Source organism: Acomys minous (genome assembly GCF_964271855.1).
Source record: "Acomys minous genome assembly, chromosome: 3".
Classification (NCBI taxonomy): Eukaryota; Metazoa; Chordata; class Mammalia; order Rodentia; family Muridae; genus Acomys; species Acomys minous.
The window spans coordinates 76,062,865-76,174,101 of record NC_140485.1 but is presented as its reverse complement, the minus strand read 5'-3'; the positions used below and the strand labels follow the sequence as shown (position 1 = coordinate 76,174,101).

The 111,237-nt window shown below is 48.4% G+C and overlaps 1 protein-coding gene across 1 annotated transcript; it reads left to right on the top strand.

The window, feature by feature from the left end:
* The first annotated feature begins 9,473 nt into the window (after positions 1-9,473).
* Positions 9,474-69,623, top strand: DHX35 (DEAH-box helicase 35). Its single transcript, XM_084774428.1, has 22 exons — positions 9,474-9,579; positions 16,794-16,927; positions 20,086-20,178; positions 22,183-22,260; positions 27,641-27,745; positions 29,558-29,619; positions 30,565-30,634; positions 32,613-32,672; positions 38,827-38,939; positions 40,467-40,563; positions 41,999-42,157; positions 43,712-43,922; positions 47,419-47,543; positions 47,985-48,039; positions 51,386-51,481; positions 53,038-53,132; positions 53,614-53,691; positions 55,237-55,366; positions 58,069-58,150; positions 60,956-61,027; positions 62,838-62,949; positions 68,476-69,623. Exons 1-22 carry the CDS (start codon positions 9,540-9,542, stop codon positions 68,518-68,520), a joined length of 2,112 nt encoding a protein of 703 aa, XP_084630554.1. The 5' UTR covers positions 9,474-9,539; the 3' UTR covers positions 68,521-69,623.
* Positions 69,624-111,237: the final 41,614 nt, after the last annotated feature.

Genomic DNA, 111,237 nt, shown 5'->3' with positions numbered 1-111,237 from the left:
GGCCAGCCTGGTCTACTGAGTGAATTCCAGGACAGCCAGGGCTACACAGAGGAACCCTGTCTAGAAAAAAGGGGGTGGGGGGTGGGGAGAAAAAGAACTATGGTTGCATATGCCTCTGATCCAACCACTTGGGTCGAGACAGGAAGGTCTGAGTTTTAAGGCCAGCCTGACTGATTCAGGGAGACCTGGTCTTTTTTTTTTTTTTTTTTTTTTTTTTTTTTTTTTTTTTAGGGAGACCTTGTCTTAGAACATAGAAAAGTTAAATGACTTTGAGTTGGTATTGGGGTCAAACCATCCCTGGCATGGTGAAAACTGACATTCCTGAGAACCTGAGGAATCCTGCCAGCATAGCAGGCCTTTGTGTATGTGCCTGCTTTTGTGTTTTCAAAGAAAAAAGCCTGAGTGGCTTCAGTGGCCTGCCAAATGAGTCCTGGGTGTGCATTCCTGGGTTTGCATTCACCTTAGTGACCCCAATGGGTCCAGTTTCATCAGCTGGGTGTATTGTCACTGATTTAGCAACCCTGTATCCCAGAGTAGGGGCAAGAAAGGACACTGACAATTATCCCAGATTCGTAGTCCAGTGTCAGGCAACTTAACTGGTTCCTGCATCCTGCCAATCAGGATTGGTTTGACTGTGGAATCCTGGTTTTGTCAAGTCTTATTCATAAAAACAGACAAAAGGAAGAGAGTTAGACCATGGCTTCCTCCTGGCTTGCTAGCCCAGCAGTAGTCTATAGTAAGTAGGGTGTTGTCTACAGGGAGAATGCTGATACATGCGGATCAGGAATGTCCCTGCAGATTTTCCTGACTGTTCCATGGCTCCTCTCATGACAAGGTTATCTGAGAGCTTAGTGCTGTGGTCTATGGCTGTCAAGCACATGCTAGGACACTAGTGCACGCCTAGCTGTGAACACTCTGGGCTAATCCGGGAGTGTACAGTTTGCAGACTTCGAACACTTTTATGTGCTGCCTTAAATCCTCATTACGGTCTAATGACTACAGGTTAGACAGCTGGCATTCCCATTTTCAGATGTAGAAAAAGGCTGAAATTAAGTAACCGACACAAGATCATATAGCTGGTGTAAGATGACGTAAGAACTTAAAGACAGGCCTAGGTCCTCTGTTGTGTGACTGTTGGCTTGTAGAAAAGCCTTGGAGCCCTGATTGTGACCGTGCATTTAAATTCCATTGACATTTTAAGTCCACGTTCTACAAGATTGTTAATAGACCTTCATTTAAAACATTATAGGCTCAGAGATGGCTTAGACTTTGGTAAAGTGCTGTATAATCATGAAGACTTGTACAAAAAAAAAAGAAAGAAAGAAAGAAAGAAAAGCCAGGCGTGGTGCCATACAACATAATCCCAGTGTTGGGGAGGTGGAGACAGGAGGATCCCTGGGGCCTGCCTGCTAGCCCGCTGGTCTAATCATAGTCAGCTGGTCCAGTCTTTAAATAAGGTACAAGGAACTGGCAAGAAGGCTCAGTGGGTAAAAGCACTTGCTCAGCTTGATGACCTGAGTTTCATCCTCGGGGGCCCACATAGTGGGAGGAGGCAACTGACTCCTGCAAGGCATCTGGTTTCTATAGGTGTGCACACACAAACCAAAAAGACAAGATTTTTACCATAGAAAGTGAAGAAACTACCTGACATTGACCCCAGCCCTGCCCCCATGGATATATATACAAACAGCAGTACACGCATGAACATGTACACACATCATATAAACACAAGCATAGCTTAGCTGGCCAAGTGCTTGCTTTGCAACCACTGGGACCTGATTTCAACCCCCAGAACCCACATAAATGTCATGATGGGCTCAGGAAATCCTAGTCCTGGGGAGGCAGTGACGGGTGGGTCCTGGGGTTTACTGGCTGGCCAACCTAACCTGCTGATGAATTCCACTTATTTTTCTTTTTTTTTTAGACAGAAGAGTAGATGGCTGCTGAGGAATAGCAGTTAAAGTTCTCTGGCTTTCATAAATACATGCACACATGCACACCCATCTGCACATAAATGCACCTACACACACACACACACACACACACACACACACACACACACACACATTTTTTGAGAAATTCTAAACCAGTAAACTGAAGTTCTTTTTTCAGACCAACTCATGTGAAGGTGTCAGTGAATTTGTCTGGACACATTCAGTATGTGCTTGTCCCGTCACACACACTTGACCACACTGTGCTCTCCCTATGGGTAGGAATCAATCAGTATTCTCTGAAAGTACTGTCAACTATTAGAAATAGGAACAAGAGATAGAATCCTAAGAACACCGTCCAGTCTCAGGATGAACCGAGCCTTTCTAGGACTTTAGTCTGTAAAGTACCAGTAAAGCCACCTCTCCACTCCAAGTGAGATCTGAACCCCTGCATCAGTCTGCCAGCATATTTAGGGATGGCTGTAAAGTTCATAGATCTAGCTTGGGTAGGTTCAATAACTGGTATGTGCTCCTCTCCCTGAATTATTGGCTTGAGCCCCAAAGAAAAGGTGGGTAAGTACCAGCGTGAGAATTCTCTCTCCGTCCGTTGGACTGAGTTGTAAATATTCAGGGTATAGTGCAGTCTTTCCCCCAGTGATGGGACCAAACCAGAAGTCACACATGCCAGGTAAATGGTCTACCACTGAGCTACATTTTCAACCAGCATTTAGCTCTAAAAGACAACTTACACAAAACAAAAACTGGCCCAAAGAGATGGCTCAGAGGTTAGTGTAACTGTTGCTTTTAGAGGACCCAGATTTGGTTCTACGTTGTAGTTCACAACCATCCTTAACTCCACTCCCAGGGAATCCAATGTCTCTGGAACTCCTTGTGGTACATATAACACCTTTAAAAGACATAACCATAATATGACCTAAGCAACACTAATAGCATTTTCTCTATCATCAAATACTCAATGCTTTAAATACAACATACATTCCTCTCCTCACTGATTTATTAAGAATTCCATATAGTTTTTAGACCCAGTCTGCAGGACTGACATCCTCTCATAAAACAAGGAATGCATTGAGATGGCTACCCCACCTTTGTTGGCAGTGCATGGGGCTAGAGAGTTGCTTGTTACTGAAGAGACTTAAAATGGCTAACATGATGGGCAAGATGGCTCAGTGGATAAAGGCGCTTGCTGCTCAGGCTATGTGAGTTTGATCCCAGGGACCACGAGCTCTCACATCTGCTGGAATGCCATGGCACATTTACTGTGACACAAACATGCTTGCCCCCAGTAAATAAATAAACAAATGTCATTTTAAAAATTAAAACCTAAGCTACAGGCTCTCATAATCCAAAAGTTTCATGAGAGAGTCAAAGTTAGGGGATACAAAATAGAGTCAGGCATGAAGCTGAAGACTGCATGCTAGGGCACGCAAGATTCATAAAGGACAACACATGTAGGGCGGCATGTAAATGTAAAGATTCCAGTAGCCAAGACAAAGGAACCTGGCTTAGAGACACCACCCAATGTCTACAAGGTGAGGAAAGCAAGTATTCCCGCTATTAAGGGAATACATGGAATTCTTAGAAGGATCTTCTCGCTAAAACATGGCTGCGGAGGGCTGGAGATGTTTATGTGGGAGAGCTTTTGCCTAATACACTTGAAAACCTGGGTTTGATTTCCAGCACTGTAAACCCAGCGTGGTGGTGCACACCTGACATCCCGGCACTTGGGAGGCAGGGGAAGGAGAATAATTAGCTCGAGACCACCCTTGGCTACACAGTAAGTTGGAGACTAGCCTGGGCTACATGAGGTCCTGTTTCAAACTCAAAAAAGTTAAGTCTGAATTCCAAATGGGTAGGTTTTTGGAGCCGTCAGATGACTGCATCCGGAAGGGTTCCATACGAATGTACTTTACACTGAGTGCGTTCAGGCAAACCTGGTTTCACTGGGTTACAAACCCAGATAGGTGCCCCAGTTTGCCTGGCACCGCCTGTTTGCCTTGTATCCCCAGGTCCCATCTCTCTAACACTCCCTCTCGGGAGTGTCCCAGTTTTGAGGCTAGCCAGAAAGTACCTTGCAGGTCTAAGGAGGCCTTCCCAACCCATCCAGTTCCCAGAATCACAGCCTTCGGAAGCTATCATGTTTCTATTGTTGTGATGAAACACCATGACCAAAGCAACTTGGGGAGGGGAGGGTTTATTTGACTCACACTTCAATATTACTGTTCATTGTCAAAGTCAGGACAGGAACTCAAACAAGGCAGGAACCTGGAGCCAGGAACTGATACAGAGGTCATGGAGGGCTACTGGTTTGCTTCTGGCTTGCTCAGCCTGCTTTCTTAGAGAACCCAGATCTACCCCCTCCAGGAGTGGCATCACCCATAAATGGGCTGGGCCCTCTGCATCAATCAGTAATTAAGAAAATGCCTTACAGCTGGATCTCACTGAGGGACTTTTCTTGATTGAAGTTCCCTCTCTAGCTTGTGTTGACACAAGACTAGCCTGCTCACAGCACAAAACAGTCTCCTGTGGTTCATCTGAGTGTCTTTCTTTTGGATCCCACCTCAGTCTGAACTTAGATCTCCAAAGTGGGCGAAGACTTTTGCTTATGGCAATATGAATGTGACGCTGGTGTGCAAAGCCAATGACCTGGGTACATTTGCATATGGTACCAAAGTTCAGACCCACCTTAGCCTCTCAACAGGAAGTCCTGGCATGGCATAATTTTGTAAAACAATTGGATGAAAAATCTCTTTGTGTGTGTGTGGGGGGGACACATCTGCCTGGTCTGGCTTCTTGAGAAGCTAGCTGCTGTAATGCATGTAAGACATGGATGGATATGGTAGACAGACTATTTTGGCTTCATTCACGAATCCTTTGATAGTCATGGCAAGACTTCCCCCTGCGGAGCCAATCTGTGCCCAGTGCTCTGTGTGGGCTGTACCTGACCCTGGAGGTGGGACACATGGTCTAGTCCTAAGGAAAAAAGTCCTTCAGATTCCCAGGCTCCACACATTGATTCAGGGACTGATACACAGGCCGGCTATTTTTGCCAGGGAATTTTCTTCTGAACTGTTTGATGCTTAAAAGGATTTCAGACACTGATTTGGCCATCTGGTCACCACGTTATGTCTGTGTGAGAAGGCAGCAGAACACAGGGTTCTGGCTATGTCACATGTGTCCTGATGCAGACGTGCCTTTAACTCTTGGACTTTTTAATATCTATGAACTACTTTTATTCATTTATTCTGGTCTCATTCTGTAGCCCAGGCTGGCCTGGATCTCACTATGTAGCCTCCCATGGCCTTACACTTGGATATCCTCCCGCCTTAGCCTTCTGATGCTAGGGTTATAGGCGTGACCAGCATGCCCAGCTGTATGAACCATTTTTATTGAAGTGATGTTGAGCTGAGTTTTCTATCACTTGCACTCACAACTGCTACAAAGGTTAAAGCCTTTAAGCCCCGTGCTTCTCAAAGATAGTCAACACAGAAGTAATAGTCCAGAAGCATTTCAGAGCAAACAGTACACTACTATAGGTGCAGAAACGTGTCTTTCATGTGCCCAAATATCAATGTTTTTTCTCATCAAATACTCAATGTTCATATTCAGTCATTTCATTTCCTTATGAAGTTTGGGTTAGAGATAAGATTTAAGGTGAAGTTGGTCTGAAGGATTGACATTTTCTGTGAAACAAGAAATCTACTGGATGGGAGGGCCACGTGTGGGAAATATTATCTTTCTGGAAAAATCTGCCATCTGGAAGTTGCAAAATATACCTCTGAATGACAAAACAGATCATATTTTTGTGGAGTTGTTGGCAACAAACCAAGTCAATTCTGCACGTTCTCTTGAGAAGCAGCCAATCTTGCCAGGTATGGTGGTGCCCACCTGTTTTCCAGTGCTTGAGAAGTTTAGGCAGGAGACTTATGATTTGGGGGGCCAGTCCAGGGTACATAATGAGAACATGTCTTTGTGGTGGTGCACGCCTTTAATCCCAGCACTCGGGAGGCAGAGGCAGGCAGATCGCTGTGAGTTTGAGGCCAGCCTGGTCTACAAAGCGAGTCTAGGACAGCCAAGGCTACACAGAGAAATCCTGTCTTGAAAAGCAAAAGCAAAAACAAACAAACAACCTATCTCCTTTAGGCATTTTTGTGGAAAAAGTTAATCAGGAAGATTACTGAGACCAGTCCTAATTTGTCACAAAAACATCATAATGTCAGACTGGGCAGTATTATGTAGTAGACGTCTGTGGAAGGAAAGCAATCTGCCTGCAGGGTAGTGGGAGCCCGAGAGCATTCTGAGAGAGATGAATTCGCAATGAGGAGAGCTTAGCTCTAATGGTGCTAAATGGCTCCTCTGTGGTTGGAAAACACCAGCCTGGGAACTAGGAAACCTTCAATCTAGTTCAGATCTGTAATCCCAGTACTAAAGGGGTTGAGGCAGAATTGCCATCCTGGACTACATAGTTCAAGACCATCCTGGTCAATACAGTGAGTTCCTGCAAGGGCTGAAACTTAGTCTTATACACACACACACACACACACACACACACACACACACACACACATATGCCATAACACATACATATATGCACCCCCACAGACACAACATACCACACACCACACAAACAAAAACACACACACAGACATACTACACCACACAAAGACACACATATCACACCAGATCACACATACATACTATAATTCATACACCATACACACACACACACACACACACACACACACACACACACACACACACGGTCCCTCATTGATTCTGACCAGGTCCTTTCAACCTCCATGGACACTAATTTTCTGTAAGATTAGACCAGATGTTAACTAACTCTAACAGCTTAAAGACTGTGATCTAATAATTTGGGCACCCCAATCTGTTGTCCTGTTTAAACAGGAAGATTTCTTTGAAAGTCATAAGTAAAGCAAAGATGTGGAAATAAAGCTGGGCTTGGTGGTACACACCTGTGGTCTTAGCTAGGCTGAGGCAGGAGGATTGCTTCAGTTCCAGACTTGGAAATCAGTATTTTTTTTAAAAAATTGTGTTTATGAAATATTTAATTTAATTTTATCATCTGTGTATGTGATGTAACATGTGTGCGCACACACGTGCCACATGTAGGTTTATGTGGTATGTAGATCAGAGGACAAGTTTGTGGAGATGGTGCTGTCCTTTCTCATTTGTGTGTTTCTGGGGATGGAACTCAGGTGGTTAGGCTTACATGGCAGCCTCTTTCCTAGCTGAGGTATCTCAATTCTTCCTGGAAGCAGTCTTTAAAAACAAAACAAACAATCCCCTGGGGTGGGATGTGGTAAGAAAAACATTTATACAGTGGCATTTTTCATGTATAAATCTCATTTTCTTTACGTAGGAATTTAATAAGAAGAAGAGGAGGGGGAGGGGGAGGAGAAGGAAGGGGAGGGGTCTCCGTTGGCGTTATAGCTTGCCTAATAGGCATGAGGCGCTGGCTTAGACTGCTAATACTGCTTCAATAATTTAGAAACTCAGTGTTGAAAATATGTACTTGCTCAACAGACACTTTGAGCAACTGGCAATACATATTAAAAAAAAAAAAAAGACAAGATCTTCTCCTCAAGATGTTCTCAGCATTGGACTGGAGAGATGGTTCAGAGGTTAAGGGCACTGACTGCTCTTCCAGAGCATCCAGGTTTGATTCACAGCACCCACTTGGTGGCCCATAACTGTCTCCAACTCCAGATCCAGGGGATCCAGTGTCCTCCATGGGCACGAGGCACACACTTGGTACAGAGACACACATGTAGGCAAAACCCATGTACATTAAAAAAAAAAAATAGTTCCCAGTTTTGTGGTAAAAGCGGCATATAAGTCCTGAGTGTACAGGGGGCTGTCTGATCGTGAACTGGAGGGTGTTATATTTAAAAATTATGGCAGATGACAGATTGAAGGTACCAGGCAGCAGATGCAGATGTTATGTTATATGGAGTTTATTATGGGGGGAGAGTGAAAGGGGGGAAGGGGTACGAGAGAGAGAGGAGAGAGAGAGAGAGAGAGAGAGAGAGAGAGAGAGAGAGAGAGAGAGAGAGCAGAGAGCGGGCAGAGGTGAGAGTAAGAGTGGACAGAGGGGAGGTACAGAGAGCAGCTGGTGGAGGGTCTGTCTTTTATATGGCCCTGGGCAGGGCCACGCCCCTGTGGCAGGTAAGCAGTGACATCACCGGTAGGCAGACTGAAGCAGAATACTAACTTTAGGAAGCAATCCTCGTTTAAAGATTCGGAGGTTTTAAAGTATGGTGGAGAACTCTCCGCAAAAAGGATTAGCTTGTGTTGAACTTCATTTAATTATTAAAGAACCAAATCAAATCTGGGTAATGAACGTGAGATAAAGTCAGACTTTGTGCACGCGGTGTATTTGCTCTCAGAGTTGAGCCAATGAGAGCCAATATTGACCTAGTGCCTGCAATGTCTTACATATGTCAAGTACTCTCATTTCATACTGCTTTAAAGCTCATAAGCTCATTTTACAACTAAGATTAAATGTCAGCTGGAAGCCAGGTGATGGTCAAGGTAAGGATTCTGAATCAGGGCTACTTGTCTCCAAAGCTTTCCATAATCTGGCAATTCTCTCAAAGAATGAAGCATTTTCCCCAAGAGCTCTAAAAATGTGTAGGTTCTAAGCCTCTAAATCTGTGGCTCCCTTATAAAATAGCTCCAGTTGAGGTGACAGGATAGTTAGCTAGCTTTTGGTTTAAGTGTATAATCTTTCCCGAGCTTGCTGCTTGGCCTGAGAATTTGAGCGCATCTGAAAATGAGTGTTACTAGGTTGTGTGCCTGCAGACTGAGGATTAGATGGGCAATTATAAAATAGCATTTGATTCATCAACAGTCGACTTGCAGGGAACACCGGGTGAATGAATGCCCTGGCCTGACTGATCTGATTTCTAGTCCCATCTTCCAACCCAATATGCGCCTGCGTTCCCATCTTCTCTGATGATCATAAATTGCCTGTACCATTTTCAGTTTTATTTGCTGATAATAAGCATCGTTCTACGGTTTATTCAACGTTTATTCACTTACAGTTCACTCAGCCCCACCCCGGGCTGGGAAACAAACTACAATCCCTGGGAACACAGAAAAATTATCTCACTATGAAAATTAAGGAGACTAAAAGACGCAGCTGCGATAGCGTGTAAACATGAGCATCTCTCAGCTGTCCAGGATGGCATTGCTTCCGCGCACACTCTTGAGCTGGTGAGTGTCATCCCAGGAACACTACAGCGCATTCCTAGAAGTTTTGGGGGTGGGTGGGTGGGGGAGGTGGGGGAGCCCAGAGCATGTAACCAGCTTAGAGCAGCCAACCCTCACGCCAATATGGCCGCGCGGCATCACGTGGGCTAAGGGGAGGAGCCCAAAGACGGTCCGAAGAGAGTCGGGGATCACGTGGCCCACAGTGGGCGGTGCCATGAGGGGCGTGATTTCCCGCCTCACCCCTCCCCTCCCCGGCCACCCGGGCAGAGGCTGCTCACGGGCCACGCCCCTTGAGCCCGGAGGGACTCGCGCGCTTAGCGGGGCGGAGCCTTCCTCGTGACCTTTCACCCCAGCATGGCTGCGCCCTTGGGACCAGTGAAGTTCTGGAAACCCGGTAAGGCAGGGAAGGAGACCTGGGGTTGATGCAGCGACATGACTTTGGGCATGACCGGGGAGGGCTGGGCACCACTTCTCTGCGCGCGTGGCTGCCGCAGCCTACGGTGGTCCCCAGCAAGTCAAGGCCTCCCTAACCTGGGCTGAAACTCCGGGTGTGACCTTGTTCGAGTCTCTCAGCCTCCTCGGCACCTCCTGAAGATGCGGAGTTCTGAAGCGCCCACGCGTGTCTTCTTGCTGCCCTAGGGCTGCACGGAGGCTCGGCAGGCGGTGCAGCTCAAGCGCTTAGAAGCCTGGGATATGGAGTCACAGTGCCCAGGTTCAAGTCTGCCTCTTTGCCTCGCAGCTGCCGATGGAGGACCTTGAGCTATGCTATGCGTTCTGTCCCTCTGGGCATTGGTCCCCTCACCTGTGAAGTGGGCAGATTACAAACACCTGTCCCGTGGGTGTTAGGTCAGGAGTACGTGGTCGGATTGAATCGCTCATAAAAGGGAAAATGTGTTCGGAGAGTTTTAGGGTAGGTCTTGCCCACTCGGAATGTTTACCACAAAGTGAACGCCCTCCTTCCGATTGGCCGTCACCCTCTTTCTGTCTTCCGGGCTGACAGGTCGCCATCACAAATCCTTTGTTTTTGCATTTTCTTATCGGTCAGGTTTTTTAATGAGTTATGCATACCAGACCATGCCCCATGTGGGAGATGCTTCCTGTTGTCGGGTGCCTTTCTTATAAAACTAAACACTTTCTTAACCAGTATCATGCCCCACCCTTATTATCTCTTATATATTTTTCTTTTTCTCTTCCACCTGCATCCGGGGAAGGTCTGGATGTATACATTATATTGTGATGAAAATGATTTGAGACAGAAAAGACGAGGGGCAGCTTTTAAAGGGTGTTGCCTTAGGTGGTCCCCAGAATTGTGACTGTGTGTCCAAGTGTTAAAGAAATAAACCCAAGCAATTGACATAGCTAATTCTTTAAAAATAAAAAAACAAAACCCCCAAATCCTGAACTGGGCATGGTGGCCCATGACTAATCCCAGCATTTGGGAGGCAGAGGCAGGAGGAACTCTGACTTTGAGGTTAGCCTGGTCTACATTCTAAGACAGCCAGGGCTTCAAAGAGAGACCCTCCCCACCCCATCTCTCTGTATCTATGTGTGTGTTATTTGTTTGCTTGGTGACACTTTCATGACTCAGCATTTCCAAGCATCAGCCAGTTGTCCATCCCACTAAGTAATGAGGTAGCATTTAGTTATTCAGGAGTTAGCAGCAGGTCAAAGAGTGACCTCTAGTAGAGGCTTGGATACATTGTCAGAACTCAGAGCAGGGTACCATTTTGGTTAAAGAACCTGTAGCTACTCTTAGTGCCTGTTCCATTTCTTAGTTCACCAAGAGCACACGTCTGGGGTCATGTCCACATGCCTGGGGCCCTGCTCTCAAGGTGTTCCCCTCTCCCATTTGACTCTGAAGTGACATGCCCGTTAGAAGAGACTCTAAGCAAGGCAGAACGCATGGTGATGGAGAAGATGGCCTCAGGTCCTGGACCACACTGCCTTCCTGTCTACCACTTACTAACTCGGTGACACGCAGAACCCCATAGGTGCTCCGAGTCTCTGCTGCTTTATGGGCAATTTGCCATAATAGGATTGTTGTGAGGATCAAATAAGAACAATGCACACACACACACACACACACACACACACACACACACACCTGTGGCACTAGATACATAGCTATTATAATTGTATAGAAGTTTAGGAGAGGGAGGGAGAGCTCAGTATGAAGAAATGACAGTGTCGTAGAGATGGAAATGGTTTTGGAGTGAACACCGCAGGGTGAAGAAAGTTTGTTACGGTTCGTTTATGGTGAGGGAGGGACCCGCTCCCCAGGCCATTGAAAGGGTTTGTATCTTGAGGATATCTTCAAGCCCCCAATAGTGGAGTACTGTGATGGTATTATATGTGGGTATATTTTGGGGTGTGGCAGGAGCTGATTGATGCTGGAAAGGTAGGAAGGGAAGGGACCTCAGCTTGAAGTGGCTCTGGTAGGTTAAAGAATTTGGGCTTCTGGGCCAGTGAGATGGCTCAGCAGGCGAAGGTGCTTTCTGTGTGAGCCTGGCGACACCAGCTTGGTCTTCGTTACTCATGGAAGAGTATATGGAGAGAGCCAACTCTACAAAGGGGTCCTTTAACCTCCATACATGTGCCTTGGCGTGCATACCCATACATGCTCGCTCGCTCTCTCTCTCTCTCTCTCTCTCTCTCTCTCTCTCGGGCTCTCTCTCTCTCTCTCATTAATAAAATTTTAAAAATTGAGCCCCACGTTTTAACCCTGGCAGTGATAATGGTGAAGAAGGCCACTCCTAAGAGAGGTTGCTACTTAAATCCAGGATGGATGCTGAACCTCAGTTCTAGCCTGGGAGCTGACAGGAGGGGCCCATCAGACACTTTAGAGATAAAGAGAAGAGAAGGTGAAGACAGTAATAACATTGCTGCGTTCTAGATGGGGAGACTGCGTAAGTGAGCGGGTCTGGGTGGGGTGACAGCCTTGGTGAGGGGTCTGGGTGGGGTGACAGCCTTGGTGAGGGGTCTGGATGGGGTGACAGCCTTGGTGAGGGGTCTGGGTGGGGTGACAGCCTTGGTGAGGGGTCTGGATGGGGTGACAGCCTAGGTGAGTGAATCTGTATGGCGTGATAGCCTAAGTAGGTGACTCTCAAATTTTGCTGAATAATCACTTGGAAAACAAAAAGAAAAAATTTGGTATTCTTTTGTTACTATTGTCAAGAAATCAGGAACCAGGCAGCGGCGTATTTTAAATATTCAGGGGCTTCCAGCGTGCATCAAAGTTGGGGACCCACTGGCCCAGGTATCCTGTTTTCGTTGGCAGGTTCTGAGCCCCGGGTCAGTCACTTTCACTTATAGCATCTTACCAACTAGTAACGACGTCTCTCTGATGAGTTGACACTGATGATGTCTCTCTGATGAGCTGACACTCTCACAGGTGAGCAAAAAGTTCAAGATGAGAAAGAGGTTGTGGGAGACGCAGGTCAGGACGGTGGTTGGAGCTGAGTGTAAGGCTAGATCTTAGAATCATGAGCATGTCCTGGAGGCCCAAAGTCACAGGCTCAGCTGACTACAGGGGACTTTTCGACAAACTGTGTAATGGAATAATATGTGGTGGGGTTGAAGAGTTGTGTGCATTGTAGATGTGCGCACTGGAATTGGCTCCCCCTGATTGTTATTGTATGGGCTCCCAGATTTTTTTTTTTTAAGACAGGGTCTTCCTCAGTTGCCCAGGCTTGTGTTCAGTTTTCTCTTAGCCTAGGCAGGCCCTAACCCTGTGATCCTCCTGCTGTAGCTGGGATTGCAGACCCATGGCCAGACTTGGCTCCCAAGTGGGAAACATTTGGTTGATGTTTTAAATGAAATTATTTTCTTGAGTGTAGTAGTACGTGCCTGTATTTCCTATATTTGGGAGGGTGAGGCAGGAGGATTGAGAGCTCAAGGCTAGCCTGGGCTACATAGTGATTTTCAGGCTATCCTGAGCTACATAGCAGGACCCTGTCTAATAAAAGCAAGCAACATCTCACTCTCACAAATCAACAACAACAGCAGCAAAAGCAACAGCAGCAACAACAATAACAACAACAATAACAACTGCTTAAAACAGTTTAGTGATAGTGTGAATGGAGACCTTAAATTCCTAGTTGGTGGTGTCTAACTTAGTGGTGTGGTATACTGATCTCGTACGACCTTTTCCAGAAAAAAATGTTCGCTTTATTTGCTGGCACACATGGGTCAGAAGGGTCCGTCCATTTTCGTTTTCTCTCTCAAGAAGTGTTTAATGGTGGCTGATCTTGTGCCTTGCAAAAAGCTTTGTTTTGAGGAGGTTCCCCCACCCCCACCACTTGATTTATGGTAAGAATTGTGTTGTAGCTCTGGAGCGATGCCTCAGTGGTTCAGAGCATTTGGTATTCTCGCAGAGAACCCCTGCTGAGTGGCCAACAACTGCCTCTGAGTTTAGCTCTACGGGATCCAATACCTTAGCGTTGGAATTGGGTGCTGTTGTTGCCTTGTTTTACAGCTGGGGAAATGAAAGCGTTAATGGTTTGTGAGAATTGCAAAAATGCTACTTCCTTAAGCATGGCACACACTCCCCATTTAAAAACAGCCATAAACAGAGTGGGCTGTGGGGTGTGTATAGATGGACAGCCGCCCTGGGCTTCTTGTGTGGCTGAATGGAGTCTTTTGTAAGGAGAAGAAAAGCTTGTGTGGATTGACAGCAGCTGTTCTTGTAAAAGCTCCTAACAGCTGTAGGTTAGAGACAAGAAAGGGACTGAGCCCCAGGGGCTGTGAACCAGTGTGTGGGAGGACGCAGACCTGGCAGGAACAGTGTTCTGATTCTCCAGGCATAGGCATAATGGCGTGGAAAAGAGGGGCAACCCAGACAAAACCAGGCCAGAAGAGGATGTAGTATGCTCTGCAGTAGTTTTCTTGTTTAAGAGTGCAGAAGTGGGATGCAGCAATGGTTAAGGGGAGGGTGGGGAACCTGCGCTCCAGCCCAGGCTTTGGTCCAGGCCCCGCCCTCCTGTCTCTTCTCTCCTGGCAGGCAGTGCCCCACTTACCTGCTTTGTGGCAGTTGAGTTCCTGGAAGTACCTGGAGCAGGGCTGGAGGTGAAAGCTGCTGAGCTCTGAACCTGGTTCTAGCAGTCTGCAGAGCCAGCGCCTTCTGTTCAGATGACTTGTACTCTCACTTTTTTTCAGGAGAGATGTTCACGCACACCTTTAATCCCTGAACTCTGGAGGCAGAGGCAGGTGGATTTCTTTGTTGGAAGCCAGCCTGGTCTATAAAGTTCCAGGACAGACAGGGCTACACAGACAAACCCTGTCTCAAAACAAAACTAAGTGAAACAAAATACAAAGTAGAATTGAGCTGGGGGTGGTAGCACATGCCTATTAATTTTAATACTTGGTGCTGCTGCAGGATTGGGAGTTCAAGGTCAGCCTGGGATATGTAAGGTGGCCCTGTCTTCAAAAAAACCCAAAATGTAACATAAATAAAATGGAGTCACTGGCTTAGTCTTACCACAAAGCTCTTTTTTTTTTCTTTCTTTCTTTCTTTCTTTTTTTTTTTCTTCAAGACAGGGCTTCTCTGTTACACAGAGCCATCCATGGCTGGCCTCGAACTCACCGAGATATGCCTGCCTCTCCCTCCTGTGTGCTGGGATTAAAGGCGTGCACCACTACGCTGGGCCCTCAAAGCTCCTGTCTTTCAGGTGGCTTTGCAGGTTCTGAGATCAGAAGACTTGGAAGCCGACTGTTCTGGGCACTCAATTCTGCGCTGCGACCAATAGGCTTTTCTTGGTTCACGGGGCAGCACCCTCCATGGCTGAACAGCTCTGACTCCGAGAACTGTCTTCCTTATGTTGAGCTGAATTCTGAACTCTTGCCATTCACTGCTTATCTTATTTGCTTTTTAAAAAGATTTATTTTTGTTGTATATGTTTGTTTGCATGTGTGTATGTGCACTATGCATGTGCCTACTCCTCTCGGAACCAGAAGAGGGCGTTAGATCCCCTGGAACTGGAGTTAGTGGACAGTTGGTTGTGAGTCATCTTGTGTGTGCTGGGAACTGAACCCAGGTCCTGTGCAAGAGAAGCAACTGCTTTTAACCTCTTGAGCCCATTCTTATCTTTTGATATTCATTTTCTCCCCCCCCCCCTCTCCCAAGAGTAATTTTTTTATGTGTGTGAGCGTTGACTGCATGTTTGCTTGTGCACCATGTGCACGCCTGGCTGGGGTCAAAGCCCATGAACGGTAGTCATAGATGGTTGTAAGCTACCATGTGGATGCTGGGAACCAAACATGCGTCTTCAGCCAGAAGAGCCAGTGCTCTTTACTGTCGAACAGTCTCTCTAGCCTCACTTATCTTACCCTAGTTCTGCCCTTGGGTCACAGGGACAAGTTGGCATGAAAAGAAACAGAGGCTGGGGGCTGGAGAGATGGCTCAGAGGTTAAGAGCACTGGCTGCTCTTCCAAAGGTCCTGAGTTCAATTCCCAGCAACCACATGGTGGCTCACAGCCATCTATAAGGAGATCTGGTGCCCTCTTCTGGCCTGCAGGTGTACATGCAAGCAGAATACTGTATACATAATAATAAATAAATAAATCTTAAAAAAAAAAAAGAAACAGAGGCTGATCACGTGGAACCCTTGCTTCTCCGTGGGATCTGCCTTCTTGATTTGCCATTGTTCTGAGCAAGATGCTATGCCTGCCAGCTTTTTAAATCTGCCCTGTAATGTTTCTTGGACTGTCATTTCCCATGTAACCACCCTAGTCATGGTTCATATGCTCCTGCTGTCGCTGTGTCCCATTCCACCAGCTGTGGGCAGTTGGATCGGGATAGGCCTTGCGCCTGTGGGGATGCGAGTCTCCCATTGGCCACTATAAAGAAGCCCCGCCCCCCCCACTGCCATATTCATTATACTCCTGACACCAGCAGTCCCTTTCATTTCACTCCATGGCACTTGTCATTCTTGTGCCAAGTTACGTGCGACTGGGAGGCAGCATGCAAGAGGTGGTGACTTCCATGAGGGTCATCCTGTGACTGTGCTGCCCGGGGCTGGTTTCTACTCTCAGAGAGCTGTGCCTGCCGTGACGGCTTTGCGGTCTGTGTTGTTTGTGAGTGTGCGGATAGCTGGCAGTCAGCTGTGGGCTGAGCTCTGGGCCATCACCTCACGGCCTGAAGGTTCCAGACTTGTCAAGAGGCGCAGAGGTGAGAGGGGGAAGCCTGCAGCCGGAGCCCCCGCTTCCCGACTTCTCTAAGTCTTGCTGTCTGGCCCACAGTTCCAGGCTTTGCCCGGCCTTGGCAGATACCTGCCCGTTTCCTCTCACTTCTCTTCAGAATTTGAGAGGACGAGTTCTGGATGGCCCAGCAGGACTGCCATTTTCCTTGTTTTACATTCTATATCGAGGCTTTCAGGGATGATTTGTGCTCTGACAGGCACCTCCCTAGCTTTTTTTTCCCCCCATCTTTCTGAACACTCCAAAGCTCAATACTTTTTAGTGGCTTGAAATCAAAAGCACTGTTTCTTTTGTGTATCTGTTATTGAAAATGTTTAGCTCTTTTATACACCCCTTTCTGTTTAACATGTCAGAATCTGAAAAACAAAACAAAACAAAACAAAACAAAAAAACCCAAAACCATTTTTGCTGCAGGTACAGAAGGGCCAGGTGTCAGCATCTCTGAAGAGAGACAAAGTGTCGCCGAGAACTCTGGGACAACCATCATTTACAATCCCTACGCAGCACTTTCCATAGAGCAGCAGCGCCAGAAACTGCCTGTGTTCAAGGTATGGCGTGCCTGTGGCCCACATCATGAGCTTGTCACTGAAGGAACAGGACTGTCACTTGAATGGTTCTATAAGTTATAGTGCATTAGAGGAGCCCCACCCCATGGGTGGGGGGGGAGGGGGAGGGGACAGGAAGGGAGGGAGAGGCAGGAAGAGAGAAGGGAGAGAACACATATTCTTTAAGACTGTGAAGTCCGCCGGGTGTGGTGGCGCATGCCTTTGATCCCAGCACTCGGGAGGCAGAGGCAGGCGGGTTGCTGTGAGTTCGAGGCCAGCCTGGTTTACAAATCGAGTCCAGGACAGCCAAGGTTAACACAGAAAGACCCTGTCTTGGAAAAAAATAAATAAATAAAAGACTGGGAAGTCCTAGGGCTTCTTTAGGTCTTGCATAGAATTGGGAAGGCATTCCTCTTTTTTTCTTCATCGCTTTCAATTATGAGCCTGTTCTGATACAGAAAATGACACAGTGACACACTGAACTTTTGTGACTCCTGAGTCAACACGTTATCAACATACGGCCAATTTTTGCTTTTTTGAAAAAAGACATATTTAGCAGAGTTGATTGGTAATTTGAGAGTCTGTCTTTGGGAGAGATCATCTGGTACCCTCAATCCTTCATGAGACAGAGCTGGAACTTTGGTGAGGTTACCAGACACTCAGCGTTATGAGTGCAGATTGAGGTGGTGTGTACTCAGGTCACGGGAGTCCGGGCCGTAAACTGGAGTCATTGAGAACCTCTTTGTTTATGGCGAGTGAAGTCCTTCAGTACCGTGGACACCTTTGGTGGCTCTGCTGGCAGCTCTACATGGGAGTCCCTTTGTGGGCTAAAAATAGGCTCACAGGAGGCTAAATGTTGGTGAATACTGATCTCAGCCTCAAGCAAGCATGCTGAGGTTTGAATTTTGCCTCCTTCATGTGGTGTCTCTGGAATGCTTGTGTAGGCAAGGCCAGAGCGCTGGATGGAAGACGGCAAGGCTGTTTGTCTTTTCCATTTTGTTTGTATTTTGCACCGAGGATTTAGTGTGAGGTGTGCCAGGCAAGTGCTTAGCCCCTGAGCTGTGTCATATCCCAGCAGTTATTTTATCTTCTATTTTGAGGCTGGCCTTGAACTCACTCTGTAGTTCAAGCTGGCTTTGAACTTGTGATCCTCTTCCCTCAGCCTCTTCAGCTAGGATGATGGGTCTGTGCCACCAGCCCCACTAAAAGTGAATTCTTTGACTTGGGGTTCCCCTCACTTAGACGCTGCTGGTAGTACCCTTCTACGAAGGTGTTTTTTCTCCACATACATGTGAAACAGCAGCCTTCTCAGTTTTGCTAAGTTGCCTTGGCTGGAGTTTTACCCGACCTTAAACATTCTAGTCAACCTAATGGTGTCTGAGCTTTCTCCTCAGGCGACAGGCGTTATCCATTGTATGTGACTGTGCTGTACGGGTGGGAGCCTCAGGATGTTAGATACAGGCTCACCATGGCTTTCTCGCCACTGAGGGGCTCCATCCTTGAGGCATGATGAAGTGTCCAGCCTCTGGGGTAGACTGCAGGGCCCCGCCCTGTTTCATCATCCGAGTGATGGGTAACCTTGCTTCATCACTGTAAGCTTCCATCTCCTTATCTGTGATATGGGCTAATAGCACCTGCCGTGTAGGATTGCTATGTAGAGGCCTGGATGAGGTCACCTGTGCTGTTTATAAGGCGCCCCACTCTTAGCTACCCAAGTACAAGGAAGTGGCTGTTTACTGAGTATTTCAATGTTGACCTTTCCTGACTGCCCATCATTTTCTGACTGGCATATACGTGAAATGAAACCTAAGTAAGAACAAGTTGTGCCTTCTGAGAAATGAGGGGAACTAAGGTGGACATTACTGATAGAAGGCAAAGCGGAGCCTGCATGCTGCTGGACTCTGCAAAGATGCTAAAGATGGATCCAGACAGTGAGAAGGGCAGTGCTGCTCTTTCCTCTGCTGTTCAGGCCAAATGGAAAGGTAGCTTCATGAAGCTTGTGGTGGAGCCTGGCCGAGCTTGGCGAGATCCTGGCCTTGATCCCAGCATCTCCGCAGCCACAGTGGACAGAAGTTGACTGAAGCAGCCACCAGTTTTTTCCCCAGCCCATTTCCAAGGCAGCTTCCCTTTGACTCCCCTCTGTAGCTGTCATTCTCTCTGGGGTATGGACACTGCCGTGAAAGGTGTCTTACGCCTGCCAGGTTCCCTGAGCCTGCTGACAGTACCTCCCTGTCTCTCCCTGCCTCTGTCCCCGCTGTCCTCTGGTCGTGTCTGGCCGTGTTAGGAGCTGGAGTCCCTGTGCAGGTCATCCCATGTGCTGCTGCCAGGTTTTCTACAAATGCAGCACACACCGGTACATTTGGGCTTTTGGACTCTTTCTTTCTTTCCTTCCTTCCTTTCTTCCCTCCCTCCTTCCCTCCTTCCTTCCTTCCTTCTTTTCCTCTCTCCCTCTCTCCTTCCCCCTCTCTCTTTTTCTTTCTTTCTTTTTTTTGTGTTTTTTTTGTGTTTTTTTTGGTTTTTTCAAGACAGAGTTTCTCTGTGTAGCCCTGGCTGTCCTGGACTCACTTTGTAGACCAAGCTGGCCTCGAACTCACAGTGATTCACCTGCCTCTGCCTCCCAAGTGCTGGGATTAAAGGCGTGCTCTACCATGCCCGGCTTTCCCTCTCTTTCTTTCTTTCACCAGAGTCTTATAAAGCTCAGGCTGGCCTTGAACTTGTGATGTAGCTGAGAATGAGCTTTAACTCTTGATCCTCCTGTCTCTACTTTGTAAATGCTGAGATTATAAGTGTGCATCATCACTCTTAGTTTTTTATTACATTTGTGTGTGTGTGCGCGCGCGCGTGCGCGCGCGCGCGCGTGCATGTATTACTTCTTACATTTGGTGTGTGAGAGTGTATTAGTATGTTTGCAGGATTATTGCTTATAGGTGAAAGTCTTTAATTGGAGAATTGAGACTATTCACATATTCTCCAAATATTTCATACACATCTTGGCTCATATTGACACCAGTGGCACCTGAGAGTTGAAACCACATTTCAATAGCTCTTTTGAAAATTCACTTTCCTCTGGAAACAATTTGTTTCACGGAGCTTAAATATGTTTGCTTGGGTCTTTTGAGACAAAATATGATTGCTTACAGTGTTGTCTTATTCTCTCCCAGCTTAGGAACCACATTTTGTACTTGGTAGAAAACTACCAGACCGTGGTGATTGTCGGAGAAACAGGATGTGGGAAGAGCACCCAGATTCCTCAGGTGAGCACATGTTAAAATCCTTCCACGCAGAGTTTGGTTCCTTTAGACTTCGTAGCCTGGGGATGCTCTTTATTATTGCTGCCATGATCAAGGTCTCCTCTCAGGAACTGCTGGTCAGGGCTGGAGGGAAGGCTCAGAGGTTAAGCTCCTTGGCTGCTCTCGCAGAGGCCCTGTTCCCAGCACCTACATGGTGGCTCACAACTATCTGTAACCTCAGTTTCTGGGAATCTGAAGCCCTCTTCCAGCCTCTTGAGGCACAAGCACACAGGTGATGCACAGTCAAACCCACAAGTAATGCACCCATACACATAAAATAAAAATAAATCAGTCTTTAAAAAAAAAAACAAGAACTACATGTCCCAGATATTTTTTGTTAAACTTCTGAGCTTAAGACTTTTTAAAAATTAATAATAAAGTTTATAGTTGTTTTCAATTTATTGTACTTGCAAAATTGAAGGGAATGACAAGGACTCATTCAGAAACGTGCATGGGTAGCTCTGTCCTCATGAGTCACAGTTGAGTTCTGCTGTAGCCGGAAGCAAAGCTGGCCATTTCAGAGTCACATGTCGCTGTGGAAGGAACCTGTCTTATTGGAAAAATGTCTCCTGTGGGTAAGGGTGGGAGGCGCGGTCAGGAAAGGCCGTGTGAAGGGAATGGCATCTGAAGCAGATCTTGAGAGATTGATGGGTTGGGTGCTGTGACAGGCCTGACATAGGCGCTCGGTGGAGAAGTGTGCTGTGAGGTCGGAGTGTGTCCAAGGGCCTTGACTTGCCGGTGAAAAGTGGTAGTTAAGCGCCCAGGATGGAGAGTCTGTGCAGCCCTTCCTTCTTGTACTGAAGTATAAATGTATGCGGGAATGTGTGTACATCCTGATTGTACAGTGTGCTGCAGTTTTACATTTGTTAGCAGCGCTCAGTTGAGACACAGCAGGACTCCAGAAGCCATCTGCAGCCCCTGTAGTCTCTACTTGTGCCTCACACACAGGCGAGGGTAACCCCATTCCAGCTTCTAATGATGTTCATTAATAATTATACTATTACATGAATACATATATATATATATTTTCTGTTTTTTTGACATAGGGTCTCTGTAGCCCTGGCTGTCCAGGAGTTCACTGTGTAGACCAGGTTGGCCTTGAACTCAGAGAAATCCTCCTACCTTTGCCTCCTGAGTGCTAGGATTAAAAGCATGTGCCACTATGCCTGGGTGCTACCTTTATTTCTTTGAACCAATGAATATTTATATGAAATTCTAATATTTATTTTTTCTATATAGAAGTAATGTACCCATTGTCTTATAAAAAGAAAATTAAGTCAGATATCCAATAGTCCATGTCTTAGTTTTAATTGATTAAAATCAAATATATACACAGAAACATGTATTTATTTAATTAAGTTATATCTGTTAATGCACTCTAATGGCACATGTTTATGTATAGTTGTGAACAATTATTTTTATTTAGTTTGGCTAAGATGTGCTGTGTGGTTGATATTTCATGTTTAGCCCTCTCTGTGTACTTTGAAATTCTTTGGTCTTTAGATTGAGAGCTGTACTTGTGACTGGGTAGTTTCTTTTCCTTGGTGAAGCTATACTGCATAGCCATCGTGTAGGGCTGGGGAGTGTTCATGCTGACTCTGTGTCTTCTATCAGATTGGGTATGAATGTAATTTCCTAACACTCCCAGGCCCGAGGTCTGTCGGCTGTCAAATAATTTGCCCAGGTGTGCTGCAGTATGACCTGTGGCATCTCCTCTCTGGGTGCCTGTGCACAGCGCAGGGGCGCCTGGAGGGAGGGCTGTCTGCAAGGGTGCTGTCCGCAGCACAGCGCAGGGGCGCCTGGAGGGAGGGCTGTCTGCAAGGGTGCTGTCCGCAGCACAGCGCAGGGGCGCCTGGAGGGAGGGCTGTCTGCAAGGGTGCTGTCCGCAGCACAGCGCAGGGGCGCCTGGAGGGAGGGCTGTCTGCAAGGGTGCTGTCCCCAGTGAGTCCAGCTGGCTTCTACTTACAGTACCTGGCGGAAGCGGGCTGGACAGCCGAGGGACGAGTGGTCGGAGTGACCCAGCCTCGAAGAGTGGCCGCCGTGACCGTGAGTTCCTGTGTATTGTCCTTGTGCCTGCCCCTTCTGTTCCCTTGATCTGCTGCTCCCTGTTCCCTGAAAAAATGCGAATTGCCAGAAGTTACTCCTTAAGAATTTAGCTTAAGAAGAGCTATGATTGAAACTTTTGCAGAGTTGATAGCTGCATGTTATGAACCTTTTAGTGATACAGAGCTTAGGGAATACGAATAAATAGATTTGTTTAAAGCCCAGATATGCCAGCGGAAGCAGGGGGATCTGTCTGAGAGTGAGGCCAGCCTGGTCTATAGTGATAGTTCCAGACCAGCCAAGGACACATAGTGACACCCTGTGTCAAAAAGCACAGGACACCCACTAACAAAACAAATGTGAGATGCTGTATGTGGCCTGTTTCCCGGGGTGTGTCATAAGAGAGGAGGCGATGATCTCTCGGCCTTTCTCCCTTCCGTCGACACAGCACCAGAGTTTTTATTTTTACAGTGCCTTCCCGACCATGTGGTGGATTACAGGTGTGGCCAAATCTTGAACGCACCTGAGCCTCCACACAACTTGGCGGCAGCAGGGAAAAAAGCTGAATGTGGTCTTAATGTACCATTAATTTCTTCCCTTCTCTTTCCTTTCTCCTTCCTTCTTTTCCCTTCTTCTTTCTCCTCCCCACTACTGTTTCTGTGCTGGAGATGGAGCCCAGGGCCTGCCAGGCAAACCTGACTATTGAGCTACAAGCCCAGCCCCAGGAGGAACTTATTGATTCACACTTTTGTTTCCTGGAAATTGCAGACTTTGCTCCTTTGTCTTTCAGTACTGAGGTTCAGTAGGGTGCCCCTCACCTTCCTGCTTACTTTGTCTACTTGAATGGGTTCCTTTTCAAGAACTATATGGGGCCTGGAGAAATGGCTCAGAGGTTAAGAGCACTGTCTATTCTTCCAAAAAGGTCCTGAGTTCAATTCCCAGCAACCACATGGTGGTTCAAAACCATCTATAATGAGATCTGGTGCCCTCTTCTGGCCTGTAGGCAGAACACTGTATACATAATAAAGAAATAAATCTTAAAACAAAAAACAAAAAACTAAAAACAAAACAAAAAAACCCAGATATGGATTGTTTCACCCCCTCCTCCCTCCCCCTCCCCCCACCCCCATGTGGATAAACTATTTATTTATTTCTAGTTTGAGCTCTCTCTGTTCTATACCGTGCACCGCTGGCTTCTAATTGTTTTGTTTCTTTTCTGAGTGTTTCTCCTTTGTCTGTTTTGAGTATTGATTGATCAGTGTCCCCAGAGTTGCGTGCTCTTTCTAGGACTCTGTGTAAACTACACAGTGTTGGCAGTTGGTGGTTTTGTGTTTGGGGCTGTTAGTTGACTGCAGAGCCTAGTGCCGCAGGGCCAGGGCTGTAGCAGGCTCCCACCCCAAGCCTGTTGCTGATTATTTTCAGTCATGTTTATTCCATCTGATTCCTTTTCATCTGTACCTGAGTCTTTGAGTCTTTTTTAGCACAGAAGTGAATATTTAGAATGAGAGATTGTACAATATGTCACAAATGCTAAAAACCTTAAACATGAGACACGTTCAGAGAAGCAGCATGTTTCTATCAGTTAAATCTGCCTGACAGACACATTTGTGTAAACTTTCCTCCCTGAGCTTTGGCTGCCTTCCGCTGATGGACGGCCTGTGCGCACAGCAGTGCTTTTCTGTTACTTCCTGTGGAGAGAGAGAGCAGCCCCTCAGCCTTTCTCCTCTGCGGCGTGCTCACCGTTTTGTTTTTGACACTTACAGCTGGTTATCGACAGCATGGCATAAACTGCTGGGATCAGGATTGATCTTGGGAAAACCTCTTATTCTTTGCTGTGTCCACTGTGGGTCTAGAGTGCCTCTGAAGCCTGCCTCCTGCCTGTGGGCCTGACACTGAGCTCCCTGGCTTGCCTTTGCCTTTGCTCGATTTAGTTTAAACTTGATGTTGCTTTGTCAGTAGTTTTCTGTGGCTGAATGCCACATCCCTGCCTTCTGGCAACACTCGCCATTTAGACTTTTGTTCTTACTTTTTGAGACAAGGGCTTCATGTAACTCAGGCAGGCCATATCCTCTTGGTCCTCCGGCTCCTACCTCTGGAGTGCGGGGGTTACGTGTGTGGTGGGGCAGAGAATAAGACAGGAAAGGGTGTTTGGGATCTGTAATGAGTTAACTTTTTATGTCGCTGAAAGATGACTCAGCTAAAACTTGGAGCAATTTCCCTGTGTATGGTTTGTAATCCCAGCTCTTAATCAGTGCATTTTAACTCTTAAGTTTATAGCTCCAGATAATGTCCCGGGCAACTGCAGGCTTCTTCTTGATAGAACGCAGTGTGCTTAAATTAGCCGCAAGCGATGATGAGCTGCCATGTTTGAATGCTGAGTCTCAGAGCTGTGCTATGCGCAGTTGTGCTGGATCTGTGTGAGAGACAGGCAGGAAGGAGGGTTACACACGGTCTCACCAGCCCCAAGTTTAACCTCCAGGCCCTCCCCCACCTAAGATTCAGAACCATAGAACCAGTGTGTTTGTAGACACCTGAGAGTGTCCTGCGGTATCGCACCCACTGTGCTCCACAGGAAGTCAGGCCCACTTGCCTTGCAGCATTCGTTTGCTGTTGGGATCTGTTGACTTTGATGGAGCTGTGGAGAACACAGTGTAAACAGTAGAAGTAAAAATCTACGGAAAAGCCAACAGAGGGTTGGAGAGTGGCTCAGCAGGTACAGGTGCTTGTTGCCAACCTGACAGTCTGAGTTTGATTCCTAGGACCCATGTAATGGAAGGAGAGAACTGTTGCCCACAAGTTGTCCTCTGACTCTCACAGGCACACTGTGACACAGGCACCTACGCATCTACACATACCCATAGTAAACAAATAGATAGATGAATAAGCAAACAAACAAAGCCCACAGAATACAACCCCATGGGATTATAGATGCTGAAACAAAAAGGTTTGAGAATAAATCTTGTGTGCATAGCTAACGTATCTGTGTTTATTGGAAGATGAGAGCTGTGCCCTTGGTCTGTCTAGCCTGGTCTGGAGCTGGCAGACCTACTTCAGCCTCTTTGTTGTGCCCCTACAACATTAAGAAAGCATTTTCATTATTTTTAAGTGTGTGTGTGTGTGTGTGTGTGTGTGTGTGTGTGTGTGTGTATGTGTGTATGTGTTGTGTGTGCATGTGTGACTACTGGTAGCCATAGAGTCCAGAGGCTTTTATTCCCTTCAGGTTAGACTTAGAAGCGGTTGTGAGCCACTGTGCGTGCATGATGGGAGTGGAATGTGGGTCCTCTGCAAGAGCAGCACATGCTCTTAACCACCAAGCATCTCTCCAGCCCTGACACACAAGCACCCATGCACCCATGGCCTAAATTCATGTTTATACAGAGAGTGAGAAGAATAGAGGAGTTTGGCTTTATTTTTCCATCCACAAAATGGTTGTTTTTATGAGGCAGTTGACTCATTTGTTCTTATTGTTCCCAGCCTGTTTCCTTGCAGGTTTCCAGTCTCTCTCCATAGATCATCTGTACCCTTTTCTGAGATGCGGAGGGTTAGCTCAAAACAACCATGATCGCTAAGCCTCCTGGGAAATGCTGGGCATGGAGCCATACACCCTCCAGAGGCAGAGCCGAGCAGGGTGCACCTCTGCTTTCATAAGTTGTTTTGAAAGACTGCGTGGTGTGGACCGGCTGCTCGATGATTGATTCTGAGTGGATCTTGTCAGATCTATAATTTCAAGTTCTGGGTGGGGCTACTTCTGATCTTCACACTCTTGTCAGTTTCTTATGCACAGATGGCAGATAGTGCCAGGTCACACTTGGCAGGGACGGCTGAGTGACAGGAGTCTCTGCTCCTGTGTCTGGGCTGCCTCAGGTCCCCTCTTAGAGCAGTGGAATTCCAAACTCAGCCTAGTGACTACGGGGCTTGGGGTTGCACGGCCTGGAAGGAGAGCGACACATGACTGCTTCCTCTGGCCTGGTACTTTTGTTCTTTTCAGTCAGGCAGTTTAGATAGCAAATGTGAAACTTTCTTTGGAAAAACAAGTAGTAAATGTAATTACCCCTTTATGCTGCTTTGTGTGTTGAGGCTGAGGGAGAAGTCTTGTGAATTTATCCAGGCTGGCCTGGCCCCTGAGTCCTCTCATCTCCAATTAGCGGGGTGTTTACAGGCATGAGCCACTGCCTGGCTTTTATTTAAGATATTTTCTAATAGTTAACGTGGCATGGTTTTTTGTTTTTGTTTTTGAGATAGCTTATGGATCTGGCTAGATGAATTTTTTTTTTTTTACTTACCTATACTCACTTTGTGTGTGTTCATTTGTGTATAGGTCCTGTGTGTGTGTGTGTGTATGTGTGTGTGTGTGTATGTGTGTGTATGTGTGTGCACTCCTGCGTAAGCAGCTGTGGGTGTGGAGGCTAGAAGGCAGCCCCGGGTGTCATTCCTCAGGTGCCATCTTTGGAGACAGGCCCTCTCTTTGGCCTGGAGCTCACTGGGAGGCTAGCTTTAGGAATCTGCCTGCCTCCCACACTGGGGCTATAATACCAAGTCTCCACTTCAGGCTTTGTATGTGGGTGATGGGGGCTGAGCTCTGGTTCTTAGGCTTTCAAGGCAAGCACCAGGCTGTCTCCTCACTGTGTTTCCTAGGCTGGCCTAAGTGTTTGATTCTCCTGCCTCTGCTTCCCAAGGGCTGGGGTTGTCGGCATGTGCTGCAGTCCTTTCCATACTGCCCTTCATCTGTACTGTATCCAGGGCAGCCCTCATACTGTCGCATTTGTCCTCTCCTGCACTCTCTTAAGGTCACATGGGTCCCTCATTAGTCTTCAGATACTGGCCTGCCCTTTTTCAAACTGAGTTCCTGTCTGCATTTTTTTTTTAACATATAATTTCTTTGGTTCTATTTTTTCTTTTTTCTCTGGTACTGGCCATTTAACCCAGGGACTTTGCACATGATAGGTAAGCACTATCACTGAACTATATCTACTGCTCACTTTCCTCAATATTGATCTGTAAAATCATACGATTTTTTTTTTATTTTGTATGTTCTCTGCTTTGTTTTAGTGTTGAGACAGCATCTCACTGTATATATCTGGCTGGCTTAGGACTGCTGGGTAGACCAGTCTGGCTTCAAACTCACAGGGACCCTCCTGCCCTGGGATTAAAGGCATTTGCCAGCACACGTAGCCCTTGTGTGCTGTTTTAAGTTATCCTAAGGCCGTGGCAGAATGGAGGGATGTATCAGTTGATCAGTCAGTACTCACTGTCTGTAATGACCTGCCTCCTTTTCTCACTGTTTACAGACTATGTAATATGATCTTTACATTTGCTACAGTGTGTGTTCTGTGCAGCAATTATTACCGTGTCTCCAGTTTCAGTATGATCTTTCTTCCCAAAGGTTGCAGGGAGAGTAGCTGATGAAAGGGGCGCAGTGCTGGGCCACGAGGTGGGCTACTGCATCCGCTTTGATGACTGCACTGACCCACTGGCGACAAGAATTAAGGTGAAGTGCTCAGTGACCTCCAGTATGGATAAGGGAGGGGCTTACCTGGGAATTAAAGCTTGTGCAGGCCAGGCCGGGAAGGTCCCCTGGGGACATTGGTCTTCCTAAGAGCTGTTTGAAGGAGTCTTTGACATTTAGCACAGACAGGAACGCAGAAGTAAGGTTTATCCCTGGTCTCCAGCTGGCAAGGCCGAGGCTTGGGAGGGCAGTGGCACACTCTGTGTGTTCACTGGTGACGGTGGGGGGATGCAGAGTTCTCTTTCCTTACACCCACTTGGCCTTTTCAGCTGACTCTCATGCTGTAAATACACAAACGTGGGGTGAACTGGTGTAAGCTGGTACAGTGTGGCATGAACTGGTGTAAGCTGGTACAGTGTGGCATTCACAGTGGTTGACTAGTTACAGAACCATCTAACGTAATGGATCCCATCTCAGCGGTTCTTGACACGGTAGCTAATAATAAAGTAATTAACATAGTGGTAGTTAGTAATAATCAATTCAACAGAGAGTCTCCTGCTTAGCCCTGTGCATGACTAGTGTTGAGTGGCGCAGTAGAACAGTGAGCAAGGTGCTCCAATGAAGTGAAGCTGGGTCCTTAGACCCAGGTGCCTTCCACACTGGAACACTGGAATTACAACTGTTTGGGTGAGCTGAGTGGACACTGTAGCTGTTTGTAAGAAAACGGACCCTGGTGGGTTTCTGTTGCTGTGCCAAAACCATAACCAAAAGCAACTTGGGGAGAAACGGGGCTATTTCAGTTTACAGCGTATAGTCCACCCACCATCCAGGGAAGCCAGGGCAGGATCGCAAAGCGGGAGCTGAAACAGAGGCTGTGGAGGAGTGCTGCTGGCTGCCTCGCTCAGCCTGCTCTCTTACACACCCGAGGGGTGTCCACGGTGAGCTTGGCCCTCCTCCCCATCAATCTTCCGTCCACTGGCCAGCCTGCTAAAGGCTCCTCATTCTAGATGACTAGTGTGTGCCAACACAGACCTCATTTTTCACATTTTTGATTACCCATGTTGTCAGGTAGAGGGAACATGTGTTTATCCCTTCAATTATATGTAACCAGTTGTCACTGGGTGGGTGACATAGTCAAGTGATTCTTTTTGGGTCCATGAGAAACTGTCTGCTATGACTGTCCCTGGTAGAACTTTCCACTTTTGCTTCTGTGGGGGTGTGACAGGGCTCACTTGTCGAGATGACACTGAGGGACATGCTTAGCCTTGTTAACACACTGGCTTTGCTTTGGGGTGGGAATAATGACACCCATTTGTTAATGCTCATTTTTGAAGCATTTTATTAGTGTTCATTAATCCTACTTGGTTTTCACTACAACTTGGTGAAATTGTTGTATTATGTCATTTGACAAGTGAGGACCGAGGCTCAGAGATGACAAGCACATGACCTGGGTATTCACAGCAGGTAGAGGTGAGCTCCAGCGGGGTGACTGGAGCCTGGGCTTGTACCTATGGCCCTGTTGGTGGAGGTGCAGGTTGAGAACGTGCTGAGGAGTCATCCCAGACTCACTGTGCACGAACGCACCTAGTAAACAGTAGTAGTCACTGTTGACTGCGCTGATGGCTGCGGATGCTTATTAGCATTAGCAGCTCAGTCAGGAAGCATGGAGATGGAGGTGGACCGTCTGCAGCCCAGCGTGGGGTCTTTTCCAAACAGTTCCATTGCCTGGAGTAAAGCTGCTGAGATGTTTCCTCACTGTACTGTCGGGGTTGCTCTTGCACACAAACAGAGATTATACTTGAGTTTGAATCATCAATATAAACGCATTTCTCTCTTTGTAATTTTACTTTTTAGTTCCTTACAGATGGGATGCTGGTCAGGGAAATGATGGTTGATCCATTGTTAACAAAATACAGGTAAGCAAGATTCCCTGTGGTAACTTCCGTAATGTTTCAAAAGTGCGCGTGTGCACTGGGAACCAGTTGGGTTAGCCCCTGGGATTCTGGTCTGCTCAGTTGCCCTCCACTGCTCTCTTTCCTGGTGGTGGCTCTTTCCGCCCTTGCTGGATCACTACAGGCAGCAATAGTGAGTACATAAAATAGACAGTCAGAGACATGGACAAAACCAGGCCCATGCACATGTCCTGGAACTCCTGTTGGTTTGTCTTTCCTCATCTTGGGCTTTGACATGCTTCAGGAATTGTAGTAACTACTGAGCCACAGCCCAGCAGAGATGTGACTAGCCAGTGTTGCCCCTCCCCCACCCCTTTCATTTAGTAATGCAGGGGATGGAACTTGGGGTCTTACACATGTTAGGCAAGTGGCCCACTTCTGCCCTCTGGACAGTGTTCTGCTGAATTCAGTACACAGCGTCCAGATGAGGGTTTAGCTTTTCCTTCCTCTGTGTCTTTGCCCATCATGGGAAGCACTAGTGTTACCTTGCAGCTTAGGTATTTGAGATGATGTCCTGTTCCACCCCGGCACGTGCTCCATGGCTGTCATCCTCCCTCTTTGCCTGTTCTCATAGCTTAACATCTCTGAGGTGCCTGGGCTTTGTTGTTTAAGTGTTCTGTGGGGTTGCAGGGCATACAGACCAGTAGAACCAGCTTTTAAGTCCTGCTGGGGTCCAGGGTGGGTGGTGAAGCCCTTTGCAAATCGTGTCTCGTCATAATTTTCACTAACATTGTTGAAATCACGTTTCTAGTCTAGGAATGACATCATTGGCAAAGAATTACCTGGCTTTTCTCTTAATTCGATATCATTACATGGGGATTGGGTATCCAGAGGTCTCTTTAGTTGTCTGGGTGGGATTTTTGTTGGGTGTTGCTCCAATGCTCACTAGAGTGTCCCTCTGATTCTTAGTGTCATCATGCTGGACGAAGCCCATGAGAGGACCTTATATACAGACATTGCTATTGGCCTGCTGAAGAAGGTACGACTCCATTGCCAGCATTTAGGTTCTGTGCTTTTGTATTGTTGCCTGGTTAGGAAAGTAATTACAGCAATTTGGAAAATACAATAAATACAAAGATAAAATTATTCTATCATCTTACCCATTCAGAGAAAAACACGGGCTGAATGTTGGTACATGTTTTTCTATCTCTGTCTGTCTGTCTGTCTGTCTGTCTGTCTGTCTGTGTATATGTTCTGACACAGTGGGATTAGATGATACGTGCTAATTTGTATCTTGTACATTTAATGTTATATCAAGAGGAAATAGTCTTTGAAGACATTATTATTTTAAAGATGTTATATTCATGTTAAGGGTTTGTGTGTGTGTCTCAGTGTATGTCTGTATACCACATGCATGCAGGTGTCTGCAGAGGCCAGAAGAGGGCATCAGGTCCCTGAGAACTGGAGTGCCAGTGGTTGTGAGCGGCCTGATGTGTGTGTGCTGGGGCCAGAGCCTCTGCCAGAACAGCGGGTGCTCAGAACCCCTGCGCCACTGCCAAGCCCCTGAAGACAGCGTTCTCAGTACTACATACTGGCTGCTATTGGTGTCTACCACACTCTTCCTGTACTGTGCCTAATATGTGTCAGGTCTTGTGGCGCTGAGCACCGAGTAATCACATGTGCTGCACTTGTGTTTCTCTTACTTTTGTAACTCTTTTCAGACATACCTCCTAGTAGAGCTATTTATAGTGAGCTTTCTGGTTCACTGCTTTTAGCTCTTACCTTCACTCTCTCTGGTTCTTACCCTTAACATTATTATTGTTTTAATTTGTTGTTTCCTCTGCAGAATTCCTAAATTATTAGAGTCTAGTAAGACGTGGTAGATTGGGATGCCTCGAGAAGACTGCCTGGGTGTGACTTTTGACTGCCAGATGCACACATCTTGAAACCAGTGTCTCCGTGCCTTTGTGGGCAGGAGCCTGCATTGTAACCATTAGCCACCTGGGGGTGTTTAGATCTGAATTATTGAAAGAGGAATAAGATAACAGTGTGATCTTTCCATCACGCTAGTGTATTCCAAAGGCTTCTCATAGCCACGTGTGGCCACTGCCTGGACAGGGCAGGGCGGACTAGGAACTGCTCCGTGGGGGGTTCTGCTGGGCAGACCTGCTGGACATCGTCATGAGCATCATTGCCATGAGGCTTAAGTAAGGCAACACATCCTAGGACGACATCATCCCTCCTCAGCCTTGGGTCTCTGTGTAGCGTGCACACTGCACGACTCCGTTTGTCTCCTGAAGTGGCACACGACCAGGACTATATAAACTGCCTTTGTTGTTGATATTTTGTTATTTTTGCCCAATGGCTGATGATCAGACTTTTTGATATGTATAAGGAATTTTCTCACTGTGCCATCACCACTAGGGACAGTGTGGTAAGAGGGCAGTTCTGCCCAGGCTCTGCCAGTGTTGGCCACGGCCACTCCTGAGGATGGCAGCTGTGGTGGGCCTGGTGAGCACATTTCTTGGAGTCACTGTTAGTGCCCCTGTCTCTATCTTGGTGCCACCATTTGTTATTTTTGGGTTTTAGTGTACTTTTTCATACAGACATTCACACTGCCCCACGTGTGAGGAAGGGTGCTTATTTTTTTTTTAAAAATAATTTCAAGTTCAATTCTCAAGTCTGGGGTTATAGTTACAGTTTTTAATTCCCTTTATATTTTGCATAAAATTTTTGTTGCATCATAATTTAGGAAATTCTGTGCATTTTCAAAATCAGGAGGAAGTGTGATGGTGACACCAACAGTCAGTCAGTCGTAGCGTTCTTGTCTCACTGATGGGCCTCCTCTTTGTTGTGAGACGAGGTTTCTGTCTAGCCCTGGCTGGTCTTAAGCTTCTGATCCTCCTCCTGCCCCTCTCTCCTGCTTGCCGGGGTTTGCAGACCTGTGTCACCATGCCTGGCCAGGAATTGTCCGCTGTCTCACCGTCTCCACAGTCTCCCAATGTCTTCTTTTTCAGATTCAGAAAAAGCGAGGGGATCTTCGCTTGATTGTGGCCTCAGCTACTCTGGATGCAGAGGTAAGAGCATCTCTCCGTGTTCTACGTAAACACCGGAAGTGACAGGCGTCCTTGGGATTGCACCTCTGCCAAAGCATGTCGTCAGCAGAGTGACCTGCCTTTTGTGGGGCCATCTGTTGCTGTAGGTGTCATAGGATAGCTCTCCTCACACTGAGTAGAAATTAGACTGTAGTTAACCAAGGGCGTTGATGATCACTGAAATGCCTTGCCTTTGTCTCCGCTGTCCTTCTCTTGACATGGGCAACTTCTTTTAATTACTTTTCAGTGTGAGGCTATCTATATTTCTTAAATTTATTTATGAAAATATATAGTTATTTTAATTTTTTTTAGTGCAGTTGACGTTTCTCCTCTAACAAGTAGTAGTTTCCATGTTAAGTGGGTTTTTTTGTTTGTTTGTTTTGGTTTGCTTTGGTTTTTCGAGACAAGGTTTCTCTGTGTATCCTTGGCTGTCCTAGACTCACTTTGTAGACCAGGCTGGCCTTGAACTCACAGTGATCCGCCTGCCTCTGCCTCTCAAGTGCTGGGATTAAAGGTGTGCGCCACCACGCCTGGCCTTTTTTTTTTTTACTTTCTGTATGTGTGGTGGGGGGCACACATGTCATGGCAGAGGTCAGAGGACAGCGTGGAGGATTCAGTTCTGTACTTCTACCATGAGGGTCCTAGGGATGAAGATCATCAGGCTTGGCAGTAATTATCTTTACCAACCAAGCCATCTCTTTGCTCCCTAAGTTTTTATATGGTTGATTTTCTCTCTTGATGACTAATATTTTATTTAATAAAATCAGTTCAGTTCGTCTCATTGTTTTAGCCACCTGCTGTTTATGCTAAGTCTCCTGCTAGCCACAGGTGAGCCCAGGGAGGGAGGTGCATAAAGGAGATACTCAGTGGGCTAAGGTGCTCTGGTAACCTATAAGGCTGCTCTTAGCTCCAGCCAGCTGGGCATGTCAGGAACTTGTCACGAAAGAGGTGGCATTTTAGCAGGTTTGGAGATAACATGGCCCTTTCCTTCATGGGCAAAGGGGGAATCAGGGCTCCTTGACCATGTGGGAGCCATAGGAACCATGAGTTCTGGAAGCTACCAGAACTCTGTCTGTCAGGCCTCACAGGGCTGCCCCATTCCCAGGGGTGCCCCATCCCCAGGGGTGTCCTGTCTCCAGGGCTATCCCATCTCCAGGCCTGTCCCATCCCCAAGGATGTCCTATCTCCAGGGTGCTCCATCCCTAGGGATATCCTATGTCCAGTCTGTCCCATCCCTAGGGTTGTCCTATCTCCAGGGCTGTCCCATCTCCAGGGTTGTCCTATCTCCAGGGCTGTCCCATCTCCAGGGCTGTCCCATCTCCAGGGCTGTCCCATCTCCAGGGCTGTCCCATCTCTGGGGCTGCCTCACATCCAGGGCTGCCCCATCCCCAGGGCCACCCCATTCCCAGGGCTGCCCCATCCCCAGAGTGCTCCATCCCTAGGGTGCTCCCTCTCCAGGGTGCTCCATCCCCGGGGGTGCTCCATCCCTGGGGTTCTCCCTCTCTGGGGTGCTCCATCCCTGGGGGTGCTCCATCCCCAGGACTGCTCTGACTTCCTCTCCTTCCAGTCTGTCTGTATACCAGCTCCAGTGGTCCCCTTCTATTCCTCTGATAAAACCAGGCTTCTCCTTGGGATGAAGTAGGATTTTTTTCCAAGTCTGTTTTTCTTCCAGACATCCCCATGGCTCTCCAGCATCTTTCTCTGGCTTTATAGAACCTCATCTCAGAGAGGCCTTCCTTAAAGGCCTCACCCCTCCTGCTTCCGTCCTCTTGCACAGCTTTGTGTGTGTTTCAGTTGCACCGACTTTAGATGCATGTTGAGGAATTGCTTGAGTCCATGACGTTTGGGACTCTGTCTTTTTCATGGTGCTATCCCTCTCGCCTTACACTGCGGTAGATAGCGCAGTGACTTGCCCATATTTGAGACCCAGCAAGATCATCTTGTGCTGTGTAGAGACACAGGAGTAGTTAAAGAGATAGCTGCCAGTCAGGGGGCAGCTCTATACTCCACGTGAGATGTCATGAGGGTCTGGCCCTGGCTTTTTTCCTGTCTCCCTATGGGTGGAGGAATGAAGGCTGATTTCGTGAGAGATGCCTGCCTGTGCACCAGGCTGGCCTGTCAGCGTTTCACAGGTATTAGAGCGCCTGTGCACCAGGCTGGCCTGTCAGCGTTTCACAGGTATTGGAGCGCCTGTGTACCAGGCTGGCCTGTCAGCGTTTCACAGGTATTGGAGCGCCTGTGCACCAGGCTGGCCTGTCAGCGTTTCACAGGCATTGGAGCTTGGCTTCAGGCTGCCCACGGTTACCTTTGGGTTTGAGCTGCTCATTGTCCCTTTGCATTAGCTGTCATCTCTGACATGATGGTATCTACTGGAATGTTCTCTGGAGGTGTTTTAATTTCATTTCTGATGCTGTGATAACGTAACCCTGGCAAAAAAAACAACTTAGGAATGAAAATATTTATTTTAGCTTTCAGAGAGAAATAAATGCATGCATACTTACTTCCGCTCACTTTTCCCTACTCTTTAAACATTATTAATTTTAAAAGTTTACTTGTATGTGTATGGGTGTTCTGCCTGTGTGAACATCTGTGTACCATGTGCATTCACTGTGCCACGGAAGCCAGGAGAGTGTGGATGGTTGGTTGTGAGCTGCCATGTGGGTACTGGCAATTGAACCCCAGCTCTCTTGGCTTTCTGGTCCCACCTTCCCCACTCTTACTACAGTCAGAACAGTGCTGCCCGTGATGGGCTTGAGACTTCTCCCATCCTTTAATGTAGTGAAGACACCGCCTCCCTCCTGACAGACGTGCCCACAGGCTGCCCTGATGTGCACAGTCACTCATCGAGACTCTTTCTTCCCAGGCGCTCATAGAACCTGTCAAGGTAACCAACCAGTGCAGGAGGAATCTGACTCACCTTTCTGGCTCCCTCCTTTGAGCCCCAGTTGCATAGATCATCTCTGTTATCTTTTCACTTCCTGTTTTTCTCTCTTAAAAGTTACAAACTGAAAAATTGTTCTAAACAGGTTTAGTTATGGTGAGAAATGCAATGTCCCAGTCTGTGTCACTTCCATTGCTAATTGACAATATGAACTGTTTACTGCTACTTTTCCTTGTCTTTTTTTTCTGTTTATTTTTGAGATTACAATATGCTTACATTGTTTCCCTCTTTCCTTTCTCCTAACCCCCATACCCCATCATTGCTCTCTTCCAAGTCCATGACCTTTAAAAACAATTGATGCATGTATCTGTGTGTATGTATGTATAGTCCTCGATATAATCTGATTAGCCTGTATGTTTCTTGTAGGTATGTTTTCAGGGCTGACCCTTTGGTGTTAAAAAAACAACTGGTGAGCCAGGCATGGTGGAACTCCCCTATGATCCCAGCACTCGGGAGGCAGAGGCAGGCAGATCTCTGTGATTTTGAAGCCAGCCTGGTCTACAAAGTGAGTCCAGGACAGCCAAGGTTATTCAGAGAAACCCTGTCTTGAAAAACAAAAAACCAAACCAAACCAAACTAAAAACCCAGAAACGTGGAGAAGCCTGTTTCTCCCGCTCTCAGCCTTCCTTAGTTGGCTGCAGTTCTTTGTGTGGGGTTGAGGCCTCCTACTCTTTCCCTGTCCTTGTTAGCATGTCCCGTTGTCCCTGTTCAGCTCATGTTTAGGCTGTCATGTTGGCTAGACTTAATAGGTGTAGCTTCTGATAGTGCTAGGACACACACACACACACACACACACACACACACACACACACACACACACACACACACACAGATCCCCGATCCTGTCCGTCTTCCACAGTGTTCCCTGAGCCACATGTGTCCCTAAAGACACATGTGCAGAGTGTCTTTAATGTGGTACAGAGACTGGAAAACATTGCCTCATTAGTTGATGGAGATATTTTCCCAAAATCTTGAGAGAATTGAAAGGGAGTGCCCAGCTTTGTCATTCCTTGATGTGTTTTGATTTGGGTATGCTGGAACTTCCACAGTACTCCCCTGGGCCCAGAGTGAGCTACGGGCCGTTCATTCCTCTCTCCCTTGGCTGGACCGCCAGTGCCTTCTCCTGAGGGGAGTGTGGAAGGGAGACAGCGATATGGGGTCTCCTGGCTTAGCGGGTGGGGTGGGTAGATGTGGGTCTGTGGGTGTAATATGTACATTCTTAAGTGAGAGGAAGAGGATGTGAGTAGGCTGACAAGGCCTGGGGTGAGAGGCATTGCATGGGAGTGAGCAAGGGTAGACTGTGGTTGACCTTGCATTTCGATCCGGAGGCCCAAGGATGCCCTGGGTCCATCTTTTGACCCAAGTCTCTGTGTCTATAGGTGACAGACTTACCGCCACACTGTCTAGTTGTGTAATGCTGCACGCAGGCCACCTGCTCTGGTTTCCCTTGGGTGGATGGCCCAGCTTGTACATGAGACACCAGCAGGGAAGTGGCAGGGAAGGCTGGGGGCTGGCTGGACAGTTGTTTGGCTGGCCTAGCTGCTGTGTTTGTGGTAGCAGTTACCCTCCCATCCGTCCTGGTGAAGGATCCTGAGGCCTCCGGTGGGTGGGGACTGGGGAGGAGCTGGGAGTTCTCCTGTGTGCACCAGGAGGGAGCAGCTCCCAGGACGGGAAGCTGGACCGAGCCTGCAGATGGCACAGCGAAGGCCCACATTATTTCCATTTTGTGTCACGACTGCTGCCCTTCTTCTCCGTCTTGTTCCGTTGCTTCCCCCATGTCCATGTCATTGTAACCACACTGCTTCCACCTGACTCAGATTGTTTCAGGTGAGGCCTTCACGTCCTTCACTTGATTCTGCCTCATGGTTCATGCACTCTTGAGAAATAGACCTTTTAAGAAAAAAAATATGATTATTGTTTATGGGCATAGGTATCCCACTTGCATGCTTAGTGCCCGGTGACGCTGCAATGACTCCACTCACTGTTCAGCATGCCCTGGTGGTAGCTGGTCCAGCGAGGCCTTGAAGCCTGGGCCCTGCTCACCCTGCTCTTCCTGCCTCCTCACTAACTTCCTTCTGGGTGGCTTAAATCCCCGCTCTTTTTCCTCCAGGCCGTCCACTCCTTCCATGGCCCCTGGCTCATCTGACACTGGCTGTTGGTGACAGTCTTGACTGTGTCGCTTGCGTCCTCCTTTGCTGTCTCTGAGCTGTCTGCAGTGTTTAAGCCTGGCCCTGGCTGGGTCTGCCCAGTTCTGTCCCAGCCTCTGTCTCATAATCATGGTCGTTCCGGCTCAAGCTCTCCATTGCTGAGGATGTTTCTTCATTGATTAAGAAGTGGTTCTGTCCTGTTCTGGGTGAACATGCACATGCACATGGCTGGAGAAGGCACTGGTCGTGCCATCAGAGGGCCTGAAATCTGTTGGGCTGTATCTGAGACACATCTGTTGTGCAAGAATATCACCTTTATGAGGTGATAGCCTTGTATGATTAGATGTGTGATTAGAGCTATCAACCAGCCTGATGTCACCTGCACCACGCTTGAGTCAATAATACCACAGCTACATGCCAGCTCGGCTTCACTTAATTCTAACCTTAATTTAATTAAACCTTTAGTATCTGTCATTGACATTCTCTCTGCAACTTCAGTAATAGAAAAGTACATTTAGCTTGATGTGGTGATGCACACCTGTGGTCCCAGCACTCAGGAGGCAGAGGCAGGGGGATCCTGAGTTTGGGTCGAGCCTGGGCTACATAGTGTTTCAGCCGATGCTGAGTATCAAGACTCTGTCTCAACAAACTAAAGCTGGCCCATGGGAGCAAGAGCCTGGTGGAGGTGTAAAAGAAATGGAAGAAAATTGTGAATTTAGAAAGTCATTTTGTGTGGTGTGACAGTACATACCTGTAATCCTAGCACTCAAGCAGTGGAGGCCAGAGGATCAGGAGTTCAAGGCCAGCTTCAGCTACTCAGTGAGCTTGAGGCTAGCTGGGCTACATGAGAGCCTGTTTCTAAAATAAAACAAGCTCTTCTGCAGTGTGTAATCTTCACTGTGTGTCTAATTCCTACTATCCACTTAATCTGCCAGTTCCATGTTTTCTTTCTATGGATTACTGTGAGCCATCCTCTCTTTCTTTCTTTTCTTTTCTTTTTTTTCTTGAGATAAATGTGAATAATATTTATGTATTTGTTTACTTTTAGAAATTTCGAGATTTCTTTAACCAGAATGAAACCAATGACCCAGCCAGGGACACCTGTGTGATCCTCACAGTGGAAGGACGGACGTTTCCAGTGGATATCTTTTACCTACAAAGGTTTGGTAATGCTTGATTCTTGGTGATGGTAATCTGGGACCTTACCTGTTAGGCAGAATAATAGGGAACTTTGTTACGTTGGCCTCCAGCCAGTGAGGGCAGTGAAGAGGGGTGTGGTGCAGCTCATGTTACTGACAGAGTGTTCTGGAAGCTGGGCCAGCATCATTGCTGAATTTGGAGTTTGACACTCCTGTGCAGATTTACATGTGTCTGTGGCCATTTGTTCAGTTGGAGAGAGTCAAGTAGTAGGAGACTGATGGGAGGTGGTTTGGCAGTTTCCTGAATTGAGGGTTTCCAGGGTGCCATTAGTAAGGGAAGCGCTGTGGAATCCTGTCTTTACATTCTTAGCAAGAAGGCCTACCTGGCACTTTTGGGAGGAGTCCCTTGGAATAAGAAAGAGGCTATCCTAATTGCTGTACCTAGTTCCTGGGCCTTGACCAGTGCCTAGTAAATCCAGAGAGCTGTAAACGTCATCTTTATCCCTTCTGGCAGGAGGGAAGGTCTACCCTTTCCACTCACTCAGCCATGAGTGAGATGGGCGCTGGGATGGCCACTACAATCTAGCCAGAGTCCTCAGAAAGGAGGAAGCCTCAATTGAGAAAATGCCTTCCTAAACTTGGGCTGTAGGCAAGCCTGTGGGGCGTTTTCTTTTTAGTGATGGATGGGGAGGGCCCACCCCATGGCGGGGTGGTGCTATCCCTAGGCTGGTGGTCCTAGGCTCTATAAGAAAGCTGACTGAGTAAGCCATGGGGAGCAAGCCACTAAGCAGCACCCCTCCATGGCCTCTGCATCAGCTCCTGGCTCAGGGTTCCTTCCCCATTTGAGCTCCTGACCTGACTTCAGTGGTGGATTGTGACTTGGGATGTGTAAGGCAGCTTTCCTCCCAGCTTGTTTTTTCTGTCATGGTGCTTTATCACAGCAGTAGAAGCCCTAACTTGGGCAGTGGGCTTCTGCCCTGAGTCTGAAGCCCTTGCTTTTCTGTGGCTTGGCATCTTTGCATGCTGCAGATAAATCGCTCACATGCACCTCTTGTCAGCCTCTTGCTGCTTCACTCTCTCCAGCTGAACTAATGGCCACAAGTACACATAAATTTGTACGGGAGTATCAAGACTAGTTTCAACAATGATGCTAATCCAGCTTCTAGAACATTCTGTCTTCCAGAATGTTCTTTATTTCTTGGCAAATATTGCTAAAAAACAAAACAAAACAAAACAAAAACATCGTTTACATGTAATTATTTATAGAAGTGCTGCATTTAATGTTTTTTTCTTTCTTGTGCTGGGGATTGAACATGGGACCTACCTGTGCTAGGCAAGTGCTGTATTATTGAGATACACCTGCAGTTCTTGGTTGCTGCACATGAAAAAGAAAGGAGCTCATGTTTATTTTGCTTACCATATGCTAATTACCTGCTGGCCTGGCCCAAACTAACTCTAATGGGGTTTGGCTGCCAGGTTATTAGGATAGTTGATCTGTAATAAATGAGCACATTCCAGTGATGATCTTTTTCCTCATACATTTTCGCAGTCCTGTTCCAGATTATATCAAGGCAACCGTGGACACTGTGGTGAAGATCCACCAGACAGAAGGAGATGGAGACATACTAGCCTTTCTCACTGGCCAGGTAACTCCACCCAGTCTCTCTGCATAACATGTTAAGGCAACATTGGCATTAACATAAAGCCGTGTTCTTAGTCATTTGTTTCGTTTTGTCTTTTCTTTTTCCCCCCTCTTTTAAAAATGTGTATGGGTGTTTTGCCTGCATGCTTGGTGCCTAAGGAGGGCAGAAAGTAGTGTCAGATCTCTTGGAATGGGAGTTAAAGATGGTTGTGAGCTGCCATGTGGATGCTGGGAATTGAACCCAGGTCCTCTGGAAGAGCAGCTAACCCCTTGTGTCATGTTTAATCGTATTTTGTGGTTGCTAAGTTGCATAAAAATTTGCTGGTTTGATATCAACCACCTGCGATCTAGATTGCTAGGGGTCATTAGCTCATCCCTATTTTGCTGTACGAGGTTAATTGTAGTTTTTTTTAATTTAAATTTTATGTGTATGTGTGTGAGCCTTTGTGGATGTATATGTACCCTGTGGGTGTATGTGCCCATGGAGGCCAGAAAAGGGCGTCAGATCTATTGGAAGTAGAGTTACAGATGATTGTGATCTGCCTGTGCCAGGAACTGAACCCGGTCCTTTGAAAGAGGAGCTAGTGTTCTTAACTCTGAGCCATCTCTCTTGCCTTGATATTTTAGCTGTATTAGCTGATTTCAGAATAAATTAGTTCCGTGTCAAATGGGCTATTTTATTTGCCGCATTGGATGTTACACTAGGTACATTGTGCTTCATGCATGTGCAATCCCACCCTGTGGGCAAAATGTAGGGCGCCATTTCCCAGGTGGCCTACAGTTAGGAGTGGGTCCTTTAATTGTGACATCTTTCCAGCTCATTCTGCAGGTCACCAGTGACCAGTAGTGGAAACAGCTGACTAAGCCAGAGTACTGTCTTAAGGTTGTACTGCTGCTCAGAACTACCTCCAGCCTCAGTCTTTCCTACTGCCAAACGTTCCCACAGTTAGTAATCTCTCCTCAGGAAAGCTTTTGGTGATTTCATAGGCCACAGCTTGTCCATATACACACCATTATGCATATGGTGTATATCTTTGTGCAGTGAGTGCAGGGGCCTGTGTGGAGGCCTGAAGAGGGTGTTGGCTCCCCCGGAGCTGGAGTTAAAGGCAGAGTAAGCTGCCTGACGTGGGTGATGGGAACCAGACTCTGGTCCACTGTAAGAGCAGTACCGGCTCTTTACCACTGAGCCATCTCACCAGCTCCTCATGGTGTATGTTTATGGAAACTCTTCTGTTAACTACAGATGGTTTAATTTTACTAATTAGTTGTACAGGGTTTATTCCTTTGATACTGTTACTCGGTAGCATGTGACTAAATGTCACCCTGAGTGGGACATGGCAGTACACAGCTCCTGAAGGTGACCACAGTCCCTGGTCCAGCATCTGTTCTTTCAGTAGGATAGCATGACCAGCTTCTTTGCTTTCTGCTTCCGTGTTTAGGAAGAAGTAGAAACTGTCGTGTCCATGTTGATCGAGCAGGCTCGGGCTCTCGCCCGCACCGGGATGAAGAAACACCTCCGTGTTCTCCCCATGTATGCAGGACTGCCTTCTTTTGAGCAAATGAAGGTGTTTGAAAGGGTGTCACACAGCGTGAGAAAGGTGAGATATCCAGTGATCAGTGGTGCCTGCAGCCATTTGTAGTCACGTTGGCTCCCCTTTGTACTGCAAAAATGTTGTTTTGGTATGTGTTAGTGTGTGTTTGTGTGTGTGTGTTTGCATGCATTCATGTGTGTAAGCGTAGGCATATGGCACAGTGCATGTGTGGAGGTCAGAAGATATCCTGCTTGAAGTGGCGTCTCTGTTTGCTGCTGTGTCTGCCAGCCTAGCTGGCCCACAAATACTGGGGGTTCTTCTGACTCTGCCTCCTTTTGCTGTAGGAGTTGTGGGATTACAGACACATGCTATCCCTACCTGCCCAGTCGCTTGTGAACTGCCGTCGGCCAGCCAGTCTGCAGGCCTGGGTTCCACTTGCAAAGTTGCTGTGTGCCCTGTCCAAAGTTACTCAGCTTCAGGTCTCAGATTTCCTAGCTGTAAAACATGCATAATTAAACATTTTTATTACATTTATTTATGTGGGGTTTGGGACAGGGCACATACGTGCCATGTGCACATGTGGAGGTCTGAGTGTCCTTACGGGAGTCAGTTCTTTCTTTGCACCATGTGGGTCTCAGGGACTGAACTCAGGAGCTCAGGTTTGGCAGCAGACACCCTTACCCATTGAGCCTCTCGCCTGCCTCGCTTTTAGAAGGCTGTATAGTATAAAATTGTAACCCTCTACTATATAAAAATAGAAAGATTTTTTAAAAATTCATTTTTATTTTATGTGCATTGGTGCTTTACTTGCATGTGTGTCTGTAAGCTGCCATGTGGGTGCTGGGAATTGAACTCAGGTCCTTTGGAAGAGCAGTCAGTGGTCTTATCCACTAGTCATGTCTCCAGCCCAAGAAATAGAAAGATTTTCATAAAATAATTTTATAAAATGTAAAGTGCTTGAAAAAGTTGTGTGTGTTTTAAATGCACGTCCCCAGCTGTGTCAAACTCAGCAGAGGCGGCTGGCTCATGGCTGCCAGAGACTGCTGCCACTACCTGGGCCCTCCTTTGTCCCCAGGCTCCTTGTACAACAGCTTTGTTGGTAGCATCTGCTTCCTCTGTGGCATTTCTCTCTGGTCTGTAGGGTTGGCTAGTTCCTGTCAGTAGGTCTCAGCTCACGTTCATCTTTCAGGGATGTTTCCTCTGGGTAGCCAGCGTGGAGAGGGCACTTTGTTATAATATATAATGTGTAATATGGTGTAATATGTAACTTGTAACATATAATAACATAGCATGTACTATTATATATAGACCAGGCTGTGCTTTTTCCTGGTACCGGTTGTTCTCGGAAGTTATTTGCTTGTTGGAAAAACAGACATTATATCACTCTGTTAGTATCCCCCTCGGCAACACTGGGGAGGCATGGCTATACTATGCCCATGGGGAAGCCATTCTCAGGGGATTCGGGAAGCTTTGTAAGGTTATAGATTCGGAACATTCCCACCCAGGGTCCTGCCTCTTCAGCTCCTGCCTGGCAACATGGTGTTTGAAATGTCAATATGTCTTTAGGGCCTTTAAACTTAAGTGGAAAGACCCAACTAGTTTTCTTTATCTTTTCGGTAGGTGATCGTGGCCACCAATGTGGCAGAGACTTCCATCACCATCAGTGGCATTGTGTATGTGATTGACTGTGGCTTTATGAAGCTTCGTGCCTACAACCCCAGGACGGCCATTGAATGCTTGGTGGTGGTACCCGTGTCTCAGGCATCAGCCAACCAGCGGGCAGGACGTGGTGGGCGCAACCGCTCCGGAAAGTGTTACCGCCTTTATACAGGTGTGTACGGTGTTTCTTAGCAACTTTGGATTTTCTTAGAGTAGTCTAGGCTTTGGATCATAGAGAGTTAGTTTTCACTCATGGCGGAGTTCACCATCAAATCCAGATCTCCCTCCCAGGCCTCCCACCAATTCCTTCCTTCTTTGCTAGGGCTCCCCAGCCGGCTCAGTGAACCACCCCCTGCCTGCCACCTCTGTTCTAGCCTAGTGTTGGGCCTTGTGCCAGACCCCTGAGCACAGGCTTGTGCATCAAGCACTGTCCTTCTTACTTTGTGCTTACTGTGCTGTGCCCAGTGGCATCTCTCATCACATCCCTGTGGAGATTCACTCTGGGTCACACGCCAGAGTGAAATTCTGGTAGACAGCCCCGGCCCTTAATGAGCTTTCCTCTTAGCCTGTGGACACTGAGAAACACAGATACCATGATGCTCCAGAGCTGCCGTTATCCTGTGTCTCTGTTGTGGGAATGGTGCTGAAACCCCACCCCCACCCCCACCCCACCTCATGTGCCTTCCTAGTGTACAGATGGACTTCCCAACTCATTAATTCCCTCCTCTATCCAGGATCCACCTACAGTTGCTTAAGAATTGAGGACTAAGCACTATCCCTTTCTGTTCCTGTTACTACACACACACACATAAGCATATACATACATACATACATACATACATACATACATACATACATACATACATATATGCCTCTCCTCTCTCTCTTTTCCTCTGTGGGTTCTGGAACTCTGGACCTCCCCACTCTTGAACTTCACCCCTCGCCTCCTCTCTTTCAGCGTGTCATCAGGGCCTGGGGATCCAGAGCTCAGGAGGCCATAGGCTGTGGCTACATTGAGGGTTGTATGGCGGAAGAGGCAGGCCAAGGATCAGATCATGGTGTGATAAGTGGCTGTAGGGGAAAGGGGGGGCGGGGGTCACTGACGCAGAGAGGGTGCATTCTCACCTGCTGGGAGCAGAGAGTACTTCACAGCCCAGGCAGTGTGTGACCCCGATCATATTGACAGCCTGGACTGTCAACGTGGGGTGCGTGGGGCACCGAGACTGGTTTCAGGGCACCAGGGAGAGGATGGGGTGGGGTGCGTGGGGCACTGAGACTGGTTTCAGGGCACTAGGGAGAGGATGGGATGGCCGCGGAATAGTCCATTATGTCGTGCGCACTGTCTTCCCGGTCATCGTTTACACTGCTCATCTTGGCCTTAGGGATTGGTGCTGGATGTAAGTATGTGGGTGGATCAGGACACGCAGAGAGACCTTCAACTCTATGAGGAATTGCAGAATTGTAATTATAGTGTGTCTATCTTTTTAAGGAACTCAAGTGAGTTTTATTTATTTATTTCTGAGGCAGGGTTTCTCTGGAGCCCAGGCTGGCTCCAGACTCAGAGATCTCCCTCCTTTTGCCTCACAAGTGCAGGACTTAAAGACATGCACCACCATTTCCAACAACTCCAGTTTTATTTATTTATTTATTTTTGGTTTTTTGAGACAGGGTCTCTCTGTGTAGCCTTGGCTGCCCTGGACTCACTTTGTAGACCAGCCTGGCCTTGAATTCACAGCGATCTGCCTGCCTCTGCCTCCAGAGTGTTGGGATTGAAGGTGTGCGCCCCCACCACCTGGTTATGTAATTTTATCTTGTGTGTTTTGCCTGCATCTGTGTCTGTGTACCACATGTGTGCCTGGCCCCTGGGGAGGTCAGAAGAGGGCTTTGTACGTCCTGGAGTAGGAATTACAGATGATTATAACCCACTGTGTAGGTGCCTGAGAACTGAACCTGGATCCTCTGCACGAACAGGCAGCGCTCTTAACCACTGAGGCATCTCTCCAGCTCCAACTCAAATTATTTTTAAAGTGGAAATGGACGTCTCACATGTCAAAGAAGTCGTATGAAAGGACATTAACTAAAGCTGGGCAGATGGATTTGGGAGAAAGGCCACCGAGTCCTCAGGCCTAGCTGCTCTAGCATGGGTGTGGTTGGGGAGGGCCAGGGACAGTAACCAGTGTGTTAGTGCCTAGCCTTCAGCCTCTTCCCTCATGTGGTCAGAGTATGCTGCTGATCAGTTAGTTTCCAGACCCTTCTGAGACTTTGCCTCAGCTCCTCTGCTCTCCCTTCTACTCCACCCGGTTCTCATCTGTGCTCTGTTCTTAGCCACACCCACTGCTTCCCATCCCTGCCCTCATCCTTTGGAGGCCTTGGGCTTGTCTGTCTTCGCCCAGCAGATCCTCCTGCTGCTGTTGGTGGTTCCTGAGAACCTTTCCCCCAGTCTCTGCTTTCCTCCTTCCTGAGTTCATGGCAGGAACATGTGTCTCTGTTAGGCCTGTTTTCTAGTCTTGATCCTTCCTCCTTCTGAAGGTCCCTCGGGGCCTTGCCTGTGGCTTCTGCAGCCCTTGTCCTGTGCCCCAGGCTCTAGGGGCCTTGGTGGCTTCTGTGTACCATCACATGTTCATCTCCCCAGCATCAGCATCTGCTTCCCGAAGCATCTTCTCAGCAGAGCCAGCTTCTCAGCGAGTGACTTGTTGCTGTCTTGGCCAGTGGTGTGGGCTTGGGGAATGTGGTTGTCCTGGTAACAGTACTGTAGCCACAATGTTCTTAAAACTAAACAACTTCCGTTCCTGCTGTTGTCTGCCACTTAGAACCTTCTAGCTAGAAATGCGTTTGGCAGTTAATGCCCCACAGTCATCTGTTTTCTCAGGGAAAGCCTGCCTATTGGTAACAGTGTCTCTCCAGGGGACTGTACTGTAGTTCATTTTCCTCTCTGGCTAACTGAAGCTTTCTGATCTAAGTGGAGGCCGGGCGGGCGACGCGTGTCTGTACAGTGTTGGCTTAGTTGAGAGGCTTTGGCGTGTATAAGCCATAGGCTTTCTGAATAAACACAGAAAGGGATTTCATGCCTTCCTTTCTCCCCACCCTTTGGGCTCGTTTCAAGTCCTCCCCTTACTCCCTATCCTCCCCTTCCACCCCCATCTCTGTGCCTTGGGGTGCTGTCTCCTGTTGGAGGTCACCTTTTGTTCCCATGGGACATGCAAGTACAGGACTCTGGGTGTGATGTTGCATTTGGCTCCTTGATTTAAAAGCTGAGTTTGTACGAATTTTGCTCTTTGTAATTAGGTCCTTTGTCAGATTCTGGGGGCAGATTTGGTGATTTATCTTTACTTTGTTCTTTGCTTATTTGTGCTGCTGCTCTTGCGTCCTTGAGGTACTCTGCCCCTAAGTACCTGGGCCTGACAGCTGCTTTTAGTATTTCACTGACAAAGGCATTTGAAAAGCAGCACTCTGAGGCAAAGGAGCATGCTTTTGTAGAGGGATATTGTTCAATTCTCTATATTTTTGAAGTAGAGTGGTCCTTCCTAAATATAAAAATAACTTGGTATCACAATCTTGTGCTTCCGGTTCCAGAATCCCAGCGCTCTCGTTCAAGGTAGAGAAGGAGACTCTCCTGCCACGGGTGCATCCGGTGCCATGTTTGATCCATTTCTGATTTCTTTCCTTAGAGGAAGCCTTTGACCAGTTACCTCAGTCCACCGTCCCAGAGATGCAGCGCAGCAATTTGGCCCCCGTCATCCTGCAGCTGAAAGCCCTAGGGATCGACAATGTCCTCAGGTTCCACTTCATGTCTGTAAGTCCTGCTTCCGGCTGAGGAGCTTATGGGGTGTGGTGTGAGGGCACTTGGCATGCCATCTTTTTTCTTCCTCACTCAGCTAGAGCATCCTATGCCACTTGGTCCTCTGCAGGGTGTGGGCAAACTGGCATCCAGGAGAGCCAGAATTATTTTTCCTCTGTAGTTCTTCCTCTACCTGTGCAGGAGAAGGCCGAGGGAGCTTAGGCAAGAGAGGGGATAGTTTAAAATAGGAGGCTGTTCCTGCTGAGGGGGGAAGGGAAGGGCAGCTGGAGAAGCACTGCCAAGGATGCTACAGAGATGCGAGGCACGGTTCAAGGTACCAGCAGCATGGAGACTGGGCAGATGCGGCGTGATAGAGGGACAGTGAGCCAGAGTGGCCACATGTTTCCGTTCCTTGTCAAGGACACTGATTTAGGAGGACTTCCATGTGTTTTACAGCCCCCGCCAGCACAATCGATGGTCCAAGCCTTGGAGTTACTCTACGCACTCGGAGGTATGCCCATTTCTCCTGTGTTCTCCTATATGGTAATAGGTAGCTGGATTCATATTAGGATTCTTAAGAGTCTTTAGGAATGGGATTGGCCCTCCTGATGTGTATAACCTCTTTATTCTACTGAAATAGAAATTAGACAAAAGTAGCTCATGGCCCTGTCAACTCTCAGAAAGGAAAACATTTATTGGGGCTGCTTACAGTTCAGAGGTTTAGGCCATCCTCATCATGGCAGGAAGCATTGTGGCATGCAGGCAGACGTGGTGCTGGAGAGGCAGCTGAGAGTTCTGCACCTAGATCTGCAGGCAGCAGGAAGAGACAGTGAGCCCCTGAGCCTGGCTTGAGCTTCTGTCCCCAGTGACACACTTTCTCCATCAATGGCACACCTGCTAATAGTGCCACTCTATGGGCCTGTAGGGGTCATTTTCATTCAAACCACAACATGGCAAATATGATGATTTATAAAGTATGGCAGAAGCCGTGGATGGCCATCACCAGGGCCACACTTCCACGAGACAGACACCCAGAGACGGGCAGATCTCTACACACGCCAGTTCCTTGCCCTCAGACCCCTTTCTCTTTCCTAGCCCCATTTGGAAATGCCATTCATTTCATCCCCGAGATCCCCATGGGAATTGGGCAGTTCGCAGCATGGGGTATTGTTTGGGCAAGGGCACTCTGTGCAGTGAGGAAACCCTGTTGTTCATTTGGAAACGCAGTATGTATCTTAAGTTAGAGAAATGCCGGCTCACAGGGTACCATCTCTTCTGTGAGTGGTGCCTTCTTGGGAGGGTCTGTGAGTGGGGTATTGAGTTTGTCAGTAAGTTTTAGTGGAGGCTTTGCCCTGAGATTTTCTCTTGTGATTTTAAAAATAGTTTTATTGAGGCACACATCGTATACCATACAGATCATTTCCTTATAACGTACTGTTCAAGGGCTTCTGTTGTCACGGGGTTGTGCTGTCTTTAGTACAATCTAATTTTAGAATATTCTCCTCATTCTGAAAACAAATGTGTGTATTTTCGTGTTCACTCTCCTTTTCTGTCCTCCTTGGCCCCAGGCAACCACTAGCCTGTTGTCGCTATGGCTTTGCCTAGTTTAAACATTGCTTATAAATAGAATCTTAGGTTGTCTCTGGTGATTGGCTTCTTGCACTTAGCTCTTCCCAAGCTTATCCATGTATCGCTGTAGTAAATATCAGTGGAACATTTATTTTAATTAATTAATTTAATTAAATATTCTAGTGTATAGATGTACCACATAGTGATGATTTTCTCTTCATTAGATGGTGGGTGTTATGAATTGTTTCTTCTTGGTTAGTATACATATGCTGCCATGAATGTCAATATGTGGGATTTTGATGGCTATTTCCCTACCACTTTCTCTACAAGTTGTTATTGTCCATTTGTTAAAAATCACAGCTGACCTCGTCGATATGAAGTGGTGTCTGGTAGCTTTTTGATTTTTCATGTCTCTTGATGACTTGATGATATTAAAAACCTTTCTGCTTGTTTCAAGTCAGTGTACAAGACTGGTGTCTCTAGTCCTTCTGTGTGTATGGATGGGAATTTCCTTCCAAGACTCCTCCCTTCAGGTACCAACAATCTAGGGATGCTCAAGCCCTGTGTAAAATGATGCAGTGTTTGCACACCGCCAACTTCCCATACACTTTAAACTATCTCTAGGTTGCTGTACCTGTCCCAGTATAAATACCACGTCATTGCTTATTCTGCTGTCTTGTTTAGGGAACCATTACAGTAGAAGAGTCTGTCTGGTTGTTCAGACAGTTGTTTTTCTCAAATATTTCCCACGAAATTGGTTAAATCTAAAGGTATGCAATCCATATACGTGGAGATTGTATAGTATTCTTCAGTGTGTCAGTTCAGCTTGCTTACAGTGTCTGCTGTCTTTTTACTATTGAGTTGGATCTGATTATAGATCCCCTGTGTGATCGTAAATACTCCATTTACTTGGAGGTGTGGCAGGCAGTTCCCAGTTTTGACTGTGTTGCTTCCTTTCCTTGGCTTTGTGCTTTTGTCCTTTCCTCTAAGGACACACTGCTGTGGGGATGGGGTCCTAGTTCAATGGTGGAATGTGTGCGTGGTGTGTTCGAGAGCTTGAGGGCAGCACCTCATATCCAAGCACCAGCCAGACAACCAGAGCGAAACAGCGTTGCTGACCTCTGCTTACATTTTACTTGCAGGTTTTATTCCGAGTCTTGGCTCTTGTACTTAAGCTTGTGGTCTGTTCTGGTGTGTGTGCGTGTGTGTGTACACGTGCGTGTGTGTGTGTGTGTGTGTGTGTGTGTGTGTGTGTGCGTGTGCGTGTGCGTGTACGTGTGTGTGCGTGTGCGTGTGTGTGTACGTGTGTGTGTACGTGTGTGTGTGTGTGTGTCTGTGTGTCTGTGTGTGTCTGTCTGTCCTGTTAGGGTTTGTCCCCAGCTCTCAGCGTATGACAGGGCTGTGTGAACTGAGGAGCAGGGAACATTAATTGTGTGTCATCTGTCCTCTGCAAGGGTTGTTCTGAAAGTCAAACAATGGGCAGACTCTGTCCTCACCAATATAAACACTCTGGAGAATGTTGGGAAAGTCCCGGTTTAAAAAAAAGACAATTATATTGGAAAGGAAAGGACAGGACTTTTCTGGCTCATCCCAAGCTTTTGGAGCACATATTTTGATTGGCGAAATGGTCGTCTATATCTTGGGGTTCTTGGGAATCCTGTGCCTGATGGTGAGGATTGGTAAGAGGCCTGTGGGAAGGGTTGGGGTAGGCGGGGGTGGAGGGGGTGCAGCGTGGTGGAAAGATGGAGTAGTCTATACTTAAAGGGGCAGAGGGTAAAGCCCAGAGTCAGATTCTGGGTGTCCAGCCCTGTGATTGCTTGTGTGGTGTGAGCATGCTGGATTTTGAGGCAGTACTTGGAATATTTTGGCCTTTCAGGTCCTAGCTATGGAGTAATCTCCAGAAGGTGAGAACGCGGAGGCCCGAGTCGTGATAAATGGGGAGAGTAGTGAGGAAGCGATGGTCAGCCGCCACAGTTGCTGCTGGAGGCGGACAGAGGCTGTGTCTGTGCTTTCAGCTGTCAGACCCCACAGAGGGCGGCTTCTGTGGAGCGTCGTCCTGTCGGGGGAGAGGGGGAGCAGGGGGCAGTGCAGGCTGCTCTTACACTGAAGTCCTTGAATCGAGTTCCTTAGAAGCAGCAGCTTTCAAAACTGGTGCTGAGCTCAGTGTGACTGCTCCGTCTTTTCATGGACCGGCCCTGTGTCAGGCTTAGGAGCAGAGTCGTCTCCCCCAGCCGCTGCTCATCCCAGCAGGGGCACACGCCTTCTGATGTCTTCCGTTCTGCCGGCAGGTCTGGACAAAGACTGTCGCCTAACTGAGCCACTTGGCATGAGAATCGCAGAGTTCCCTCTGAACCCCATGTTTGCCAAGATGCTGCTGGAATCAGGTGGGTGGAGCCTGACAACCCCTTTTGACTTTATTTTGGTTTCTGAAGACCATGTTTCTCTGAATTCTGTGCACCAAGGGAAGATGGACCAATTGTGGTTTAAAAAATAGCAGCAACAATAAGGTGTTTTTAAATTTGACTGATGATGAAACATGGATGTTTACAAGACATGGTATGATGTTCAATAATTGTATCGTAGAAAGCTTCGGTGAAGGTAATTAGTACATCTATTAAACATGGACTTCCTTTTAGCAGTTGGAACTGTGCATCATAAAGTGGTTACCATAGTGTCAGATCACTACAAATCACTCCTGCAGGCTGAGCCTGCATCCCTGAAGCAATGTCTCCCATCTTTATTGCTCACCCTCCCACCGGCCTCTAGCAGCTTCTTTGTTCTCTGTTCCAGTGTGTAACTAAACTGCACAGTGTGTGCGGGAGCTTGGCATGCTTCACTTGGGCTAATACACTGCACTGCTATCACATTGTCTTGGACCACAGGCCTGACCATTTAAAGATTGGGTAGTAAGTGTCCCACTATACGTGCCGTGCTGTCTTTGTCCATTCCACTGCTGATGGGCATTAGGCTACTTCTGCAGTGGACACCAGAGTGTGGGGTCCCCTCCACGTACCAGTTCAATTCTTTTGGTATACCCAGAAGCAAGGTTGCTGGATCATGTGGCCATTCTGTTTTAGGTTTCCGGGGAATGTCCATGTATTTTCCAAAATGGCTGTCTGAGAAATCATCATCACACTGGGTGCCGCTGTGACGGTGTGACTTTGCATTCCGAAGCGTCATTCAGAGTTCTAGTTTCTCTGCAGATTTTTGTGAGGATGTGAGTTAGGACAAGGTCTGTTTCTTTAGTTAACGAACATCTTGACACTATAGGATCCCCTGGGGAAGGTGCTGTTAATATTTTATGCATTTGTCTAACTGTCATATCAAGTGGCAGTTTATGAAGGCATGCGTCAGAGCCAGCATGGTGCAAGTTAGCTGTGAGGGCCCCACCTTCCCCGAGAAACAGATTCTGAATGCGGCAAGAGCAGAATCCACTGTGCTTGAGGATCGAGCAGTGGGGAGCCAGGCAAGAGTGCATTTGCTTTGTCTAGTGTCCTGCTTGACGAGCTGTTGCAGAATCTGTTTACAAGAGGCAGAAGCTCAGGATGCTGTCCCAGTCACCCTAAGCCACAGGGTGGCCACCCCACAGATGGACTGGGAGTGGAAGGACAGTGGGCGAAACATAGCCCTATGTCTCTCTTTTTCCCCTCTGTGCTTTTACCTGGACTCCAGCTGTCCACATAGAGGGCAGGGAGCCAGCCCTTGTGACAGGCCAGTGTGGTCTTACCCTGGCTGACATCAAGAGCCCCCAGCCTTAGCGCTGTAGGCTAATTCTCAGCAGGGACACATGGGGCCATCCATGACACTAATGGTAAGCAATTGTATTCTGGGGACTTGAATCAAGAACTGTATGGTATGACCTGCACAAGGAAAGCACTGGGAAGTACCCGCCACTCCTGCTGCTGCGCTGTCAGCTTACAGACACGCCTTTCACCTCTAGGGAACTTCGGCTGCTCTCACGAGGCCCTGAGCATCGCCGCCATGATGCAGATCCAGAATGTCTTCGTGTTTCCCTCAAACCAGAAGTCTCAGGCGGTGAGTCTAGTGTCCCGTCCTCCCCCGCCCCCTCTCCCCCGATTCTGGTCAGAGTTCGCTTAGGAACTGCTGCAGATGGTTGTTTAAAAGAGCCTGGCTTGCAGTTGAGCGAGTATCCCGTGTACTGTGGGGGAGCATTTCACAAGCATGCTTATATGCACCTTCCTGTGCACCGTGGAGGTAGGGCCTGTCACCCACAGCCAAGTGTGGATAAAGTTCTAAAGTCAACGCGTCTATGTCTTTGCCATCTGTAGCGTATCTGTATCTCCTCAGCCCCAGGGAACAAGTGGCATTGTTGGAATCTTTGTCACAGGAAGAAGAATTTGAGGATGGGCTCTGAAGGGAGCTAAGGAGGAGGTGGTGAATAGCATATGGTTTAGGACCTGGGAGGTCAAGCTGTCAGGTCTCCTCGAATATCCCATGTCCCCAGCACAAGAGGCTCATGGGAGTCAGCTTCTAAATGGAACCTTGTCCTTTACAGACTCGAGTGCACCGGAAATTTGCTGTGGAGGAGGGTGACCATCTCACCATGCTCAATGTGTATGAAGCATTTATCAAAGTAAGCACAGACACACGTGGGGACCTCTGCACCCCCCACCCGCTCTCAGAAGTTAGTTCCCAAGCACCTGGCCAACAGACCCCTCTGCTTTCGGATGAGGTAGCTCTCCAGCCTCCCACTATTTCTGGAAAGGCTAAAGGGATGTTTCCTTCTGTGTCTGGAATGTGCTATACTTGAGGCTGGATGACAGCTCCACTTCCCAGTGTCCCACATCCGCTGTGCATGGAAGGAAAGGCAACATTAAATAGGAAGTCCTGCCAGAGTGACCGAGAGCCACTGCTGTGTGGGCTGAGTCTTCAGAGTCCTCCCAGGGTCCATGAGAACATGAGACTCAGTGAGGCTCTCAGGCTCCTCCTGAGGGACATGGGCGGTGCTAATTCCGAGTACTCTGTGGGACCGAGAGCAACTAATAGAACTCAAAGTTCTCACTTAAGTTAAACAGGATGTAAAGCTCTTAAAAAGTAATACAAAGGGAAGGGAATGATACTTCATATTTTCAGTAACAACACGTTTTTAAAAAGAGAAATACCAAAGTCTTGTTTTACCAGAGGTTTGAGGATGATTACTCAATAAATGAGATATAGATTAAGTCAGTTTAAAGTCAGGATACAGGTATAGTGCTCCATCACCAGGGTGCAGTGTTCCATCACCAAGATGGAGCGCCACACAGAAGGGTGCTAGGATACAGGTTCAGTGCTCCATCCCCAGGATACAGTGTTCCATCCCCAGGATACAGTGCTCCATCACCAGGATACAGTGCTCCATCCCCAGGATACAGTGTTCCATCACCAGATACAGTGCTCTATCACCAGGATACAGTGCTCTATCACCAGGATACAGTGCTCTATCACCAGGATGGAGCTTTACACAAAAAGATGCATCACATCTTTGGATCGGCATTGTATTAGTCTCTGGTTGCCTTGTGGAAAATTCTGTGTGAATTACATTTTTAAAATGTTACTAAGCTGGACGTGGCAGCACCTTTAATCCCAGCACTCAGGAGGCAGAGGCAGGTGGATCACTGTGAGTTCGAGGCCAGCCTGGTCTACAAAGTGAGTCTAGGACAGCCAAGGCTATACAGAGAAACCCTGTCTCAAAAAACAAACAAACAAATAAACAAATAAATGTTACTAGGTTAAAATTTTTATTTGAAAATCTTTCCTTCTCAGTTTAAAATATACTTTTAGGGGTATATTCCTTCTTCAAAATCTTAACACATGACATAATGATTGGACTCAAGAAAACAGAAAATTAAGCATCGTTGGTAGAGAAACAAATTCTACTTTGAGGGCAGATTGAGATTTGAAAATGATTTCTGCACATACTCCATTGCTTCCCATAGTTTAATAAACTGAGAGGGAAACTTAACAGACTGACCAAGAGTCATGAGGAGCGGACGTGAGGGGCCCGTGGAGTCACAGGCAGATTGCTTTAGGTCTCATCAAACCAGCAGGTGGGGTAAGAGAAGGAGCCCTGTTAGCCTATTGCCTGGGCCGTGGCTGGGTCTGACCTGGCGGATGTCTCCCCTGTGTGGCCTTTCTGCAGCACAACAAGAGCTCCCAGTGGTGTCAAGAGCACTTCCTGAATTACAAGGGTCTTGTCAGAGCTGCCACTGTGAGAGAACAGTTGAAAAAGCTACTTGTCAAGTTCCAGGTGCCCAAGATGTCCAGCGAAGGTGGGTGTGGCCTTCCCCTGCCTGTGGCCTCCCTCTCTCTGTTCTGCCCCGTTGCATTCTTCAAGTTCTTATGCTGGGCTGAGCTGCGGACACATTGAGTGGTGAGCGTAAGGCTGGTGTCTTCGTGGGTAGATCCCTTTATGTTTTTGTGGGCTGTTGCTCCCTCCCCCAGATTTCTGACGCTTATGGAGATGCGTAAGAATTTAAGCTTCCATATCATTGTGCATGGAACTAATATAAAGATGGCTATTACAGAAAATGTATCTTTTTTTTCTTGGGGAGGGGAATGGCGGCAGTGTCTAATGCAGCTGAGGATGACCTTGAACTTCTGTTCCTCTTGCCTCTGAGTGCTAGGAGTGTGTGTTTGTGTGTGTGTGTGTGTGTGTGTGTGTGTGTGTGTGTGTGTGTTGAGTAGGCACACAGAGTTGAGTCTTTTCTTCTACATGTACTGAGCTCAGGTGCTAAGGCTTGCCTGTAAGGACCTTTACTTGCTGACCCATCTTGACTGCCCTGAGAAATTACTTTTAAGTGGATGATATTCATAGGTATTACATGAAAATCACATTTTCTTCTCAGATGGAAATGTTATTAAAGCAGATGCCATGTGTTTAGCTTAGGCGTTCACCACGGCTAAGGCAGAACACCACTGTGCCAGGTGGTCTCGCTTGTAGCCGTGGCTGGGGTGGCCATTTGTGGAGTCCACAGGAGTTTGCACCCAGTCAGGGTCTCGGCATTCTCTTTATCTCCTGCTGTATGAGGTGTGTGCTTGATGGTGTCCTTAGTTTACAGAGGAGCCAGGAGGTCGTGGGGGGAGTCACATGACCTTTGGGATGACACAGCTTGTAGCCAGCAGAGCCAGAGACCCGGAGCCAGCTTCTAGGGAGTGGCATACTGAGTTCATTCAGCAGTGTTGAAGCCTGCTGTGCTACAGCACCTGTTGGCATTTCCCACAGCATCTGCTGGGCTGGGCAGCGTTCTGAGAATGCCGAGTGTTCATTCACATCGCGCCCTCAGCCCCCTGGGAGAGGTGTGCCGCTTTTATCCTGTGTATAGAAGGAAAACAACGCATAGGCTAAAGGTGGCCTGTTAGAGTCAGGACCCAGAAAGTTCTGACTCATTTTGCTTCTGTACTAACAAGTGATTGGAAAATGACAAAAAACTTGGTTCTCTCAGAGCCCAGTGTGGTGAGGAGGCTTCATGGAGACAGACTGTAATGCTAGGCTATAGGGCCTTTTAGAAGTGGCCCTTTACAAGTGACCACGGACAGCAGTGGCACATAGTAGGAACAAATGTAGGAAAGGAGAGATCTAGCAGGGCTTTCCCAGAGCGCCGTGTGTGTCATGGGCAGAAACAAGGACACTCACAGGGCTTTGAGCTAGAGGTCATCTGCCCAGGGTCCTGTCACCTGGCAGATAAGTGACAGCCTTAAGCCTAAATCTGTGTGTCTTCTTGTGTCAGTATCACTCGCTGCCCAGGGGAAGGGATATGTTGAATTAAAAATCTTCCTAATAAAAGGAATGGAGTGCGGAGGAATGGGGTTTTATGAAGCTGAGTTTTGAGGGTCACAGACCATTACAACATGAGTTTTTACCCTTTATGAAGTAACCTTTAAGGACAAAGCATATTGGATACAGGATTCTGACCAGCTGGAGAGAGGGGCTGCATCTGGTGGGGGATGGGCGGAATGCAGGCTTAAGGCTTAGCAGCTCTGCTGGGGTCACCTGTAAATACATACACACCTGGGAGTTTAGAGGGGAGTGAAATGTAATTTTAGCAGCAAAGCAATTAAAAACTAAGCTTATTATTAAATGACTCTATTGAGCCGTTTTGGTAGGTGAACAAAGGATTAGAATAAAATTAGAATTAGAAGAAAGGATTAGAATAAAACTCACCAAGGAGAAATAAAAATGCACCAGTAGTAATTAAATTTGTAAAAATAAAAGAATGTAGCTCCCTTTTGGCCAAAAGCTGCTGGAAAGAATTCACTAACATGATTTATTTATATATTGTTGAGAGCCCTGTAAGGCTACCAACTGTAGCACTATCCTCCATCGGCGCTAAGGTAGGGATCCATTGCTGTTTCATGTATCACTGGAAAAGAACGGCTGTCACTGTAATTGTGTCTTGACTTGCGTGAGTTGAAATGGCTTAGAACTGGTAAATTGGAGGTATCTTCAGCCATTAAAACTGCCCTTGCATGGTAGTTTAGAGTTCATCTCATGGCTGTGAGCTAGCAAACGGGGATGCAGGTGTGTTCGCTGAAGTAATAGAAGGGCAGTTAACAAGGCCAGAATGTTCGGGAGCGGTGGGCAGTTGCAGCTGGCTGACAACCAGAGGCAGGGCAGTGCGCTTTTGTAGTTTGTGCCTTAGGGAAGGAAGGCACTTCCACAGTGATCCAAGCTCACTGGCCGTCTGTGGAGCAGCTTCTTGCATCTAGTGCTCTGTGGCCTGGGGTTGGAGAGGCCCTGGTTCCAGACGCAGTCCTACCTTGTCCTTAGCTGCCGCTGGGGAAGCTGCCTCTTCAGACATGGGAGGCCCAAGGCTGAGGATGCTCAGAGATGGTTTCAGGTGGCAGGAGCAGGGGGTGGGGTGGGTGGGGCGGGCTAGGCCTGGATCCTGCGTGTCACAGCCCGGGCCCCAGCATGTGGAACATGGGTTCAGAGTGCTGGGTCTCACCAGGCTTCTGTTGCTGCCTTGTGTAGGTGATCCAGATCCGGTCCTCAGGTGCATCGTGTCGGGATTCTTCGCAAATGCAGCACGGTTTCACTCCACCGGAGCATATAGGTAACGGGACCCCGGGGTCGGTGAAGGGGAACAGAAAGCTGTAGTGTAGAAAAAAAGCAGGGAGCTCTCAGCTTACCTCGTGCCTCCTTCCAAACTGAGTGAGGCGATCCAGCTTTTAGCGGATTTTCCTTGCTCTCTGGGAGAACCCTGATACTCAGCACATCTACAGACAGTGACACGTGTCTTAGGATGACAGTCACAGACCTGCATCTCAGTGTGGGAGGGAGCATTACTAGTGATGTTTCTAGAGAAGCCACTTTCCCCAGGGGCTCATCACACTCGGGGGTCATCCGGAGGCTGCAGACTGGCACATAGGCTTCCGTCTGTGTCTCCGGAGCCTAGCAAGTGTGTCTTCGCTGGTCACAGTGCCTCCTGCCACAGCCTGTAGCCTGTGTCTTCCAGCACTGATGCCCACAGTAGCTTTTACTGTTAAAAAAAAAAAAAACAAAAAACAAAAAAAAACCTACAGCGTAGTTTAGTCTGCTTTTCTCCAGGCTAAATATTCAGGTTCTTGGAATTGTTCCTTTAAGTTGGTCTCTTCTGTTATTGTGGTCTTGTAACTTACGCACCCATGTAAGGTGTAGCTGTCCTTGACACCCCATTTCTCAGGGTTGAACCGAGGGCCTGGCCAGTGCTCTACCACTAGGCTTTACCTCCAGTCATGCTCATTTTTCTTTTTCTTCTTGAGGTCTTCTCACTCTGGCTGGCCTGGAACTTGTCATCCTCCTGTCTCAGTCCTCCCACCCCCAGGAGTTGAGATTACAGGTCTGTGCCACCAGGACCAGCCACCCTTTTGTCTTTAGCAAGGGAGCAATTGAAAGGCTTTCTCTCTCCTGTCTCCTTTTTGGATCTCTTCCATGTATTATTTTGCTGTTAGGCCCCCCTCCCCTACTGAAAAATGTTGCTACTTGCTATTTGAGGCCAGCGTAGAAATGACATTTTCCAGACACAACAGAACTCATTGATCATTAAAAAAAAAAAACAACTTTTTATTGGTTCTTTGTGACTTTCACATCATGCACCCCAATCCTCATCCCCTTGTACCCGCCTTCCACCCTTGCAGCCTCCCCCCAACAGCTGTTGTGTGTCACAGTGTGTCCCATAGTGTACCCCATTGTCCACACAGCTTTGCTTGCAGATGTTCATTGCGATGACTCATGGGTCTGGTATGGGGCCTCTGGCTTCTGCTATTTTATCAATACTGGAACCTCACTGGGACTCCTCACAGATATCCTGTTGTTGCCCTGTGTCGTGGACATCCTGTTTTTGGGATCTGTAGGTCCAGCAGTTCACCAATGGGGTAGATGTTGGGGCGGGCCAATTTAAAGCCCTGGATCTGGACTTGGAAGGTAGCTGAGCTGCAATCCTGCTCTCACATCCTCAGGGTTGCCTCATCAGCAGCCCCAGCAACCAGGGCCAGCTCTACCCTCTTCCCAGGTGAAGTGCAGGGCCCTCTCTCCGGAGTGTTGCAGCTGGTGAGGGACATGGCCAGTTCTTCCACTCTCGTGACCGGTCCTTCCACCTTCCATGGATGGCCAGGGACAAGGGAGGGGAGGAGGGCTTCTTTCACTCATCTGCGCCCCTCCCAGCTTTATAAAAAAAGTGTGTGTGTGTGTGTGTGTGTGTGTGTGTGTGTGTGTGTGTGTGTGTGTATGCCTTGCCTGCACCATGTGCCCCTGGTGCTCATGGAGGCCAGAGGGTGTCAAATCCGTTGGGACTAGAGTTACATATGATTCCCCATGTGGATGCTGGGAATCAAACCCGGGACCTCTGGAAGAGCAGCCAGTGCTCTTAACCTCTGAGCCATCTCTCCATCTCCCCTGAGTGTTGTTAATTTTGGCAGCCGTATCTGCCCCATCTTCCTCTCTGTGGTGTACACAGTCCAGACCATATGCTGTAGTCATGACTCCCATGATGCTTTGGCCCTTTACATAATATGCCCTGCTCCCATAGTCAGGTAGTCGGGAGGTGAGGGTCCCCTTGGAAAAGCTGAGCTTTTCCCCAGTGATGCCCCTCTCTCATCATTTTCATTGCTGCTCTTTGTTGACGACTGTCAACTATTCCTGTGTGTGACCTACACATTATTTCATGGGTGTCCTCAAGAAAAGCTGCTTGGTTGGAGATTCCAGGGCCAGTCATCCCTTGGAGATGAAGTTCATTGTCAGTTACCTCACCACCATTTGACAGCAGTGCCCCATAATCTTGTCTTAGGGTGCTGGCAATGAGCTTGACATTGGGTCTAACACACAAACAGATTCCTGATGCCACAGAAATGGCCGTGTGCATTCAGTAATTGGCATTCTACTCTGCTGATGTTTATGATCTGATCGTATGGGCAGTTGGGTGTTTGCTTTGTCATTTTTGAATCAGATTGAATCAAGTCGAGTTTGGAGGTAGAAGTAAGTATTTCACAGGGACTGGCCTGTGCGAGCTCGCTGCTCTCAGTCTTATCTCCTTATGGTCCTCAGCGTTTAGTGATTAACTTCGTGCAGTAGCAAGGCTTGTAGAAGCTCACAGTTTCTCTTATGAAGGAGATTGTTTTGAAAGTAGCAAAATTTACTGTTACGAAGTAGCAACAAAAATTATTGCTGGGGTTGACCACACGTGAGGGACTGTATTAAAGGGCCATGGCATTAGGCCGGTTGAGAACCACTGGTCTAGAGTAGAGTTTTCTCTATATACATTTTGGGGGAGGAAGGTCATATTAACACATTCGTAGGAAAGTGCTTAAATGTGTAAAGAGTTACAGGTTCTCACAGTAAGTGCATGCGATGTGCTTCACACAGAATTCTTGTGTCTCACAAGGACTATCCGTGATGATCACGAGCTGCACATTCACCCCGCCTCGGTCCTCTATGCGGAGAAGCCACCCCGCTGGTAAGTAGGGCCTGGTTCCTGCTCATCTCTGGGTCCCCAGGCCAGGCTTGCAGTGCAGGTGCTCCATCCGCTGTGTTGACTTTGGCGTGCTGGGTTGCCAGGGTCTCTACTCTATCAAGGATCCCCTAAAGGTAGACAGTATTCCAGTTACTGCCTGGCTACCTTGCACTATACTCAGTAAATTATTCTTTTTTTTTTTTTTAAACTTTTTTTATTATTCCTTTGTGAGTTTCACATCATGCACCCCAGTCCCACTTATTCCTCTTTATCCATACCCTTTGCCCTTCCGAGCTCCCCCGCAAAAGAAAATAGAAAGCAAAAAACCAAAGCATAGAAAAAAAAATCTCATCTAGAAGCTGTAGTGTGTCACAGTGTGTCCCACAGCATACCTTTCGTCCACACATCTTTACTTGCAAATGTAGTTTCATTGCAATGAGCCACAGGGCTGGTTTGAGGCCTCTGGCTTCTGCTACACCCTCAATCCTGGAATCTCACTGGGACTTGTCTCACATAGTCCATTGATGCCCTGTGTCTGTGAGATCCTGCAGCTTTGGATCTATAGGACCAGCCCCTTCACGTGCGCTAGCAGTTCATAGATGGGGTAGATATTGGAGTGGGACATCTCGGAGCCCTGGATGGTAGCTGAGCTGGTCAACCTGCCAACTTACCTGCACCTCCACCTCCACCTCTAGGGTGAGCTCTTGAGCACTTCACCCAATGCCACCGCCAACAGGGGACAGGGTCAACTCTCATGCCCTCGGGCTGAGCCATCACCATCAGGGCCAGCTCCACTGTGTTGCCCATTGTAGGTGCGGGGCCTGCTCTCCGGGGTGCTGCTGCCTATAAGGGGCACGGCCAGCTCTCTGGCTGGCTGCTGCAGGTGGTGAGCTCCTTAAGCAAACTGCTGGCTGTCTCCTCACTCATCCTCCCAACAGGCGCTCGTTTCGCCCGCTGACTAACGGCTTACTACAGTAGGCACAGCATGCAGAAATGGCAAGGATCCCAGATGTAGTATTTTGGGATTTTGTTGTTGTTTGTTTGTTTAGTTTTGTTTTTTCGACACAGGGTTTCTTTGTGTATCTTTTAAAATATTTTGTCATTCTGGAAGGTTCTTTTGTATCTTCATAGTCATTTTCCAATCCCTTTTGAACAGTTAGGCCTTTTGAGTCCATTTCTGTACTTTCCAATTAAGTCTTTAAGTTCTTTTCAGAGCTCTGTAAGTGTAGGCCACGACCTGGAAAGGCCTTTTGTAGATAAGTGACGAGCCCTGGAAGTCAGTGTAGGATGGAGTTGCATCTGTGCAACATATTGACCTACAGTTGGTCAGGAGACTGATTGAACAGCCTCAGCGCCTGTGCAGAGTCCGACACGGACAGTACACACCTGTGTGGTGAGGGCAAAGTCACATGGATAGTAAGCACCTGCTGGGGTGAGGGCAGAGTCCGACACAGACAGTACACACCTGTGTGTTGAGAGAAGCGTCCTACATAGACAGTACACCTGTGTGTTGAGGGGAGCGTCCACAGACAGTTCACACCTGTGTGATGAGGGCAGAGTCTTACATGGGCAGTACACACCTATGTGGTGAGGGCAGAGTCCTACACGGATAATGCACACCTGCTGTGGTAAGGGCAGAGTCCTAAATGGACAGTGCACACCTGCTGTGGTGAGGGCTGAGTCCTACACAGACAGTACACACCTGTGTGGTGAGGGCAGAGTCCTAAGCAGACAGTGCACACCTGCTGTGGTGAGGGCAGAGGTGACTTGTCAGCCTTGTCATCGTGTGTTGCACATTTATTCTTTGTTTCAGGGTTATCTACAATGAGGTTATACAGACCTCCAAGTATTACATGCGGGACGTGACGGCCATAGAATCTGCTTGGCTGCTGGAGCTGGCTCCACACTTTTATCAACAAGGAACGGTAGGTCTGTGTGGCACCTGTCCCCAGACAAACAGCAGCCTCTTCCTGGTGTTTAGTCTGTGTGTGTTCTCCAACTCATTACTCTAAATCAAACCCCAATTATTGGGTCCCCAGGACCTCCTGGTGGAGCCGCTTTCATTGCCTTCAGGGCAGTACAGTTAAAAACACACCCAGCAACTCCATAAAAAAAAGACCCTAGGTGGTTGAAATCCACTGTTTAGTCAGCTACATGCCCCTCTGCCACAGTAAGCCACGTGCGCTTGGATAACAGATTTATGGTTTCTTTTCTTCAGTTTTGCAAAATGGTCCATTCATTGCTCCCCAAGTCCATACATCCTTCTAACATGACTTAATTGAAAGATGGTTGATCATGTTTGGGAGAGTGCTAGGTAAACTGGGCCCACAGGCCTCCTGCCTGGGTATGGCCCACGGACTACTCAGTCTGCGCTGTGCTTTCATTGCAATGGTAAATTAGTTATGTAATTATTAGTGTTTATGTGTTTGTTGCTAGAAATTGAATCTCGTGATTACTGATGATTGTTTTTGAGCATGCTGCCTTGGAATTTTTTCGTGTTAGTCTGTTTTAGTCTTGTTCTTTTTAAAAAACTTACTTTATTTTTCAAAAATAATCGTTTTTTGTTTGTTTGTTTTTTAGTATTGTATTTTATTTCTTAGTGGCTTTTTACACCCTGGACCCCTCATGGTTGATTCTGAATCAGTATCATACTGCTTAGCTACAATGTAAGAAACCTACACCAGGGTATTGCTTTTTTACAAAATATCCTTTCCTTTGTGCTATTGTTGGTCAGTATTTTATTTCTGCAGTGTTTATACTTGATAATATATTACTATTTTAAACAGTTGTATCTTCAACAGATTAAAAAACAGAGCTTTTATTGTTGTTGTTGTTGTTGTTTTGTTTTTTGAGACAGGATTTCTCTATGTAGCCCTGCCTGTCCTGGACTCAGCTCGCTTTATAGACTAGGCTGGCCTTGTACTCACAGAGATCCGCTTGCCTCTGCCTCTCTAGGGTTAAAGGTATAAACACTGCACCGAGCTAGCAGAGTGGCTTTTGTTTGTTTGTTTGTTACTCCTCTGTCACTATGTGGATCTCTGCCTCAAGAATTTTCTTTAGTGAACTTCCAGCATGGTCTGGTGGTGGAGCACCTGAAGGGTAGTGCACTGTGCATAACTCTACCTTGAATGAGTTTTGTTACTGTTTTTCATCTCTGTTGCCATCAGTTATGCAGTGTCTCTGGTGCCATCTGCAGGCTGTCCTGTGTATGCAGTGCGTCTTGTTTCACCCCTGTAGCTATTCTTTTTCTTTAAAAACACATTTTTATTGAAAAATAAAATAATTCATATTACATCTCATTTGCTATCCCATCCCATGCATCCTCCCATTCCTCCCTCCCTCCCGCTTTCACCCCATTCCCCTTCCCTATGACTGTGACTGAGGGGGACCTCCTCCCCCTGAATATGGTGCTAGGGTATCAAGTCTCTTCTTGGTAGTCTGCTATCCTTCCTCCGAGTGCCATTGGGCCTCCCCAACAAGGGGACATGGCCAAATATGGGGCACCAGAGTTTGTGTGAAAGTCAGTCCCCAGTCTCCACTTAACTGTGGAGAATATTCTTTCTGTCCCTTGGCTAGATCTGGGTAGGGGTTTGATGATGACTGCACATATTGTCCTTGGTTGGTGCCTTAGATCAATCAGAACCCCTGGGCTCAGATCCACCCATCTTGTAGGTTTCTAGGACCCTCTGGATCCATCTATTTTCCTATCCCCTATATTTTTCTCACCTAGAGTCTCAATAGGATGTCCTCCCCTCTGTCCCACTTTCCTGGTAAGTCAAGACTTTCATGAGACATGCCCCTTGGGCTAGTGTCCAGATATAAGTGAGTATATACCATTAGAGGCTCTCTGCTTCTGAGTTAGCTCACTCATTATGATCATTTCTAGTTCAATCCATTTGTCCACAAATTTTGGAAATTCCTTGTTTTTAATAGCTGAATAGTGGGGAAGAGCCTGTAGCTATTCTTAAGGTTGTTCATTTGTTTGTTTCCGGCCATTTGACCATAAGATACTTTTGTGTTTATCCTTCTTAGAGTTAACTGAACTTATTGGATCTGTGAACAGATGCTCATATTCATATTGGGGGAATTATTTCTTTAAATCCATATATTTTTTCTGCTCTAATCTTGGCTCTCTGAAGCTTCAGTTACATATGTGTTCTATACAGCACTTGTGTGTATCTCATTCACCACAAAGGCCCTGGTCTCTTCCCTGTGCCTCACTTTGGGCAGTTTCTCAGGATTACTTAGCAGTTTTTACAGAGTCCTGTTGGCTGTTAAGCCGCCTAAGGAATCCTGAGCACTGCACGTTTCCATTCTCGTGTTTGATCCACCTCTACATGGTATTCTCTGTGGAGATCACTCTTTTATTTTATTTTATTAATTTATTAATATTACATCTCAATTGTTATCCCATCCTTTGTATCCTCCCATTCCTCCCTCCCTCCCATTTTCCCCTTACTCCCCTCCCCTATGACTGTGACTGAGGAGGACCTCCTCCCCCTGTATATGCTCATAGGGTATCAAGTCTCTTCTTGGTAGCCTGCTATCCTTCCTCTGAGTGCCAGGATCACTCTTGTGTTCAGTCACTGCTCCTATCTTTTCCATCAGATCACTGAACGTATTTATATAGCCATTGCAGAAGACGCTCAACCCAGCGTTGCCCTCACTTCACCCTTGTTTGGATTTTGGCTTGTTTCATGATGAGACCCGTTTTCATGCTTCTCCAGTCTAGTAGGTGTGTGTGTGTGTGTGTGTGTGTGTGTGTGTGTGTGTTTGTGTGCTTGTGTGCGCACGCAGGTGTGTGTGTGTGCGCCCATGTGTTTTATGTTAGCTGTTATAGGTACTATGTTGCAGAATTTTAGACTTCTTAGATGATGTCAGTCTCTTTCCCTGCTAGTCAATTTATAGACACATCACCTGGATTCCGCTGAGCCTTGATCTTAGTCTTTAATGGGCTTAGCCACACCTCTAGGTATGATCTTTTTTTAAATATTTGAATCAAATGTCTGGGACTCCTGGTGAGGTCTGTGCACTGCTCAATGAGCACTCCACTGTCCAGCCGTCTACAGACCCCTAGCACAGGACCCCCCCCCCCAACAGTGGCTATCTACTATTTTTATGAAATCTTGGCCTGCACATTGCAGCTTGGTGTTCAGCCAAAGACATCAGTGTTGCCTTATATAATGTCTGCTCTAATGCCCGGTTCTGTGCATTCCAGCTCTCTCAGCAACCCCAAACCCTCTTCTCTCCTGTATTGTTTCCTGTTTAGAACTTACTTCCCTGTGCCAGAGTTTGGAGACTTAGGCAGAGACCTGGGATGGATGTAACACTGCGTTAGTCAGGGTTCTCTAGAGGAACAACTGAATGAATGGATGAATGAATGAATGAATGAATGAATGGGTCTGTCTACCAGTCGGTCTGCCTGTCTGTCTGTCTGTCTATCTATCATCTATCTTTTAAAATAGATTTTATTTATTTTATGTAGATGAGTGCTCTGTCTGCATGTCTAGAAAGGCTGGCTGTGAGCAGAGAGCAGGGCGTGCCGCGGTAGCAGGGGGCCTGCGGTTAGGCACAGTCCGCCACCGGCCTGGCTGCTTTGAGGCTCCTGGAGAGTAGAACTTGGCGGCAAGCTGAGTTATTTTTTTCTTTCTCAGTTCAAAGTTAATTTTGTTAGATCAGACGGCCCGCAAAGGTAAAGGGCAGGTTGCTTCAGAATGCTGAAGAAGATGAGAAGGTCAGCGATCTGCGCTTGTCTCTCCTCTCAGAATTTCTGCCTCTTTGCCCATCACTTGCACTGTGATGAGAGTGCTGGGGAGAGCTAGGGCCGTTAGAAACCACCTAGGATGACAGCTCGCTGTATGATGGGGCCCCTGAAGCCCCTTTGTGGCAGCTTGGTGTCTTTTCTGATTGAGGCCCAAAGGTATAATGATTTCTTCAGTGTCAAAATAACTATTAATATTTAATATTGACTTATTCTTTCAATAAATCAGTAGTGTCTCCTTAACCAGCTTTATACCCAAATAACCACACAGAGAGACTAGGCTCTGTTTAATTAGCCTAGAGCACACTACTGATCAGTAATCACTCCATCCTAAACCTCCAAGCTAGTATAGTTTCCTCCCATTCAGATTTCCCACGTTATACTTGCTTTTTACTCATAACCATGGTCCTGCTCACTCCTGGTGCTTCCTGGTCCTCTCTACGTGCATCCCTCCTGCCCTTCCTGCTCTTTCTCCTCCCAGCACTCACCAGGATGTCCCACCCCTATTCTGTTATTGCTCAGCATTGGCTAGTTGGCTTTTATTGGCAATACAGAGAACAAATGGTGACATGTTTACACAAACTTGAAACAGGAGATATTTAGAATAAACATTACAATGTAATGTCCAGATTGAAACCAGATAGTGACGTGGAGAAATCAGCATTTGAATGAATAAAAGTAAACTGTACACAGCCCACAAGATGGTTATGCCAACACTTCAGGGACTCTCCGGGTTCCCAGAGGCTGCCCATGCAGGGCAGGTCTGCTGCCTTGGACGCAGTACAGCTCTCAGGTTGGCAGCACGTCCCCCTGGCACCTCCGGTGACTTTCCACCACTTGTTTTTCAAAGTTGTTTTCACTCTATAGAGGCTTGAAATGGTTCAAAGTCAACTTTGTTTAAACTCAGAATTCTTTCCAGTGAAGTGTACCAAAAATGGCTCACAGGCAAATGGTGTCGTCGCCCATCCCTGGATAAGGCTACACCCGTCCAGGAATAGTTTAGGGTCATATTTGGTGAAGAACAGAGAGGAAAGAATCAGGAGAAGCAGCAAGCCCACAGAGATTTGCCTCAGAGCGACCTTAGTGACGCAGGGAGAGCATCTGACCTCACCCGCACGAGGACACACTCAGGCACTAGTGTGTAGAAAGCCTGGAATCCGGCCATTTTCTTAGACCAGGGCCCTGGCGGTCTGTCAGCTCACGTTGTCAGTGGTGGTGTGCTGTTTTCTTTCAGGGCTGGCAGGTCTCTGTGGCGTGGGATTCAAGCACTGCAGTTGGGGGTGCTGCATTCTCTTGGGAAGAGCTCCTGGGTGCTAGCTTGGCTCAGCTGAGGGGTCTGTGCCTCACTGGGTTATGTTATTGGTGGGATGTCAGGTTCCCCTCATTTGCTGAGGAGAGGTCCCTGAAGAGAAGCTTATGCTCATATATTCTACTTCAAATACTTATCTGAGAACTTGGAATAATTTGGCTTTACCATAGGCATTTTATCCCTCCGTCCTGTTAACTGATGCTCATTGTGAGGGTCATATGCTCTTTATACTAGGCTCCTTCTGCTGTGGACACTGTTTCCAAGGGCCACAACATTCTTGGGACGGTATGGGCCAGCCAGAGGAGTTGACTTGTGGGGGCTCTGTTGGAGTCTGATTTCTCTGTGTCACCATCCCCAGTGATGTTTCCTTTTCTCTTGCAGCACCTGTCCCTGAAAGCCAAAAGGACCAAGGTCCAGGACCCATGACTGGGGCTCAGCAGGTGGCTGCGGGGACAGTTTGGCACCCTTCCTTCATGTTGTTTCTGGCACCAGCTCAGGTGGAACAGGCAGCCACTCTGGTGTGGGCTGCACCCTGCTCATTAGCCCCCGTCTTCCTGCACCCCAGCATTTGCCATCATCACCGGGGGGCCCCCCGAGGAGTGAGAGCATGGCCAGTGTTCTCTTGTACTGCACCTAGACCAAGCAGGAGTTGGCTGGGCCGTGCTCTGGCCTCAGTCCTCACATTCAGTAGTCAGCGTGCTACTCCGTCAGGCACAGTCCTGGGCCAGCTCGGCTGTGAGGAGGAGAGTGAGCTGCTGGAGGCTGAAGACCTGTGTAGACAGGGCTCTCTTTGGCCTCCTGTGTCTTGCCTGCTGTGGCCACGGTTGTTGACTGCTGAGGTCTTCTGCTGCTATGTGCGTTAAGTACAAAAAGGAATGCTGGGTATTTCTGCCAAGATCACTAAAGTTCTAGTCCGTCAGGCACGGGGGCTCCCAAACCAAGCAGCTCCTTCCTTCCCCTCTGCCCAAGTCCCTGCTCATCTGCAGTGGGAGACAGTGCAGCGATGGTGGGCTACTCGGGACTCACAGGCCCTGTCTGTGTTAGCCACTTCCTTCACAAGGGGGGCTTAGCTTTCTCTCAGAGCACGATACCGCGTCCTGGTGCCAGTGGCTGGGCGCCAGGCAAAGTTCATCACCCCCGGCCCCATGGGGCTGCTCTTTAGCAGGAATTCACTACAGTTTAGATGCCCTAAACTTGTGTAGCTCAGGAACATAACTCTTGTATATTTATCTTGGTTTGCTTGCGTTCTTGCAAGAACTCGGGCAGCTCCCCGGGCACCGTTTGCGCTGCCCCGGGGCTGCTTTGCTGACACAGTGATGGCACTTCAGCACACAGCAAGACAGACTGCTCCCTACTGTTTCAATGGTGTTTATTTTAAAAAAAAAATGTAGCTTGAAAGTTTATTTTTGTACTGGTTTTAGTTTGGATGCACCACTTTTGGCACCAAACGTATGTCATTTTTATTTCCATTTTATAAATGTGTAAATAGCAGTGGTAAATTGTTAATCGTAGTAAATCTTTTTACCTGAGGGGCGTGTCTCTCCCGTCTGTGGATTGTTCGGTCTGTATTTTAAGATGGTCCAGTTAATTATTCCAGATGAGGCCTGACAGTGGCTATGGGACCTGATGCTGCTTTGTGCAGCAGCTGGGGTGGGGTGCCCATGGACACAGGGCCATAATCCCTGATGTGTGCCTGAATGCTCTCAGACCTAATTAGAGCAAAGTGTGAGGCATTGTTTAAAGGAAGATGGAAGAGGTTCTAATTCTTGTCAGCTGGGGTCTGCCTGCTATTTTATTACTGGTTTTTGTTGGTGTGTGCTGGCAAACCATAGGTGTGCATGTGGAGACACATTCGGAGCCAGAGGTTAACCTCAGGGGTCATTTCTCAGAAGAAGGCCACCCTATTTTTGAGACAAGTCTCACTGGGGCCAAGGGCAAACCCATGCAGCTATACAGGCTGCCAGCGAGCTCCAGGGTTCCCTATCTCTGCCTCCTCAGTGGTAGGATCACAGGTGTACACTGCCATGTGTAGCTTCTTACATGGCTTAGTGGACTCCAACTTGGGGCCTCTTGCTTCTGTGGCAAGCATTTTACCAACAGAGCCATCTCCTGTCCCCTTCCTGTTACCTTTAATTTTAAAAATGTATTTATTTTTCTTATGTTGTTGGGTTGTTTTGCTTACATGTTTTCTGCGTGCCTGCTGACTGTGGAGTTCAGAAGAGGGCACCAGATCTATTGGAACTGATGGCTGTGAGCGACCCGTGGGTCTAGGAACTGGACTTGGGTTTTCTGCAAGAGTAACAAGCATTCTTAAAGCCTGATTTTTTTTTTAAAGGGTATATTATAGTGGAAGGGAGAAAGGCTAGAGGAAGCACACTCTCACATTTGAGGCCACAGGTCTAAAATGGGAGGCCACGCACTCTGCACGTGAGCACATGGAAACAAGCCACCTTCTCTTGCCGCATCTCTCTTTGCATGGTGGTCCCAGGTATGTAGTCCCCTCTGTGCCTCCCCGGCTAGACAGCTGAGGGCTGCCTTCCAGCATTGTGTCCTGTGCTTCTCTGCCTTACTGCCCGTTCTGGGTGGAGGTGCAGCCTCACTGTCAAGAGATCTGCAAGTACAGAATCTGGGGACCTTGGCCCAGGGCCACCTTCATGCATTTTCATCTGGGACCTGTTAGGGCCTGCGTCCTGTTCCGTGGGTGACTTTGCTGCCGATTGGAGCTCCCACTTCTCCCTGCTTGTGGGTCGGTCAGCACACGTTGCTCAAGGCCTTGGACTGTGCATGGGGTGGGATATGAGAGTGGAGGTGCTCTGTGGACCAGGAAGGAGATAGGATGACAGTGAGACTGGGTGGTGGTTTGTTTTATTATCATTATTTTACAACGTTCTTGGGGAAAAATAAATACCAACAATCTCACATCAGCCATCCAATTAAAAACCAATACAGAACCCAAACAAAAACATGCTGAAATCCCAGAGCCTAGAAACTGCTGGGTGTGGGCTGTGTGGACTGCAGGCCAGCTGGACTGTGGCCACGCGGAGCATCCCCGCTCCTGGAATGTAGTCCCGATGCTGAGCAAATGGGTTTTCGCAGACTTGGAGAGCAGCGTAGGACTGTTTGTTCCTCACTAGAGGTGTTGTCGTCACCTGGTCAGAGTGGACATTTCCCACTTTCCGGTGCCATGACTGGATTGTCCTCAGCTTCCAACTCATGATGTGGCAGATGCTGGGACTCTGATTAGCTCTCCGGGGAAGTGTCTTAAGTCATGGGAACCGGAAGAATGCCAATCCTACATGACAGAGTCGCTGGAGTTTGCTGACAGGTGGCCTGGAGAGGACTTGGGTCCCCCAGGCCCTCAGTCAGTGCTCTCTCCAGTGTGCGTGTCTGATGTCGGGTGAATGATGGGGGTATACCCGAGGCCCTTGGGTGGTATCGAATGCGTTCAGGCCAGTGTTCTCCTCATGGCTCCCAGTATAGCAGGTCCCCTAAGCCACCTGCTTCTGCGTATACAATTGCTTACCCTCTACCTGAGGGCATAGGGATGTGGGAGACGGCAGTGCAGGAAGAGTCTCCAGTCAGGGGAAGACCCGGCTCCTGAGGCCTTGCCTGATGATAATGCCCCGGCCACTGGCTTTGAATACAAAGGGACTCAGCTTGATGGGTGAATCAGCACTTGACCCAAAGGTAACCAGGGTTCTCGTCTGTATTCCGACTACTGCTGTGGCCTCTGCACTGGGACACCCAGGATAGGAACTTAACAGCCAGCCTTCTGCAAACATTAGCTTTTTTTCCTTCTTCTTCTTCTTCTTCTCCTCCTCCTCCTCCTCCTCCTCCTCCTTCTTTTGGTTTTTCGAGACAGAGTCTCTCTGTGTTAGCCTTGGCTGGGCTGTCCTAGAATCACTTTGTAGACCAGGCTGGCCTTGAACTCACAGCGATCCGCCTGCTCTAATCCGGTTTTTTATTTTTACTCTGTGCACGTGCACTACGGCACACCCATGGAAGTTAGAGGATAACTTTTTTTTTTTTTAAGATTTATTAACTTATTATTAATACAATATTCAGCCTGCATGTGAGCCAGAAGAGGGCACCAGAACCCATTATAAATGGTTGTGAGCCACCATATGATTGCTGGGAATTGAACTCAGGACCTTTGGAAGAGCAGACAGTGCTCTTAACCACTGAGCCATCTCTCCAGCAAGAGGATAACTTTTAAGTGTTGGTTCTTACCTTGCTTGCCAGGCTAGCTGGCTCTCAGGCCTCCAGGGATTCTCCTGTCCCCACGTTCTCCCACGGTCGGCTCCCCGCAGGAGGGCTGGGGCTGCAGGTGAATGCTACCCCGGCCAGCTTTCTGTGGGCTCTGAGGATCTGAACTCAAGTCCTCACGGGTCAAGGCAAGTGGCTTAGCTTGCAGGGCCCTCTCCCAGCCTTCATTGCCTGTTTTAAGGCACAGTGTTAGTACGTGCAGCTTGTTTGCTTTGCCCCTTGGCTGCTGCTGTTACTTGTTCTGGCTGGTGCCATTTTACTCGCTGTCCCGGACTTCTGCGTCATTTCCCGTGGCATGAAGTTTTCAATGAAAGAACATGGGTTTTATTTATTTTATACTGTTTTAACAAATATTTTTTTCTTAACACCCACTTTAGTTAGTAGGTCTTTTTATACTCAGCTGTTTCTTTTATTTTGAACACTGAAGTACAGAAAGGGTTGATGTTGTTTTTTTGTTTTTTTTCATGGCTCTGCAAATACTTCATCCCACTTAATATGCTGGGTTTGAACCTACAGTTCACCTCCCATTTCCTCTTTACTCCCCTCTCTTCTGTCTTAGCTGAATTTGCTTTAGGAGTTGACAGGAGTCTGCATGTAGGTGCAGGAGCTGGCAGATGGCATCTGCAGTGGGTGACACCAGTCGAGGGTTAAGTGTCAGGGGCACACAAAGCCCCCCTGTGAGTCAGCGAAAGACTAGCTCAGTAGGAAAGCAGGTGCAGGAGTGAACAAGCAGATCATAGGACAGACTTGGAGGCCCAGCAAACCAACCAAGAGAGTCAGGCCAGGGCCAGAGAAACGCGCTAAAACGGCCTTTACCGGTCCCCTTTGAGTGGTCTGTAGGCAGACCGAGGTCAGTCAGAATGTGGGTGGAGTGGAGGCTGCAGCACGGGCTCTAATCAGTTCATCACAACAAGTGCGAACGCATGCCTGGGGCCCAGGTGTCTGCTTCTGGTGGGTTCCTGTCATCTTCTGCAGCAGGGGTGTGGCTGAGTGCTCCCCTCGGAGTGGCTGATGTAGGGCAGGTGCACTGGCAGTACGGAGGATGAAACCGAGGTGTGCTGTGAAGTGCCACACTTTCACACCTCATAGAGTAACACTGTTGGAAAACAGCTGAGCCAAAAAAAGGTGAGATGGGGAACACAGGCCCATCAAGGGCGGTGCTGAGATCGGAGAAGAACGGACAAAGCAAGGAGAGCAAGTCCGTTGATCGGAATGGTAAGACGAAACAAGGTGTGTGGAAAAAGGAGCCTCTTGGGGCTGGAGAGATGGCTCAGTGAATACACGCCTGAGTTTAGATCCCAGCACCCACATAAACAGCTAAACATGGCTGCTCACAGGCCTGTGGCTCCAGTGTTGTGTGGGGTGGAGCTGAGTGGAGACAGGAGCATTGCTGGAGTTTACTGGCTATCTGCAGCTACCTCGTCTGGCCTGTGTGCACACAGCTATACATGTGGGCACACACACTTGCCCACCAACATGGGTACACATAAAGGATCCCCACCCCCAAATCTGGAAGTTGACCAGCATTTGGAGTGCACATTCCTTCTGTCCTAAGCTTTCAGATACATTTACTGGTGGCTCCTGTGGACTTGGAGGTGGTGGGGTTAGCATCAGTGGTCTGTCTGCTCCTGAATCGCACTTCAGCTTGGCAGGAGTTGCATCTACCATGGATGGATGAGCTGGCAGTGTTTACAGGATAATGTTACGCGGATACCTCATTTCCTTGTTCTGCACTGCCAGGGTGGAGTTAGTTTCCACCCTGCAGTCGGAAAGCCAGCAACAGCGGGCCGGCTGGCACTACCCCCTAGTAGGAGTGTAAACAGACTGCTGGCACTGATGGGGGCTTGTGGGGTTTCTGTGAACCCAATTTCTCCCATATGTATTTCCAAGACAGGAGGCAGTAAAATGGATGGCAGTTTCAATTCAAGGATGGAAGTGGTGCTTTCAACCTGCGTAGACACCCAGCCTTCTGTCTTGCTGGCCCCAGACCCCAGCTTGATGAAGAGTAAGTTACGTATCATAAACACTCATTTCGTTGGGTAGCCATTGAGTTTGGACGTAGTGCACTGCCACTGGTCTTAAGGATCAGATACAGAGCATTGCCATCTCAAATGTTCCCTGGTGATCTTTGTAGTCACCTCCACCCCCATTCCCAACATGGCGGCCTGTTTCCAGAGCCATGATCTGCTTCTGGTCCTGTGAATGAGGTTCTAGCATTTCGTAGATGGAGAGTCGTCTGTCCTGGGCCTGGGTTGGTTGTCTTTATTGTCAGATTGATGAGATTTGAGTCTCTTGACATGCCTTACTGAGGCTGAGAGCATTTCTAGGCGGCTCTACCTGAGGAAGGAAGGCCCACCCTGGATGGAGGTGGGACCATCCCCCTGCACTGGGCTTCCAGACCGAATAAAAAGGAGAAAGGGTGCTAAGCCAAGTGTTCATCTCTCCACTTCCTGACAGGATGCGTTTTGCTCCCACTGGCATGACTTCACCCCATGGGCTGTGAGTCAAGCCTTTTAAAAGTTGCATTTGTTCAGTAATTTATCAAAGCAAGGAGAGTCCTGTGTTTAAAAGTCCCAGGTTTAAGTCCCACCCGGAGAATTACTTTGTAAACCTTGCCTCTACACTGTTTATCTTTGCGTCAGGTCCCGATCTGTCTAGTTAGGATGACAAGTTAATGTTAATGTTCCCTGCTTCCATGTGCACTGGTGCTGGAGGGAGTTTCAGAAGCCCTGACCCTGAGCTTGCTCAGTAGGCAAGACTCCCTGCTACCTCTAAGTCCAACTGTGTCCTAGAAGGCTACTGCTGTCCCCCCTCCATTACCTCAGCCAGGCTCCCTGTGCCAGGATCTATGGGTCCCCATGTCTCCTCCAAGGAGGACTTTAAATAATGGAGACAAGACATCCCGGAAAGGATCAGATGTAAGGAAGGGCTGTCTGCATGGGCAGAGCATGGCGGGGCTGAGTAGAGGGAGAATTTGTCTGGGAGGGGTTCTCAGGAGCCCAGAGTGGGGATGCCCTGGTCCTGGTGATTATGACACCAGATCTTTTGTGGGGAAGCACTTTTATGCAGGCTACCCTGGGCTACCTCAGGACATGTGCACACATACACACAGTATTCCCAGCTCCAGGAACAAGCCGGGACCCGATGTGGGCAGACACATGGATATTTAGCATACCAAGTACCTTGTGTGTTGGATATAGCTGTCCCATGGCCACTCACGTACTCATGTCAGGCTGCAGCCCATATTTACCAGGGATGTGGAAGTTCTGATCCCACCCCAACTTCCACTGGCTCAGCTGCTGCTGCTGCTGCTGCTGCTGCTGCTGCTGCTGCTGCTTCTTCTTCTTCTTCTTCTTCTTCTTCTTCTTCTTCTTCTTCTTCTTCTTCTTCTTCCTCCTCCTCCTCCTCCTCCTCCTCCTCTTCCTCCTCCTCCTTCTCCTCCTCCTCCTCCTTCTTTTTTTTTTTTTCCTTTTTTTTTTTTTCAAGACTGAGTTTTTCTGTGTAGCCTTGGCTGCCCTGGACTCACTTTGAAGACCAGGCTGGCTCAGGTTCTGATGTTGCAGAGTGGCACTGTGCTGCCCTCTGCTGGCCAATACGATTCACTACTTGGCTGGCATGTATGGTCCCTTCTCTGGCAATCTGGCAGTGCAGATATGGAGAGACAGAGACAGCTGAGGAACTATTTCCCCTTTATTCCATTCATGCCTTGTCCCTCCCACCCCCTTAGCCTGTAAGCACTTGGATTTAGAGATAGGAGCTTTGTCAGTGTTAGGAACTACCCTCAGATCCTGTGTGTGTGAAAATGCTAGTTGTGATGGCCCACGCACCAGGGCTCCCTGGCCAGCTAGTCTATCCTTATTGGTTAGCTCCGGGTTCATGAGAGACTGCCTCAAAGGAGATGGATAACATTCTGAGGATAAACACTCGAGGCTGCCCTCTGACCTCCACTTGAACCCGCCCACACATACACACGTGCACATATATGCAGGAAGCTGGGGCAAATCAAATCATGTTGTCTTTTTAAGCATCTCCCATCTTCCTATTGCACCACCCTCAAGGCCACCCACCATTACATCTGGTCCAGGGCATTTCTTCTCAGTTACCTTTCCCCACCCCAGGCAGCGAGGGACCAATTCTGAGCTCCAGAAGGGAGCACCAGGGCTTGGAGGTGGGAACTGGGCACAAGGTCCAGGAACCATCTTGTTGAGGGCACAAGGCTAAAAAGATGGCGCTGGTGCCTAAGCATGCTGTGTTTTGAAGAACAGCTGCAGATTCCCCAAGTGCTCTTCCCACAAAGAGGAAGTCAGTCTGTCACCCTTCTTTGGGCCTTTCAGACTTGTGACTATTTTGATTGACAGAGGAATGTGAGATGCTGCTGTCATGTTGCTGGGTCACCAAAGACCATTGCTGGGACGGACCTGCCCCTGAGCAGGCCAGTAACATAATACAAGGATGTTGGCAAGACTATGGACCTGTCTGGGCAAAAGTCTCAGAAGATACCAACCTCAGCCATGCTTTCCTGGCTGGGAGTTAGAATGCCACTGTGGAAGTGGGTCCAACCCTGGTGTTTCCACATCCAGCCTGATTGGCACTCAGCAGACAGGGGCTGGGCCAAAGCCATCCTATTGCCTCCGTCTAAATTCCTGACTATGAAAACAATGTTTTCTGCTTCCCAGTTCTGGGGTGCAGTGCGGGGCAGTCATAGGGAGAGGGGCTTCAAGCTGTTGGGGGCCTTTGCAGCCAGGCCTGGACCCATAGGCTGCCTGGAGAACTCTGCTGCTCTGGGGATGGGGTTACCCCTGGCTAACCATCCCAGAGCTGAGGTGCAGCCTCCTGGGTGATTCCTAGGCACACCCCTGGGGTGTCTGTCTGCACAAGCCCTGACATGATCGCAGGACTTTGTGCAACAGCCATGACCTCTGAAGACTCAGCCAGGTCAGAGCGACACGCTGACATCTGGGGTTGAAGAAAATGCTCACATATGTGGGGTTGAGGCGATGTTAAACTGTAGCATGGTGGAGAGCAAGGATGCAGGTGCACAGGGTATGGCGAGGGAGAGTTCCAACCCGGTTTGATCCCTGTTACGGGTACTGAGACTCAGACAAGACAGATGCAGCTCCTGTCAAGGCTTTTCTATCTACATCAATGGGTAGACCTGCACAGGTGAGTTCCCTATGCAGGACAGGGACAGACCCTAATTAGAGTCCAGGCCCCACTAGACTTGTGTAACCTCGGAGTCAGACCTGTCTGCAGCATAGACGAGGTGGTGGGATGCTTTGGGCACGCACTGCACCCATAGGCCAGCAGGGGTCGCTGGCGCTCCGTGTTTGTGTGTCTAGAAGCCAGGCCTGCTCAGGACTGAATGCCTCCACAGAGGAGGCGTCCTAGCACATCACATTGCCCATGAACTTTACCAATCAGGCCTTTGCCCTGTAGTACCTCCAAGAAGAATGCATGCATCCCCTCAGTGCCACCCCGGTTTATGATAATCACAGCAGAAATCTAAGACCATCAGCAAGTATTTACAGGTACTGATTGGGCCAGCTATAGGGCAGAAAGCAGGAGGTGGGATGAGGAGATCCCAGGGATTATGGGATGTTCAGACAACTCCAAGCCTAGCTAGTGTCTCTGTCCACCACAGATGGGCCTCCTGTATCCTTGAGGAGCAGGGAATTTGAGGAGTGGCTCTAGCAACAGGAGGCTGGGCACCTGCCCATGAGTCCTGCTTAAAGCTGTGATTGGAGGCTGGAGAAATGGTCCAGTGTTTAAGAACATGCACTGCTGCTCATCCAGAAGATCCAAGTTAATTTCCCAGCAACCACATCAAGTAACTATAGCTGTGGCTCCAGGACAGAGCCTCTGTGGGCACCTACACAGAAGTGCATATACTTACACAGAATTAAGAATAATTTAAAAAAAAACCTTTACTAAAAAGAAAAAGGTATAAGTAGAGCTACAGGCTGTTCTCAGGCCTCCCTCACTGGGTGAGGGCACAGTGCCACAGCCATAGCTTGGGACACTTGTTTTTGTTCCAATTGTCAGTATTCCTGTTCTGTTGCCCTGTCCCACTTGTTACAACAGCCTCGTGGATTTGTTTGAACTGGCTTTTGAAGTGGTTCCTGGGATGAAGTGGCCAAACCGAAGGGCTTCCCACGGTGCCTAGTGCTGGTACCTGCTAAACAAGGAGTAGCTGAGGTTGCTCCTCCCAGCCCATCTACAGCAGGATGAGGAGCCAGTGCCACTGCCTCTTCCCTTGGGAGAGCCCGATGTGGAGGGGAGCCAGAGGTGGTGCAGGAGTGCTGCTCAGAGGCAACAGAGGGGACTCCTGCCTTTGAACCCTACGGCCGCAGGGAATAGATTTTTGATCAGGGACAACTTCTTCCAAGCCTCTGACATCCCCCAGCTCAAGTGGGGGCAAGTGGTGGTGATGCCCAGTAGTAGTTACTAGTAGGGCTGCCACTAATACGACAGTTAACTGGGCCCTACGTAGGCATCTTGTATGGCAATTCTCAACTCCTTTTACGCTTGTAAAATTATTGAGGGGTGTATTTAGGGTTTTCTAGAAAAAGAGAACTGCATATATATTTAGCCCAGTATATATATGGATGTCTCAGCTCATCTTTAGTATACACCAGAATCCTGAAGAAGTAATCTCTAATGCCAGTGAAGGAGTGGACTTGCCAGCAGTCCTTTAATATAGGCTGCAGCAGAAGGTGCGACCCAGATTAAAGCTGGATCTTTCCACCTCAAAAGATCTGAATTAAAGACATATCTTCCCACTTCAAGAGATTGGATTAAAAGTAGGTCTCCCCCACTCCAAATTATTTGATTAGGAAAACAATCCCTCACAGGTGTATCCAGCTGCTTGGGTTTAATTCCAGGTGTAGTCGAGTTGGTAACCAAGAACAGCCATCACAGGGAAGTCAAGGAAACAGCCTAGTCAGTGTACTGGCTAGTTTGATGTCAGCTTGACACAAGATAGAGTCATTTGGGAAAAGGAAACTTCTGTTGAGAAAATGTCGCCACCAGATTGGCCTGTGGGCCAGCGTGTGGTGATTTTCTTGAGTGAGGATTGAAGTAAGAGGGTGCAGTTCACTGTGGGAAGTCCCACTCCTGGCCTGGTGGTCCTGAGTGCTATATAAAAGCAAGCCGAGCAAGCCACGGGCAGTATGTAGAGTACGCATCGGTTCCTCCTTCCAAGTCCTACCCAGACTTCCCTCAGGCATGGACTGTGGTGTGGAGCTGTAAGCTAAAATGAACCCTTTCCTCACCAAGTTGCCTTTGGCTGTGCTATTTTTCACAGCAATAGAAATCCTATCTGAGACCAGAGCATGACCTGAGTTCAAGTCTCACCGCTTATCCGAAAAGCTGGGAGCGTGTGTGCATGTGTGTGTCCATGCGTGCATGCATGCTTGACAGCCTAGCTCAATTGACAAGTCCCAGGTCCCCAGGTCCCTCCATCTTGGAAAAACAAGGTGAATGGCTGCTGTGGAATGACAAACAAGTTTGGTCCCTGGCTTCCACGCTGAAATGCATATGTGAGCTGAGGCGTCTGCACACATACGTGTCTGCAGGTGTCCATAGACACCCCAACACTGTTACAGAGGACCTCAGTGGGCTTTGTGGGTGCAGCTTGTGTTTCTCACTATTTACTGTTTTAGGAATTAAGACAGAAAGTTTAATGATCCTTGTTTATAATTTATTTAAAAGAGCTGTAATAAATGCATGTGAACACAAATAACATTTTTATGACTCACCTATATTTTGCAACACACAAAATGCAGGGGGAGGAAGTGTGGCTGTGCACTGTTGCAGGGGATGGCTGGGTGTTCTTATCAGCTTCTGCCGCCAAAGCTCGGCTCTGTCACATGCTCCTGGATCAGTACACTGAGAGTTCAAGCATCTTGGTCTCAGAAAGAGAGACAGAGAGACAGACACACAAAGAGAGACAGGCAGACAGATAGAGACAGACAGCGGAGGCAGAGAGACAGAGACAGAGAGAGGGGGCAGAGAGCGGGACCTCTTGGAAAGGTCTCTGGACCCCCGGAGTTCCCCAGAGCATGTCTCAGAAGCCTCTGACATATGCACCAGCTGAGTAGATTCTTTTATTTAATATTTTTCAATGCCTTTTTTGTTTGTTTGTTTGTTTGTTTGTTTTCTCACCATGTAGCCTTGGCTGGCCCGGAACTCACAGAGATCTGCCTCTACTTCCTGAGTGCTGGGATTAAAGGTGTGCACCACCGTGCCTGGCTTTTACTAGGTTTTTATGTATTTCTCAGGTGGGGGTGACATGTGCGGTGTTATGCATGTGGACATCTAAGGACAATTAGTGGGAGCCAGTTCTCGATTTTCACCATGGGAGATTCTGGAGATTGAATGTGGGTTATTAGGTTTGGAAGAGATAACCTTTACCCAATGAGTCATTTTACTGACCCATGGTGAGTGGATTCTTACATTGTCCCAGGTTGACGTGTGAGGAACTAAAGTAGTAGTTAAGGTAACTTGTCCAAGGTCACGAGGCTGGGCGTCCAAGGCAGAGTGAAAACAGACACTGGGAAAGCCCTTGGTTTGGTATCCACAGCCCAGCACACAGCCCTGGAGAGTTATACTCAGCCTGAAGCCTAGGACTGGCCAGTGGTGTGGAATCTGGGCCTGCAGTGAGGGGCGGGGGACTTAGGAGGGACCCAGGGATCAGTTAGTCACCAAGTGGTCCCTGTGACAGGCTTGGAGATGGCAGCTGGTGGTGGAGGTGGCCTCGGGCTAGAAAATCAATAGGTGATCAGCGGTCCAGGGGCACGCTGTTCATCAGGTGCGGAGGCGAGGCAGGGCAGGGGGGGGGGGCCTGGGAGGAAATATCACTGACCCCCAACAGGATTGATCAAACAGCCAGACACCCAAGGCCAAACTCACTAATAAAGTGAGACGTTCAGCTCAGCCCGGCGGCTGCTGGCTGAAGGTCTTAAAAAAACCGCTTAGCTGGGGAGTTCCTTGCTAAACTGTCTTTGTTTCTGGAGGGAATTGGGAGGGAGGGCTGGCAGTGAGGATGTGTGGGGGAGGCCTGGCTCAGCCACTGCTTGCTTTGCCTCTTTCAACGTGACACAGCCTTGGAAAGCAAGGCACGGAGCACAAATGACATGGGTGTGTGTGTGTGTGATGGATTCTGCCCAAATTAAAACACGAGAACTCACGTGTGTGCTTTCATGTACACTCACTCACATGGTACCATGTAGCATGCTACCAGGTATGTGCAAATGTGTCTGTGTAATGTCCACACGTGTGCTAATACAGTGGATGGCATTTGCATGTGGCACAAGTGCACAGCCATACCTGTGCTGCAGCACACTCATGTGCACAAATGTGCCTGGCTGTGTGTGCATTTTGCATATGAGGAAGGAGCGTTGGTTTCTGGACCATTCTTCATGCTTTCAAGCTGATCTCCCAGCTGTTCTTGGTCCCAGGGATGCAGCATGTATTTGAGAGTTTGGATAATTACACCTTGGGAGGACGAGTGAGGTGGGGATGTGAAAACTACATCTAAAAGGCCAAGCTGCTCTGTAGTGAGAAATGATGTGAACTTGGGAAGGAAAGAGGAGAGGGAGTGAAGGGCCTGCGTGGTAGGGTGAAAGAATGATTTTGTGAACACGTACTTAACACACACACACACACACACACACACACACACACACACACACACACACACACAATACCGGGTCTCTTATGCCAGCAGGTAGGGCTGGAGCAGATAGGGCTGGAACAGGAGGGGACTCTGGCCCGCCACCGTACCTCTCGCTGGGGGCTGAGCAGGATGGTGAGTGTTGGCAACCCAGCCCGGTGCCTGATGCCCGGAGGAAAAATACACTGAGTCGGGAGTCTCCTCGGAGCAAGGTCTCAATTTTATTCTGGCTGGTTTCTCTTATATAGAGTATAGGGAGTGGGCGGGTTATAAGATGTGGGACCAATCAGTTCGTGTTACGTGGCTGATGGTAGGCAGGGTTTGCACCAGGATGTGCCCGGATGGACTAGGCTGAGTCATTTTTATGTGGAAGTAGCCCACCAGAGACTGTTGCTGAAAACGAGGCCAGGCTCGGTTCTGTCCTCAAGGCCTCAGAGGGCTGACAGATTCGGCCATGGGGTCCAACACACACACAGACACACAGACACACAGACACACACACACACACACACACACACACACACACACAGACACACACACGGAGAGAGGGAGAGAGAGAGGGAGAGCGCTGTGGGCAAGAAGCAACGAGAGATGAAATAGAGAAGGGAGGGGAGAGGCCTGGTAGCTGGGGGGTACTGAGATGTTAAGAGGTGTGATGGGTAATGAACTTGACATCCTTTGACATTCTTGGAGGGATCCAGTAAAGGGCAGAATCACTTTTGAGAGTCCCTGCTTGCTGGACTGGGTTTTGCCCAATGTGCCACCACTGTACTTTGGCTATGGGCTGTAGACACATTGACTTCATTGGATTGAATGATAGAATTATTTCTATCATGAGCTAAGTTCCTTATGTAAAATGGTGGCATGGTGGTCCCTGTCTCTGGTCCCAGTACTTGGGAAATAGAGATGAGAAGATCAGAACTTCAAGGTTATCCTTGGCTATATAGTGAATTCCAAGCCAGCCTGGGATACACAAGACCCTGTCTCATTTTTTTTTTTTATGGAATGCATTTGAGGATGAAAGATTTTTACAAAGGTTTCCAATGTGTTATCTTCTCTAACCCTAAATATTGCCACAATTCATATCCATCTTAAAAAATAATTTTGGCAACAGCCAGGCATGGTGGTGCACGCGTTTAATCCCAGCACTTGGGAGGCAGAGGAAGATGGATCTTTGTGAGTTCAAGGCCAGCCTGGTTTACAAGTGAGTCCAGGACAGCAAGGCTACACAGAGAAACCCTGTATCAATCAATTAATTAATTAATTAATTTTGGCACACACCTTTAATCCCAGCACTCGGGAGACAGAAGCTGTGAGTTTGAGGCCAGCTTGGTCTACAAAGCGAGTCTAGGACAGCCAAGGCTACACAGAGAAACCCTGTCTCAAAAAACAAAACAAAACAAAAATAATAATTTTGTTGGAACTCAGAGTTTTAATCACTTGCAGAGTCAGGACTTGAGCCCAGCCTTCTGACCTACAGCTCCCAGGACTGTGCTGTTGTTTCAGAGCCATAAGGGTTTTGCAGGACAGATGTGTGTTCCATGGCTGCTTCTGGGGTGGCTTCTCTCATCACTCATCTCTCCTGAGGTTAGGAGAGCAGAGCCCTGATGCCAGGGGCCAGAGTGTTCGGCTTGCACACATTCCAACACTTCACTCACCAACGTTTCCAGACCATCGGGGCCGCCCTTATCTCAGAAGCTTGACTGAGCTTTTTCCGCCTTCCTGGTGGCATGGGAGAGGGCTGAGAGGACCCGTTGCACTCTGTAGCTGCCTTCAGGCTGTGCAGATAGCAACTTCTTGGGGTTTTGTAAAAGCATGCAGCATAATCACTGAGAACACTTGAGGAGCTGAACCAGGAAAGAAGTGTAAAACTATATTTTCCTCACATGTGGTCCACGGACCACCTGTGTCAGTATTACCAGAGAGGCCCACAGTCCCGTATCTAGTGAGCTGTACTCTTTGAGGCTGGGCCCAAGATTCTGCATCTAATAACGTCTGGAGTAATTCTTCCTACATTCTAATTGGTGCCTTTGCACCTGCTGTTTTATAGGTCTGGCGTGCCTCTTTGTAGAGCTTTATAAAGCTCACTTTTCTTTTTCCTTTAGGTCTGTGTTCTGATGTCACTTCCTGCCACCTTGCCTAAAACAGCACCTCTTTCACTTCCAAACCCCTTGCTCTGTTTTACGCCTTTTTTTTTTTTTTTAGTAACTGTATGGATGCTAACTAGATGGATGTGAGTGTGGATATATAATATTCGATACTGTATTATATTTGATAAATAGAGTACGGTACACATTATATGATTTAACCCACGCCCCAGACCACACAGCCCATACATGTCAGCATGCTTTTGCTTGCTCCTTTTGGCCCTTAGCAGAGTTTATCTCTGGGGTTAGGGCTTGCCTGTCGTGTTCACTGCTGTACCTCAGTGACCAGAACCGGGCCTGGAAGAGGCAGGTAGGTGTGGGGGAGGGGCCAGGACTTAAGTGTAACATATAATGCGAAAAGAAAAAGTCATATATCCATGGAAGTGGCAGCCCCTCCCCACCTCTCTGCCCTGAGAACCAGTGAAACTGCCATGGGGTGCCCAGCCATGCCTCTGAGATACAGCAAAGTAGGCCAGCAGCTCTGCCAGAACGGACATGTTTGGGGCCTCTTAGATGCCAGGCACCATTGAGACCAGAAGATTCAACACTGAAGCCAGCTTCTCCTTGGTCTGTTCTCACTCTAAGTCAGCTCTGAGAACATACATTTGGGAGGGGCTCAAGTTTGGTCAACTCGTTGTCTGGCCAGCAGCCTATCAGATCTTCCCCCTGGATGATTAAATGAGAGCCCCTGAGGCCAGCAGACAGATGGGGCTTGTATAGAAAGTGGACTACAAATGGCCTCCTGAGGTACTGGGTTGCGAATCTCTTCTGCCCTTAAAAAGGCCGTGGGCCTGGAATGGTGAAGGCCCAGGGGGAAGCCTTTGGGTTAGAACAGCCCCGTTTGCTTAGCCAGGGACCTTAGGGACGTTATCACTCTGGGGACACCATGTATGAAGAGCAGGGCGGGGGGTGGGGGGGGGCGCTTGAGCTTTCTTAGTTGGCTTTAACACTTACTAGCTGTTTACAAATGAGCTTGCCTGGCTCCCTCTCCTCCGTTGGTAACAGCTTAGTCAGAACTCGAAAGCAGCTGTGGCCCAGGACCCGAAAAGGGCAGAGGTGGGGAAGAAATCGGGAGTCTGTGTGCAAGACCCTAAGGCTGAGGGAAGAGGAGAGACTAGGTGAGAGGTCACAGCATGGATGGTCAAGTTGGGCGGGGTTGTCCGTTTTGTAGACAAGGAGACTGGTGCATGGAGTGACTCAAAACCTTGCTCCATTCAAAGGCAGAGCTATGAGGGCTTAACTTAATCCCTGTGCTTTTCTTTCAAGGTATTGCCCTGGGAGCTCAAGAAGAGCCAATGGGGGAGTGTTTTTACAAAGCCTTCAGCTGGCATTTGCCAGCACTGTAGGGGACAGAATGGACTTGCCATTCTGTGAGGAACCTGAGGCCACTCTGTTGCCAGAACATAAAATGCAGGGGGAAGTTTACCTGGATGACAGTGTCCCCCAAGACCTGTCCACTTAGCACATGTGACTGTGAGGCCGAGTAGAAGGCCCAGTGGGTGAAGTGCTTTCTTCGCAAATGTGAAAACCTGAACTTTGATTCCCCAGAACCCATGTTAAAAACATACTGGGCGTGGTGCCAAGGGGGTGTGGGAATGCGTGCTTGTAATTCCAACAGTAGGGAGGCAGAAAGTGTCTCACTGTGTCTCACTGACCAGTGAATCTAGCCTACTCAGTGAGTTCCAGGCCAAGGGGGAAATTTTGTTTCCAAAAAAGTAAGTGGGCAGCTTCTGAGGACATTTGAGGTGGAGCTCTAACCTCTACACACATAAGCACATGCCTGTACCAGCACATACCTGAGCACGTGCACACATACATACACACAGAGCAGAACTTGTGACTGTGACTCTTATTGGAAAAGGGATCTCTGTGATGTCGTTAAACTGAGGGGCTCAAGCTGAGCCGTGGGGTGAGCAGAGCAGTTCTAAAGCCAGCATGGCATCTGCAGGAAGGGAGATGAAGCCACAGACTGCACAGGTGGATGCAGAGAACTGAGCGCTGCAGCTGCAAGCCTAGGTACCATGAGGGCCGGGGCTCCAAGATGCCAGAGAGTCACTCTCTCCTTAGGTACTTGAGAAGAACCCCATCCTGCCAGCACCTCAATTTGGGACAGGGCTGTATGGGAAGATGTGTCACTTCTTTTAAGGCACCAAGTTTGGGGGCAATTCATTACAGTAGCCCTGAAACCCTAAAACTGGGTGGGTAGGTAGGAGCCTGTCCCTAAAACAACAAGAGTAGGCTGGCCTACATGGAAAGGAACAAGGAAGCCTCGTTGATGTGGCCATAGGGGCCTTTAAACAGCTTATACACCAACGAGCCCTGACTTACGAAGATCCAACTTCAGATGGTGCATGCCGGTGCACAGCCAGCATGGTGCACGCATGTGCACAGCCAGCAGAAACTGTGCATTAAAGCTCGATCTTCGTTTCTCCTCTGGTGGGATACCTCAGCTCCCAGACAGCCCTGTGGTCACAAGGGGAGCACCAGGGGAGCACCGAGGCATTGTAGCGTACTATGGCTAAGCTTAGACACGTGCCAGGTAGGCTTGGAGTAAGACACTTTCCACTTATGCTGGGCTAATTGGGGGGTGCCAGTGGTGTGAGCGGAGCCTTAGAACCTTGTGAACCTTCTTTAAGCTCTGAGAAGTCGGCATGGGGGCCAGGAGGAGTTGAGGGGAGCAGGCCGCAGAGAGGGCTTAGCAGTGGAAAGCCCTTGCTGACCTTCCTCAGGACTCGATCCCAGTTTCCCGCATTGGATGACTCACAAGTGTGTGTAGTTCCAGCTTTGGAGTTCTGGCGCCTTCTTCTGGCTTCTGAGGGCATTCTTAACACATGTGCCCGCAACACACACACACACAGAAATAAAAGCAAAATAAAAATTTCAAAAGAGGCAAAGGGTCAGAAAGACAAAGGACCTAGGGGTGTTAGCTGCAGTGCTGTCTAGAGCCTGATAGAGAGTGACAGTCACCGGGAAGAAAGTGACTCTGGAGGCTGAGAGAGGGGTGGAGGCGTGCTCTGGGCTCAGGAGACCACAGCGTTAGGATTTCTGTCTGGGATGAGCCTTGAGGACCACCCCGCATCACCCTCCTTCTGCATTCTTGTGATACAGTCTTTTCCATCATGGAACCTCGGACATGATGCCACCCACCAAGGCCCAGCATCCCTCAATGAGCCACAGTATTTCCCCAGCCAAGAACCCACTGTTCTGAATTCGTTAAAATCAGTGTCCTATTCTCTTCCCGTTTCTGTGCCAAGAGCTGGTGTGGACAGAATCCATCACATACCGGTGTGGTGACCGTAACGGATTATCCAGTTGGAACCGAAGTGAACCTGAGTTTGTTGTTTTTTTTTTTAAGTATATCTTTCACACTGGCAATGCATCTTGACATGGGCGTGGGGAATGGCACACTTACATGTTTATTAGGGAAGCACAAATTGGTACAACCCCTGAGGAGAGCGGTTTGGAAGTGACACAATGTGCGTGGTCATTTGGGGCTTTTACAGCTCAGGTGGACAAGGCCTTGACGTTTTTCTTTTTCTGTGATTGAACTTGATTTCTGTCTCAGTATTGCTTCCCCCATGCCAAAGGCACACAACTTCCACCAGAAGGCAGAAAAAGAATCCACTTAACCCAGGACCTACTTGGCCCACAAGTGCAGATCTTTTCTCTCCTTTATCTTCTTGATGGGAGTGCTGTGTCTGGGAGTGCTAGGTGCTTATGTGAGAAATCATGACCCCTCACTTTTATGATGCTGCCGGTGAAGGTATCTGTGGGTCAGCACTGAATTTGCCAGGGTGCTTGCTTGGCGAGACCCTTTTCCACACCATTGGTTAGCTCATTTCCTGAGGCACAGACCCGTCCAGCTCCTGCTCAGCATTCCTGTGGGGTTGCCCCAGGCTATCCCTCTTTCCCCATCATCTCTATCAGGATCCCACATAAAAAGGAGACCCAAGTAACCTCCACTTTTATGGACCCCAAATTATCTGAGATAGCACTTTTCCACCCCAATTTAGTGTAATCCCTGAGCAAGATGGAATTTAGAGGGAAGTTTCCGGTCAACTGGTTCTTTTCCTGTAATCTCTTCTCTTCCCTCTGCCTTAGGATGGTTTCCATGTTTTAGTTCCCGTTACGGTTTGAATACCGTGTTAGGTCATTCTTGTCAACTTGAAAGTAGAGTCACCTGGGAAAGAGGGGACCTCAATTGAAAAACTGCTTTCATCGGATTGCTCTGTGGGCATGCATGTCCGTGATTCGGTTTGTGCACATGTTTTGATTGACGGTTGATGTGGGCAGCACCATCCCTCAGCCAGTGAGCCTGTGCTGTATAGAAAAGTGGGCTGAGCAAGCCAGAGAGAAGAGGCCAGTAAGGAGCATTTCCCCAGGCTTCCTGTTTCAGTTCCTGCCTTGAGCTCCTGCTCTGGCTTCCCGAGATGATGGGCTGTGATCCATGGGCTAAGATAAACTCTTCCTTCCCAAGTGGCTTTTAGTCACAGTGAACACATCGACAAAAACTGACTAGGACAACTGGTATGCTCCTGGTGACACAAGGACATCTCACTAGGCCCTACCTTCAAAAGCCCCGCCACCTCCCAACAGTGACCTGCTGGGGACTTTAACATATGGGCTTTTGGTGGGGCATTCACCAAAAGTGCAGCACATAGTACCAAACCCTTATCACTATTATATGAATGTATTAGCTGTTCAATGATGTGACAAAAATACAGCATAGAAACAATGTAGAACAGTGAATATATATTCTCAGCATGATTGCAGAAAGTTCACTGAGTGGTTGGTTGGTACTACGAACGTCAGGGCTGTGGGGTTATATGTGGAAGGTGGTTCCTACCCTGTGGCAGGCGGGAAAAGGAGAGAGGGAAACAGAAAGGGGCCAGAGCTTGCCCTCAATGACTTACTTCTGCTAACAGAGCCTTCTTACCTCCACTTTTAACTCCCAATAATGCTATCAAATTCTGAATCCCATCACAGTGTTAATCCACTGATAAGACCAGAGACGTTAGGATCCAGTCACTTTCCTGAAGCAAGTCTGCAACAGACTAAACCATGGAGAACTTTTGTGTTAAAACTATCACAAATTAAAAAAAAAAAACTATCACAAATTTAAATGAGGTAATAGACATGCGTGCTTAGAGCAGGGCCTGACACTGAGTTCTATGTGAGAGTCAGGTATACCCTCACCTAGAGTTGTGCCAACATTTGCATGCATTATAGAAAGTTCTAGAAACAGCTAGCAGTATTCCCTTAAGGGAGTAAAATTAGGCGTATTGGAGAGACTTACATGTCTCATTTTATATATATGTGTGTTTTATTGCAAAAGATACAAACAAGCCCTTGTATTTAGAAATTAAACTCCCCAATTGTCTTTGAAATGCTACCCCTGTAGAAGAAAATCATAAGTTTTGGGGGAGTGTTAAGCTTTGCAACATTTAATGTAGAATCCAAGACATGACAATGTTCACCCGTCTCCTGTTGACTGCATGTGTGTCTGAGGCACAGCTAATGAGTAAGCCTAGAGTGGATGTCCCTAGTCCCTTAAACTCCTGCTGGACCCAGTTAGAGGGACAAAGCCCTGTGTGGTCCTTCAAATCCCCCCTGCCCCCAGTACCTGCCCTGGTTGCCTGGGAAACAGCCCTTTATTGAGTGAAGCCATCCCTAATCCAGCCCAGTGATTAGTCCTTGTCTAATTATTATTGCTCTTTGCATTTCCTTTCAGATGAGTAACTGGGGAGGGTCGGGGGTGGGAGGATGCAGGGTTGAGGAGTGGAGATGTGTTGGGTGGGCAAGCTCATCCTTGAAAGGATAGCATCCATCTTTCTAGAGGTCCCAAACACCCCACTGGAGACAGACTTGGCAGTTGCCGTGCACGTCCTTTGGTGCTCTCACACGGATCTGAAGTGCGCTAACCTGGAATGTGTGTTCACGTGGGACTCAGGGAGCAGGAGTGTGTGCACAGCACATGCAGAGGGCACAGGGCTCTCTGAGAGCCTGTGCGCACCTGTGGTTTTGTGTGCTCCTTGTGTGTGTCTCCTAACACTGCATATATTGCTGTTTGACTGAGATTTCTAGCCTAGGTGTGTCTGCTTGCATGCCTTGTGACATGGTGTGTGTAGTTGTGCATGATGGGCAGTCAAGCAAACCCTGGGTGTGTGTTTAGGATGGATACAGAGCTATGGCGATGTGTCTCTCTGTGTGCAAAAGCATGCCTCTGCATAGGAAGCCCTGGTGCTGGGCTTGTCTTTGTAAGCCTGTGAGCCTGTGCGTCGGCAGAACTGACCTCTGAGCCCACTGGTGTGTGAATACATTATGGAAATAAAACACAGATCCTAAAATTGGGGTACTACCCTAAGCTAGAGACCACTGGATTAAAGAGAGCTAGAAAGTTTGTACACCACATGACTTGGTAGCTGTGTAGCCTGCAAAGATAGTTCTCCTCTTTTTCTCTGCTGAATCCATGACTCTTGAACAGGACTTTCACTTTCTTCCTAGTGGAAGGTGGGGTCCACTTCCTCTTATCATTTATCCACTGGCCACCAAGACCAGTGAGCAGCCCTACCTGGCAGGCACTTTACCAGACACATGAAGGAGCCAGTTCCCCAAAGACTGAATAGTAGCCATTGCTCTGAGTCTTTGAGTTCTGGGTTGATTTTGTGTGTGTGTGTGTGTGTGTGTGTGTGTGTGTGTGTGTGTGTGTGTATGTGTGTGTATCTGTGTGTGCACATATGTGTGTCTGTGTGTATCTTTGTATGTGTGTGTGTGTATGTGTGTGTGAGAGTGTGTCTGTGTGTGTATTATGTGTGCCTGTGTGGGTCTGGGTGTGTATCTCTGTGTGTGTAAGTGTGTGTGCATATATGTATATGTGTGTGAGTGTGTTTGTCTGGTGTGCCTGTGTGGGTCTGGGTGTGTATCTCTGTATGTGAGTGTGTGTTTGTCTTTGTGTGTGTATGTATGTGTGTGCCTATGTGTGTCTGGGTGTGTATCTCTATATGTGTGTGTGAATGTGTGTATGAGCATGTATGTGCATTTATGTGCATGAGTGTATCTGTGTCTCTGTGTGTATCTCTATATATGTGTGAATGTCTCTGTGTGTGTGTTGTTGTTCCTCAGGTTGTTTCTCAAGAACTGTCCACCTTTTTTTTTTTTTTAAATCTATTATTTCTTATGTATACAGTGCTCTGCCTGCCTGTACCCCTGCAGGCCAGACGAGGGCATCAGATCACATTGTAGATGGTTGTGAGCCATTATGTGGTTGCTGGGAATTGAACTCAGGACCTATTGGAAGAACAGACAGTGCTCTTAGCCGCTGAGCCATCTCTCCAGCCCCCCCCCCCCCTTTTTTTTAAAGACAGGGTCTCTCACTGGGATATGGAGCTTGCTGACTCAACTAGGCTCGTTGGCCAACAACCAAAAGAGTTCTGCCTGTCTCTAACTCCTCAGCTCTGAGATTACAAGTACATGCTACCATGTACATCTTATTTGTTTATTTATTTATTCATTTATTTATTTAGAGACAGGGTTTTACTATGCACCTCTGTCTAACCAAGAAATTACCATGTAGACCAGGCTGGCCTTGAACTCTCAGAGATCCACCTGCCTCTGCCTCCTAAGTATGGGAATGAAAGGCGTGGGCCACCACATCTTCCCAGCTTTTTATGTGGGTGCTGGGATCAAACTTGGGTCCTTTTGCTTTTGTGGCCATCACTTTGCTGTCTGGGCTGACTCCCAGCCCACTAGACTGATTTTCATGTGGTGCCATCATGACAGTGTGTGGAGGACAAGAACTAAACCAAGAAGCTAGTTCAGCCCACACTAGGGACAGAGTACACCAGGCATGACTCTGAAGGTTGTCTCCAAGGCCACTAACACACACACACACACACACACACACACACACACACACACACACACACACACACACACAGAGTCTCTCCGTCTCTATCTCTCTGTCTGTTTCCCTCTGTCTCCCCCCTTCCTCCCTCCCCACTCCCTCTCTCCCTCCCTCTCACCCTTTCTCATCCTCAGAGCCTATCTGAGGTCAGCTTTGTTTATGGCTATGATGGCCAGTCTTGATAATCAACTTGAGCACATCTGGAATGACCTAAAACCTTGGCAGTTGGCCACACCCGGGAGGGATTTTCTGGATTGGATCATTTGAGGTGGAAAGGCTCACCCTAAATACAAGCCACACCTCCTGGCGTCAGCCCACATAAAGGACATGGGAGAATAAATCTTCTGCTTTTTGCCTGCTTACCCTCACACTTGCTGGCAAGTTCATCTGTGTGGTTGCTGCAGTATTCCTTTGCTAGTATTAGAATCGACTCCACTGGGATCCAGACATGGGGTGAAGACCAGCCCCTCTCTATGAATCCTCCTGCACCCCAGCATCAGACTGGGGCAGCTGAGCCATCCAGCTCCATGGAGATTCTTGGCCTTTTTGTCAGGACACAGCCATTGTTGGACTGCCTGGACGTTGGCCTGTAAACCACTACAATAAAACACACACACACACACACACACACACACACACACACACACACACACACACACTCAGTATCTATCTATCTGTCTGCCTATCTATCTATCTATCTATCTATCTGTCTAGAATCTATCTGTCTGTCTGTCTGTCTGTCGGTCTATCTATCTGTCTGTCTATCTATCTATCTAGAATCTATCTGTCTGTCTATCTATCTATCTAGAATCTATCTATCTGTCTGCCTGTCTGTCTGTCTGTCTATCTACATTCTATCAATTCTGTTCCTTTAGAGAGCCCTGGCTTGAAGACACTGGTGTGAGACAGCAGGCTCTTGAAAGCTCTGAAGACCCCAGTGGAGCTCTATTCCCCGGGGTCTTGATGCTGGAGCCAAGGTTTTTTTTTTCCCTATGCAGGAGGGTCTCTCTGCTGTAGGGTGCAGAACCCTTCACCCATGCCTCCCTACTAAGGTTCTAGCAGCATACCCTGAAGCTTGAGGAGGAAGAGGAGGGACCCCTGGTATCCCAGCATGCTTTCTGTTGCTATGACAACACAGTCACCAAAAGGGACTCAGGGAGGGAAGGGTTGGCTTGGCTTATAGGTCACAGTCCATCATTGAGGGAAGCCAAGGCAGGAAGCTGGCGGCAAGGATGGAAGGAGGGCATGCAGACAAAGGCTGTTTTACTGGCTTGCTGCCCATCCTCTTGCACAGTGGTCCAGGAGTGGTACTACTGCTCACAGTGTGCTGGGCCCTTCCACATCCATTCAAGTTCCCTCTTCCCAGGTGCATCAGGCTGATGGGCAGGATTAGCCATCACGACGCTGAGCCCTCTGACCCACGGTGAGGCAGGTGCTGAGAGACACTTCTGGGTGTACCAGCTGGGGAGATGTGCCCTCCTTCAGGGCTCTGATTCTCCCTTTCAGCATGGGTCCTTCCCTCATTGGACAAAATTCAGCTTAACTCCTCTCTTCACTCAGACCAGAAATTTAAGTCCTTTTATCCATTTTTCGCGCCTGGGACCCCGTGACAGTGACCCGGGGCTCTGTGTACTGTGTACTGTAGAAGGGACACAGCTACGAAACACATAGCAGTGTGTGTGTGTGTGTGTGTGTGTGTGTGTGTGTGTGTGTGTGTGTGTGTGTGTGTTGAGCAGTCAGGGTGGGGTAGGGGTGAATTTCAGCATCTGTGTGACATCTTCTATAGACTAGCATCATGTTGTCACCTTCTACTAGGAGGATAGAGAGCATGGCCCCTCCCAGGGGCTGCAGGGGCGCCAGTTATTGCAGCCACTGCTGCCCATGGGAACCTGTCCAGTTACCTTGCTGGGAGCTGTGCCTAGGGCTACTCAGAGGTCCTGGGTGTTTATCCAGGGCAAATACAGGGCAAGGCTGGAGTCAAGTTTTCTAGTATAGAGATAGAGAACTGGTGAGACATACACATGTGTATCCAGGGACACACACACATATGCATAGAACAAAAAGATTTTGTTGTCTTGTTTGTTTGGTTTTTGTTTTTTTTGAGACATAGTCTCATAGTATGTAGCCTTGCTTGGCCTGGAACTCACTACTGTAGACCAGGCTGATGTCAAACTTACAGAGGGCTACGGCCTTAGTCAGGGTTTCTATTGCTGTGATGAAACACCATGACCAAGACAACTTGGGGGAGGAAAGGGTTAATTTAGCTTACACTTCCAGGTGGCAGCCCATCACTGAGGGAAGTCAAGGCAGGAACCTGGAATCAGGAGCCTACGGGAGGCCACGGAGGAATGCTGCTTACTGGCTTGCTTCTCCATGGCCTGCTTTCTTCTAGGAGCAAGGACCACCAGTCCAGGGATGGCATCACCCACAATGGGCTGCCCCTCCCCATCAGTCATTAATTAAGAAAATGTTGTACGGGCTTGTCTCCAGCCTGATCTTATGGAGGCATTCTCTCATGTGAGAATCCTTCCTTTCAAAGGAGTTTAGTTTGTGTAAAGTTGACATAAAACTACATACCTTGGCCTTCTGAGTGCTAGAATTAAAAGCCCATGACACATTGCTGGGCCAGATAAATAAATCCTTAAGAGACTGTTGTAGGCCCCAGAGAGGTCATCTGTGACCTTCTGAAAGGCCAGGTCAGAGGATTGGGCTGAACAGAATGCTGGCATACAGTGACCCTCATGGCTACTTGTGAGGAAGCGTGTGACTGCGCTGCCTGTCCGCTGTACTCCTCTGTCTTTACAGGGAACCAGAAAGCTCTTTTCCAACCCTTCTCATAGGCTAACGTCATCAGAGCTGTGCTATCCATGTCCTCTCCAGTTTGCCCCAGGTCCCACAAGCTGACCCTGCTTTCTGTGTCTGCTGGGCTTTCTTTCCCTGTGCCTTTGTTTCCAGGAGGCAATGACCAGAACCACACAGGGCTGAGGCAGGAGATAGGAAGTGGGGTCATTCCCCTGAGGACTGTCCCTGTCTTCCATCCTCAGACTACAGTGCCATGCCTTTCCTAACTTCACGGCTCCAAGCCGGGACACGTGCAGATCCCAGGGTGCCTCCCAGTCTGCTGGTGTCCTCATACCCCAGTCTCCAAGATGTGACTTTTCAGAACCATGGTGGGCCAGGCTGAGAGCAACTTCCTGCAGGGTCCAAGTTCTGGCTTTCAGAGTAGTGTGCGAGGCTCAGTATGGTGCTTCCCCTGGGTCTACAGGGATGCTGCACAAGCCATGGGCTGAGGACTTGACTCAGCCCAGTGGGGTCACCCTGGACCAACCTACCCCTTCATTAGAGAAGTTTGGACATTAGCTGAGGTGACGAGGCAAGCTGATGTTTCTCTGCCTCCCCTGAGAGGTGAGTGAGTGCTGTCTTCTCTGAGGTTACCGTATGCAGTTTTCTCCTGCATCACAATGTGCTCTGTCTCTGGGGAGAAATAAGATTCATCCACTTGCTCGTTCACTTACTCATTTATTCATTCATTCACTCATTCATTCATTCATTGCTTTAGATTCCGGCTCTAACCACTCATTAGGTCCCCCTTTGCCTTCAAGCCTAAGGGAAAAAACCCCCAAAACTTCACTGAGATATACTTCACATTAAATAAAGCTCATATATTTTAGGTTAATGAGAGAATGACTTTGGGCAAATGTGTACTCACGTGCCACAGCCCCGCGGTGAGATGCAGAATGAATGCATGACCCAACAGAGTTCCCCAGGGTTCCTTTCACTCATTAGCCGCCCACCCCCACCATTAGCAACCACTGACTTAATTTCTCTGTTTTTAATTCTGTGTCCCTTTCAATAACCAAATAAAACGTTTTTCATTTTTCTGCCATCTGTACCCTTCAAGCATTGCTGACAGTGGTCAGATTCAACACACACACACACACACACACACACACACACACACACACACGCATACACACATAGACACACACAGATATACACACACATTTATGCACACACTTGTTTACACACACATGCACACATACATACCCGCACACATACACAGACATGCACACACACATAGACACACACAGATATACATACACACACACATTTATGCATACACTTGTATACACACATGCACACACGCATACACAGACATGCATACACACATAGACATACACAAATATACACACATTTATGCACACACTTGTATATACACACATGCGCACACATACACATCATTTTGCTCCTTCTGTTCTCCTGTCAGAGTGAGAGGAGAAGACAAAAATCAGAATTCTTGCCCTGTCTCAAAAGTAAAAGGGACAGATTAGCTTCTTGCCAGCGCACTGCAATAAATACATTGTCATTTTTATCCCCCGGTGAATCACGGCCTCCATTTCTCCCGTAACTATTATACAGTCTGCTGGCATTAGATCATTTTTTGGTAATTTTATTTTCACCAATTGTTTTATGAAATTTTTGAGTTTTATGGACACTAAAACAAATCTAGCCTGCGAGTGTTATAGCCCCTTAAATCATCCGCAGGAAATCTCAAGGTTCCTTCAGACTCGGGTGGAAGGAAGCGTTAGGGAAGAAAGATTGCCCAGAGCTTATAAACTGAGCAAAACCCAGAGATAAGTTTGTAAAAGGGACATAGATCACCATGGGTGAAGACTCCCGTGTAAAACATCTCCCCGCTCAGCTCCTATAAGAATAAAAGTGGACTTTTATTTAGCAGAAACACTACAGCAGTTGGGGTGGGAGAACGCACGGCTCTTGCTTGCTGCCTGCGCCACCATGCCTGTTTTTCCCAGGTGTGTACTATAGCATCAGCTACCTGGCTGACAGAGTTAGGGATGTCTCATGGGAAGCCCAGCATCCCCAATATCTTCCCAAAACTCACACTGCGGTAACAAGTGTAAATAGTTACCACAGAGATTCTAAATCACATGCTTTAAAAAAAAAAAAACAAAAACCCGAAACCTAACAACAACAGAAACAGCCCAAGATGAGGAAAGCTGAATGCATTCAGAGAAAGGCTTGCCTCGCCAGGCATTGAAATGCGTGATAAAGCTACAATAATAAAACCAGTATGTTTGAGGCATAAGGCTGGATGGGCAAATCAATGGCGTGAGATGGATGGTCCCGAATGAGACTCAGTCCGTGGGAAATGAAGGCTCACAAACCAGCGGAAGAGGGATGGATTATTCAGTAAATGCCGTCTGTAAATCTCATTATTTGGAAAACAGTTAATTCAGATCTCTATTTTATTCTAAAATCTAAAAAACAAAACAAACAAACAAACAAAAAAGACACAAAAAACTAAAAACCACATGGGTGGAAGTAAAAGATAAACCAATAAAAGACTAGAAGAAAGAATGAAAACAGAAGCATTTGCTCTCTGGGTAAAGAGGGTTTATCTACAGCCCTGGATACAACTGCTAAGTTTAAAAACAGACTTAACCTCTCAGAACTATGACACTTCAGGTCACTTCAGCGGATAAAGGTGCTTACTGCTGAGCTTGCTGACCTGGGCTGGATTCCCAGGCTTTATGCAGTGAAAGGAAAGCACCAACTCCATGGTGCCCACACACAGACAGATGCAGAATGAGTAAATAATAATATGAATAAATATATATAAACAAAATTGCGATGTCCCTCCCTCCCCCCCCAGATACAAAATCAAAGGCATAGATTATTTTACACACACATGACAGTAAAAAGTCTAATGGCTGACTAGGAATATCATTAGTGCCGTTGGAATGGGCAAAGGGCCAACCCTTAAATAAAAAATTAGTTATTTTACATGTACGAGTGTTTTGCCAGTATGTGTATGTGCACCGTGTGCATGCCTGGTGCCTATAGAAGCAAGAAAAGGGTGTTGGATTCTCTGGAACGAGAGCTGTGGATGATTGTGAGCCACCATGAAGGTGCTGAGAACTAAACCCGAGTCCTCTGGGAGAACAGCCAGTGCTCTTACCTGCTGAGCCCTCTCTCCAGCCCCAGAAAAACATTATAACTCACATGATAACTGCAAACATCTCTCTCCATCTGCAACCACCTCTAATTGTAGTGGTTAATTTTCCAAATCAGTGTGACCGGGCACAAAATGTGTGATGAAGGCTTTGTGTTTTTTTATTTTTATTTTTATTTTTATTTTATTTTTTTTTGAGAGAATAACATTTGAGTGTGTGGACTGAAAAAGCAGGCGGTCTTCTCGGTGTGGGTGGGGCCTCACCCAGTCAGTAGAAGGGATGACTAGACCAAATGGGCAGGGGCCTCCTGTGAATAAGGGCCACTCCTCTGGCTGGGATGGCTGGGATGCCATTTGCTTTTGTCATACTGTGACGAAATACTCAACTGAAGCTTTTTAAGGAGGGTATACTACGTACTTTACGGTATGATGCTGAAACAGGATGGAGAGGCAACAGTCGGGAAACTGAGAGAGATGAATGACTTGGTGCCACTGGCTTCCCCCTTTCCCAGTTCTATTCAGTCCAGAGCCTTTACTCTGACTACACTCCAGGTGGGTGTTCCCTCTTCAGTTCAACCTCTCAGGAAAACCCCTCACATACACGCCTGGAAGTATGTCTCCTAGGTGGTTCCATATGCAGTCAATTGACTGTTCCTGTCCACTCTCTGGGCACAGTGTGTGTGTGTGTGTGTGTGTGTGTGTGTGTGTGTGTGTGTGTGTGTGTTGCCGTTCACACAGCTTTGAATAAATTCTATCTTAGGTGGGCAATACCGCCTCCTGCTGGAAATCCTTTTGTGGGTATCATTTCTATTATCCACCACAATTTTACAATTTCTAAATTGTTGACCCGGTTGCTTACTGTGTCTTGTCTATTAGCAGCTAAGCTGTGTGTGTGTGGGGGGGTGCAGGGCGGGCATGCCTGTCCTGTGCATGGTGTCTGGCCAGCCCCTAGCTCAATGTTGAGAGCACAGGAGACACTCAGCGTGGATGTGTTGAATTGACTCAGGAATCATTTGTGGGATAAAATCATTGTGAAACGCTGTGGTGTATGAAAAGTTCCCACTCCCTCTGTTCCTCTGCCATGCTGTCTCTAGCAGAGGCCATAGTGGGGGACAGCAAGGCTCGGCACTAGCTGGATATCTGGGGGGGAAGGAGGGTCTGCAGAGACAATTTTGGTTCTTAGGTGATGCCTTTGAGTGCCAGCATCTCCTGGGATCAGCTGGGCATCTTGCTAAGATACAGATTCTGAAGCTGCCACCAAGCCAGGATCCCCAGGGATGAGGGGTTCTCAGTTGTCAGGGGTGCTGACACTGCTGGGCAAACTTCACTGAGTGTTAGAACCACCTGGAATCAAGGACACTGCCTACAAATTCTGTTGTAATCACACACACACACACACACACACACACACACACACACACACACACACACACACACTGAGGATCCTGATGGTACAATATCTCACTATCTACACGCTTGGGACAAAGCAGGTGCTTGACTGGTCCTTGTCAGTGTCCTTTTCAGCAGGACACTGCGTTTTTACTGCAGAAGAGAGTTCTGCCACATACTTGCCTGGACCACGGTGGCCTAGAAGAGGGTCAAACTCTTCTTTGAGGACAAAGGAGATGAGGGGCCACCTCCTGCCCACCTCAGAGAGAAGAGGGGTCTGGGAACAGTGATGGGTTCATGGGTCCCCAGCATGAAGGAAGGCAGGCCCCTCGCCTCTCCTTTGTCTGATGAATTGCATGGAAGAGGTGAAATGTATTTTAAAAGACACCAAGAGACCAATAGTTCTCTGGCTTATCTGCCTTTCCACCATTGAGGGGTGGGGGCAGGGCACATTGGGGGCGTGGTCTATAAAAAGTTCCACATTTAGCTGGGTGTGGTGGTTCCGGCCCATAGTCCCAATAGCCAGGAGAGGCTAAGGTGAGGCTGCTGGGCATCTGAGGCCAGCCTGGGCTACAAAGTGAGTCCGAGGCCAGCCTGAGGTACAGAGTTAGATCCCGTCTAAAACAAAACAAAACAGAATGCAAAGAGCCAAAAGCAAATAAATCTGTGTTCTTTTCCTAAGGTTTAAAATCGCCCAAAGCACTGCTATCACAGGAAGCAGAGCAGGCCAGCCCCAAACTCATAGAGATCTGCCTATTGCTCGGTGGCCTCCCAGGTGCTGGGATTAAAGATGTGTGCCCTGCTATGCCTGGCTCCTCTCTACAGCTCTGAAGCCAGAGATGGGTCTCATGGGCTGGAGCCAAGGTGTGGGTGGGACTTTATTTCTGCTATAAGCTCCGAGGAAGAGTTTGCCTTGTCTTTTCTAGCATCTAGAACATTCCTTATGCCTATGTCTCTGTAGAATCATATCTGCTTGGGCCCCTGTGATGTTTTGAATGAGAATGTCCCCACAGGCTCAGCTATTGGAATGCATGCTTCCTAGTTGGTAGTGTGTAGGGAGGTGGTACAGCCTTGCTGGGGGAGTAATCGTGGGGCAGGCCTTGAGGGCTCTTAGCCTCAGTCCACTTCCCGTTTGCTCTCTTTGTTTCATGTTTGTGATTGAAAATGCTATTTCTCAGCTTCCTGTTCCTGCTGCCATGTCTGCTGCTTGCTGCCGTGCCTCTCTGCCGTGAAGGCCCCTATCCCTCTGGGTTCATAAGCTCCAATAAACTCTTCTGTTAGTTGCTTTTGGCCATGGTATTTTTATCACCACAGCAGAAGGGTAACTAGTACAGTCCACAGAGGCTACTGTCTGAGGGAGCTGTCCCAGAGAGCTTGGCTAAGAATAATTTGAGGGCTTTGCAAGGTTGATTGGATATTAGCTGGAATCTGAATGGTAGGGATATGGCCACGGGAGGGAGTGGAAGTCATTGGGTCTAAAGAGGTGTGGATCCTTGGCAGCAGGGTGATGGGTGGGTGGGCTAGCAGAAAGGTGTTCTCTCAGGGTAATGCCAGCATCCAGGGGACTAGGAGTCAAACCGAAGACAGAGGGCGATGCAGGCCTAGCTTTATGACAGTCACCTGTCCTTTTTTTCTCACAGGCCATTTGCTCAGAAGCGCCCTGAGATCTTTGTCTTGAAATTCTCAATAACTTTAGTTTCTTGAATCTGTGTTAAGCAAGGTTTGAAGGGCCAGTGGTGGAAGACCTGGGAACGTGGGGTCTCTATCCACATAGCTCTGCCTGGGAGCCTGGTCCCTGTCTGTCTCTACAGGGCACTTGAGGGCACTTTAATGGGGAGCCCCATTTGCACATGCAGAGTGAAGGAACCACAGGATGGCCCAGCGGGCTGGCTGGCTGCTGTGGGTAGCGCCACCTATAAGGTAGGCTGACCTACCATTCCCTTTAGTTCCTAAGGCAGAGCATCGGGCACCCTCCAGCCTCTTCTTCCCTTTTTTTGGGTTTGCTTATGCCGCCCACAGGCTGAATCCAGCTAGAACGTAGGGGCTGCAGTCCTTACTGACACCCTCCTTGGTCCCTTAGCTAGGAAGTTGGGTGATGAGAGGACCTGGAGGGGTCACTGGCCAAGATGAGACCGTAGACCGGTCAGATTGGGGAGATCCTGCAGAGTCTGTGTGGGTCTTGGTGATGTGAGGCCAGTGGAGTCTGGGGAGGGTCGGTGGATCTTTCAGTTTCCTGCGCTTCTCTTCCCTTCTCCCACAGTCCTCTCCTGCCCTGGTTCCCTCCTCCCACAGTCCTCTCCTGCCCTGGTTCCCTCCTCCCACAGTCCTCTCCTGCCCTGGTTCCCTCCTCCCACAGTCCTCTCCTGCCCTGGTTCCCTCCTCCCACAGTCCTCTCCTGCCCTGGTTCCCTCCTCCCACAGTCCTCTCCTGCCCTGGTTCCCTCCTCCCACAGTCCTCTCCTGCCCTGATTCCCTCCTCCCACAGTCCTCTCCTGCCCTGGTTCCCTCCTCCCACAGTCCTCTCCTGCCTTGGTTCCCTCCTCCCACAGTCCTCTCCTGCCCTGGTTCCCTCCTCCCACAGTCCTCTCCTGCCCTGGTTCCCTCCTCCCACAGTCCTCTCCTGCCCTGGTTCCCTCCTCCCACAGTCCTCTCCTGCCCTGGTTCCCTCCTCCCACAGTCCTCTCCTGCCCTGGTTCCCTCCTCCCACAGTCCTCTCCTGCCCTGGTTCCCTCCTCCCACAGTCCTCTCCTGCCCTGGTTCCCTCCTCCCACAGTCCTCTCCTGCCCTGGTTCCCTCCTCCCACAGTCCTCTCCTGCCCTGGTTCCCTCCTTCCACAGTCCTCTCCTGCCCTGGTTGAACTGGTTGGTTGTGGAGGGCCCTTGGAAACCTGAAACTTCTGCGGGTCCCTCCTGCGGGACCTGGAGGAATCCTGTCCCGCTCTCTTCACGCAGACCGCTTTGGCTAGCCTTGGAGAGCCGGGTGGAGGAAGTGTCTGTCCTCTCTCCCTTGGCCTGGGCCAGCAACAGCTCTGTCTCCTGCTGTCCGGGCGCCCGCCAGGATGTGACAAGCGGCAGATGGGTCTCTGATCAATGGACCCCGTCCCTCTGCAAGGACGTGGGGCCAGGGCAGGATGGGGGAGCGCTGGCTAATGGATGGGCCTGGGAGCCGTGATGGATGGGCAGGAAGGAGCTGCCATTTGTCTTGGGAAGTGAGTGACTCCAGGAGTCGGAGAAGGGAGGGTGTGGGTGGCTGGGGGGGTGGTGGAGGGGGAGCGGCAGGGCGCAACAGATCCTGAGAGGCGAGGGTGAGGGCGCCCCCGCTAGGGAGGGACAAGAAGAAGTCTTCCTGATTGAGTCGGAGCTCCCAGCCCTGGAGCACGGGGTGCTGATGAACAGGTAGGCCCTTGGCAGTGTGTCCAGAGGAAGTGAAACCCAGAGCACACCTGCCCTCACTCTCATTCGAGGTGGCATAAGCCTCGGCACCATCTTCCTGAGTACCCTTCCATCAGCCTCACCGCCTCCTAGGTGTCTCTGACCTCACCTCTTTTTTTTTTCCCCCCCAGAGCTGAGGACCGAACCCAAGGCCTTGTGCTTGTTAGGCAAGCACTCTACCACTGAGCTAAATCCCCAACCCCTCAACCCCACCTCTTCTCCACGTTGCTCAGCAACTCTAGTTCGGGGGCTTATTTTCCTTCCAGCCCTAAAGGCCGTTGCTGCAGTAGTGTGATCCACCAGGAGTGCCAGCTCATCTGCATGAGCCTGCTCCCCAGGGTCACATGTCCACCTGCCCCGCCTTGTCTCTGTCTCACAGTCTGTCTTCACCTGCTTTTTTACTGTCATGTTATAGGAGCTGCCATAGTGTGTGTCATCTTTTTTGCTGGCTAAACAAGACTGGAGATAAGTGAGGGATTAGTCATTGACTCCTCCATCTGGGGGCCATACCCCGGTAACCTGACTTCCAGCTCCGAGGTGTCCTGGTTCATAGCATCAGACCACACCCATGGACTAAGAGTCTTCACCCACAGGATGAAGAGGTTGTCCTTTCCAGACCACCCTGTGAGGACTTCCCAGGAGTTTCCCAGGGCGGTGTGTACCAGCACAGGGTCCAGGAGTTTCCCAGGGCGGTGTGTACCAGCATGGGGTCTAGGAGTTTCCCAGGGCGGTGTGTACCAGCGCAGGGTCCAGGAGTTTCCCAGGGTGGTGTGTACCAGTGCAGGGTCCAGGAGTTTCCCTGGGCGGTGTGTACCAGCATGGGGTCCAGGAGTTTCTCAGGGTGGTGTGTACCAGCGCAGAGTCCAGGAGTTTCGCAGGGCGGTGTGTACCAGCGCAGGGTCCAGGAGTTTCCCAGGATGGTGTGTACCAGCACAGGGTCCAGGAGTGTCTCAGGGCGGTGTGTACAAGCATAGATAGAGTCCAGGAGCTTCCTGAGTTCTGGAGAGACAGAGGTAGCCTGGAGCCTGTGATAGGGACATAAAACTGTCTTTTTAAAAGGCCATGGTCATCCATCAAGGAAATGAGGTGGGGTTAAAGACAAGATGTTGCCTTAAGGCCTTCTTAAAGCTCTGAAGGTGAGGTGCCAAGCCTGAGGACCTGAGTTCTATTCCTGGAATTGCATGATGGATGGACAGAAAAGGACTCAGGGAAGTTGTCCTTTGACTTCCATATACATACATAACACACACACACACACACACACACACACACACACACACACACACACTAATTAAATGTAATAAAAATTAAAAATGAAGCCACTCTGAGAAGTTCAGGATGGAGATAGCAACCTTCTAAGATAATAACAATGGCTTTGAAAAAAATCACAAGCCTCAGAGACAGCGAGCAGAGAGAGAGAGAAGGGGGCAGGGAGAGAGGAAAAGAGAGAGGAAAGGAGAGAGAGAGAGAGAGACAGACAGACAGACAGGCAGACAGACATACATACACACACACACACACACACACACACACAGAGAGAGAGAGAGAGAGAGAGAGAGAGAGAGAGAGAGAGAGAGACAGACAGACAGGCAGACAGACAGACATACACACACACACACACACAGAGAGAGAGAGAGAGAGAGAGAGAGAGAGAGACAGACAGACAGACAGACAGACAGACAGACAGAAAACCTTCCACCGGGAAAGATGTCCCTCACTCATATTCATAGGAGACCATGGAGATTTGACGTCATAGCATGGTGTCTATGAAAGCCCATAAGCTTGTGCTAAAACTGCCTGCAACTGTTCAACATGAAGCAGGTTTCGAAGTCCCCCACCGAGAGGCAGCATAGCCCTGGACACTTGCTGGAAAAGGAACACGATTAGGAGGGAAGAATCAAGGTCTGAGGAGGGAAGTCTCTGCTGGGTTCTCTGGAGAGTCACTCTGGGAGCCCGTGTCACGTGGCCATTCTCTGTTCTGGGAGAAGACAAGGCAAGCACGGTGCCTGGCTGTGTTTCAGAGCTGAGAACTGACCCGGGGTCACTAGTGCCTCCCACATCTTCCCTCTGGACAGGAGTGTCTCTTGAGGGCATGCTGTCCCCCTTTCAGCCCTTTATGTTGGGTGAGGGAGAAGGAGGTGCCGTTCCCTATGAACTCATGTGCACCTGGCTCTGACCCAGACACACGGGACTAGATGTGTCTCTGTCCCATCAGCCCACGTTCCGGATGTGGCTCCAATGTGGCTCATTGGAGATGGGGACTTCAGGAAGTCACGATGATTCAGTGAGGTCATGAGGGTGGTGCCCTGGTGGCCCTATAAGAAGAGGGACAGAGAGAAAGCTTCTTATGTACTCCCGAGTAAAGGGTAGGTCGTATCTAGAAAGCACAGTGAAGAAGGCTGCCCTCCGTGAACCCCAACACATGGGCTTCACATAGTTGCTTGAACACCTAGTTTTAGGCTTTACATAGTTTCCTGAGTCCCTAGTCTGAGATATTTAAAAATTATTTTTATTTAAATAATTTATTCAGATTACATCCTGATAGTTATCCCATCACATGTATCTTCCCATTCCCCCTTCCCTCCCTCTTTCACCCTATTCCCCTCCCTTAGGCTTGTGACAGAAGGGGACCTCCTCCCCTACCATATGACCACAGCCTATCAAGTCTCATCCAGATAGCCTGCTTCCCCTTCCTCTGAGTGCCACCAGGCCTCCCCACTAAGGGGAAGTGGTCAAATAGGGGGCACCAGAGTTAGTGCCTGCTCTCCACACAACTGTGGAGAATGTGTTGTCCATTGGCTAGATCTGAAAAGGGAGTCTAGGTTTACTGCATGCATTATCCTTGGTTGGTACAGTAGTTGGAGCAGACTCCCCCCTGGGTCCAGATCTGCCAGCCTTGATGGTCTTCCTGTGGGGTTCCTGGACCCTGGTCCTTCTATTTCCTCATCCTCCCATACCTCTCTCACCTGGAGTCCCAATAGGAAGTCACAGCCTCTGTCCCAACCCCCCTCTGAGTGAAGACTCTCAGGGGACATCCATGCTGAGCTAGTACTTAATTATAAGTGAGTATATACCATGTGTGTCTTTCTGGGTCTATGTTAACTCACTCAGTATGATCATTTCTAGTTCCATCCCTTTGCCTGCAAAATTCAAGATTTCAGTTGTTTTTAATAGCTGAGTAGTATTCCATAGTGTAAGCATACCACAGTTTCTTTATCCATTCTTCAACTGAGGAACATCCAGGTTGTTTCCAGATTCTGGCTATTATGAATAAGGCTGCTATGAACATAGTTGAGCAAATGTTCTTGTTGTGTGGTGGAGCATCTTTCGGGTATATTCCAAAGGAGTGGAATAGCTGGGTCTTGGGGTAGCCCTATTCCCAGTTTTCTGATAAAGCTCCAGATTGATTGAGATATTTTGTTATTCAGTCCTAGGTGACTGTTTAGTTAATTTTATGTTACTGTGACAGAATATCCAATACAAACAATTTACGGGAGGGAAGGTTTCTTTTAGCTCATGGCTTCGGAGGGTCCAGGCAATACCTTGGATCCATGCGCTTGGCAGAACAGCGTGGCTGTGGGAATGCGTTGGAGGAGAGGTGTTCACATCATGGTCAACAGGATACAGGAAGGACAGCGGGAGCCAGGGCCACGGCCTTGTTTAATATCCTGTTGCTGTGATGAAATACTGTGACAAAAAAAGCAACTTAGAGGAGAAAGCTTTTTTTTTTTCTTTCACATTTTCCAGGTCATAGTCCATTATTTCCAGGAAGTGAAGGCAGAAGGTTCTTGAAGCAGTTGATCTTCTCACATCCACAGTCGGGAGCAGAGAGAAGTGAGTGCATGCCTGGTTAGTGCTCAGCCAGCCTACTCAGGACATTGAGCCTATGGACTGGTGCTACCCACAGTGGGCTGAGTCTTCCCACATTAGTTGCTAATCAAAAAACGCCACACAGACTAACCTGGTCTAAATAAGCCCTCACTGACAATCTCCTCCCATGCGATGTCAGATTGTATCAAGTTGGCAAAATAACCACCACAGGGCAGATCATCTTCAAAGGCTCCCTCTCGTGGCCTGCTTCTTCCTGCTAGGCCCTGTCACATTCTCTGTCTGTCTGTCTGTCTGTCTCTGTCTCTGCCTCTCTCTGTCTCTGTCTGTCTCTGTCTCTCTCTCTCTCTTTCTCCTCTTTTTCTGCCTGCCTGTCTGTCTGTCTGTCTGTCTCTCTCTCTCTGTGTCTGCACATGTGAGTGTGCACAGAGCTCGGGAGACAACCTTGGACGTTTGAGCCAGGGTCTCTTTGTCCGGCACCGCTGCACGCGCACCTCAGGCTAGCTGGCCCGTGTTCTCTTATTTCCACCCACTGTTTCACCAGATGAATGCCGGGTGCAAATAGATGCTCCCACATCTGGGTTTTATGTGGATTCTGAGTTTATGTAGCACCGCTTTACCCACTGAGCCATCTCTTCCCCACCAAGCCTGGGGAGTGGGGGTGGGGTGGAGCTTCTTTCCCATGGTGCTCAGCGGGGGCCCCTTGAGTCTTTCCCAGGTAGCTATGTGAGCCTTGCCTTCACACCAAATCCTTCTTTCCCGTGGAGCTCGCTCAGGACCCTGGTGTTTTCAGCCTGTTCTTGTGACCTGCATGTGAGTGAGATGACACTTTGCCTAAGGCTGGGAAGGATTCTGGCTGCAAGGCCTAGACCATAGCTCAGGGTGTGAGCATCCTCTTGCTTGGCAACTGGCTTCTAGGCCCCTCATTTTCTGGGGCCATATTGGTGACCTAAGTTTCCTCCTTCCCGAGAATTCTTCCTGCTGCCTCTGCCTGAGTCAGGGAGGGACAGACACACAAGTCTGGCGTTAGTGATTTCCCTCAAGGAGAGGTCTCAGGTTTAAAATGCAGGAGCATCTGGGCAGGAGAGGGCCCAGTGCCCTCCCTGCTCTCTGCAATTCCCGGCTCCCTCCCTGTGCTTGTCACAGGCCCATTTCTACCCAGAGTGGTGATGGTTTATTACAGCTTACTTCCTGCTGTGAGTAAATAAGTTTGTCTCCTTTAAATTCCCCGGGCAATTAGGGGGAAGAGGACCAGTTCTGGATTAACATTTATTTCCTCAGACCGTTTATATGAGGCCATTTTGCCGCTGACAAATCGTGGGCCAAATTGTTCTCCAGAAAGTCTGTTCGAGGCAAAGGCTCTGTGATTAAGGGGCCAGTGTAAATTTGGGGTAGTAAATCCTTTTCCTGGGTGGCTGGGATTTATTCCTAGCACCTGCCATCAGTAGCTCAAAGAGATACTAATAAACGGGCCTGGTATGTGCACCTGTTCCTGCGCAACTACAGAGGGAAGGGAGGATGAAAAGGAGGAGGATGAGGGGGAGGAAGGGGAGGAGGAGGGAGAGGAAGGAGGAAGAGGAGGAGGAAGAGGAGGAGGAGGAGGAGGAGGAGAGGAGGTGACTTTTACAGATTGCTTGGCTCCTGGTCTTGGAGTCACTCTGAGGTGTCAGGTCAATGGCCAGCCAGTGTCAGGACCCATGGCTGGGAACTGGTCCGATCCGTCTGCTGGGAATGGTCTGGAGTGGGAGCAGGGACCCGGGGCCTGGCCTGAAGCTCAGCAGCAGCAGCAGGAAGGAGGCTCCCCTTTGAACAGTGATGAGCTTGGATAACGGCCAGGGGTGAGCAGGACACTCATGAATCTCAGGTGTGGCCTGCTAGAGAGACGTCACTGGTGGCAAGTGACAAATGTGAGATAGCAGCTAGAGAGCTGTGAGCACTTCGGAGAGCGTGGCCAGAGCGCTCAGACTCAGGATGGGGCCAGGCCCTGGGCGGGGGTGGGGTGGGGTGGGGGAGCAGGAACCCTTGGCCACTGCTACCTCCTCTCCTTCGTCTCCTTCCTCCTCCTCACTGTCCTCCTTCTACCTCTCCATTTCCTCCTCAGCATCCTTTCCACTCTCCATAGGAAGTTCTCCTAAACGGGAGGTCAAAGGGTAAACTCACAGGTTCTGTCTTCAGACACCCCCCAGCAAGGGATAGAGGCGGTGACAATTCTCCTGAGGCATCCTGGAGACACATGTTCTAGTTCATCTTGGGTAGAGGAGGTCTGCAGGCATTCAGGAAACGGTCCATCCCTTCCTGCCTTGGCATCCCTGCCAACCATTTTGTCTCCATGCACGGGGCTCTGGCTCAGTCCTCAGAGATGTCATCCTGGGGACCGACCCTATGTCTCCTCTCTCATGGCTATTCTCAAGGGACATACCCTCGAGCCTCCTTTCTAAGCCACATTCAGGTGGTCACCACCTGGGAGTGGGTTTGGAATGACATGAGCTGCCCTTTGGTTCTGCCTCGTCCCTGTCTCTCATCTCTTTTCCAGCCCCAGCAGGCAGGCCGTGGCACAACGTCTCCACACCTCCCTCCCCAAATATAGGAGAACACTCTGTCTCAACAAGAGCCTCTCAGCACATCTTGAAAGGCAGTGGTCATGTGACCAGGAGCTTGGGCCTTGGGCCCAAATGCCCTGGTCATCTCTCAGCTTGCTTCCTCCTAGCCATGTGGGCCTGGCTGACTCCTTGGCCTCTCTTGCTTTTGTTCTCCTGTTCGGCTACGTGAAGGACACAGTGGTACCCTGTCACCTGTTTTCTTTTTTTGTCTCTTCCCAGTGGGGCTTTCCAAATTTGCCTGGGGAGAAGAAAAAAGCAAAGTAGGGGCGTCTCTGACCTTTGACACCTTAACTGGTCTCAACCAAGGGGTGGAAAGAATGTTAGAGAAAGGGGGGAGACAGGAGAAGGTCCCAAGAGACACTTTGGTCTCTGAGAGTCTGATCCTTGGGGCAAAATAAAGCAAGGTGTTTGGCTCAAAGCCTTTGGACCTAACTCCTTGTGGGGCAGTCCTGGGCCACCGCTGGGGTGAGTGACAGGGGCAGCAGATAGTACTGTTGCTGATATCTGCCTGCCGTGTTGCTCCGTCTTGGGCTCTTGTTGGCCGGGGTTGCTCTCACAGAAGCAGTAGGAGCTCAGTGTGTTGGTTCAGGTGTTATTTGGGTTAGCTCCTTCTGAGGAAGCATGGAGGGAGGGCTCTGCTCCAGCCTCTCTCCTTGGCTGCTGGGTGGCCATCTTCTCTCTCTCCCATGACGTCTTTCCTAGCTGCATGTATCTGTCTGTGTCTGCACGTCCTTCTCCAATAAAGGCACAGACCCCTGGAAACGAAAGCGCAGGCCGATGGCCTCCTTCAAGTGTTAACACCTTTGCAAGAATCCCATCAGTGAATCAGTCACAGTTGGAGATGGCCAAGGTTAGGGCTTCGGCGCGCATGAATGTTAATTAAGTCCACCCCTAACACCTCCTGACAGGCAGGGCTGCCCTCTTGCAGGAGAAGGCGCAAGGCTGAGAGAGGTCAGACTGGAGTTAGTGGAGCCAGATAGGAAGAGATGGCCTTGACCTCTGGTTTACTAAGCCAGACGCCAGCCAGACTCCCTACCCACCCCAGCCACCAGCCGCTCGCACCCCTACCTCCCACCTCTCTGGCATTGCCAAGGCAGGGAGCTGACTCTTGTGGAGGTCCGATGGCTTCTGTATGGCTTCTTCACTGAGTTTGCTTAGGGTCAGGCTGACTTTAGTGGCAGGGTGGAAGGTCGGACGGGACAGCGGAGATTTTATTCTGTAGCATTCACTGTCTGGGGCCTTTGTTTCTGTACATCGGCCGCCACGAGTCTCCGTCTTATTACTCAGTCTAGGTAGATTTTTGCTTGGCTGAGCTGAGATCAAAAAGTAATTTTTCTTTTTGAAACAGCCAATTAGAAATTCATTTATTTTCACATTACGGACATTTGGCAAAAATTTCTTTGGCAATTTAGACCCATTTATATAGTCTGCATAAAGGGAGACAGTGAGGCTGAGGGGAAAAAAAAAACCGTAAGGGCCCCAGGCAAAAATTAAATGCAGAATCATGTATTAGAAATGAGATGTATTTACTATTGTTTTTGAAAATTAATGGTGCATTTTTAGCTTTTATAATGTAATTTAATGATGCAATTCATCTAATAATAATAATAATAAAAAAGAACACATTTGCAGTCAGTCACAGAGACCTTCTGGGGCACAGTGTGGAACACCTAGTCCACAGATTGGCTTGGAACGGAATGCTTGAGGCCTTTCCCTGTTAGACAAAACAGGGAAATAGTCTGTGTGCGGGTGTGTGTCTATACTGTGTGTGGGTTCTCTTCAGGCGTATCAGTGGGAATCTAATAAAAAGGACATTTCCTTTTCTCATATAGATGTCACTGCACTGGAGCAGCTGTTGCTTCTGAAATATTCCAGAGTGTTGACTGTCCCAGCCTGCTGAGCTGGGATTCTAAGACCCTGGGGGTGGGAATCA

What these genes read in the sequence shown, in the direction of transcription:
- DHX35 (XM_084774428.1), top strand. Translation starts at nt 9,540, where the DNA reads ATGGCTGCGCCCTTGGGACCAGTGAAGTTCTGGAAACCCG. An exon ending in GTGTTACCGCCTTTATACAG is followed by an intron (nt 43,923 to 47,418) that starts GTGTGTACGGTG and finishes TTCTTTCCTTAG; the next exon opens with AGGAAGCCTTTGACCAGTTA. An exon ending in CAAACCAGAAGTCTCAGGCG is followed by an intron (nt 53,133 to 53,613) that starts GTGAGTCTAGTG and finishes TGTCCTTTACAG; the next exon opens with ACTCGAGTGCACCGGAAATT.